Here is a 123134-nt window from a genome sequence, read left to right on the forward strand (position 1 = left end):
AATGCAGAGATGCCAAAAGCTCTCAAGTGTTATTTACTTGAGAAGCAATATGTGTAAAGAAGAAAATTAAAGAATCTTAAAAAACTCCCATGCTAATTGTGCAGGGCTTTACTTTCCCCTGGAAATAAGCAGGAGTAAGCCTTATGAAACACTCTTTTCCAGGTCTTCTGGTATGCATTCGGATTGTCGAGCGGAGCCTTTGCCTCTGTTAATACAGGCCAGAGTACTCACAGAGTTCAAGAGACGAAAAGCAAGAGATACCTGTTCCATTACCCACAACAGCATTTCTTCACTAGCAGCCCTCAAACAGCTAATCAAAAAAGCAAGCACAGACTAGTATAAGGTTTGAAACATTCTCTTGCCTTTATATGTCATTGCCATCTATCCTCACGTGCTCTAGAAAAAAAACAGCAATTTGGTTTTTAGATGAGGTGCTGGAAAAGCTATTGTATGGTAAAAAGTTGAACAGATCATTATGTAATGATGTAGCCCTGTAAGACGGTATTGCCATTTTCAGTAACAGGCCACAAACTTTGTACTGAATTTGCAAGGCCTCAGCACTGAGGCTTGTCAGGCCTGCTCTGTCTGAGCTTCTCTTGACTTTATTTTTGCATATCTTTGTATGATTCAACCATAATTTTATATAGGTAGCAGTAACAAGCAGTTACTCTGTGCAGAATGAGATATTTATGACTCTAACACAACGATATAGCGTAGGGAAACATGGGCCTGGTACCATAGCAGAGGCCTTGAGAAGCGGAGACACAGCGTAGGGGATTATGGGCATGGGATGATAAGAGATGGGGCACAGGATGGCACTAGGGACCCGACAGCTATAAACACCTCACCAATGCTCAGTTAAAGAAATGCAGACCTGGAGCTGGACAAAAAAATATTTTAGGAGTAAAAAAGAGAATACAGAAATATGTAAAAGTCACCGTATATAGTAAATTCAGAAGTAACACGTAGCTGCAGATGAATGAAGAAAGAGAAAGGTGTAAAAACATGTAACGGAACATATAAAAATGACCCTAAGTGGATCTTAGAGCAAGGAAGAAGAAACCATTAACATGAAAATCACATTCCTCACAGCCAGGCCTGCAAATGCTGATGATTCGCTGTAACACCCCCCAGCACCACCAAAATGAAACCACAGACCTTAGGACAGAGGAGCAAGGGAGGGTAAGCATAACATCAGGAAAAGGGGTAGAAGCTAAGAAGCATGTATATAACAATTTAAACTGCATTGTTATTCTTTATATTTCAGTAACAATTAGATCTAGACAAATAATGATTCTTGAATTAGACTGTTAAAATTTCAGTTATACTAACTATAAATTCTTGGCTTTACTTATATACATAAGGTGTGCTTCCACTTTGCCTATGAAGAAGATTTTTAGCTACAATTGCCTGACTTAATGAAACTTTATGACATTAAAATGAGTAAGAGAGGCCATGGATAGGAAAGAGTACACCGTTCCTCTACGGATTTGCTATGGGCTGTCCCAATTGCCATGACTGGGCTGTGGTAGGAGTTAACTTCTGCAGGTCAGATGAGCGTCTGCCAAGGGCAGCACAGCACAGGGTGTTCCTGGGTGAAGGACATCTATTTCAGAGTGTGGCCGGGAAATCTTTCACCCACTGCTAGGAAGTCGCAGCCTTTCCCAGGAAAGAGAACACAAATGGATCACAATGAGCAGATGAGAATCATGCAACAGATGAACTGCGACACACATAATTTATGTTAAAATACTGAAGATGAGGCCAGAAAATTTTATAGCCAAATTGATTTGGAAGGTCCAAGCTGGATTCATGAGAACGACTAACAGAGGACGGTATGTGTATAATTTGTAACTTAACCCAGGCTGCAGTGATATGGAGACACCAGCTGTCGTACCCTCAGTGGATGCATAGAAAATATTTAACATGATCAAATGGGACTATTTGAATCAAGTGATGTTGAAGTTTGTTTTTCACAAGACCTTTGTTGATAGTGTTTTCCTTATGGACCTCCCCCTGTCAAGTTACTGCCAAAACTCAGCAGGATGCAATTTCTTCTCTGTTTTCCCTGGGAAAAGAAAAGCACTGTAATTCAGTGTGGCTAATTGTACTTAGCAGGTATCAAGTCTTTAATATTTTGCCCAGTCAAGGGAGCCACATTGGTGAATTGCCAGGGATATTAGGTAATGTCCTTTTTTGTTTCACAAATGGGGAAAGGGGTATTTGCAGCTGCTTTAACGCAACACTGACCACAAAAAATAGAGTCTTTGGAGACCAGGGGCACCAGCGGCCAATGCATTATCGTGCAAACTGGATCACATAGAGCACTGACTACTAGACCTCTAATCACAACTTTTACGAACTCCAGTAGCTGCAATGTGCTTTGAAGACCTAGTCTGTGGGTGGACATATCTGTATGTTTGATCCAAATTAGCCTGTACAGCGCAGTGGAATGAAACTTACGGATCTCATCAAGCTTTAGATCAATAGAAAAACTCGTCCCTGGCAACTCTTCAGATGGGCCAACATCTTCAAAGCTCATTGCCAATTTTGCAACAACAGATCTGTAGTCTAATGCTCAGACCTATGCCACCTGCTTTACAGATACACAGTAAAATTGGTCTTTGCTCCAAAGACCTTATATTCAAAACAGATGGATCCCATATAAGCAAGGCTGCTGCTAGTACTCATAGTCTACTAATCATATTAGCTTTTACTATTCAGTATATGCTGATGCCATATTTCTGCAGCCAAGTTATCTATAAGATGATGGATAGTTTTGCCTGTTTCTCATTTTCAAGTAATAGCGGGTAAAAATAAAGATTTAATCAGAAGAATCGGACATTATTCTATGGATTTGTTCTTGATACTGTTTTCATGTTTTAAAAACATTCCCAGTACTCCCCTTTCAAACTTTAAACAAAAATGGGGTGGGTATACCCCAGATTTCCCGTCTTGGACATTTTTGAGTGAGATTCAGTCAAGAGGTGGGTCTGTTTCCCGTTACTTGCTGCAGTGCCTGGACCTCCCACATCACCAGCCCCAAGCCAGGGCTGTGCGCACATTCGGGGCTCAGTGTCCAACCCCACAGCCACCCTGTGCCTTGCACAAGAGCCGTGGGGCAGGAAAGAGGCTCTGCTGTAGAATATCCATCCTTGAACCTTTCTGGAAAGCACTGTCCTTCGCTGTAGTCTGATAGCAGGACCCCCCGCACTGTTGTATCACCCCCTCCAAAGCAGCCAGCAGTGGAAAGAGCAAGGGCATCGGCTCTCCTGTGCTGGTGGATGAAGGAGTGCAGCAGGCCAAGTACCCTGCAGAGCTGCAATGGTCCTTGCCTGAGCTGGGCCATGTGCTGTCAAAGGAAAACACTGGGGGATATTGTGCTGTGTCGGTTCCCTTTCCCATCCTGGATAGGAAGTCAGAGAGCAGGGCGAGTTCGTTATATTCCATGTTTGTTGATCTAAGCAAGACAGAATGAACTAAGACTAATTTTATTTGGCTGGAAAGAGCTGAACAGCAGCTAATATTAAGCACCTCTCATGTGATACAGGGACATTTGTACTGAAAGAATTATAACGACTTAATGTGAACATTAATAAAGTGCACATTAATAATACATTTTAAATTATTACCTAGATATTGGCTGGCTGGAGTTTCAACCTTAGCCCATATTTCTTTGGCACTATTTTGCCTTGTCACTAATTTAGAGAATTAGAGGCACTAAAAATCCTAGATGTAGGGGAATATGTATAGGCTTAATAATATAATCCTTGTCCCACACATGCATTCCTTCTCCCTTCCTCTAGAAAAGAGTGTAAGTGATAAAATGAAACCCACACCAAGTCTATGGCCTCTTCACACAACCAGATGGGGCTTCCAAGAACCCAGACCATGTCTGTAGGACCTTGTCATAAACAGGGGAGCCTTTCCCCCAGTAGGCTGCAAGTCCCTCCAGCAGGTTCCTTGCAGGTCCCCATGTTGCTGAAGTGATCACAGTGTGAGTAACTGCCTTGCGTCTTGTGGAACAGACAGCAAATTCAGTTGATCCCCTTTGGACTGCGAGAGAGAAGATTATGATTCATTTGAAGAACATGCCAGTGGCCATTTCCAGTGGAAATTTCCAGACAATGGACGGAGGAGAAAGATAACATTGTAATACGCAGACTTGTTAAGTGACACTTATATTGGACTTTTCTCACCTTTCCCCAGTTGGCTGCTCGAAGAGCTGTATCCATTTCCAATCTCCGCATGTTTGGACTGTATCTCCTGTTGTATTGTACGGCTGCTTTTTGCGTCCAGGAAACCTACACTTCCAGCAAGTGTGTTAGTAACACAGCGTATGGCTACACAAACAGATTACTCTGAATGAAGTGGAAGTGTGGATTTACACAGCCAGTTTAGCTGCTAGTGGCAGCTTCTCATGTGCAGCCTCTTGCCTTGCAGCAAATATCCCTTTATGGTTAGGCAACTTTGCACTTACCATAGGCTGTGCATGGGACCTTGTTGTGGAAAATGCAATGGGATGTAAATGCACATCCCCACGGTCACTGGTTTGTGCAGCTATACCTTTAGAAATCAGAGTTGCAACCAGAGTTTGAAAAGAGCCCTGCTGCTGGCTCTGCTGCTGGCCAAACAATGCTCTCAAAGAAGTTTCAAAAAGTTTCATGTGGGATTTGTAAATCGCTTAGCTCTGTGAATCACTGCTGCACCCAAGCCCATTTCAGCCCATGAAAGCATGGTTTATAATTAAAAAGCACCATGCAGCAGTAACACAATAATAAAGCAATTCCTCTGACTAAAACTGGCTGCAATCCTAGGGGCTTTTCTCTTGCTTTTTCAGTCACACCCTTCCTTAAATCCTTTCCTGGGTCATGTAACTGACCCCAAGTCCAAGAGCTTTAGTGGTAGTCTAAACCAGCAAAATGATTTTCAAGACCAGAACATTTAGAGTTTGATACACAGATACAGAGTGAGCTTAAGTCCTGTCTCACTCTGGATGCAGAAGCAATGCCTGTCAATACTGATGTGCGCCCAGCTGGTTTGCAGAAACTGAGCAAATAGGGGGAAATATTCATGTTCAAATTCCCAAGCGCCTAAGGTGTCATGTAACCAAGATGTCATCAGAAGGCCATGCAGCAATACACACCCATACACCTCTCCTCTGCATTACCCAGAAGCATTGCAGCCATTCAGGAGCTTAAACATCTACAACCTTTTTACCGTTCTTGGGTGCATACACAGGCAACAGCTGTTGATTTCATTTCAGTTACCACTGCTCTACAGCATGAGTGCCCCAGGAAGGAGGCTGTGTGTGCAGCAAGGTGTGGGCTACCCCTTCCCAGCTGGGAGACCGGTGGAGCCAAGCAACACTGCGCTGGGCTGCACTCTGATTTGGGATTGGGGTGGGGTTACTTAGAACGGACATCTTTTGCAGAATGTACCTGTTTCATTAGGATTGTTTTGAAAACTGAATTAGAGTAAGGGAATACTTAGAAATGCATCTTTGGAGTAACTTAATTTTAAATGCTTGAGTGTTATCCTTAAAAAAAGAATAATTCTCTGAGTTTTTCTGAAGAAAACCTCAAAACCTGTGGACAAATATTCCCCAAATTTCCGTGAACTTTCCCCAAATTAAAACTCCTGTCCCAGGCAAGAACTTCTACAGAGAAAGAATTAACAAAGCTGTGTCAATAAAATTGTGTAGAAGCCCAATTTCAGCTAATTCTGATGGAAGTTTTGGTACTTTCGTGTATCTTTTCTTCTTGACCAGTTCTAATAAACCACATAACTTAGAGGAAGGAGATGTACCTACTTAAAAGCATACATACCATATAGACACATTTGCAACGCATAAAAACTTTAGTAGTTTTCCTCACTGCTCAGCACTCTCTCCTTAATAACATAGGTAAGTGACTGTTTTTGTCATCAGTCCAGACATCGCTCCACTGCTCTACAGTGTACGTTCCCCTGGAGTCCACCTCAGAGCACACAAGAGAGACTACGTGTGGCACCATCTCTGCTTATATCGGTGCACATTTCCAGCTAGAACACAACGAAGTACTTCACAGGACTAGATGTCTCCAGGCCAAGCCATCCAATAAGTGAAATTTATTGCTTTAATATTTTTTCTTCTCTTTCTCCACCAAGGGATCTCCCATCACTCGGTCAACATGATTCAGCTTGCTGCAGAAACAGGCAGAAAACAGGAGAAGCATAGACACTCTAAAAATAAAAAGGAGACAAAGACAGGTCCTCCACAGTACTGAATATTCACAACAGCACTGAGATGAATCGAGAGAGCTACTCCTTTAGGCCAACAAGTAAAGCAGGTAGAAAGAAAGGTGACTTGTTTGGCAAAGCTTGCCATTTGTGCCAACATGATGAGACTGGGTGAAAATCATCCTGGTCTCCATATTAAAGACAGACACCTGAGGCCCTGCAAAAGGAGGTGACCAGCCCCAAAGTCCACCTCAGAGCTGCCGACTGGGTCCCTCCTGCCCGCTTTCTTTATCTTTGCCCTGCTCACTGAGGAAGGCAGGGAGGTTTGAGGATAAGCATCTGCTTTGCACTTTGCCTCTTTCTCCGTATCCAAGGATGAGAGCATTTCCTGCCTCAGTGTCCACTGGCAATTTCTCACTCTCAGAGACAGGGAAAATTGGGCTCCTACAACATCCTTTCTTATGGATGGCCCAGACATACTACCCCAATGGGGGGAGTCAGAAATAACTTCTCCAGCCTCCCCCCATCGCTGTACATGTAGGAGTCGCTAGCTCTGCCCCTTGCCGTAAGAGGCCTGTCCGGGTCCTTTGGGATACTGTAGTAAAAAGTTCTATTTATCTCCAATAATGTTGAAGGAGAGTAGTCTGTGATGGTATGCAGTGCACAAAAACAGGGCAAAAATATGATCCAAGGGGTTTACAATCTAATTAAAGAGTTTAATTCTTTATACACACTGTAAAACTGAAAATCCAGGGTAGGCCCATTTGAAAACAAAGCAAAACGGATAAATGTGAGCTGTTTCACACTGGGCTATGGGTATATTTATGTGGAAGACTGAACAAATAAATTAGTGGTTTCTTTTCTGATAATGTAAATACTCCCAAGAACTGGAGATTCCAGCGAAGTCATCTGGACGGGGATATAATGCGGTGCAGATGTGAAAGTGCTTGAAGGGAAAGAGGGAGTGTCCAAGCCTTTCCTGAAACTCTCCTAACACCCTTATGACAGTGATCTGCCTCAGTGTTGTTGTTGGCAGGGCTCACTCAGCAGCCGTCACAGCTCAGCTTCATAATTGAAGCTACAGGCCGAATTCATTAAAAGAAGATTTACTGGTGTTAGGAGGATTTTGTTATAGATCTTGTTTTCATAAATGGGGTTCCATAGTGCATTATGCATGTGATTTACAGAGGAAAGAAAAAACTCTGAGTTATGGGAAGAAGTGCATGTGAGCAAGGCTGTCGGAGTGTGAATAGTTTCGTGTGGAAATGAGACACGGATCTGGGGAAAAAGGAATGCAACCTCCTGCTATCTGCTCGCATCCTGGGAGATGTGAAGCAAGATGGGACAGTGCTGGGGTGCTGCAGTGCACTGTGCACCCCTCGGCTTGCTGCTACTGTCCCATGATCTCTGGCAGCTCCTGGGGAGGTGGCAGGGAGCAGAACGACCCCAGCTCCCACAGCTCACTGCCTCCTAAATGTAACCTCTGCCTCCTAAATGTAGCCTCTCCTTCTGCCACGGAGAACTGGTTGGCTGAGTGCCAAGACCCTGTAGACATCATAGTTTCTTTCAATATGTGGCATGACTTTCCAGCCACCCTTACAGGTACAGCCCAGCTTGGGTGGCAGAGGCAGCTGCAGCTGTAGCGCAAGTGACCTTGCAGAGACACGCTACATGTCTGGGCTTGGTGTGAACAATGTTTAGCTAATAGAGACCTAGCTAATATGGTTAGTGGAGTCTTGGGCATGTCATGTCTCATCCTATAGTAGACACCTAACAAACCATGCCTCCAAAGTGCCCCTCTCTTTCCCTTGACTACAAATACAGCCAGGATGACTGGGCCTGGTGCATAGATGAAGTCCCTCCACGTGTCCTGATTAAGGCTAATGGCAACATTCAAATACAAGTTGCCCATGTGGCAGAATACAAACAGCATAGTTGGCTGCAGCGACATCTATAAGGCAGGAGCAACACAGTGGCTGTATCTAGACAGGAAAGTTTGAAGGACAGATCAAGACCATTTTAGGCCCTTCTCCTGTATTTAAAACAGTTCATGTCCATTAGCCTTTATGCTAGAGCGCAACAAAACTGAGTAAAATATCCTGTTTCTTTATTGAATCCGTTAGAGTCTTGTGATTAAGCTAGATTAGCTAGACTACTTTATCAAAAACCTATGGGGGTTTCTAATTTGTATGGATTTTGTCTCTCAAAATACGTAAGAGACAATCTTGTAATTGATAAACCTAATGAATAATCCACTCTCTAGCATTATCTCCTTGGGAGCTGCTCAAAATCTCCTCCACCTAGGAGTTAACAGACTTGTAGTAGCCGACAAGAGAAACTGCTGTATGTTTTGATTTATGAGATTAAGTTATAGTTATTTTGCTGTTGCAATATTTGATATGCTACAGTGACCTACAAGTGACACACAGCTCTTTCAGAGGGTGTTCGGTACACAGCCAAAGCAATTTCCCTGTCCAGGTCCTGTGCATACAAAGCATTTTCTGGAAACATTCACTCACATCTTTAAAACTGATTCACTTACTACAGGAATATCATAGAGATCAAAATGCTGGTAGGTATTTTAATAAGAAGAAAGTGTGAGGTGAAGCATTTACTGCCTTTAATTTAAGCTGCTCATGTTTCTCTAGCAATCAGGAGCTGGTTTTCAGAGGCCCTGCAGGTGTTTGAGTACACATTAGATTTGACAGGGTCTATTGTTTGTGCACAGCAATTTTTTAAGTAACACTGGGAATGTTCACAGAAAAGGGCAATTTTGGACTTGTTCAATGGGAGTGATCCTGCACAAAACCTGAAGCTAAGTTTGACTTGCCGAATGGGAGGACAAGGAGCAAAAACATGCTTTTGAGTCAAGCATTCAGTCAACACAGTGTCCAAATAATGAATACTAGCTATAGACTGCTCCAAAACTGATTTTTGACCAAGAATTTATCCACTCAGTAATTTCGATCAAGCAAAAATGTTCTAAATGGTCATAACCTGTTTGCGGCCAAATCACAAAGAAAAGGAATCATCAAATACAAACTTTAGTCCAAGAAGTTCATTCTGTTCTAATCACATGGCAATACTTAGATACACATATATCCAGTCACACGCAACTGGCAATCACCAGCAATAGGAGACCAAGAAAAAGCAGCCTTGATGTATCTTTCAAATCCATGGTTTTCAAGACTTTTTCACTTGCAAATCTCTAAAGAATGTGTAGCGGATGGGAAGACCCCAGGTTCTCAAATACAAGCTGGCTGACAACGGGCAGTTAACTTGAACAATCCCCATAGGAGTTGTTCCAGGAATATACAGACCATAGCTGAAAACCCTAGTTCTAGATCAATCGTGTTTGACAACCCAATTTCAGGGTTGGGCTTTTTCCTCATTTGAGCTGTACAGTTTGAAAGAGATTAAGAAGCCTGCCTAATAATTGGAATTCCAGCCTGTCAGAGTCATATTATTGCCCATAAAACCTCTATTAAAAGAACAATACAAATGTTGCCAAATAAAGTATTCAAAAGCTAGGCCATACCAGAAATAAGGTCATTATGCTCTATTCTAGCACTCTGAATGACACAGCCAGGTTATCCGTCTGTGGCAGTCATCACTGTGGTGTCTGTCCTCCACAGAAAATAATGAATTTATTTTCAAGCCAGACTATGAGATAAGCCTGTCTGTGAGTGAAGATCCCACACTTTACTCACCCACATAAATCATCACAGCCAAAGTCTGCTATAAAATGGAGTGCTCGGTTTGAAGTGCCTTGCACCTGATTTTTCAGCATTCATAAGCACAGCATCTCATCTTCTCAAAGCGCAGCTCCCACTGGCTTTCAGTGTCAATAACAGGCTCTGAAAAGACTGTCTGAATGACTGGCCTGGCGTCACACAGGAGCAGAAGGAGAGGGAGAATCCAACTTCCCGGGGTGGTATGGTCCTTCCTATCCCTGGGCTTCCTTGCTGCAATGTGCGCACCCCTTCTGTTTGTGCCCAGGGAGGATGGACTCTGGGAGATTTTAAAGTTGCAGTCTGTAAGTGTACAGTAAAGACCGCTGTGGTGTTTTGAAGGTTGTTCTCTTGGTCTGTACTCCGCACTACAGACACCACTTCTGCCACACTGCAGCCCTGTTCTGAGGACTGAGAGAACTGTCACATTCCTCTCTCCCCCCCAAAAAAAGGCCTCAAGGATTTTAGCACATGAGCAAAGCACTGTTTTTCATCCTTACCTTGGATCTGGGAAGTAGCTCAACTTATTGACATTTTCCCCAAAATAAAGCCTGAGATGGAAGTCTGGCATAGAAAATCTCAGCCCAAATAGGTTTAAAAGTTTAGCAAAACTACAAACAAGTAAGACTGGGGTCTTATAACAGGGGAACCTATTCAACTCAAATTACAGGAAGAGCTGCTGGATTTCTTCAAAATAGCATGTGACAACATTGCAGTGTTATAAGATATTTAGAAGAGTTTTTCCACATAGGTTTCAAAGCTATTAAGCTGAGGACTAGGATTTCATAAAGACCTAGGAGGATCTCAGAGATTCCCCTAAGTTTTCCTGAAGACATTAAATGAGATTAGACTGACACCAAGAGTTGCACTGAACTAAATCTACAGCCAAGAAGTGACAGTGTCTCTTGATTCACCTGAGTTTCTGCTTAGATTGAATCACTAGATTTCTATTCCATACTAACAATATAATTGCTGGACTAAAAATATTCACTTATTAAACCAAGGTGACAACAAATATTCCCACAGATCAGCTTCTCTCTTTCTACAAATAGCTACTTTAAAAACCTTAGATCTAGTTTTCAGAAAATCCTATGTAGAAAGAAAGGTAAAGCATCAGTTTGACACTGACTCTTTCTTCATGAGCATTGCCTATCTTTCTCTGCTTTTCTCTTTCTAAGGGCTAAAATGTGGGACCCAAGGCAGTGACTCAAAACAGGTTCTGAGTTAGATACCTGAAGTTAGATGGATATGCTTGAATATTTAGCATCCCAAATCATGTTTCTGGCTCTCAGCTTTATGCTTATCTCTGTTCTTTTGGATTTAGTTTTCACTGATGTCTGTTTTTGCTAAAGCTTCTTGCACTGCAGGAGAGAAGAGCTCCCTGAAGCCGGTTGATGTAGATCCTTAAAATAATACTGGCTTATACATTAAAAGACTGAGACAGCTGGAGTGAAGGGCACTAGGCTTTTGATCTTAAAAAAGAAAGACCTGAGTTTAAAGAATTTTCATTTTATGCAAGTAAATTCACACAGAAAAACTCTGTGTAACAGAAAGTCTGTGCCCTTCAGAGATGGGGGAACGCAGCTGCCTGGCTCTCAGAGGAAGCAGCCTGCAGGTGCTGGGCACTGCAGTGCCAGAGGGCGAGATTCGCAGCTGTCAGGCTTCAACCAGCCTCTGCCACAAGGGTACAGGAAGACTTGTTTGCACAAGGGGGGCCCTTGTGGTCACTGTCCCTGGAGAGAGGGTCTCCCCCCTTCCGAGTCCAAGTGCTTGAAGGGAGCTACGTGGTTCTTTGTATCTATCAGATGCACATGTCTCTCAGGGTGCATGTTCTCTTTCTTTTGTCTTTTTTTGTGACGTAAAACCTATTTGAGAAATGCTTGTTCACAGGTGGAGGCTGGCAGGCATTTTCCTGTTGGGCAGCCTGTGCTCCCACTTTCATCAGCCCAAAAGAGTCAGATAAATGCTACTGGAGAGTTGCAAAGGAAAGTGTGATCTAAGACTTACTTGGAACAAGAGAAATTCCTATTTGCAGGACTTGAACCCTTTCATCTCTCAATTTTTGGTCGTGTAGTCATGACTATGGATTTTCTCCCTCTTCTCTGTGCTTTTTCACTGAATTCCCTGCCTTATCATAGGCAGTAATAGTGAGGGGAGATGGGGAGACAAAGGGAGGACACTGGGCAAACTGGCATGTGGTTTCTTTGCACCCAGGCAGATCTAAGTGCTTGGCTTTCATCTTCCTCCTCTAGTCTGTGACACCAAAAGTGATCAGTACAGTTAAAAACAGGTATGCCATGTCCTCTGTTTCTTGGTGATCTGTGATTTGCAAGGGGCTGGCAATGTCAAGGGATTGTCTAAAAAGCCGTAGCTGACACAGCATAGGTAACGTGAAGGCACTGCTTGACTTTTGTGACACCAGAGAAGGAGATGGGCTAAGGCAGCTACCCATCTCCTAGGATAGGAAGGAGAAGATGTATAGAGAGCTGGAAAAATACTTTTTTAACAAAATAAAGATGAGAAAGAATGGAATACACAAGCATAAGGGTGTTGGGCTAGTATAGTCTTTTCCTACCTTTGGATCTGAAAATGCCTCTCAAGAGGGTGGCTGAACTACACCCATTTTACAGACATAGAAAGCACACAAAGCTTATTGCCAAATTCACCAAGCAAGTTACCTCAGAATCACGAGTGAAAACTTATCGTCATGTCATTGAACTTCTGAAAGTTCCCTTTTTGTTCTTCCTAGCTCATGTAGTGGCGTTTCAATATAAATGTCACCTTCCCCAAAACAGAGAGGTTTACTGAGGTTGGAAGAAACCTTTCTTAAGCTTGGGATTTAGATGGAATTCAGGCAAAAAGGGGTTATTCTGACAAAATGTCTTTCTTTTAAAGTTTGAGAAAAAACATACCAGTGATGGGTGAGATTACAGAGGAGCTGGACAATTAATTGCTCAGTTCAGTGAGTGTTCCCAGCTGTCTTGGGACCCAGCTCCCTGCAAAAGAGAATGCCAAGACACAGTTTCCCTCTTCCAGCATCAAGTTAACACTCCTCATCCCTTCTCAGCTATTCTTTAGCCATCTTGACACAATCAGTAATGAAAAACAAGGCCATCCTCCATAGACTTTCTTTTTACTCACTGCCTTCTAGCTATTTTCCATACAAAAGTGAAATGTCAAATTTGCCTATGCTGGGTCTGGAAACCATAGGACTGAGATTGGATTATTCAGTTGTAATATCAAATGCAAATTGGATCATGGGTTATGTTTTTTGCATTGGGGTATAGGATGGCTGGCAAGAAAAGAGCTATGGAGCTCTGTCTGCAAGGGTCTGGGAAGTGGGAATAGTCTGTGGTTAATTCCACTCTGAAAACAGCCTCCTACTGCTTTGCTGCTTTCATGAGAATCACCACTGGAATAAACCCAGATCTTTTGAAATATTCACTGAAAATAAGAGACCCGCCCATGCCAAAAGAGTCTAGCAGCCTGGATTATGGAAACCCAATCTCATAGTCTGGGTCTGAACAAGGCAGAGCAGAGACTCTGGCTGCCATGTACTAGGTTTTATTTTCTGAGGTTCTGGGTTGCATCTCAGTCTCCTCTGCTATTTTGTAATTTGTGTCCTATTTTGTAAAAATAATTCAGCAAGAGTAGAAGAAATTGTGTCTGTGTAGCCCATCAGCTGGAATAATCATCTGGGTAACTGGTTCAAGTCTTAGCATCCCCAGCATCTTAGGTGTGTAGATTTTATGCATGAGGTTAATTGTCTCAGTTAACTAGAATCCCAGTTTAGAAAGAAGAGGAATTAAAAATTGAAAACCTTTTTGGATGGAGTTCAAGGTACTTAGGGGTAAATGAGAACAAGCTAGGCATGACACCAAGGGCAGAAAGGAAGGATGGCTACAGGATCAAAGTGGGATGCTCTGAAGGGGTTTATTGAAGATTCAGATGTTGATGATGCTGCTTTGACCAAACTGGGCCTAGTGGTGGTGTGTCCAGAGCCATGAGCAGAAATTGGTGAACTAGAGACATACGTTGCAAAAGGTCAGTGGTGGCTCGTGAATGTGGTGACACTGCTGAATAATTTCACGCACATTTTGTTGACCACTTCCTACTCCTGGGAAATTCTCTCATAGTGTGGTTTTGGGTCTCCACATCTTTGGGGAAGTTGCTAAAGCAGAAATCACATGTCTCAGGCATGCTAGAAGAGCGAACTGGTAGATGCTAGTAGATAGACTGGCCATCTAATAGGAGAAATGTTGATTCAGGTGCTGTAAGTGGTACCTATATAGACCTGAAGGGAATTGATAAGATCAGGTACATGTTCCTGTAGGAAAGTCCTAAGGAAAGTCACCGATAAATTGGTTTCAGGACTGAGGTATACTGATTCATGCCTCACAGGTAAATTCAAGGAAGCTGGAGCTCCAGCAGAAGTGTTTCTAAAATCAAAACCTTTTTGCCTCTTTTTCCACCTGCCAGAAAATGCTTCTAATAAACAGTGTGTCACAGCCCCAGCCAGAGCAGCAAGCCACCTTGTTTAATCTACCTGGCCTCCTCCCAGTATTTTGCCCGTCCTCATCCTGATCCCCACTGACCCATCCTGCTCCTGGTCCAGGCTGCACTTGGAGCCCACCCTGCTCCCACCCATCCAACCTGTCTCTCACCCAAACACAAGCTGTCCCTTTATGTTCCTTCTAAATCCTGCCGCCACATCGCAGCCTGTTTGAGTTTCAGCTGTCTCAGAAGCTCCTTTAATTTTATTTATAAGGTCCCTGGCAAACAAACTGCCCCTCTTCCTCTTCACCCACTAACCCCAAAGCGAGGCTCAATGTGAACTGGGTCCAGGCATTCACAGCGCAGGAGGACCCTCAGCGTGGGCTCAGGCATCGGGGCTGAGCCGCTGGGGCAGGCTAGCCGTGAGGGGCCTGACAAGAGCGAAGGCGTTCGCGAGGCTCTGCGGGATTCAGAGGGCTGACACGGAGGGGGGCTGAAGCACCCCGGTGTAGGGCCGCGCAGGCGAGCGCGGGAGGGAGCAGGGGCACGTGAAAGAAGCAGCGAAAACGAGGAGCTTTGGCGAGCTAAGTCTGGGCAACGAATGAATGACCCCAAAGACGCCGTGGCGTCGCTTCAGCATGGCTTCCCCCGACCCAGCACAGCCTTTCAGAGGCTCCCGCCCCGCCGCCGGGCCCAGCGTCTCTCCTCCTCCCCGCAGCGCCGCCCCCGCGGCCGGGGAGTTCCCCGGGGCCCGCAGCCGTACGGACCCACCGCCCGCCGTCCCCGCGGCCATTGCCGGGCACCTCGGCGACGGCGAGGCCAGGCGGCGCCCGCAGGTGGCGCTGCTGCAGAGGCTTCCCGCCGGCGGCCGGCGCGGGGCCCGGCTCCGCGGGGCGCCCGGCACTGCCCACCCCCCGCCCCGGGCTGGCCCTGGGGAGCGCTGAGCGCCGGAGGAGGCCGGGTGAGTTCCAGCCCGGCGGCTTTACGAAATGCTCCTGGCAGCAGGGGTAATGCTGAGGGGCTCTGCTCTTTTTATTTTTCTTATTTTTCTTATTTTTCTTTCTTCTTTTTTTTCTTTTTCTTTTTTCTTTTTTCTTTTTTTTTCTTAAAGGAAGGCCTTAATTGGCTATTTACCGCTGTCTGAAAAACCTGTCTTTGTCCTAAGGGAGAGCGGCTGTGTCCCCGTACGCAGGCAGTGTAGGTGCACTTCAGAGTGGGGCTGCCATGTCATGGGAAGTAGCTTCAAAAAAAGAAAGGCTGGTGCATCTTTACTCTTGTCATGTTTTCCCATATGTAAAGAACACTGAGGAAAAAAAACTGGAGTAATTTTTCACTAGGGGGATTTTTCTTCCTTCAGAAAGGAAAACGAACCGCGGGAGCCAGTCCAGCGGCCTTTCGCCACAAGAAACCTGCAGCCCCACGGCACAAAATGGCACCCGGCCGGCGGTGGCGCAGCCTCCCGCGGTGCCCGGCAGGCAGGGCGCAGGAAACGCCGCTGCTTCCTCTCCTGACGCCCTGCGCATGTATCAGGAAGGATCTGGGAGGTCTAGAAACCCTGCACGGGGCCATGTTTGCCGACAGTCGTGCTGGTTCAAAACGTGGAGCGGCTGCCGTGGCCTCTGAGGGGGGCGCGAAGATGGGGCTGCAGCGACTCGTTGTCTCCCTTTGGCTCCCCTGTGAGAAGGGGAGCAGAAGAAACAGAGAACCGAGACCTTAATACCGCTGAAGGGATGCCGGGCAGGCCTGGGCTGACCAGGCCGGGGACGAAGGGGCCAGCCCTCCCGAGAGGCTGCAGCGAGGCCTGTTAGGGGTTGTCATGCCATCCTGGGTGCAGACAGTGAAAGGGTGAACAAGTGCTTGAGAAAGGTGATCAGAAGTTAAGACGGGGCGCTTCCCAGCCATGATTTCTCCTCCTGATGTCCTCCTCCTCAGCAGCAAGGAAGAATCCTTCAGGAGTTTTTTTGACTTGGTGGTTTCTTGTTGAGAAAGATTTGCTGCCTTCTCCCCACAAATTTCTGCTGAATAGTACAGTCAAACCCAAGTGTCAGAGCAGGGGTGGTTGTTACCAACATCCTGTAAAGGGGGATAAGCGAGCAGGCAAAGCAGCTCAAGGTGGGTCCATGGGCTGATAGGAAACCAGAGATCAGCTGTAGCCATTTTAAACAAGTGACTGTGCTGAAAGAGGCTTAGGTTTTCTACAGCACTGTCTCTATGTAATTGAGATTTTTGTTTCTCATCATTGATCAACCTCTGTGCTTCACAGCCCCATTGCTATGATGGACTCATTCAACTATTTATATGGTTCAAATGTACAGACATGGCCTAGAAAAACAAAATCTTAAGGCAAAGTCTTAGGAAATTGTTCAGAAGTCTTAGAAACTGAGTCACTGGGGATGGGTTGAACTTTGCTTCTTTCTTCCAGCTGCCTGCTGTGTGTTTGGCAGATAGGGGTTGCACTAAGAAGGGGTCCTGGAGTTCAAAAGCCTCCCCTGCCTGCAGCGAGGTGGAGCATGGCACAGGATGCAGGTCGTCACAGATAACAGCTCGGTGTATCAGGGTCTCAGCTTCCCTCTCCCACACTGCTTACTCTGCTCTCTCCCTCTCCTTCACACACTGCTTGGAGGGAGGTTCTGGGATAGGATATGATTTTCAGAGCCATTTACAGCTCTTCAGATGGCTAAAGTCCAGCATATCCTGCTGATTCAGCAGTGGAGGGCAATTCCTGTCTTAAGGGGAAGGAGTGAAAAAGAGATAAATGCATCTCCTTGCCTTAGAAGGCATGAGTTACACCTTGCAACCCTGTCTGGCTGAAATGTGGACCGCTATTACAGAACAGTACTGTTTCACTGGTATAGTTAAAGTAATATAATTTCTCAGTGGTGGACACAATTGTATGGATATAAATGTAGTCACCAGCATTTACCAACCACTAAATTATGACTTCAGCTGGAATAACTATGCTGCTGCACAGAGCTGTGTGCACGCCAGGCTTTGGTGGTTTTGGGGGGGAGAGGCTGGGTATCTAAGCAGATCAAAAATGTCTTGTGGGGAAAAAAAAAAGGTTTTCTTGGCATTTCGGACAGTTTTAAATATATCCATGATTCTTTTATTATTCCCCTTCCCCCAAATTCTCTCTTTAAACCTGTTATCAAAATCATCTGGCTGGTTGTTAGAACACCACCAACATAGCCAACAATCATTTGATATTAAAAATGTAAAAGTATACAGGAATAAAAGGCACAGGGTTTTCCATGAACATCCTCTTATTTTATTAAAAGAGTTGACAACGTTCATGAATTTTGTCTTTCAGTTCTCTAGGGGGGAAAAAAAAGATGTTTTTTACATAAGGAGTGTTTCTTTTAAAAATCTAGCGCAGTCCTCTGACTGTCCTGACCTTCCTGAAGTGCCAGTGATTTTTGGGGGCAGGGGAAAGGCGCCTCTGTTTTCAACATGGTACTGATATGTCTCAGGAGGACTTTTGGCTGGAGTAACTGGTTTGTACAAGAACTGCTTAGGGGAGGAAGGGTGTTGCAGGTACACACAGGTGTGTCTGTACTTAGAGAAGGAGCTGAAAGGTAATGCAGAAGGAAAAGTTTTGTGGATACTTTTCAGCCTTGTGTGTTCAAGAGGAGGCTGGGAAAGGAAGGAAATAAGAAAAGCATATCACAAAGCGAAGAGAGCTATGACATTTTACAGCAGCTGAAGATCTCCTCCACAATGTTTTTACTTCTTTCATGTGGTGTTATCAGAGTCCTTTGCAAGGGTTTATTATCGTGTTCTCCCAGACAGAAAGCAGACAGCCATCCTGTGACCCGCATCCTGAGTTTTACAGACCTTCTTGTCCTGTGCCATCTGGGATATTTATAGTGTGACCCACCACTGGGAGAACAGAGGACTTCCTTTATACTCTAAACATTATGTTATAATAATAATGAGAAACTGGGACAAATGACAAGCCTTCCTGCCCACAAGATATCATAACCCTGCCACTTCAAATGACACGAGTTGGCTATGTTGCCGTGCTATTTGTTCAGTTGGTTTCAGATTCTTGCTTGTTCTTGCTACTGTAGTGAAACTGAGGCTAAAGGCTGTACCCGGGGCAGTATGCAAAAAGTACCCTGAATACTCCACAAGCTAAATGGAGCAGGGAAGGAGTGAAAGGAGAAGGTGTAACTCCCCACTTAGGGCAACATCTCTCCACCCAGTCCTTCACAGGGACTGGCTGTTAAATTAATGACAAAGCAAGATACAGCTAGTCCATTATAAAGTACAGTGCCGCAAAGCTCAGGTGAAGTGTATTTTGCTGACCTGCACCCGCAAAGGGATTTAAGGGCTTTATTCCTGTTAGGTTTGGTGAACACCTGCTTTGATCTTGATTATAGTTACGAGAAATATTCTTTTTTCAAGGGGTAAAACAAAGGAGCTGGCTCCCTGATCAGCCACCCTTCCTTTCTGCACCACAACCCCGGAGGTATGACATTCCTGCAGGCTGGCTTTAGCACTTGTCACTGGATAAACTGTGCTAAGGGATTTCCAGGGGCCTGTTTTTCTTTCTCCCAAGAAAGGGAAGATTCAGAGCAGACAGAGAAAGAGAGAGAGATAATCCACCTTTAATTGAAACTGGGTCCGGATACCATTGTTAGCCAGAAAAGGTCAAACGTGCTTTAGGGCTAGAAGAGGTCAGTGAGAGAGATAAAGAAGATGAGGTGTGGGTAGAGTAAGATAAGAGCAAAAGGTCTTATCTGATGAGCAAAGGGTCAGGGCTGTGTAGGCCCAGTGCGAGTTAGCTGGTGACTCTCAAACTAGTGTTGGAGAGGGTGCAGGGAAGCCCTGCAGCTTGAAGGATTTCTGGCTGATTGAGCAAGAACCTGTCCAAGTGAGGGCTTGTCAGCTGCAGCAGCCAGAAATGCACAGTCCTCTCTTCCTTAATCTTTCCTGTGTTTCCATCTGACTTGCTTTGCAGACTGGGGTAGCCATAAGCGCCTATACATTTGCCTGGTGGGAGCATGGACAATGTTACCCTGTAGGATGTGGACCAGCCCCTGCGCTTGAGCATTTGGTTGGTACTGTGTGCTGAACCCTTTGCTGTGACTGGAGATAATCATAATTTAGTGCAGTGGTAAGCAGTAAGAGGAGAAAAGGTATGTACTGAGTTGGGTGATCTTCTTTGTCTGCTCAAGATAATGACCAGTCAGGATTTTCCAAAGCCCTGACTGCTTACTGCTCCCATTGCCTGAACTGGCACAGATATCAGCCTTGATACTGCCACTCTTCTGTTTCCAGAGAAGGTGGGTGGTGGTGGGTGGGAGCAAGCGCAGAAAGGCCTGTGCAGTCATGTCTTCACCTTTCCCACTGAGCTATTTAAGTTCCCCAACACACTTCCAGCCTCTGCTCCTTGCTTTGAAGGATCAGATCTCCGTGTAACAGGACAATTTGGTCCCTAGGCACTCTGGATACTTCTTCCCAGTGTAGATGATAGTAAATGGTTCAGTTATGTTGTATATGGCTACTACTGAAAAAGTAATAAACAATATTTGTGCATTAACGCAGGGAGTAATACTAAGGTGAAGAGCAGAAACAGAAACAAAAACCTGTCAGCAATTGGAAAGAATTGAATGCCTTCCTCCTTCTACCTGGGGAAAATTTAGGAAAACTGGTCTGTAGATTAAAATTGGGTGGAAGATGAGAGTATGTTGGACTAGAGGCCTTTATACCTCAAGAAGGTGGGGAAGGAGGGGGTACAGTGGGATCATATTGGCTGGATGTTGGAAGGAAAAGGAGAGCAAAACTGCCACAGTGATTTCTATGTGCAGCATCCTCTAATCCTTCTGGTCTCATGTTCCACAGGTTTACTGGTGACACGTGAGGAGTTTCAGGATGCATCCATTGCTTCTCCACAGCATACATGTGAGTGTGACAGTGAGGCCTCACCTGCTTATAAGCCAAAGACAAAAGACAGACCTTCATGCTCCAACCATTAGTGTGGCCAACACGTTTGCCTAAAATGGGTAGGGTTTCTTTTTATACCTTAATGCTTAGCTTTCTGAAGGTTCTATCAGCACAGACACAGAGCGTGCTATTCCTTACTCCAGTGTAGCCAAGCTATACTATCCCAGTGCCATTTCAACTTGTGCAAGGGGAGTGGAAAATGCTCTGAAATGGCAGCTTTAGCTAGTGCAAATGTCTGGTTGCCAGGCAGTAAAGGAGGACCAGACTCTTGCACAGAGGCAGAACATACCCTAAAGGTAGCAAACAGAGAGTATACAACTTGGAAACATGACCTAGAGTCTGTGAAGAACTGGGAAAGTCTGGACATGGAAAGAATTTTTTTTAAATAAACACATGAAAGATAATTTCTGTACCTGACGGTATAACAGGACTACCAGTGAGAGTTTTCCGTGTAGTGATACAGCAGTCCCCTGGAGAATACTGCAGGCTTTTAACGCTTCACTGATAAACTTACCTTTCTCCAAGGTAATGCAAACACCAGGGCACATGTTCCATTTTGCCCCATACTGATAACAGATCCACAGAGGAGCATATCCATGCAAAATCTTTATTTGGAGAATGTCTCTTTGTTGGACACTAGCACCCCTCCAGTTTACATGTAAGCACAGAAATACATTATTTGTATTGTGCAGAAAAAATACAAATAAATTCTTAAAACACATTCATCCTGCGATATCATATAAATACTACTGCAGCTGCTTACCCCCATTTCCTCCCTCTGTCCCTCTCTCTCTGCCCTTGAGCTACGTAAAGTAGAAATCCAAGTCAATGAGCTAGTATTGGCTTTGAGGATATGCCACAGTATCTTGGAAGTCAGTGTGGAGAATTACCTGCATTCTATAAGGACAAAGAAATAAGAATGCTGATATATACTCTCTAGCACATAGATCTCCTTGTTTTCCTTCCAGCTTAGGAATAGCTTTTGGAATGGTTCTAATTATTTTCTCTGCCAGTCCGGAGCTAAAAAGAAGGCTGTGATTGCTGCTGTTGAAGGTGGAAAGTTCCTCCTTCATTTTATAATCTGTATGTTATTGCGGTTTCTGTTGGCTGGGAAATTCCATTTTTATTTCTAATCTCAGCCATGTGTTGGTCAATGCTGACTTCAGTTCCCTTCACCCTCTCCCTGCTGTGCAGCTCTGCAAGCCATATTGCAAACATATTTTTCAGCATGGGTGGGAGATAGCATTGTGGTTTTGAGCTTTGCTATTGATATCAGGATTTCCCTTTTTCTTTGAAACATTTTTTTCTTTAAAAATAGAGCTGATGGTAAACAGCTTTCATTTAGTTCCCAGAGGGAGTTTCACTGAACATTTTCATGCTAGTTGGGATATGAGAATTAAATCAAAATTGCCCAACTTTTCTAATAGTTTCAATGATATAGTCATCATCTCATGAAATCGCCAGCTTGATCCTTTAAACTGTTACTCTTCTGTATAGTCCCAATATACTTAGTGGAGTATTCATGTAAGTAAATCTCACTCCAGTAAATTAGGACTGCAACATCATGGCATTATTGCCAGGGGTATGAAAATAGGGGACTGTTTGGTCCTTAACCTAGAAAATACCAATGCCCAGCAAGAGGAGTGCTTTACAGAAAACATTCAAAAGACCAACAAGCTACCAATCTTTTCCATTGAATTTAACATAGGTTACTCTGTAGTTTTGTTTCACTTATTTAAGTGAATGGCTTCTGCTAGAGAAAGACTTGGTTTTCAGATATACTTGCCTCAGTTAGATCTTGAACCTGAGCAACAGTGCAAGAACTTCTGCCATTTGAAATGCAAGAACATTTCACTTTTACTTTTATCCCACTAATTTTTCCTGTGAAAAGAGGCAGAGATAAAAATGTCAATGTTTTAACCCAAAAGGGAGTTCCAGTACTATAAAAATAACATTCAGTTGGCTGTCCATGTGCCAAAGGCAACAAAACATTGACTATAGATACTAATATTGATTAATGGTATTAAACAAACAGGAACATTTTACTAAATTCAAATATTTATATATAAATAAGCCTGGTGGGACTGGTTATTTTCAAGGGGTGCACCCTTGGCAGATTACTTTTATTCCTTGAACACTTCAAACATATACTGTAAACAATCTCTCATGTTTTTTTCCAACAGTTATTAGGTGTTTAAGTATATAGAATATTTACTCCCAATGTTCTTGCATTATTCCATGTCCTGTCAAGAGCTGAGTCAAGGAATCTTGACGGTTTCAGTACAGGACACGGTTGTCTGCAGTAAAGACTAACCTGCTGGTAAAATCTGTTGTATGAAATACTTCAATACTTCTTATGTCTAGGAAAGATTATTTTTTTGTTATTAACTAACTATTAGTGCTTATTCAAGTGTATTGCTGGGCATTTCAATTAACAATGATCTTTAGTCATTAAAAAGAATATCCCTCCTTTGCTTTTCCCAACCGATCCAGTGGGATTTGAAAGACATACCCAAAAAGCTCTGCTCAAACTGCGCTTTCTCCTACCCAATTCAAAATCACTTCAGCAAGAGTTGTAGTGGGACCAGTAGAGAGCGACTCTTCATGCAAACAACTTCCAATTTATACTCAGGGGAACCACATGAGGGAGCGCTTTTACCTTCCAAAAATGACATTCTCCCCAGGGGAATCCCTGCGAGTCTTCTTGCTTCACACCTCTCCACTGGGACTCCAAAGTGACTTGCCTTTCTTTGTTAACATGGGTGAGTAAAGCTCAGTAGCCCCTCAAGCTCACTGGTCACTCTTCTTTCTCCAGCAGAAGACAAGGGTTGACACTTTGGATTCATTGTTTATTGTCCTGGCACCAGAGTTGATACCTTAGCACTGACATGACGTGCTGTTACTTTCACTAACCGTTTGGGTTGACTATCCATTCTGGATTTCAGCAGGGTACATGAAAGGAGATGGCACATCTTATTTAGCTACCCAGCTTCACAGGAGTCTCCCTATTTAAACACTTTTTAAATGTATAAACCAGGCACGGGTTCTTTGCATGAATTTCTGGGAATGCTTGTGAAAGTAACATCTACCCAAACAACCACTCTGACATCTTGTTATCCAACCCAAACTGCCCTAGTTACAGCAGTATGGCAAACTGGCTATACAACATCTGGTAATAACGTGATTTTTGAGGAACCAGCTCTGCTCTTCCTCCTGAGAATAAAGATAAACCTGCAGTTTATCCACTGCTGTTCTGTAGTTACACTCCTGCATTGGAGGAGGCACAGGAAACAGACTGCCACGTCCTCTTCCTCCATGCCCACTCACCCCTGAGCCCTCTGAGATTGCCATTACCAGTGACAGCTATTGCCATGATAGTTTTACGTACCCATTGAGACAGGCACTAAAGTCATCATTTAGGTTTTTTTTTTAATTACATTTAGTGTAAGAGGAGCTTTCCATTGACTGGTATTTGCAACTAGCAAAAGGTTTATGGAAAGGTGTCCACCTACAGTACTCGCCAGCCCAGTGAGGTACCTGACACCTTTATTATGACACAGGTACTGTAGAAACACTGAGCCATAATTATTCATACAACTGTATTTTATGTATTTCTTAGATATATGTATCATAGTAGGAAAAGAAATAACTAGTGTTGCTAGACAAATACACCGTTTTTATAGCAGTACTACCTCTAGTCTTTCATCTATTGGTCAGTCACAAAATACTGCACAGTAAGGCTTCCTAACTGACTTTCTAGATTTTAGTTTCTTACTCTTAGGCAATAAAACCTCCCCTTCAATAATTCTGCTTATTTCTTTTTTTAAGATATTGTCTCTCTGCATGCGTTGGAAAAGTAATCACTTGACATGACCGATGAAGCAGGCATGTTCCAAAATTGATTAAGCCCCTCCTCATCAGAAGAAAAAAAGATGCAGAAAAACCTGTTGTTTCACAGAGAAATGAACTGAAGTAGCAGTACTGGTGATCTATGACAATTTAAAGTTCTCCAGAAATTAAGGGTAAATTAAGATCTACAAGTTATTGCCAGGCATCTCAGTTTTACTAGTAAGTGGGATGATGAGAATGGAAGCAACTCATTTTAATAAGTGGGTCTTTGTGGAGAGATATATGGGGGGGAAATATGTTTTGTAGCCATTTGCTACCCCTAGATGTCCTATGCAGATGCTGGTGAAGAAGCTAGATTTTAAAAGAAAGGTGGATACAGTAAGATTGATGGGAACAGTTTGTCAACAAGTATTGCTAGGGAGCATGCACAAGAGTTAATAAAACAAATTATGCACCACATTTTCTTTTTAAACAAGCTTTAAATAGTCCATATTTAACAGAATCATGTGTTACAGACAAGAAATTCTTGCTGCCAAAGCACAAGATGAGTGTTTTTCCCCTTGTTTTTCCAAATTACAGACTTACTGAAAAAAAACAGTATTTCAGGAATTTAAAAGAATTTTAAAAATAAAATTATGCTACAAAAACAAAAAAGGCCAGTGGAAGAGACCAGTGAAGTACATGAATAAGTCATCAGAAGAATGTTAGCAAACAGAAGCACTTACAAAAAACCCACACAGGAGTGGACATAAAGGCTTTAAAGACACAGATACTATGGAGGCTAATTCAGTGTCAAACAGCAGAATGCATGGGCTTTATAATAAAATCTGTAATTCATGCAGTTGTGTGTGCAGATAATATATATTTAAAGCCATGTATTTAAATACCTCAGAGAAGACACCTAAACTCCTCCCCAGTAATATCAACTGGCTTCAGGGAAGAATTTAACCCAGGTTTATTTGTTTTTATATACTGGCCTAATCCAAAACCACAATATGTAAAAAGAAACAAAGTGAAAGAAAGAAACCAGGTATTTTATCTGAGCTGTTCAGAGACACTGAGACAAAGATCCATACGCACTTTTTGGTAATTACAGTCACTGGAATGTTATGGCAGGAACACCAGCCCAGACAGTTCTCAGCTGTGTTTCAGAAAGTTACTCCAGGAAGAATGATCCAGGGGTTGAGTGGGGAAAAAACAGAAATTAACCCTGTAGTACAAACATACATACATAGATGGCTCTTTTCACAACAAAATAAGATAGCACTACTGAATATGTGGCAGTATGGAGTGTGTATTAAGAGACACAAGTGAAATCTGCTTGGGTCACCTTCACTCAGAGGGATAAGTCTTAAAATATAATAATAATAATAATAATAATAATAATACTTCTTTATACTTGCCACTTGTTAGCAATTGTTTACATCGTAGAAAAATAGATAGTATTCTGTAACAAGAAATATAGTTACTTTGTTAAAATGGGCTATTTTAAACCAGCTACTATTCTGTCATATAAAGAATTTCTAAACAGCAAAACAAAAATAGGTAATACTGAGTGCAAAACAGCCAGTGGTATACTTTGCATTGGTCTGAAACACTAGTTGCCAGCTACTGTAATTACATATTCTGTACACAGTATTACAAAAGTCTTCATCTTTTAGAAGCTTGGGGGGGGGGGGTTGTTTTTCTTCTCTCTAGGTGGCAAATAAGTATTTAATCCAAGTAATTTCAAACTCTGGAAGTCAGAAATAATTTCACAATCAATCTTCACTACCATTGTCTCGCATTCTTTCCCCCATTCAGTGCAGCAGCACTTTCTACTTACGGCCAAAAATCTCTTAAGTTAAACAAAGTTTAGACTTCAGAGACTAAGAAGTTTAGCTTATATATTCACATTCTTTTAAAAATCATTTCACTAATCTCCCACGTTTACATTTACACCAAAGAGAAAGCTCAAAAGCCTTGCTTCATGCATTTCACCATCCCCGCTGAAGACTGAAACACAGTTCAGATGAAAACCCTTTGCCAACTGTAGGCATTAAATCTTAATGCTACAAAGCCAGATGGTTCCAATGTAGAAGTCAGATTTTTCTGTAGTCTCTGCAACAGTCTTATATATGAATAGCTAATTCCTAGTGGCATTGGTAAAGGCATCATCAGTACACCATGAACACCACAAATGGAGGCAATATCCAAGCATCAAAAACAAAAACAAACAAAAAGCACCCAGCAAAAATTGGTGAAACATTCTTGGTAAAGCAGGAATCTCTCTGTTCTCATCTCCGTTCATCTCACACCTTTTCAACTTTGGTGGGGTCATACGTGTCTGAAAAAGACAATAAAACAGTATTAAAAACGTATTCTGAAATCTGTTCAATGTTAATATGTCCAGCAAGCCAGGGAAATGAGACATCTTTTTCCTATACTTCTTTTTTATAAGAAGCTAATACTGGACTGACAGCCCCTAAATATACATACTACATTCCTGACCCAAATTCTGTACTCACACCAGTGTAACTGGGAGCTACTCAGATCAAATGTATGGAGATATAATTAGGGAATCCCTGGGTAGGGAGGAAGGAACAGCTCACTGTCTACTAAACAATTACTTCTAATTTTCAGATGCTTTGAGAGGGAGGGAGGGAGAGAGACATAAGGTTTGCTCTCTTTGGACGGAACACTAAGGGCAGGCAAATTCTGCAAGCTTCCTAGCATGGTGTTTAAGGCTACATGAAGAAGTAATGATACAGCTCAGTCATCAGGACTTTTTAATTCAACTGCAGGTCCTCCTCAGTTTGAGAATAATTCAGCGGAATACTGGAATGCATAGGTGTGTTACATCAGTACAGTTAGGCTGTCTCTCTTCAGTCTGCAAAACTGCAATGCATAGTTTGAACCTTATTCATTAAAGTATAGGCCTGGCTTACTGTCTTTTTTCTAAATTTTAAGCCCACCCCTTGACAGTTCAGAGCACTGATCACACTTCACTTTTCTTTTCCTGAACCCCAAAAGACAGTTTTCTGTCAGATTTATTGGATTTATCTAGACATTTGCCATGATGGGAGCATATATGAGCTTTTTCTTCCATGCTTGGGACTTTGTGATATGATTGCAGTGGAAGAGTTTAGCCTTGTGAGATCTGCCTGCCCTCCATTGGCATGCACGTCTGCCTTCCTCTAGGCACCTGGGAATGCAATGCAGTCATGGAGTGGAAGAACCAGAGCTACCGACCAAGAAGCCTTTAGGCACACAAGAGCCTGGACAAACTTGCACTGCAGCCTGTGCTAGTGTGTGCTACTTGCAACTCTTATATAACTTTATAATGCTAACCTTAAAAGTCCCTCCCGCAGGCTGAATTTCCATAGCACTCTCATTTGAACAGCTGAGCATGAAAATATTTGCACACATAAATATCACACTTAGGAGTAAAATGTTCACCCTGAGGACTTTTATGTAGATGTGGGTGACCGTCTTTATTCAAACAAGCATAAAAACTCTCACAGTGAAAATTTTACTCCTTTGTGCAAGTGTCCATCTGCAGCATCCAGACTTATATCAAGGGGAGACTGACCAAGAAACAGCTTATGGATTTGTCCCTAGTGGCTGGATTACTGGTGCTGGAGCCTTTATTCTTTCTCTTCCCAGCTCTCCTCAAATTGTTAGGCCAGCCAAGAAGAGAGTCTGTGCCAGCAACACCTATGTTTTCAGAACTGCTTATCACCACACAGCCTCTTCTGGTATTTCCAAACATCAAGGACAGACACCACATAAATGCAAAAAAACCGAAGAGGAAAATAGTGTTGAGGACGTACTCCAGGACAGCACTGCTGCTTTCTAAGGTTAATGCACTGATTGCGTGGGAAGGTCCCTCTAAAGCAGTAATACTTTTACAATTTTAAATGTTTTCCCATCTAAACTACAAGAATGTACAAAAATTCTGACCTTTTCTGCATGAGGTTGACCTAAAAATAGAAATGGGTTCACATTTCAGAAACCTGATTTTCCTAAGGCCTCCATGGCCCAATTTTCTGACACATTCACACTAATAGTTCACCTCAGAATTGCAGGTGCTTACTGTTTCTGGGTGTGTGTGCTTGGCGGGGCGGGAAGGTGAGAGCAAGAACAGGTCACAACACATGAAGAATCTGCATGGTTCAGTTTATTCCTTCAAAGCTTACTCAACACCTTCAACGTTTAAACCGAGGACGCAGAAGGGCCAGACTGTCAGGAAGAATTCTGGCCGTGCCACATTTCTATGGGTGCAACAGGAGAGTTCTGGCACTGATACACAAGCACTTAGTCAAAATTCAGTTAAGCTCATTTGAAATGCTTTCTACAGAAACAAAAAGCTAGATCAGCAGCTTCACAGAAAGAGTCTTCGAATAGCAAAGGAGAAAAGATATTCACTGCATTTGTGAACATTTGGGCATGACAGTATTTGCATAGTAAGATCAGCTTCTTGTGTTGAGTTTCAGTGGAGCTCTTACACTGAGAGATGATTGTTCTTCTGCCAAGCAGAAACAGGTAAAAGCCTGTTTCTGCTAAGGCCTCTAGCCTCTATGATGGGCCCCGACTGCGATTATAAGACAGTATCTCACTCCAAACAGAATGGACTTTAGTGACATTTACTCTTTAAAAGCAATAAATACAGTGGTTTTCCAGGATTAGTTGTCATTTTGGTTTCCAGTGCTACCAGAGAGCTATTTTGGAAGTCAGGTGGAAGTTAACAGAGAGAGACACAGCATCAGGCTCTTCTACAAACATAGATCTTCAGTCTTGCCCTTTAAGCTAAAGGTGAGTATCTTGTGGCTATCAACAAATCAGGTCTTTTTCCTGATGTCCAACAGGAAGCCAGCAAAGTAGTTTCCTTCATGCCCTGTGTGAGTGCATGGTGTTCCTTGTGGTACAGCATGTGTGCAGCTGGAAGGACGAGCCATGCTATCCTGTCATGGGGAAGACTGTCATGGTTGCAAGGGAACTGTTCCAGTGGGAACACACTGCAGAATACAAGCTTGGCATCATCAGTAAGAGGGATAAATTTAGACCTAATTTACTGCAGAATAACTCCAAGTACAGGTCTCCAGTAAAATGCACACAATCTGTTTTGATACATCCCTGAAGTCACTGTCAACCACAACAGTCATTCTCCAGCAGAAAGCTCAAGAGAGGAAAACATATGAGATACATGTGGAGCATACTAGACCTGATGGGTACAAGGAAGCTGAATTTGCCTGTTTGGAAAATCTGGTCTAGAGAATACAGTTCAGAGCAGAAAGACACACACAGCTGTGGGGCACAGAAAAGGTCATGAAGTGAAAGGCTGCAAGAAAATGGGAGTCAATACTTAAAATTCATACAGTCATTTCTCTTTGGGAGGAAATAAGTAAATCCACTTTAAAGTATGCTTGATTTAATTTCAGTGCCTCTGTACTGGAAATCTGTAAACAGATTTATATTGATGGGGTGTAATGAATAACTAGTGTAAATTTCAAGGTACAGTGTCAGCTGTTACAGAGAAGATGGGAAAAGCAAGGAGGAGATTAATACTAATTTAACAACTTTCACACCATACGTTTGCTCACTCCAATTACTTTAATGTACTGGACAGGTGGCCTGAGAGATTTATCCTTTTACATAAATCTATAACAACAACTTGTATTTAGTGGTTCAACACAATACCATATGAAAACTGTTTCAGAGAGAACAGCTCAATTTACGTTGGCGATGCATATGGGCTACGTAAGTTTATATGCTTTTGAGATACGAGGAACAAAAAAGAAAAGAAAGAAAAAGGTGCTCAGTGAAAAAGTATGTATAGTATGTGTCCATTTAAGTATTAGAGAGGGAAAAATGGGTATTCAGGGAGAGGCTGTGATTACATCACCATGTGTTCCCAAACACTGGCACAACAGTGACTATCTCTGAACTCTGCTTTTTGAAGCAGGCAGTTCTCTGAAACAATGAGACACAGGTAAGAGCTTGGGGAATGCTCCAGTCTCTGCGAATGAGTTTCAGTATCAAAAGTTAAGTTTTACAGTAACTTTTCCTAACATGGGATTAGAGAACACTCATATTATCTCTTCCACATGGAGAACAGACGGGAGGACAACCACATGGGGGTAGTACCACCTATAGTCTGTTACTATTAGAGTGGAATTATGTGACCACAGAGAAGAACGATCATGCCCATTACATAATAAAACAGTACCCACTTGGATCTCAAATAATGGCGTCTTACCTAAACAAAGATCTTTGTCAGTCTTCTTGCCCATTCCGCCCAAATATCCGTTTTCGCTCAGAGAGATAACACGCTTGGAAACACCCCCTGAGCTTGCTGATTTGCTTCCCCTCTCTTCTTGTACCCTTGACAGCTTCTCTTCATCCACATCCTCTCCAGAGTCTGCACTCTTAATGCTCAGACGTCTCATCCGTGACACAGAGTCAACCTCCTTCATTCGCACTAAGCGATCCATGGCAGTCCGGCTAGGTGGAGAAGTGAGTTTGCCTTGGAGTGTCTCTATCACTTTTGAGGTGCTTCTCACTCTCTTCTCTGAATGCTGATACACAGCTGACTTGCAAGACAAGTTTTGGTCCTCACCTTGGCTGGGACCTGCAGATTGTTCAAAAGCTGGCTCGATTATCTCAGTTTTAGCGCTGACTTCTTGGTCAGTGGTTGGGCATTCATCAGGGTATAAAGATCGGCCTCCCTCTCCAACAAAGAGCACGCTCTCTGTCCAGCCACACTTTCGTCTTCCCTCGTAAGAATCATCTTTTTTTCCTTCTTTGCCACTTACTGCGCTGCTTCCTGATGAGTCAAAGTCCTGGGCACCATTAGCAGGGCTAGTGCCTGAGTGGAGCCCAACTCTATCATCAGGAAGGAGAGATTCCACTGCTATCTCTATGCCTAAAATCCTTGCAGCTCTTGCCTGCAATGACTCGTTTGGAGGGATTTCCACTGCATTTACATTTGAAGAATGATCAGAATTGTTAACACTAGGTCCTGAGGCTGTATCAAGGCCCACTGACCTCAAATCCGGCTCAGAGTGCCCTTGGTTCCTTTTTGTTAACGACAACCGTACTATTGTGCCTCTCTCTAATACTGTGTCATTTCTGGGCGTTGCGCCTTTGTTTGGTTTAACAAAGTCTAGGTAATTTTGATATTCATTCATCTCCTTTAAGTCAGTGTTATTGAAAGGATTACTGTGACATGAACTGCTTGGGCTACTGGACAAAACTCTCTTGAGAGGGCCTGCACTAACTAGCTGTTTGTTTGTTCTGCTCTTGGCTTCCTCTTTTCTCATTTCTGTTATCAGACTTCCATCTGCTGGCCTGACTACTTCACTGCTGTCTCTTGGCTGCAAAGAGCTTTGTGATCCAACACAGCTCTGCTGATCACCATACTCTGTCCCCATACTCCAACTTTCAGACTTACTTTTAACTCTTCCTGACTTAAACACAGGAACATCTGGCACAATGTTTTCCACCTGCCCACCATGTCTTGGTTCCTGGTTTCTGGATGCCCTTCTCTTTGTAAGGCCACATTCTTGTGGAGAAGCTGCAGCACCTTCTGAGTCTTCTTCACTACTTGTGCTCTCTTCCTGTCCTTGCAGTTCCTTGTTAAAACTTTCTAGCTCACTTATTGCATCCCAGGGGCGGCGACTTACAGGTTTCAAGAGGAACTGGCCAAACAGCTCTTTACTGTTGCAGAGAGCGCTTGCTTCTCCCTTAACTACATCACCCTTGGAAACCAGGCTAGTTTCCCTTTCCCGGGCAGGCACATTTCTGCTGCACCCAGAAGGCTGGCTCTGATGTGCCTTTGGCAAAGGGGCCTGAAGGACAGAGATGGCAGTCCTTGAAAATGCACTGTTGCTAGATTGACTAAGGTGTATCTGACCTTTCATGCTGTAAGCGCTCTGTGTGCTGTTTCTCTTGTCAGAAGGTAACCCTGTCTGTTTTGACCCTATCGTGGATGCTGTGCATCCTATGAGCTTTGGAGTTAGCAGTTTATTACTACTAGGTTGCCCAGGCTTTGTACCATGGAAGAATTGTGGGCTTTTAGGTTCTTCAGTGAAACTGGTCTGTGTCTGCTGGTCTTTGTACTGATCACCTGGCCAGGAGCCAGAGTATTTGAGCTCTCTGTGTTTTGTAGGCTGAGTAAATCTGAGGTCATTCATTTGTTTGAACTCTTCTGGTCTCCACAACTCTTGTTTTTGTAACTCATTTTTATTGGTCATGTTTCCTGTAAGCGCTTGTAACTCCAAGTCCGTTGAAGACATACTTAGGAGACTTTGTTCTTGCAAAGCCCCATTGTTATCAAACCCATTCTTATCAGGGCTCTGGGTTATGTTGTTGTTCCTATCTGTATCTGGCAGATTTGATTCTGATTTAACTGGGATGGAGACCAAACAAAATATAGTTTCATTCATTTTTTTCTTTGAACTCTTTTTGCTCTGCATCCCAGTTCCAGGTTCAAACTTTTTCACTTTTGTAACAGTCTCACAGGTGCTGTCCATATGTGAATTTCTTACAGAAAGTTTGCCTTTTGCGTACTCTGCACTGGCTTCGTTACGGGGATTGTGGTTAGTTGTGCTACAACTGTCTCTTTGGTCAGACAAGGCACAGTTTTCCTGATCTCGGATGGATGGTGCCAACCATCTATTACTGTGGGTGGAGCTGTCACAAGTTCTTTCTCCCTTTACAGAATTAGGTGAGTCTGATGCATCCAAAAAGGCACTGTTGTACTGTACTTCAAGATCTCTATCTTGCAAAGTACTGGAACTGGGACTACATGCATTTTCAGTGTATTTAGTGTGGTCCTGGAGACCTTCTGGTGGAGCAATTTTAATATGTCGTATTCGAGGATCATCAAAGGGAATATACTGAACAGAACACAGGTAGTCAGCAGGGCGCCTAGCATGGCTTTGCTTTCCGTGAGAAAGATGGTTGTCTTTGCAAGGTTCACCCACTGTTTCAAAAGCATTTGTGGCTGGTCGTTGGCAGGTGACAGCCCTTTCTGCAGTATTCTGCTGATCACTGTTAGCGTATGCATCACTGTTAGGCACTTCATTAAGGGGATGTGGAGTCACACTTTGGTGAGGTGGGGATTTGTAAGATGGAGGAGGTACATAGACCGGGGGCTCCAAACCAGAGTCTTGAATGCAAGCATCTTGCCTTGGCTCATTAACTTTGGCTAAATAGGAAATAGGTTCATCTTTTTGATAGTGGTTCTGAAAAGCACTGGTTTCTGCAGGTGTCCTGGTTTGCCGCTGCAGTTCATAGGATGGAGGTTTCAGAGGTCTTCCATACTTGGGTTTTGCCAGCGGTAGGAAATGACCTCCTGTTTCTTGGTGTTTGGTTGATTCCAAAGTTAGTCTGTTTGGGGGATAAGAAGGTGTTTTAGTTCCACTGAGAGAGCTGTTACTGTTCGTCAGGGAGGGCATTTCCACACACCTCAGGCTTTCCGGTGAAAGAACTCTTGGCAATGACTGTGATTTCCCTTTGTTATGGGCACTCAGTACATTGTCTCCCAGGGTCAATGAGTACAGATCTTGAAGCAGTTTCTCCCTGTCACCATCTGACATTTGCCTTCCTATTTTTTTTGGTTGGTTCCAGCTTTCTATTCTTAAACTTTGCCATTTGCAGTCACCAGGTGCTTTACAGCTCTCCTGCAAACCACTTCTTGCATACTCTGGGCCTGCTCCTACCTTGAGCTGACTTTCTTTAGCATGCCTGTGTGCCCCATGGGCTGGGGACGGTCCTTTCATTTCACAGCCTCCTTTGTGGGAGTAGCCCAGTAACACACTAAAGTCTTGTCCTCTTCTTCTCCAGTAGGCAAGATCTTTATCTGTCTTGGGCTGGGAAGACCATGTTAACTGAGGCCTGTCATCAGTCCTGAAAAAGAAATGCAGTGTCACAGGCAATTTATACAGATGTCCTTTCTTTCCTTTACGGTAATTCTATTAGGAGGTCAAATGTTGAGTTATGCCAATGGGGTTTCTGTAATCTGTTCGCAATCACAAGACTTTATGATTAAATGAGGTTTTTTTAATGAGAGGATTTAAAAGTCAGTCATTAACATGAGCAAAGGAATGGCAAAGGAACCTATACTCTGCTTGCATGTTGTTAGCTATGCAAAGCTGTTAGGAGGAGAAATAAAACACACGGTTATGTGCTGTGCAAACACGTACAGCCCTCTTCAATGGACACTAGTAAAATAGAAATGATTACGTTGAACTGATTTCTGTGCTCTGTTACATCAAAATCTATTGACTTCAAGGGGACTACTGTGGTAGAGAAGCTTAATAAGAATTTAAAGCTACGAAGCATAGGATAGAGAGAACAGGTAGAGGGCTAATTCATAAGGTATGTTCTGCAAGAAGTATGATTTGCATCCTAGTGCAAGGGCTGAAACTGAACATGTCATTTCCTGCTTTGATGCTTGTTTCTTTCTGAGGGAACAAACTTCCTTAAAGTGTTTGAATAAAAAGATACATACCACAACCACGGTTATGTACTAGTACAGTTCTGGATAAGATGGAGTCAATATTTAAAATCTAAAATACCTTAAAAGAAGTATAACATTTTTAATTAAAGAGAGATTAACTCCAACAATGCATCACTGAAATATGAAAGACAGTAAACATTTTATTGCAGATAAAAAATTCAGAACACAGATTTACATGAATAGAATAGGTTCTTCATGTGTTCTGAACAGACTGTAAATTATTTTATATATTACTGCTGAACGAAATTGGTACCTTTCTATGTAAATAATTAATCTTCTATTTGAACCATTTTCTGCTATTCTTATACCTAAGGTGTCCAACAATGTAACTGCCATTACACTACGTAGCTGCCACCAGCATGAGACTGGAAAGAAAAATCAAAATTGACATAAATAGGACAAGTATGTAGATAAAGCCCAAGAATTTCTTCCTCTTCCCTCAGTCCCAAGCCAAAGTATAAAAACAGTTTCATCTGGCTTTTTTACTAAAAAACAATCATTTATTTAAATACTACTTTATGAAAGCATAACACAGTTCAAATTTCAGAATCAAAATTAAGCAATCCAGATTCACAGCACTATTCAGTAATTTTTTTAACGTGTATTAACTTCGTCCTATGAATATGCAAATTTAAAAACCAAACTGGGATAAGGTGCATCTTGTTCCTATTAAATCCACTGGATTAAGCCTTAACATCTGAACAAAACATTCTGTCTCTGAAACACAAAGTACAGTTCAATTGGTGAACCCCAGGAAGTAATAAAAGTCTTCATTAATCAATGAGATATAACAGGATACCTCCTATATTGGAAAGTTGATTGCGGTAATGATGAACATTTTTATGCCTCTCAGCACGCAGAAGCATGCAACTGAACAAATGCTGCCTTCTTCTGAGATTATCAAATCTACCTTTTCATCTCCTTCCCATGGTGTTATGGCGCCATTTATATCCGTGTTTACAAAAAGAGGTGAGAAACAGGGTCTAGTAATAGCAAAGAGAGAATGGAGAGATTGCACTTTCTGTTCTGCCAGATATACTAGGAACACAAAATATCTAGTGTGATTTTATCAATCATTGTAAAAGGGGCTATAAAAATCCCAGAAACTACAGAGTCATAGATTACAAGATCAGAAAAGTCCATTATAATTACTTAGCTTGACATCCTGCTTAACACATGCCATCAGACCTCCCTGAAACCAAGCCTGTTTCAGTGGCAGCACGTCTTTTAGAGAAGCATATAAAAATCTCAATCTTAAAATTTCCATTGATGGAGAAACTATCACAATTGTTGCAGAGGCTAATCCACAATTTTTTTTTAGAAAAAAAACAAACTCCAAACTAAATATAGAGTGAAAACGAATTCTTATCCAGCCAGATATAAAAAGCATTGAGGAAAGGTGGTATGTCAAACAATAATATTGAGATTTGCAACAACTGCAACTCATAGTAGAGGAATGAAATGGGCTGGCTATTTAAAGGGTTTAATAGGAAATTGGTAATAGATAAGTCTTTCCTAGGAAGCCACTAAAAACAAAAGAGTTTTGGTTAGGTTGCTTTCTTTAAAAAACAAACAAAACCCAAGTTCAAATATTCATTGTACTAAACTAGCCATAAGTTAGGATGGTCTAGCTTCAGTTACAGAAAGCATGTTCCTCCATATTTTAAAGCTTTTTAAAGGATTACAGTTCCTTTAAAAGATTAAAAGATTAATAACTAGGCTACGGTAATAAACTTCTAAACATGATACAAACCACCCTGTGACCCGTACCATGTCATGAGTGCAAAGCGAGAGTAGATAGGACATTTAAAAGGAGGTGTTTAAAACCTTGTCTTTACTATGATATATTCACAAAGCAGAGAATCTCTCCAACCTCGGGCTCAGGCACTAGAGGCGGTTACACAGGCAGCCTGTTTCCTGGGCCTGCTAAGCTGCTGGAGAGGAAGCCAATACACTGTGCAGTGGGAAGGGAATGCTGCAGTCTCCTCAGGGACTCTCTCACTTGACTCCAGGCTGAAGACTCCTTGGATGCCTCTCCAGAGCGGTGAGCGGACTACCCACGCGCCTGCACCCAGCACGCGAACTGGCAGGCAGCCCTTCGGACAATGCTGAGCCTCAGAGTATAACCTCACTGACCGGCAGCACCTGGGGCATGCAGCAGCTCCTCCTGGGTATCTGTCACTTCTGGGTCTTCCAGTCCTATAAAATGGTGGACAGGTGGAAGGGGAAGCATCCAGGAGTCATCCTAAGTTCAAAATACTACTGTGAATTTCTGCCTCACCCCTTGATGTAATGGCACTGATGCAGGAAGAAATGCATATGCAGAGGCAGCAGCCTGCAAGTGCTTCACAGCTACCTCTCCGACAGGACTGGAGTAGTCTGTGAGACCAACCAGGAAGATTTTAACCCGATGAACTCTTTTCTAAAAGGTCTGCTTTTACAAGATGTCACATTTGCCATGTGATAAAGTGCTATGAATTGGTTCTATGTAAAATTAATCTAATGAAAAACTTGTTTTATAAATAAACTATTGCTATTTTTCTATGAATTTTAGGCCTTTGCAAGAAACTAGGCCATCAGCCCTGCCCTGCGTTGGCTGCATTTCCCTGAGCAGCAGCTATCAGAGCAATGGGTTGAAAATGCCTTGCTCCTCCGAAACGATGCTGGACCAGCAGGATCTTACACGACCCACGTAATAGGAACAGAAGTGCAGGAGCATGGCAGAGGCTGTGAAGCCAAAGCCCTGCAGAATGAGGCCACTTCTGGGTTACCCAGCAATACCATGGAGTTTCTATCTTGTTTCTGGCTCCCAGTGGGTAAGCCGTAAGAGCAAGGCACCTTCGTGCTCAGGATGCGTGAGCTGCTGGCACCAGAGGAGACTGTGCCCAGTGGGGAGGCACTGTTCAGAAGTTTCCAGGATTTGGCAGCAAGGGGACATGATTTTCAGAGAACAGTTCTGGCAATTTCTGTTCTTGTTTGGGATCCTATCTTTATATATACACACTCCCAACATTCTGAAACATCAGTTTAGTCTTCTAATTTTTCCAGCAGGTCATTTCATTAATGATAGTATCTACTTATGTCTAAATTTGCTAGCTACCAACCTAGTCCCTCCTTCATCTGCCCTTCCTCCCATGCAAAAACAAAGCAAAGAGCACCTCTGTTCTTCATCTTCCACTCAGAAGAGCAGCAGGAGGTCGTTCCCCTGTGGATCCTCTCGTCTCTATCCCTAGGGTCAGCTTCCCTGTTTTATTTGCCTCACCTAACTCTTTAAAGCCTTTACTGGGCAGTCTCCTAATAGTGAAACAAGGACTGCCCTCAGACCACCTGCATAGCCGGCCTGAAGAACAAGGGGATAGAGCAAGAAGTCAACAGAAGCAGGGCCTCTTGCAACCTGCAATGCCATGTGATGTGCCCATGTACAGCCGCTGCAAAGCTGCTCTGCAATCGCTCTGCTGGCCATTATGAAACAGGCTTAGCTCTGCATCATGTCTGTGAAGGCAGCAATAAAGTGGGCAATATTGCTTTTTTCTGTGGCTTTTTGGAGGGTGAGTAGGTCTTCGACATCCAGTACTTTGAGCACAGAGTGTGGCATAGCTAATTGCAACCGCTGAGTAGTCTGCGTCATTCTCTAAAATCCCATGGACCTGATCAAGGTCTATGAAGCTAGTCAAGTTACTGACTACCTCTTTTGGCTTTCTCCTGCCACAGTGCCAACATCTGCTAGGTTGGCCAGGCAGCATCTCTACCTCCTGTGTGTGCTGGCACGCTGTGCCACATGACCTGGTTTGGAGGCAGGTGGCAGAAGTTGGTGCTGAAGTTCAGCCTAATTACAGAGTATTATTAATTAGAGCACTTGCTAAACATAGAAAAACCAAGCAAACCTCTCTGCAAATTGTTACCAGTTGGAAGCTTTTAAGAGGCTGATCTAGAAAAAGGAGCTGTAATATGAAGTCTGTTAAGTCCAAAAAACACTGTGCTTGCTAGATGCCACCTCTTTTGGCCCAAATTTTCTCCAAAGCTCTGAAATGTGCAGTTCTGTCCCAATCTAAGACCAAGAACCTGTTTCCCAGTATGACCCAGAAACCAGATAAACTGAGATCAAAATCCCCAGTGGAGCTTATTACAGGCCAGCCCCTAACAGGACTAATCCCCCCCCGAAGTGGGCTCTCACAAAAAACTGTTCTCTTTCACTTTAAAACAATTCACCTTTGCAAGACCACCTCCTGCCTCAGATCCTGCCCAGGGCAGGGGAGGCCTGGGTCTACCCTTGGAGGGTATCAATGCAGAGCCTGGGATTATCACCCTGGAGCTTGGCAACTTAAACACGGGTGTTGCAGCACTGAGCTTGCAGACATCCTGACTCGATCTCACCCAAAGAATCTCACCCTTCCTTACAGTAAGAGCAGGATAGCTCCAGGATTGCTCTCTGACCGCACCAGAGGTAGGCTGCACATCTAGGGATGACAAAACAGAAGGGCTGATACAAAGGCTTTCCTTTTTTTCATAACTTCTAGTGCCTTGTAAGAGTTCCCAATAGGGGCACTATGACTTAGTACTGTGATAATAATAGTAAAAAAAAGTTTCAATTTTTGTTAAGGGGTGACAAAGTTATCTCCAGTGCAAGGTTTTGTTCCCTATTTTATGGGGAAAAGCAGGTTTTTAAAACCAAGATATAATATTTAACTATGCTGTAGGCTGACAGATTCCACCCCTGGCATTTTGAGAGGTTAGCAAGAGACATTTAAACTGTCACAGAGGATTATTTTATAATGTATTTCCCAGCCTACACTTAACAGTTATAGATACCTTTGCCACATCTCAAGCGTGGGGCAGCTGAACAAGCCCACGCAGCACTGACACACTGCAGATTTACCGGGAGAGGCAGCAGTGTTCCCACTGCGACACGCACTTCAAAGCATGCTCGGCCTCCCAGGATGTGGGAGCAGCAGTGCTACAGCTGCTTCCAGCCTCGCGCAGCCATACTTCATTCACGCTGTTTTTTTCCCTGCACTGTAAACTCTGCTCCAAGGCCAAGTGCCACCTTCTCCCTTCACACCCTTCACACCCTGTACACCCTGTTTTCCTCCTTCAAAGCTTTTTCCCCATTTTGTTACTTTTTCAGAATCTTTCCTCATTTCATTGTTTTCTGGTCTACCTCACTGAAAGAATACCATAAAGGATCTGCCTTATTATCTTTAAAATGTGTGTCCTCTCCTTCCTTCTCCAGCACCAACCCACCTGCATAGGCAGAGCCCCGCCAGGAATAGAGAGAACCATACCCACCGCGGTTGGGACTTGCGGCCCTAATGCTGTTTTACAGCGCGCACATTTGTTCTTCCTGTTACTCCAGCTGGCAACGAACAGTCACTTCTGCTCCAGGCCAACAGGCTTGCAAGGGGAAGAGATATGAAGGGAAAGAGCAGACGAGACCAGCAGTTGGGGGACACGTCTTTGCCACGTGTTACTGAAGGTCTTCATACGAGGACAAGATCCCAAGGCTACGATTTTTTGTCCTGCTTTCAGTTTCAAGCCCTTTCTGCAGGAGGAAGGGGCTTTTCCTTACAAAGCATCATCATATTTGGGCTTGCTTCCAGTATGGCCTTAGCCCCTTTCCTTTGTTCATATTTAGCACTCCAATAGCTGCAAAACAATGACCAAGGCTGAGCTGTATACACACAGCTCTTCCTGCCCAGCCTGCCCCAGTTCAAGTGCACGTCCTTCGTATTAAGCAAGCCACAGTTGTACAAGCATGTTTTATGAAGTGACGACAAGAGCTTCCATTGGGTTTGAGCTGTTTTAAAAAGAAACATACAGGCACCTTCTCATGTTTACTCCATGAGAACTGCCTCAAAAAAGAAAAAACTCGGTCTATGTAGGAACACCCACAGAGAGCGGCACACAGCTGAATTTACAACAAAAACCAGGGCATGTATGTGACAGAAGAAGCTGTTTTCATTTTTTTAACTATTCATATTTGAAAGGAAGAGCTTTTGCCCTGTTTTTACTGCACTTGCATTGAGCTTTTCCAAACCTGCAGAAGACTTTCTGATATAGACCTTATTAATAAATTAAATTTTCCCACACCTGGCAACTTCCCACCACCCCAATATTCTCAAAGGCCTTGCTCTACCAAAAGGTGAATGGATGTACCACTGCTTTGTGTGAACTTGGAGTGCATGGAGATGGTCACGCGTATGGGAGCAGAAAAAGATCACAAGAAGATGATATCAGGGGTTAGGGTCATGCTTAGTTATCTGCCAGAACCAAAAGGAAGAGAAAGCAAAGCCATGGCATGATGCTGAAACTTACCCCCCTTCTGAAGTATGAAAAGTGGACAAACCCTGAAGGTCATGGTGGTAACCAGGACCTGCTTGCCTCCCTTGGCTCCCATGGCTGCTTTCAGTGCTACTCGAGTTGCTTTTTGCCAGAGGTTTCTTGCTGTAAGCACTGGCTCTTGATTCTCCCTCAAATCCATTCAGCATTCGCTGACCAGATCTGTTCCCTGCAATTTCATGCCGGTATCCATCATATCTGTTCTCATATGAAACAGGAGGATTTTTTGACAACTTGTATCCGTGAGAAATCAGGAGGTCCTCGACACTGAACATATTGTGCTGGTGTCAGTCACAGCTGTGCCATCAGAAAGCTCTTTCCAGCAGGACCCATCACTGGAAAAATAAACAGAAAGCTGCTTTAAACATAGGAAGACATCCTTGCTCAGCTGATAGGCTGCTGAAACTAAGAGTTTCATCCCCTGGCCTCAGTCTTCCACCCCTATAATAAAACATATTAAGTAAAGTGCACGCAGATGCTGATGAATCACGTGCTGACCTTCCCTAGACAATACACCTACATTTATTCAGGCAAGGAGCAGATGCCGTGCTGCTGCTGAGTCAGTCCATTTAACTGAAGAATTCAGTGATGATTGCGGCTTTCAGTTTTCACTGAGTGATCTCAAAAAATCTTTGCACCAGAGGTAAGCACACAATTTGAGGCAGGCATTTGCTTAAAAAACTATTTTCCTCCAGTCATGGGGAGATATGCTTTGTACTGGGTTTTAGCTAGCTGAGGGAGGAAGCACCAGATTATAGGGCAATAGAGCCTCTCCCTATAGTTCTGCATATTCCAGCCAGGAAAAAAAAAAGATCACATGAACAAGGACAAAAATATGTATGAGAACAAAAATTAATTATGCTACCACATGAGAAGCCCAGGTAATGTCATGCAATGCCCCAGTTAAACACTCTTCTTCATAGATGATCTTTTTTGGCCTAGGTTGGCATGCTGGCAATCAGTAATGCTCAACTAGAATAATAAAAACCCTAAGATTTCAAGTATGCTCTATTTTTACAGCACACTTTCACTCTGTAAAATGACAAAAACAATCTGAGATGCCTGTGTTTGTTGTATCTCGAAGATTTCCAAGACACAGGACAGTCAAGATTTTTCATTCCAGTGACGGCCCTCAATTCTTTACTGACTACAGCAAAGATGCAGCAAACTGAATTAGTTGGCTGGAAACAATCTCTTTCAGCTATACTACTCTTCCAGGTTGTTATGGCAATTATGGAATACCCATTCTTCCATAGTTTTAAAATGACCAGAATGTAATGATCTATTCTGTAGATTATACACAGTAATGAACAGGTTCTAGTATATTCCTCCTTGGTTGACTGGTGTTACAAGGAAAAAAAGGTATGAACAAGAAGTGAAATACACCAAAGAACCATATTCATTATGTAAAACACTCAAGATGATTTTGCCTGCATAAAGACTTCATTTAACATGCCTGGTGGGTATAGTGTGTCCTTTGTAGTAGTAGGTCTTATCTGAGGGAGTATGGCCCAGCATTGGCAGCCACTGAAAAAGAGATCATCTCTGCAAAGATCATGACCAACAAGTGCATTTTACACACAGGGCTCTAATGCTCTTTTTAAGGAAGAAGAAAGGGAGAACTCTGTTCACTGCTATTTACAGCAATTTAAATTAGATGGAACAACTACCAAGGTGGCTGCTGTACATTTATCAGTACTAAAGCTCTCCGGCTACATATACCCAGAAGTTAATGGGTGGGCGTAGAATTTAAACCAGCTGTTAAGGAGGAGCACATCACGCGTTATGGCAACTTTGTGCCTCTCCAGTGTCCCATCCAGTATCGGCTCAGCCCGTCTCCTGGATGCTGTGTGTGTAGGCTCCTGGGGTGTTGCTGGGCACGCTCTGGCCACATCTCGTGTGTGCTACCCACAGAGATGGCAGATCTCGTCTTGAGGACAGCCTTCAAGATGTGGCATAGAAAAACACACTTTTTTTATGCAAAGTCGTGCTTTAATGAGTAACTGAAAACGTCACAAATAGTGGCTCTTCAGCCTGAGAGCCTGCTTAGAGTTTAAACCAGTTCATCTGGTTGAGCTTAACGAATCTCTTCCCTTTTTACACAAACATACCCTTTAAACAGAGAAATAAAGCTCTGTGCAGAAGGTATTTTAGGAGTATGGCCTTGCTAGAACAAGACTCCAAATTCCCACTAAGTGCCTTGAATAACAGAGTCAGCAGTAAGTACAGCTAGGCAAAAGTCAAGGAAAAGTGGAACCCTTCTCTCTCAAGGGAAAAGGAAGATTTGGTGGGTTGTTTTTGAATGCTGACCTAAAAGGCTGGTTCCCCCCCGCAAGGCTGTGGACAGCACCAGGTATGAGCGGAGCAAAGGGAACAGCTGGCTGCTAGAGCTGCTCAGTCTCTGAAAGGAGAAAGATCCAATGTGACTGCCATAAACAGCATAAAGCCCATCGGCGTGCTCACAGGTGCACGGAAGAAATGTGCTTTTCCTGCTATTATTGTCAGGCTGGCTTGGTGTGTTTGTTAACCCCCTCCCTGCCACCCGCTGCAGCCAAGGGCGGTTGGAGAGGGAAAGGCCACCCGCCAGCCCCGCCGCCCGCACAGAGAGCCCCGGCGAGCCGCGGCAGGGGCTGCGGGCGACCCGCTGGCCAGGCTGGGGTCAATGCACGGGCCACCAAGCGGGTCGGCAAAGTCACAAGGAGCCACTGTCCTCCAGTACCGGCCCGGAGCTGGGCAGGAGAGCAGAGGCCCTCGCCCGAAGCAAGCCCACGGGGGACCACCACGGCAGCATCCGACGCCTGCAAAGAGCCTGGCCAGCTGTCAAATTGGGGTGCAGTGTTGGGACGCTCTTCCCGTCCGCCCTTAAACAAATGAGTTTAAAAAATAAAATCAAAGGAATTGTATTGGCAGGAGTAACTAAACTGTTGCTGCTGTGCTGTCTTCTAAATAATTTATGAGACTGGGCCAAAGAGTAAAGTTTGTGCAGAGCTTCTAATTTGAGGTAAGATCAACAACGCTGGAAAACAGTTTGTTTTCCCAGCGCTCATTTGTTTTGTTTGCCAATGACATCAGTGTTTTCTGATAGGCTTTGCTTCCTGAGGATGCCTGCTATCTTGCCAGTGTTTCCGACTTGTCCCAGTCAGCCGGTACAACTCCATATTACGCTGGAAACAGGGGCCAAACGTTTTTCTGGAAACTTCTCAGTTGCAAAGAAACAAGCATGTGCTGAACTACGGAAATCTGCATTAGCACACATATGCACAAACACAATGGGGACCCGCAGCTGCGGGGAGCTGGATACAATGGGACCAGGGGACAGACACGTAATGAGAACACCTTCTTTCAGGGATAATCTCTCCAAGACCAGGGATCTCATCCCTATTGCTAAGAAAAACACCAAACAATCTTGAAGGATCTTGAAGAAATTTGGTCTAGGATTTCCTCTGAGCTGCTTCTGGAGCCCATTCTTGGGGGGAAAAACACACCGATTTCTGTTTGTGTACTGCCTATATCTGTGGCAGGGCTTCCTAAGCCCTGCTATTTTTTTTGTGGGTACCACCATCATCACGACTGGCTGTGACAACAAATATCAACACATGCAGCAGTGGCAGAAGCAGGTCCTATCTCCAGGCTTTCAAATGGCTTGCATCCCATTTGGGAATCTTCACTGGATGGCATTTAGAGAAGTCTGCCAGGCCTGCTCCTTTGGTTACTCCCGAGTCCTGAGATCATCCTTGCAGAGCAGCCATGTAGTTTGGTGGGAGACCAGAAGTGACAAAGAATTTGGCACTGAGCTGGCTGTTCTCCATCTCTCCCCATCCCTCTGCTACTTGAAATAAACAGGAACATGGCAACCCTTCAACTGTTTGAATAGCACCCCTGAAAGTGCTTGCCTTCCTCCTGTCCATCTCTGTATAACTATCTACAACATTTTGTAAACAATCCTATAGAATTTTATAGAAAAGGAAACATTATACGAACATTATTCATGTTGCAAAATGAACCATACAAACATGAATTGCCAAAATTAAGGTACCCTGTGTGGACGCTTAAGTTACCACGGTCTGTAATGACATGACTTCAGGCTACAAAAGTCCTGCAGGACTTCTGCCTCCTTTGATGCATAGGGTAGGTGATGCTGGTCTCCGTAGGCTTCACCTACAGCAGCTATCCAGACTCAACTCTGAAGACAGAATTACTAGCAGGCATCTGAACCACAAAGTGTATTATTTAGCCAGGTCACACATTAAACTAGCTTATCTTCACTCAGTTCTGTAGAGCAGGGTGATATTATTCCCATTTCATATCAGAAGTGTGTCAGACAGAAGTATTTATGTATAGAGACTAAAGTAAAAAACACCCCTTTCCACTCTAGGTGCCCAATCTGAGGTGTCTACAACCTGATGTTTTAAGCATTTAGCCTTAATATTGAACTAGGTACGATCAAAACAATGCTCTCACAGACTCATTTCTGCAAGTACCCAGCCCTTCTGCAAGTCAAACCAACTGTTTTGAGTCAGATGCCAACACAATGAGGACAAGGGAATATTAAAAAAAGCTGGTTGCAGTAATTTGTCTAACTCTCTCTCCTCTTTCCCTCTGCCTGACCAATCCAGTACCAGTGCTGTTCTTGTCCAGCCAGGCCCATCTTACCTCCTCCCAGCACGTTAGCTTCTCGCCTCTACGTACCTCAGTGCCTTCATTTCCCAATGTCCAGGCTTCTTCGCCAGCCTGGCCCACCCTCCCCTCCTGCCTTACCCTCCAGCATCCCTCCCCGAGGTCCCACTCCTGCTCCTGCTATGCCTGCACAGACTCCCATCCCTTCCACCCTTTTAGCCAGCCTGTTTTCTGAGCTCTCGGCATCCTCACCCTTCTATTCCCAGTTACAGGTTCTTCCCTCCACTCCCTGATTCATGTCACTCATCGCAGTTTTATTCCTTTCCCTCCTGATGACCAGCTTCTGGCCCTTCTACATTTCAAGCAGAAAAACCTCCTCCCTGAGGCTGCCTCTATACCTGCCCTCTGCTCCCAGGTCCAAAGCTCCATCTCACCCTTACCTGGAGACACTGGGAGCAGTCATTACTGGGGAAAATCCAGCTTTACCTCCACAACCCTGGGCAGGAGCACCTCTCTGGGGGCCATGCACACACAGCCCGGTCACACACACAAAGAAGCAGGGATGGCATGGAGCGCTGTCGCTACATGGGGTGGGTCAAATGCAGGCTGGTCAGCACCCGAAGCTGGGATGCTGATGGATGTGAGGAGAAGATCTTCAGAAAATGGAGCAGCTAGAATCAGAGAAGCATCTGCTGGGAACATGCATGGACTTTTCCAAGTCCTACAGCCATAGGTTCTGTTCTCGAGCATGATGGCACTACAGCTCTCAGTCAAACACTTGCAAAATTTTTTTTTCTTTTTTAATGTGGGCAAAGCAACATTCCTTCTCCCTTTCCTCCTCCCCCTAGTTTTTCTTGGAAATGGTTGAATTGGTTTAGCTGACGATATTAAAATAAATTTAGCCTCAGAGAGACACACAATCTGAAAGTCTTAGATCAAGTGATAAAAGCCTGACAAACTACAGCAATGGAAAACAGGTACTCGTAGTAAAACTTTTAAAACTAGATGTTATTACTAGCACAGTCTAAATATAACCCTCTGCTACATCACAGGAAAATATGTTAGTCTTTGGCTATTGTAATCTCTTCTGTTTTCTCGTTCTGTTTTTGCATGTGTACATACCAGATGGCTTATCAAAAACAAACACATTAAATAAGACTTTTACCTCGATCATTTCATCTTTTTTAAGACAATAAAGTCAGATCAGACTGTTCTGCTGCTCTGTGTTTGTACAGCACCTGGCATGCTGTGCTTCTGCCCTTCATTTAGAGCTACAAGGCAGTAGAGAAACCATGACCACAGTGCATTCAGTTGCTTAAGAGATGACATTCAAACGTTAAAGATAAAATTCAACTGTTTCAAGAGTCTTCAACAATAATGTTTGCTACGATCAAATATTAGATATTTAATACAAATGGTGTACGAAAATGATAGACCAGAACAAGGAACAAAGAGATTTCAGAATATTAACAAAGTTGGATGTATTCAACTCAGCAGGGCTTAATTAATCGTACGACAGAAGTAAGGAACTAGCCAGAGCAGCCTTCGAGCCATTAGCAAATACCTCCTAGAAATTCGCAAAGGATGGGCAAAGGGCAAACATATTATCTAACTTCAAACAAAAGAGGGAAGGAGACAGAGCTGAGGTATTATAGACCAAACAGCCTGACTTTGATACCTGCTCAGACAAATTATTCAGCCCACTTGCAAATACTTATAACGCGTAGATTTATCACAAGCAAGCAGGGGAAGGGATGGAGTTGTGTGACACAGGAGGAACAGCAGGACCCTTCCCAGTTCCCGCTTCCCACCCCGCACGGCAGCTGCATCCACTCCCAGAGGGTAAAAGTAACGAGAAAAGAGAAAACACAGACTTGTCAAGAACAAATTAAGACTAATCAATTTAATTTTCTTCTTTGATGGAATAAGTAGCCTAGGGACTAGGGGAAAAAGAACAGTAGAAGTCACACATTTGGAACCAGGAAAGCATTTGACAGATGCATGTGACAGTCTTACACGCAAACCAGGTGAACCACAATTTAGGTATTATTTAGTCAAGGTGGGTATACAAATGTTTCAAATCTGTACTCAAGGAATAGGTAGTAAATTCAATGCCAATCTGAAAAGACTCGTCAAGAGTCTGCCTGGGGTCTTGCTCTATTCAATACTTCCATTAATGACTTTTAAGTTAGAATAAAGATTACAATTACAAATCTGCAGGGAGTGCTGCAAGCATTTTCAGGGATTACAATTAGAATAAAATTTCAATAAATTGGAGAGTCAGTCTGAAATCAATGACTGAAATCCAACACAGACAGCAGCAAAGCACCATGCTTCAGAAGGATGCAATGCAGAAGTGCAAAATGGAGCAGAATGGCAGAAGAGCTTCAGGGACTAGCGCCACAGACAGAAAAGGCATCAACAGTCCCGCAGGACTTGGGATGGAGAGGCGAGCACATTCGGAGCTGTGCTACCGGGAGCGCTGCACATAAGGCATGGGAGGGGGCTGCTGTCCCCTCGCAGCACTCCCGCACTGAATCAGTTTGGGGCCCTACACCAAGGGAGATGCTGCTCTCCTCCAGCTGCTTGCAAGGATGATAAAAGGTTTAGGAAGCATGACCTCTTGCGAAAAGGCTACATGAAGTGGGCTTGTTTAGCTGCAAGAAAAGGGAGGAAGAATGAGAGTCAGAGAATGAGACACAATAACAACTTTCCAATATACCAGGCTGCTAAAAGGGAGAGATAATCTTGCCCTGCTCCCTGCAGATGTGGGGAAAAAAGTGATTGGCTTAGTACGCAGCAAGGGAGATTTAGCTTAGATATTAGGAGACACTGTCTAAGCATGATAATAGTTAACTAGTGGCTACCCTGGGAGGCTGTGAATCTCCATCATTAGTGGTTTTCAGGAAGAGGCTAAATGAAAACCTAAGAGGAACAGTGCAGATAAAGCAGATCCTGCCTCAGAACCAGGGGATTTTGGATGGAAACTAAATATTTTGACATTCCATTCCCCAAACTAAAAAAAAGAAAAACAGTATTGTTTGGTCATAATGTCCCTCACGTGTAGTTTCTGGACTTTCAAGTACTGAGTATTTCCCACCTTGACTCATCAATTGTAGTTTGTTGGTCTCCATCCTCTCCCATGGGCTGGTTCCCTGGCTTTGAACTGTAATATGAACAACGCCGTGTACCTCTGCGACGAACCACATACCTCTGAGGCCAACCAGGACATTGCTTTCTGGGAGGAAAAGTCCTCTGGGGATCCCGCAGTGCAGCAAAGAACAGGGGTCAGGAGCATAACTCCCAAAGATAATATACCATCCGCAAGATATCATTTAACAATTTTCTCATTGAAAATAACACATTTCCAAGAAAATCAAAACCCCTTCTGTACACAATTCTCAGTCTTATAAATAGACACTTCATCTGAATTACAATATGGCTTTTTTCCCCTATACTATTGTCAAAAATAAAATGAACACTATTATAAAATGCCACCATGAGCTACCGTGCAGTCCCTCTCTTGACGTACTCTGCACTCCAGGGGAGCGTGGGGAGGATATAAAGAGCAGGCAGGCCTGGCAAGGTAGAAAACAGCGCACAAGCAGGAACAGAAACTTTGCTTCTCCTCCAGGGATGGGAGGAATCGACTCTGCCTGAGGACACAAGAAATACGTCACACACTGAAGGATCCCCCTCAGAGAAGAGCCAGTAGGTGAGCTGAGTGGAGACACCACAGCGCGGTCCCCACCAGAGGACTCATGTCTGATCATGAACACACACCAGCCAAAGGTCCAAGAAAGCTTCCAGTACAGCCAACACCATACTGAGGTCTTCAAAGACACCAGTGCTAAATGAATAATCATCTCTGCTGACTATAAGTGGAGAAGACATGCCAAAGTCATTTTTGGAAGACAATTCAATGTTATGTTGGCTCCACAAGTGTTCCCAGGCCTGCACGTCTCTTTCATTCATCTCACAGAGATGAAAAAAATCTGTAATTTTTGTGTTTAACTTTCATTACCTTTGGGCAGGAGAGTTCACATTTTTTTCTAATACAGAGATTCACAGACAGTGAAAATTATAGCTCACATCCTCTTCGCATTCTTTGAGGAAAAGTCCTCACTGAAATCACTGAGGAATGTGCCAGAAAATAAATTCATGATACGATGCGTCTCCAATAAAATTAGGAAGTGGGAAGGAGAAGAGAAGTGAGTGCTAAAGAAAGAGTTTATTTAACTATTAGAAGATAGTTACTCCCGTCTTCTGTCTTACTGGGGCAGCTGGATCAGCAGATACATCAGCAGACCCACTGTGGCAGGAGATAGTAAAAGGAGTCTCCTCCCCTGGGGACTCAGACCTTAATGAGTAACTACCTCTCTCCAGGGGTGTAACAGCCCTGGTTTGTTAGGTTTTGGGTCATATTTCAAAGTTTGCCTTCTCAAACTTGCCAAGAAAAAGCTTTGGAAAGCTGCACTTTTTTTTTTTTTTTTTTTGAAATAACATGGTCATTTGCGTACAGAGTACAAGTTTGTTTTTTTAAGGTTCACACAGTGATAAAATACATGTCTGATGGTGCTTGGGTGTCAGTTTATATCTGAAAGAGGGTTGATTTTTAAATTTGCCATAGACCAATCCGGCACCAACTAAGCACTCGTTCACTGTGGCTTGTAAGCAACTAGATAGAAGCAAATGCATATAAGGAGAGAGGAAACATCCAAGCATGCCCAGATACCGCTGCTCGTTTTAGCTGGTTTTCAAAATGTCAACAGCTTGTGTCTGCTGATGACAGAGCAGCACATTACTACTCTGAAAACGGTCCAGACTTTTTTCCAAAGAAGGAGCAATTGTTAAAGTGCACTCACTGCTACTCTGTACTAAAGATATAACGAGTTCGTAGACCAACTGGCAGCATATGGTGTATTTCCTCAAATGACAGCTTTTGTTTGTCACAACAGAAGAACAAACTAGTACATTTATTAAACACAGCATAATTAGCCAACTCTCTCCCTCCCCAAAAGGAGCTCTAGAAGAATACACTTCTTAGAATCCAAACGAACATTTTCATGCTGTTGATGACACTTTTTTGTACGGAGCAATCCATCAGTGCTGTGGTGGAACAAAGTAAATGGAATCACATTTTTTGTTCATATCTTAAAATCAAGACTTTAAAGGCCAATCATCCCACTTAAAATACCTACAGGCAAAGTGCTAATAACCTACTCCTGCGCTGGGACTACATGGATTATTATTATCATTTTAAGCAGAAAAGCTCTCCATTTGTACAAACCAAAGAAGGGATCACAATAAGAACTCTATTCAATCTTTTGAAGTAAAAATTTTTAATAAGGGATCCATCACGTAGCTGAGCTTCTCTGAGGTGACAGTGACATGGCTGATAGAGCTTGGGCCCTGTGATCAAAAGGATTACACACATTAGCATCCTACTAATCACAGCAGGATCGGCGGGCTGATCGGGCCAGCATTTGAGGAGGAAAGATCTGTAAACAAACACTTTCTCCTGCTCACAGATGTGGTGGGGAACAGAGGCTGTCCAAGGTTGGTATGGCCTTCTCTTCTTTCAAAGAGATAAGGACTGCATCTGCTGCAGTAAATAAATTCTCAGCACAGTCTTACACATCTGTTTGTTTACTCATTTGCAGACATTACCATCCTCTCCTGTGCTGTTATCCCCTTTATATTACCCCTGTCTGTATCATCTAAGACCCTCTCTTCTGGATTGACCCTCTGCTTCTTCCTGTATTACAGACGTCTTTGATCTTTCTTTCTTGTGTCTGTGTGTCCTGCCTTGTAGTCTCAGCAGGATTTCCCCCTGACCTGTTGCACTACAAGAAAATAAATGCCAAAGTAGCGTTTGAAAGCATTAATGTAGAAAAAAATAAGACAGACACTCAAGAAGCCTATACAGCAAGTCCCACCATGCCGCTGATGCATTGCACGTGCCCGGCAAACGTGTGTCACTTTATGCAAAGCATGGACTGGAGACAAGCAGCACAGCTCTTGAGTGCAGACAAGCCCTCCTGGACCAACAAGGCAAGCAACCGATAATCATCATAATGGCGGAAGAGGAACCATCCTAAAATTTCAAAAATGATTTTTTTTTGTTACCTACTTGGTGACTTTTAGGGTACCCTTAGCACTTTCAAAAATGCACTCAGTCTTTCTTCCTCTCCTAAGGTTAGCCCAAATTTCAGAAAACCTTCCCTTGTCCCACATTTTGGGATGATCCAAGTTATGGCTGGTAAGTTCTAGTAATAGTCTAACTGTAACAAGCTCAGACAACAAAGATGCCACTGCCAACTTCTGTTCTTTGCAGGCACTGGCAACACCAAAAGAACTGTGGGTTATCTGTACTCAAGATGTGAAAAGATGCCGTCAGTTCACACAGAGACCTTAATAATCGCATCAAGACTGCCGAAGTGCTGACCAGCCCCTTCCTTTGTAGCTGGAAGCAGTGAGTAAGCTTCCCCAGCAAGCCACCAGTCCACTGACTCTTCAAACAAAGCACAATAACAAGGTTGTAGAAAGTGAGATAACCCTTTCCACTCAAGAAGTGGAAAACAACATCTGTTAAAAAAACAAACAAACTGGTGTAATGGCTTCAGCAAGAGACCCAGAGGATTTTAGAGATGCAGCTCTTGGTTTGGGTCAACACATTGTGAAAAGCAAATTACAAGAGAACAATTGTTTCATACCAAGCTCTCCCACCCCTGAACTCCCTCAAGGTTAATTAGGATGGACTCTGGCCAAATTAATTAGAATAGAAGATTTGGGCAGGACTTTGCTATGTGCTTGTAACTAGTTCCAAGGTGACCGAGAAGTTCAGAAATAAGTCTGTCTTGGCAAAAACCAAGTTCACATGTGCCATGTCATTTCTCTAGCAATCAGCAGAAACACTTAAAAGTAATCTTCCCCTAACCAGACAGCTAAGGCAGAAAAATTTTCTGCATCCTTCCCACTGAACAATATGCCCTTGTTTATTTTCTGTGTGCTTTTTAGGTCATAAGAGGCCAGTGAAATTATGCATCTAAAGAACAATATACTACTGTAATACAGCGCTCGATACAGGCAGACTGAAAGATCAGTATTTTCCACGTGTTGGCGAACGCACGCCGTAGCAACAGGCAACTCCGAACGCCACCGGAGGCAGCGAGGATGCCGAGGCAAGGCTCAGCCTTCGCAGCGACCGACCAGGCTGGCACCGGCGCGCTGTGCTGGGCGGCGCACAGCGTCCGAGGGCATCCCGCCCCGGGAGGTGCCGTCCGCCCCGCGCCTCCGCCCCGGACAGCCACCTGCGCTGGCTCCCCCGCGGCTCTGCCGCCGCCACGTCCCAGCTGAGCCAGCTGCCTAGGTGATACTCTTCAGTCTGAAGACGGGAGGCTGCTATTTTCTGTGCATCTGTTACCCACAAACCCAACACCCGTTCTGGACAGAATCAGAGCTTTTAAAGTAACATGGAGAAAATTCTTCAGCCTGTGCTAAGAAGTGTAGCTGAACGCTTTTCGGCAAGACACAATTCTCATTGTCGCTAGCCAAGATTTAATGTCTTGACTGTGTGGATCAGATTTACTACTCAGAACAGTTACATCATATTTTCACTTAAAACATGAGCTAGAGTAACTTAACATGTAGGGTCTGTGCCACAAAAAAGCCATTATTCTCAACTCTTGACAAAATGAAAAACTTAATAGATGCAAGAGTCCTTTGGCCCAGATCCAGCGGCAGAATAAGGCCATAATTTGTAGTTCTCGGACAATTATGAAATGACATAACAGCACAGCTCTCCTTCTGACATAACAGCTGTTCTCATCTCCTTTGTGACAGTAATTGGATTTTTTTAAAAAGGGAAATAAACCAAAAGGTCTATTTGACTGCTGTGCAAATATCATAAGAAGAATAAACACCGCGACTGGTGGCTGATGCTGCTTCAGACCGTGACCCCACGTCCTGCTGCCCAACGCCCGCCCAGGGAGGCTGCCGGGGGTGCGGGAGCTGTGTCCCTAGCCCGCGGGCTCCGGGCCCACGAGCGGATAAAGCATCGCAGAGCCCACGCGCTACTGGGGGCAGCTCCAGGAAGTGACTCCCAGGCTTCCCGGGACTTCACCGAGCAAAACTGGGGAACCACGGTGTCTCCACCAGGCCGTGGCGCCCCGCAAGAGCCCCTCTCCCTGCAGGGACGCGGCGACACGGGGAGGAGAAGGAGGAGGAGGAGGAAGGGCGAGTGGAACCAGCAGGTGCAAAGAGACCCGAGCGGGGATGGAAATCTGCCGAAACTGCCCCCGGCGGCAAGCCGCAAGCCCTCCTCTTGCAACGAGACACTTTTGTGCCATTGAAGGAAAGAGGAAAAAAGAAAAAGCCATTCAATAGCGCAGCAGGCAAGAGTTCAAAAAGCCATATATATATATATATATATATATATAAAAATATGAATAAGTGTATATATATGTATACATAAAGAGAGATTAGGCTCCTTCAGCGGCACTGCCCCATGTGCTCAGGCACAAACAAGAAAAGCCAAGATTCAGGGATTTCGCTACATTTCCTCGCCCGCCCCCTCCCCTACCTGCCCGCGACTCACCCTCCGGCGGCCGCGACGGGCCGCGCCGGGCCGGGCCGCGCCGGGCGGCAGGAGCGAGCGGCAGCGGCGGCGACGCTGCGCGGCCCCGGCAGGCGGGCGGCGCCGAGCCTGCGGCGGCCGCGACCCTCGGCGCAGCGCCCGGCCGGGCCCCGCGGCGGCGGGGCGGGGCGGGGCGGGGCGGGGCCCCGCGGCGGGCGGGGCGGCCCCGCGGCCGCGAGCTGGGCGCGCCCCGCCGCGGTGCCGGGGCTGGAGCGGGAGCCGGGCGCGCGCCGACGCTGCCGCGGCCCCGAGCGCAGGCGGGCGGCGCCTCCGGCTTGTCCGGGCAGCCGGGCGCGGCGGGGCGCGGAGCACGCCCGGCCCGGCCCGGCCTGGCCCCCGCTCCGCGCCGCCCGCTCTCGGAGGCTCCGGTTATTCCACCGATGAAACTGTGCAGCTCCCCCCGCCTCCCCTCCTTTTTTTTTCTTTCTTGTTTTTTTTGTTTAAGCGCCCCGCGGAGGCCCTCAGCCTGCCTCCAAGCCGGGGGAGCCTCGCAGTTCAGCGGGTCCGGAGATCGTGGTCGCCCACTGCGCTCGGCCCTTCCTGGGGGATGGTGACACCTGGGACCCCCCTTGGGCAGCGGGGTCCAGCCGGCTGGGCTCTGCTGGCCCTACGGAGCCGTGCTGTGACCCCAGCCCCGTGAGCCTCTGGCTGGGAGAAGCGTTTGTTTGCACAGAGCAAGCCGAGGGCACCAGCCCCCACAGAAGTTACACGCACTCCTCCCGGCCAGCGCCAGGACCCACAGATCCTCGTCTAATCCTTCCCTATAAACATGCTTGCTTGTGCGGCAGAGAGCGCACGTCCTGCACCAGTGGGGAAGCGTGCGCGGTGGTGCACTTGCAAGCTAAATAAACAAAGCATCAGAAGATCTGGTTAGCTTCAAGCGCTGAGCCCGTCCATCGCGGCCACGCAGGCCTGCTCCGCGGGCACCTAGTTGCGGAGCTGGGTCAGACAGACCTCCAACCGCAGCATGGCATCCTCCCAGAAAAACAGCACAGCGAGGCCTGACTCGGGGCACTGGCCGCCCCTCCGACAGCAGCAGCCTGCTGGGAACACCCGTGTGCGTGGGGCAGGTTGTTTCCTCCGAAAAGACCGACAGTCACCTCGCCCCCTCCCTTCAGGGCCGCAGTAAGCGCACTGCGCAGTTAATAGGAAAAATATCAGCTTTCTCCATACAGGGAAATTCTGCAGAGGGGAAGATGGGGGTCCGTCAAGGAGGAAGAGCGAACAGAGGCTATACTTCCAAAGCAGTGCCTGACAGACTGGGGTCGTGCCCAGGCCGCACCACAACGGGCTCCTCCCGGCGCCAGGGAGGGCTGTGGGCCCCAGGGCCTGACCGTTGGCACCAGAGGGGGAATCGCAGCACGTGGTCGATGGCAGGAGAGACAACCTTGTTCTTCTGAACCCATCCACCAGCAGCTTCGAGGACGAGATGATTTAGTTTGTATTCGTTCCCAAGCAGGCCTGTTTGAGTTCACATTCCTAGTTGCCTCTTTTATCAGTACTAGTACCAAGGCTAGTGCAGTTAGGATCGATTTTCATTGATGACATTCATGAGTTTGTTTGAAGCATTACTGGATGCCTGCTTCCCCACCTCTCTACTCCCCATCGTTGATTCAGCCTCTGAGAAAAAGGGAAATAATTTGCAAATCTAATTTAGTTTAATGGCACTCTTGAAAAAATATGCTTGTGAATCATTTACTTCAGCAATTGCTTGGGCCCATCAACTGTTCTCCATGTCTTAATTGCCTTTTACCCTAGGCTATCAAAGCTCTTTAAAAACATGTTAATAAATTGAGTCCTATTTGATACATGCTGTAGTTAATAGCTGGGAAAACAAGGGCAGAGAAGTTATATGACTAGTCCAAGGTCACTGGAGTAGTCTGCAGGAGAACCCAGACCGGATTACAGGTTTCCCAGTGTCCTGGTTTGGTATAATCACTGACCTGCTTTTCTATAGGCACCTTCTCCTTTCGTCTTTTAGTGGTGAGGCTCTGAGCCTGCAATCCCTCGCTCTTGCCTGGCAGAGCATACAGGGGCCCTGCCACTAGGACCGGGGGGACGCTGCGGCCTTCAGCAGGACCCCTTGCAGTTGCGTTACACCTGATATCTGCAGCTATCTGAGGAGTTCTCCTTAGATTTGCTGGTTAGAGAAGCCCATGTTCTATCCACGGCACATCCTTGTAGCAGACAGGTAGTCTGCAAGCCAGTTTGTAGAAAGAGTGGGTTTTCGTCACAGCACAGCTTCTTGTGGATATGACAATAGCATACGTTTCCAACAAAGAAGCCATGCTGGCACTGGTTAAGGTCGATTATTTAAATAACTTGACTCTGATGGGCAAACTGGAAGGGTTTTTTTTAATATCTCTCTCTAGTGTCTTGTATGAAAATATTTCCAGGATGATTTTCTCCTCTGAATGGCTGTGGTTTTATTTGGGTTAGAGCTGTCTGCTGTCTTTGGTTGCAGGAAAGAGTCCTGTTTCCATCCCTCCTTCCTGGGCCAGAAAGCCTCGACTCCCTGTTGGGCATTTGCTATATGATGCTCTGAGAAAGTCCTCAGTCCAGAGCCAGGAGCTTTGGTGGTTCCACCAGGGACAGCTGCCGTGGCACTGGCTTTAGGGGTTGGCAAGAGGAGGACACCCAAGCTGGAGCTGCCCCTCCAAAGAAGGAGATTTTTGATCATTCACTGAGCAATGTTAAGGTGAACGCCTCACAACCGTATGCCAATTGCATCTCAGCTTTTGGGGATATTTTTGTCACACCTCTTCTAAGAATTCTTCGTAGGCTGGGAAGGGAAGCACCGCCCTTGGAAGAAAGACATTTCCATAGATTTGTTAGGAGTTGTGCCGTTGCTAAAGAATTCCTTAAAGCCACAGGGTGTAGCATGGGCCTTTGCTCCCGTTTCCTCTTATCCTTTGTTTTTCTCATAGCGTGAGCTCTTTGGGCAGGCATTGCTTCTAACTTTGCTTAAGCTCGGTGCCCAGATCAGTGGGGTTGTGGTCTCTGGGTGGCTACTGCAATATAAACTGTGACCCTCAGGAGAAGGGCAAAGACAAGCAGAGGAGGCATGGAAAGCAATTCCCCTTTTTTTAGGGGGGAGCACTTCAGAGCAGAAGTGCAAGAATGATCAAGCATTGCTTCCCTGCAAATTGCACTGTCCTGCAGCCAGCATGGGGAGATCTCCCCCTCCTGGCTCTTTCCAGACAAGAGGACCACGTTTGGCTTGTGGGGGCAAGAAAAAGAGCAAAGAAACTATAAATCAAAGCCCTGCAGTGGCTGTGAGTGAGGAGGGTATCTGGTCAGGAACACAGAGGGGCTGCACAAACCAGGTGAGAGGTGAAGTTGTCCTCTCTTTAGAGTCCAGGTTCTGATAAATACCTTGCAGGATGTGGTAGAGCAGGCGCCATGTGTCTGGGTAACCACAGTACAGGACCACCAGGGCTCAGTTCCTAAGGAAATGAAGAGCAGCGCCTGAAAGTCTGAGTTAGTGGCCATTATAGAAAGAAATCATGGAAAATAGAAACATGCAAACATAAGAGAAGCAGTCCAGATGGGGGAAATATAGATGAAATAATACACAGGGAGGAGAGAAGGAAAAACACACACGCATACGGCACATCAGCCAGCTCCTCGGCAGCAGCACTGCTGCTTGCCATTACTGTGCGATGAGTGAATGGGAAGTCTTGCTCTGCTCGGTGCAAGTTATTGCTGCTTTATGCCTTTATAATTCTCTTTGGGCTAAAAACCTCCCCAATCGGGAGTCCTCTGTTTATGTTTTATGTTCCATCATCAGCCTTGTTGCTTAGGGCCAGTGCTTTTGTGCCATTCCCGTCTAGTTTGTTGCAAATGTTATTGTGCTTCATTTCTGGAGTTGATCTTGTGTCAGGGTTTTTTTTGGTGAAATCAACCAGATTTCTTCAAATTTTGGTGTGCTTTGAAGGGAGTAGGTGCCTGAATTATTCTGAGAAATAGTGTGACAGTGTTTGTCTTAGCTCCACTGTCTGGGAGTGCGTTGAAGAACATATGCTGAAATCACCACATACCTGAAGTTTACCATAACTAACTAGCCACAGATGTGTCTTTAAAACCATGCCTATTTTTTCCTCTTGTCTATCCTATATGGCACACGTTACAACCATGATATATTAAACTTACTTAGCACAGATGCTATTCATAAACAAAACAGCTATTATGCTTTTTCAAGAAAACACGTCACATTACCCGTCCTGTCAGTAATCACCTGTTTATAGAATTGGCACTTCTTTTTAATTTGGAGCGTAGGAGATTGAGATATTTTATAGCTACATCAAGGGAAATGCTAAGCATTGCCATGGAGAGGAGATGTTTTTGTTTATGAGTTCATTTGTGCTCCTTTAGCTGTACTTTGAGATTATGTTTGAGGATTCAGTTTCTTAACTGTTTTACCACTTTCTAAGCATCCCAGAGAAGCGGATTGGATGGGTGCGTGCTGAATAGACGGGAAATAGTTCTCGATACCATGTGCTGACCATTCCATGAGGCCAATTTAATTCTCAGCAGTTAGGGTCTGCAAAAGGTGTTGGGCCACAGGCTGTGGTAATTTGTCAAACTTGGACTCTTGCTCCTTTGGACATGGATGTGACACAGTGACTGATGCAGAGACAGCGATGCTGCAGGAGAGTGGAGGTTCAGGGCATGAGTTGAGTGTTTTTCCTCTAAATGCAAGGACTCAGCTATCCTCTCTGTTGGAGTTACCTCAGAATCCTAAAGCATGGTATGTGGATGTGTGCTGGCAGGAGAAAAAAAATGGACAAAGAGCTAAAAAGAAAAGAGTAGTTAATGTGAAGTAAATGTGCACACACACTGTGTGTATGAAGACATCTGAACATTGAAGACTGCTAAAAAAATCAAGAGATGTGGCCCACAAATTATCCTTTAGAATTTAGCTGTTTTACATTTGAGAAAATTAGGTGGTGTTTCCAAAACTTTTGAAGTGCTCAGTATTGTTAAAGTAATCCTTACAGCTCCTTCATTCAAGGTCTGGGCCCAAAGTACTCAGCAAATATTAATGAGTTTCTCATCATAACACCCGGGAGAGATGGGAAGTCATAGCAATAATTAACCCCATTGCCCGGATGAGGAACAGAACAGCTAAGGCCCAATTTTTCAGAAGAGTCTCTTGATCAAAACATTTGTACAGTCATTCAGCTCTCAAGATGGATTAGGAGTTTCAACTGGCCTCCCAACAAGGTGTTGAGAATGGAGAGGGTCTTCCCTAAAAGGAGGAAAGGAGAAAGGGGAAACAGTTATGCAGTAGCAAACAATATTGGTCCTGGATCTGAACTATTTTTCATAGTATAGAATTTGGAAGCTTACTGCCATACAGAAGGCTAATTCCTGTGTGAGCCGAATGAAGAAAATGTAGATTCGATGCCTTAAGTGTAAGTGCAGTACAAACACTATTGCAGCATCGTAGATCTCCACAAGGCTATGTATGAAGCCTAAGGATTGTGAAGGCCATGTCAGCATTTCTGCTCGTGATCTGTGCTTAACCTGTTAAAGAATGAAGTTTTTCAGACACTGGCAAGTCTTGTCATCGCTGAGGATGGGTATTTCAGATCTGTGCAAGCAGAAGGTGGTCTTTTTCCAAGTACAGGCAAGATTTTAGCTTGCTTTTCTGGTCAAAAATAGATGGTTAGCAAGAAGTGTGGAACCTGTTAAGGTCAGATAAGAAATACACGCTATGTGGAAGAGTACTAATGAAAAACATGCCTGAAATAAGATAAAAGAAGAGTGGCCCTGGTCAGCTCTCACATATTACAGCAAGATATGGGTGAGCCCCAGGAAAATGCCCACTTTGTTGTTACTTGGGAGTGCTCAGCAGCTCTAAGCTAGCACACAGCAGCTCACGGGGTCATGTCTGGTATCGAGCACAGGCCTAGCAAGGCGATAGGATGCACCCTGTCCTCTTGCAGAGATTCTGGCTACACCTCAGTGCAGTCAAGTTATGACTCCAGATTTATTGTGGCAAGTTCAGGTGCTGACCTATTGGAGTTACAGTGAAGGATGAGAGCAAATTCAGGTTGCCCATAAGCATTAGCTAAAGAGTCTTAGCCTCTGTTATGAAGCTAATCACAAAGCCACTTTGAAAAAGGCAACTTCATCTTCAGAACAGCTGCAAATATATCCTTATCAGTATGAATAATTTAACTCAAGAACACATAGTGCGTATGCTGAACAGGTCTTTATCTGGGAGAATAAAAGAGCCTGAAATAGCGGGTCATCTGAGGGAGGAGAGGCATGAGAAGCAGGTGACAGAAGTATGAAAAGTAATGTGAGAACACGAAAGGCAGTTTAGGAATGTCTCCTCCCTTTCCTGAACATGTATGCACAATCAATTAACTAGAAGATGGCAGATACAATACTGATAGAGGGATTATTATTTATGTCTGCTGCACACAGGTTGTGGAAAGCACTGCTGCAGGATGTGCCTGAAGCCCTGAGGTTTATAGGGAACAAACAAAAATACATGCTGATGGCAAAAGAAACTAGAGTTACAACAACGAATATCAAAAAATAGAGCCCGTGGGGGTCACTTAAATGTCACTTCACCCGACGCAGTGACCAGCGCGGTGCCGAGTGTCACTCCCACTGGTGCCTCGATAGCAAGCCATTTAGCGAATATAACTGTTTCCTAAAGGGGAGGGAAGAATGTCGCTTAAATGATGCATTTCAATACACAGCCCTCGCACACGGTAAAAAAGCTCTTTTGATAAATGCTTTGTGCTATAGTTCCTACTAGTTCCACAAGGACTTAAATAATAGCTATTTAGTTTCAACTCACTGATTTCAGCCTTTAGCTACAGTAACATTACATTATAAATCATATATTCTAAAGGGCAGTACTGTCCTTTCTGAAATATTATTCCCATATTACAGATCTACATGAACTGATTCTAAGAGATAGCTAGAAAGAGAAGCTATCTATAGTGTGTTTTTTGTTTTTTTTCCGTAAAAGAAATTGAACCTATCTGTAATGGGTATATTCAAAAAGTTCAACAAAAGTTTGCAAAAGCCCTTCTTGCAGTGTGTTCCCACAAAAAGCCTCGCCCAAGTAGCTGAAATTACAGGCCTTCCTTGTTAAAGAGAAAAATGTGAGAATGTCTTGTAATTTTGAACTAGAAGAGCTGTGTTTATCTTCCAAAGAGCAGCCCCTTGAAGATGTGACTGTGATCCAGGGTTAAAGAGCAGTTAGAAAACCCACAGGCCCTTAGCTGATGAACTCTGAGCACTAGAAATGCAATTCCTCAGTGGGTGGAAGCTCTCATTATCTAGCTGATAGAGACCAAAATGTCACAGTTTTCCGTATCCAAACACATCTTGACACTGGAGATTACCCAGATCCCCGGGCTCTGGAGGGAGGCCAGGGAGGCGTCCAGCCCCGGAGCAGCTCACCGTGATGGCGACAGGCAGAGATAGCATTGGGGATTGTTATCAGAGAGGAGTGACATGTCACCGTGAGCTCTAATGTGCCAGCAGGTCAAAGGATTATGGCTTAAATCCAGTCTTAATAGAAAGTCTTTTCACAACGCCTGACATAGAGCTATGAAACCATCCGAGGAGTGTGCTGTTATCTGTGGGAGTAGTACAGGCCCATCTCAGCTTAAAGTGTGAATCCAAAAAGAAAAAAAAAAAGCTGCATAGAAAAGATTAGCTGTATAAAGCATCCTGATTGCAGAGAGATACACCAGACAAGCTGTTTTCCTTCCCCCTCACGCCCAGTAGTGTACAGGTATGGAGGAGTGAGTGGGGATATGTCTTTAGACCCACAGCCATAAACTTGTCTTGTGCATGTATATAGGTGCTGAATTTAACTCCATGCCCTCATTTGTTCTCATACTGTTTTTCACCAGGGTATGTACTTACACCAACGCTGCTGTCATCCTCATTTCTTAACTCTTCTCCACTGGAAGGACTTCTGGAAGGGCCGAAGAAGAGACAGTTTTTCTGAAAGGTATTTGTGTCAAGGAAACATGTTTTTGCTAGATAACCTTTAAAGTCACAGCAACTGTGCTAAGGATCACAGCACCAGCAGTAGAATCTCTCTGCACCATAAAGCTGTGTGTAATGCAGAGACCGTATTTTAACATGAAAGTCATTGAATTCTATTAATTCTTTAAACAATCTTGTGGAAGCTGATACTGATATTACAAATAAATCTTGCTTGGAGGGTGGAGCAATCAAAGCAGATCTTGTAACTCTCATGCCGAAATGCTTTTCTTGTTAAATTGAATTCTTCCATTTCCCTCCTCCTATCCAGGACTAACGGGAAAATGGATTCAAGCACCCAAATAATAAAAATCTTTTATTAGGCAAAGCCTCACTCAGATTAATCAGAAGGAGTCAGCAGGCATTTTACTAGGTTCTTTTTATGATCTGAGGTTGCCTCCTGTACCATTTATGCAGCCCACCTGATTCACTGAGGGCTTTCAGGCTCCTGGGTGGAAACTGCGCCTATACTGACTGCTGCATTTTCTGTACTTTGGATCAGAAACACACACCGTGAAAGCCTTAATTTGTCACATCCTTTCTTTCATGGGCTCAAGCTTCACCTCTTGTATTTGGGTATATTGTAGCGCTGTGATAAAGAGCTGTCAAGTAACCTCTCATGGGAAGGCAGGCTGTTTAAAGGTAGGAGCAGAGTGAGACATTCATGCTGTGCACACTTTTCAGATGAATAGCCACCCTGCCCGAACACAGTCATCCCCCAGAGGGCAAAAATACCCCAGAGAGCATCTCACAGCATCTCCTCCTTGGCCTTAGTGGAAATACCTCACGCTGCTGAATGGGTCCCAGAGCCCTGTGGACCCTGCTGGGCGAGGTGGGCTCCTGGCCCATAGCACCGGTGCCCCACAGCTCTGGGCACCCGGCGGTGCCAGGTCTTCTCAAGACATACTCACCCGACTGAGAGCATGGCTCTGCTCTGATCCCGCTGCCTATCTGTGGCCCCTGCAGCCCGCTGTGGGAGCTGGGTGAGGGGCAGGGGTCTCCAAATCACAGAATTGGTCTGCTGGTGAGGGAGGGGGGTCTAGTGCAGGGTTCCTCAGCTTTTTCCTTCAGACAGTGCTATGACACTTGGTGAACCTCTGTCTGTCACTAAAGTGACTGTTACTGAGAGTAGGTTGTCACACTTTACAAACATCCTCATTTCCATTTTTTTTATATTAATAATGGCATATTTAAATATTTCACTATTTGACACTCAAAGCCTAGACACTAATGCCAAAGTTTTCACCCACTGTATTTATAGAGTAGTGGTCTCCAGTGTAGAACAACTGTTCTGGCTTTTTGCCCCAAAGCTCATCTGCCCTTTGTGCTGTAATGCTGTTCTCGGGTAGTTTGGTCCGGTGAAAGAGTGCCCAACACTTGTGTGAATAATTTCTGGAGACTGCACTTCCTCAAGAGATGCCCCAGCCTGTCAACTGCCTTCTCTCAAGGGTGTCAGTGGTGTCCCCACCATGACCGGTACCAAGGTTTCTGCAGGGAAAAAAAAGGTGCAATTTCCTAGCTGTGCCTCAGGTTGGGGGTTGCTCTCAAGTGGAAGTGACTGAAGGTGGAAGGTCAAACCTTCAATTAATGCAAACCACCACGAGTTGGACAGTTTAACCTAGCAGAGGCTCTAGGACAGAAACCACATTCAGCTTTTTTCAACTCGTGAGTATTACAAAAGCCTGAGCCAAGGAGGTTCTTAGTTCAAGCTGTTTTGCAGTGCCTCATTTGTACTCAGGAAAGTTTGGGGAGAAAAGCAACCAGCCAGCCTCTGAATGAACTGCTATTGGAAATGAGATTAAACACTCCTGTGCCCATGCAACTTATAGTCAGGCAGACAACACTGGCGACACTGAATTATATCCACTTCAAGCAGAAAATTAAAATAGAACTGAGTCTTCTTACTTCACCTCTGTCTTTTTTTGTTCCCTACAGGCAGCGTGCACCTGTGACTATGTATCCTCTCACATCAAAGTACACTTGCCCAAAGTGAAAAATGACACACACTGCCTTACCCTTTAATTCCCATCTTTTTAAAAAGAGCCTCTGTTCTTCCTCTATTTAACAAGAACTCTGTGGTCATGAAAAACACCACAAATCATGCAATTACATAACACATCTTAGAAGGGAAGTTTAAGAGTGAGTTGCCAAGCTCAGAGAGTAGCTCAATTACTTACAAGTGGCCACTCCATATTTAAGGAAAGGGGCACACAATCTGTACAGAAACAACAATGCTGCTTTAAGATGCTATTCCCTTCTACCTGCAAGAAGCCATCATCTTCCCTAACAGGGTCAGAGGAACTGATTGTACGAGCTGCTCATCCATTTCAAGACAAAGCCAGTGATACTAGCTTAACTGGTTTACTGGAGTGCACTAGGCTGATGGTTTTGCAATGAAGCCAATGAAGATAACTCTGCTGGGGTGTGTTTCCTTGTAGGAGTGATGGAGAAAACAGCTTGGGGCAATGACACCATAACCCAGTACAGCTGTTTCTGCAGTGATCATTTGTTCACATCCTAGGATGCATTAAAAGAGCATCTTGGAGCATTTGTATTGCTGGTTATCCTCTGACTGGGCTGTTGTTAAAGCTAATGCAACACTTACTCAATGAAGTGTTTGGGATGAGGTCCAAAAAAGCACTTAGGTGCCTAAATCCAAGACACCAATTCACAGCTGCCTAAGGACTTAGGTTCCCCCTTTTGTATGCCCCTTCCCAGAACTTCTGTAAGAGCCAAGGCTGGAGAGAGGCTGGTGGCCCTGGGTGCTGCCAGCTCGGCTGGGCCTGGCAGCCAGCCTGCCCTGCCTCTCTGCAGTCAGGACTCACACAAGGTGGCTGTGTTCAGGTTTGCTCAGATGCTCAGCTCCGTGTCGGTGCCCTGAGCTCTGTATTCAGCAATTGCAGCAGCTCTTGCTCAGACCTCGGCTGGTGCTGGTGTGCCCCGTTCGTATAGCCACCACAGGGGATGGTGGTGCTAGCCGGTTCTCCAGGCCCTCCTCAGCCAGAGATTCAAGCTCAGCATCATGCAGGGGTGGCCTTATGCTGTCAAGGGAAGAGCAGCAGGGAGGAGGTGGCCACTGGCCAGGCCTGGGTACGTTTGCCCCACTGTAGCACTCCCATCTCTTCCTCTCTAAGAGGTATCCAGGGCAGAAGTCCCCCTAACATTCCCCTTGCTATTGATGGCCCTGTAGGGAAAGGTGGTGCCAGCTGGACTCTGCAGTCTGGTAGCTGCTGCATCATGGGACATGGAATGTCATACAGCAACCTGTTAATAAGGCTATACAGGAACAAATTAATATCATTCTTAGCATGGCATAAAATTCCTCCATTAACTGACTCTTCTTCTGCAGTGCAGAGTATGTCTGTCCACGTGTCTCTTTCCTCAAGGTAGAGCTCAAAATAGTGGCAGAAATCTGGTTATCAAACTGCAGTGATTGAGAGAAAGAGAGAGTGCAGTTGCTATTCTACTACGGTTTACTCATTTTGCACCTGAAAAAGTCAATTACCTTCCAACAAGTTCTTTGGAGAAACAAATTGCTGAGAAACGTGTGCTGAGAACTCATTTGTTCTGATGGCAGCACCTCTTCCTGGAGTCTGAGTATCTGTTTGGGTGATCTGACAAAAATCTTTCAACTGAGTTCATATGTTTTGCCATGAGCTCGTTAAGCTTTGCCAAGTTTCTCCTCTCATCTGATAAAGCAGTTAGGGGTCCATGTAACAGACACTTGCACTTTTCAAATATATGTGTCAGGTAGGGCTCTACATGAACAAGCTGTTTTTCTCATTAAGCCCTTCAGTCAATGCAATTTACCTAAATCCATGCTGGACTGTAAAAGGCTTAATCGATATAACACATTCACTCCTGGTGATGTCAGGGAGTGACTATAACAATCTAACAGATGAGCTGATCTGATACCTAGTAAATTTGGGACAATCAAGGTTTATCACATTAAACCAGATGCCATCAGCACCCTTCAATCCTGCAAAAATGCCCTAATTCTTCATAAAGCTATGATTGAGCCACACAAAGAAAACGTGAGACTTGGTCTCCTTCCTGCTCCAGCCCTTTGCTGCTTTGCTACAATCAGGAGCAGAGCCCCGTGTGACAGCATGTTTCTGAAATGATTTCAAAGATCAAATTTGTGTCTTCTCTGCCTACATTGGCAGAAAAACTGCAGAGCAGCAGAAGAGTGAAGATGAGGGCTACCGCGGGAAGGAAGGTGGATTGTCTGGAGATCTGTCTGTGCATATGTATCTAGCTGGGCATCAGCTCCAGTCCTATTGCAATCCATATTTCAAAGGCACCATCATTCCTTCTCAAATTACTAGTGCTAGCAGAGGAGCAGAGCTGGCAAGTGAGCTTTCAGGAATTTCATTATCCTTCGCAATCCATACAAAATAGGTCCAAGTAGCAATGTTTCTGGAGAGCCAGATACACAGATTTTGCAAAGGTTGGAAACAGCAAAGCACATATATTAATAAAACAGTTATGATGTTCTAGGTTTTGTTCTGATTGAAATAATTACATGCAGAAGTTTTCTTTTATCTAGTCTGAAATCTCAGTTGCTTCGAGTTTAGAGCTGCCAGAGGCAGCTGAATAAGAAACAGCTACATTCAGTGGACAGGAGTATCCAATTCAGAAAGTCTACTTTTGGAAATGTAGTGGGAGAACGAGGAGGAGAGCTTGCATGAGCTCTCCCATCCTCTGTTAAAACTGTTCCAGCTCATAATAATGTATCAAGGGCATCTTGGCTTAGAGAAAAGCACTGATTCTTCTTGGAGATGCACAAGCATTTCCATAACCATATATAAAGGTATAAGTCAGTATTACCTGGACTTTCATATTTGTTATTCTGTTAATATCATCCTATTTTAATGGGATTTCTTTAAGAGGGAGAAATAGTGGATATACGCTAAAAATATTGGGAACGAGATATAAAAATGGAGCTGCATCTAAGTGTCTTTTTCTTCCTCAGCCAAACGTTCGGAAACAAAGTTGGTGCCTTCTGACAGCACTATCCTGCCTAGGATAGGAGATTTTGTTGTGACAGTCGATAAATTTTCCCTGCACATTTTCAAAAGGTAAGTTTTGTTAGCTACCATTAAAAGTCAAAGTCTTTGTGCTCCAGAGGCCAAAGCACCCAACATTTCACCTTGTTTACAATTTAACAGATTTATCATTTACACTATGGTGTCTCTTTAGGAAAAAAATCCCAATAGAATTCAGTAATATTAGATTTCATGTGTAACAGGAAAACATGAAGTGAAGCGTATTTATGCCAAAGACAAACTTTCGTGTCTAGGTATGCGGCAGTGGGTACAGCTGAAAAGGGCAGCTTTTCTGCAAAATTCTGTTAGATCCCTCTCAGCAGGAAACAATTATCTGTAATACCAATTTCCTGCAGAATTTCACAAATCCTTCCCTACAGGGATTTCACCTTTCATTGTTTCCACTGTACAGTACAGAAAATCTAACTGGAATTGTACAAAATCAGATCTAAGACATATTTTTCAGCCTCTGGCAGCTGAAGTGGGTAGTCTCATCTTTCACTATAAATGACGAACAAACATGGTAACCGCTTGTGTCCATGTTGCTTTTGAAGGGAAGCGGATGGAGATTGGGGGATCCAGCACGGACGGTGGGTTCGTGGCTCTGGGGGCACCACTGCCTCAGCAGCGGTGCGGGTTGAATCACGACTGTGATAATTGGACACGCTCGGCTCTGAAACATCAGTCAGAAGGAGCACTTCGGTAATGACTGCCTGCTAGATAGAAACCCTCCTGGGAGCATGTTTCAGCACCACCACAGTCTTCAGCTGGGATAAAAAGTTGTCACTTCAGAGCTGTGCTACTGCAGTCATCAGCCTAGCACCAGGGACCGCAAGGGGGGTCATGCTGAGGAATTTGCAGAAGCAAAGATCAGGTATAGACTGAAAATGCAAATTAGTGATCACTAACGAGAAGCAGTATTGCAGCTGGGGCAAGCTGGCAGTGTGACTGGAGCCACGGCACGACAGCGAGTCCCTCCAAATAGAGCATCACCCCCTGTTCCCAGCTCCCTCCAGTTATATATCCCTTAACAAGGCAAGTCTTGTCTGATTGTTCATGGTCCTGGCAGTCTCTGCAGGGAGACCCAGGCCTGGAGGGATAGAGAAAACAGACCAGTCTTTAGCAGGAGGGACATACCCTTTTGGAGGGGAGTCAGAGCAATACAAGGTAAGATCTCACACTGCTGCTGTCTTGACAGCATCTCATCTGGATGCAACCAGCAAACTGCAGTCACCAAGGCCCATAGTCTGGCAAGGGAAATGCATCCACCCTTGGAGCATCTGCAGGCATAAACCAAGGGCAGACTGTGGGCACCTTGCTGCTTTGAACCATCTTCTCTTTTCTTTTAACTGCAGCAGTGCAGGGTTACAAGGCAGGATTACAGCCATAGCAACTGTGAGTCACATTTTCAGTGGGTTTTCTGTGTTCTTTATCTTTGTTCCTGTCCTGTTCCAAAACAGGTATCTAAACAGGCAGCTTCCTGACTATGGGGTGAAAACAGATGTGCCCGCATGGGTTTTTTGGAAAACATAACCCAAGGAGCATGTGTGGGTCTACCTTGTTCTTTAATGTTGGAAGGAAACTTTGAGATCTGTGTACATATTACAAACATTTGTGGTCTCCTGTGTGGGAAACCATAATCAGCAGCTTGGGAGACACATGCCCAGGGGCAGAACAGCTGGACTCTCCCCATGGAGGGTGGGAGTATGGCCAGAGGGGGGACTTTTCTCTTAGAGTGGTCTGGCATATTTAGGGCTGCCATATATCTGGGTTTTCTTGCTAAATCCAAGTGCCTGAATGACAGGGAGGGCAGTGGGAGCCCTAGGGTGAAGGCTGAGGTAGCGAAGGGCATGAAGGGCATGGCCTCATAGGAAATGAAGCCTCACAAGCCCCACAGTGCGTGGAGCCACTTGTTTACTGTTTATCGCCATCAGTCCTGAGTTATTTATTAACTCCAGGTCAGACAGCCTGACATTCACAGCCCAGGTAAGCCTAATTTTATTTTCCACCTGAGGGAACCCTCAGATCTTTACCATTTCTGACCAGATTTCATCATGGAAAGCACATTACCATCCAAGGCCTGATTTTGAATGCCAACAACAGACACGCGTCTGCCAGAAGAGGGACATGCAGTCCTTTGCTAGGCCTCGGCTGCAGAAAGGAGAGAAGAAAGCATGCAGGAGCAGCTGGCCAGATGCAGGCACCTCGTGGCGCCAGGATGCCCCGTGGGCATGCAAGAAAGGACATGGCCACCAGCACAGCTCCTTCCCTGCACGGCTGGAAGCCAGGGGCTGCTCTTCCCCCATCCCATGTCTTTGAAAATGAGAGCCATGCCAGGGGGACATGGGGCAGTGAGGCCCCTCTCAGCTCAGGCAAGCCTATTTGGGAAGGTGGTCTGGAAAGGACAGTGCCAAAAGTGCCTGGTGAGTCGGGCAGGTGTCCTGCCCCCTCACAGGGCATAAAGACAGCCCCACAGGAGGTGCCCCCTCCGACACGGACCTTATTCTGCCGGGTGGGAGCCCAGCCCGCAAAGACAGCCAGGCAGAGCAGCTGGGTGGAGGGGACACGCTCTGCATGTGGCTCATCTGTGGCCATCCCCGAGGCCGTGCTTGGTGGAGCCAAGGACAGGCCGGTTTGCTTATTGGGGAGACCGGCTGAAGTTCAGAGGATGCAGCTTTGGTCCTATGATTCTTTTGGGGGGACATGGCCTCCTCTCTGCCATCCCCAGAAAAGGGCCACCATCTCCTCAGGACCCGAAGACCTTGTCCTGTCCCCTGCAGCAGGGCTCCGCAAAGCCCCAGGGAACAGAGTTTCTTTTTCCGGAAAAGATCCCAAGCGGAGTTAAATATTGTTTCATTGGAAAATTTTCATTTTACTTCAACTCATACCAAACTAAATGTTTGAAATAGCCATCTTTGGAGCTCCATATTTGCAGTTCCTATTTTTCCTATTCTTTACCTTTCCACTACTGAGTCCAACAGAAGAGCAGGCAGCCTCACCCAAACTCAGTCCCACCGGCTCCTTTCCTGCTATCTCTCCAAAAGTTTCAGAGAAGTGAAAATATGGCCTTTCCCTATTCCGTCTGCCACCTTAAGTTTACCAAAGCTGGAGACTTCTTTTCTGATGTTGCAATGCTTTAAAGATCAAAAAGAGAGGGGCAAAAAGAGGGAAAAAAATAGGAAAGAGCCCTCCTTGATATTTTTCAATCCTGATAACAGAAGGTAACAGATATTTTTCAATACCTGGTGACAGAAATGGAAAAATGAAATTCAAAATTTTCAGTGTTTTTTGTTTTTCCAAAAATTGGAAATTTAAAGTCACAGATGTCATTTTGTAATCAATTCAAAAATTTGTTCAAAAGCAACATTTTCCTGCAACAAGCGGCTTAAAAAAGCAATGATTAAATCCTTTATTTTGGCAGGAATGTTTTTAAGTCACAAAAGTCTGAGTAACTCTGCTCCCTGCTGTGGATACGTGATGTGCCCAAAGCATGCCCATATCTATATGTAGCTGTAATCTGCTTTGCTTTAGGGTCTTTGTTACTGGTCTTGAAGCTGCATGAGAACTTCCTTGTTTCCAGTTCAATACAAAAGGATACAAAGTGGGATGTTACTGTCCGAAAAGTGCAAGGACAACTGTAAGTGCACACAGACCTGTGAAACTGAATTCAAAGCTCTGGGGCAGTTGTACAGTACTGTTAACCTGTTACTCCTTTGATATTCATCCCAGATCATCCATTTGTATTCATGATCTTCTTACTTGCTGGAATTCTCTAGCAATCTCTAATCCAAAAATGTTCATTTCCCACTTGAGATTTCAGAGGAACAGGGCAAAAACATAATTTACAAGATAATCAAGGTCTCCTTGAAGGAAAGCGTATGAACTAGATAAATTGGCCACAACCCGGAAAGAGTATGGATAGCTATCAAAAGTTGTTCATTTAGTTCCAAAGCCTAGGTGATCAAAAAGTATTTCTTTTGTAAAAACTAGGAGAACAACAGCCAAAGGAAAAAGATGTTTTACGGTGAGATCTGTACAGCAGAACGCCCTTCTGAAGTGACTGCAGAGGCTGACTGGGAACTTGTGTTATCGTGGGTGGGGGACCCTTGCCCTCAGTCAGTGGGAGGAACACAGAAACCCCACACTGGAGGAGCTCACAGAGAGGCCAAGGAGTACTCGGGCGGTGAAGCCGGGCCCGAGGAAGAGCCAAGGGAAGTGACAAAGCTGGGTGTGGGCGCGCGGAGAGGATGAGCCACTGCCCCTGCCACGCAGCCAGCGCTGCGGCTATCCAGTGTAAGGAAAAGGCACAGGTAACGCAGGATAAATCTTCTCATTAAAAAAAAAAAAAAAAAAAGCAGCTGCAAAATGAGAAATAATCGTAATCTGTCCTCTATGCCTGTGGAGGACAGGAGGTGAAGCACCAGGCTGATGCTGCAATAGGGAAGGCAGAGGCAAGAGGAGGCAGCCCTGGGGTAGACTGCCGGGGGTGAGGATGGGTCTGACAAACACCCACGGGACCCACGTGTGGCTGGTCCTGTCTGCGAAAGGGGATGAACAGCAACTGCTTGAGGCCCCTTCCAGCCCTGCAGGCCTGCGTTCGGGGGCTAATGATGATCAATGAGTTTCATGCCCATCCCGCCTCCTTCCTCCCCAGGCTGCAGCAATCATCTATGCTCCTTCCACGAAGCTCGCCCACTTTTTCCTGAGAGTTACTGGCTTGCCCTGAGAAGTGCTGCAACAGCGCCGGCTCCTTCCTTTCTGCTTTAGGAAACCATGAGACCTTAATGGTGGCACAGCTGGTGCTAACACTAAAAGTGCTGGGTGCCGTTTGGAAGTGTGTCCGCTATCTCCCCTACACCCCAGAGCTTCTGCTTGTGGCATCTCATCCAAGGCGCCATGCTCAAGCACACTGACTTTGACCAAGCAAACGACACTGCTGCCATGGTTATACAAGAGTTTCATTTTTTAGCCTTTTTGTGTAGCTCTTATTTTAAGTTGGGCATTTTTGATTCGGTTGTGGTCTAGCTGTAATATCCCATGCTATGCCACAACTTTTACAAAAATCAGCATCAGTCCAAGGGAAAACAGTGACTTCATTGACTAGAAGCACTCCTGATTATTTCCGAGTGTAATGGGAGAAGAAGCAGGCCCAGAGATTCTGGCGTTCCCGAGCAATAAATATTTGAGGAGTTTGTAATTACTGAATTGTATTTTGTAGTCTTTCGGCTGCATACTTCCTGACTGACAGCACAGGCCAACCAGTTCTTTTCTTGTTCATAATAATGGCAGCTTATCTGCCTGTAGTGCCAATGAAAATAAATCATCTGGTTGCCTTATGTTCTATGCGGGTGAAAACACAGTCATCAGTGGTCTGTGTACTTCTATGCTAACATTACGCCTACAACATTTTTTTTTAAATCAAATTGCAGGATTTTGAAGAGACTACTATGTACTGGAAAGGAACAGAGATCTGAGGTGCAAATATATGCAAATGATAAGGTTACAATAGTTTCATTGTTACATTTAAAGAATGGTTTTTCAAATTAGATTTGCATGTATGAATTTAGCATTCTCATTGGCTAGAGGGATGTACAATAGACCACCCACAACTTGGAATAGCACTATGGATTTGTCCCTCTGTGGACAGGCATCATTTAGTTTTCCATCTCCACTCTGTCAATCTTCAGCCTGGCCTTAATCATTGCTGCTAGATGAGCTACCAGTGTATCTGGATCACATAATTTTCCGTTGCGGGTTCATATGATTTTAAGTTGAGAGTGTGCAAATCTTTGAGAGTTAAGACCTGTACCAATGAACCAGAATCAAACTTCAGCATTTTCCACTCATTCAGTGTGGGAGTAAATCAGGATTTATTCTTCCAAAGTCAGAGATTTACATCACTTTAAAACAGGAATAAGTGAACACACTTCTTCTGTTAAGGGGGAACCAAAATAGCAGGTTAATTGTTTTCACTACATACTGGGAGCATCTGCTGCTTTGCAGTAGTTTTCTTGTTGTTCATATTATGGACCCCCCAGTTTCATTAAAAAGTAAGTGTGTAAGCAATCAAATATGGGGCAGTTTGTGGAGGAACTGCTCCCACTCAGATCCTATCCAAGATAAAATTATATAAGTTGAAAGCCAATGAGGGAAGGATTTCCATCTGGAACATATGTCCCATCCCCATTCCCCCAGCACTTGATAGGGAGATGCTTGGGCAGGTTATTATTTATGTCAGCGCGAACTGGTGGTACCAGGCATGGCTCCGCAGTAGCGAAGGGAAGTATTAGCGCTGGTATCTTTGCATAGCATATGTATGTGATGAGATAATAGACATCTGGCCCTGAGCAGCTACTGGAACTCTGTAAATCCCTTGTTTTGTAGTTATGCAGAGAAAAGCTACCTCCAGCGTGTGTAGACTGTAGTAATAATTTAAAGATCATGTTGGTCCTTATAAAGCACTGAGTTGCGCAATGCTGTGTTCAGATGCCCAGCTTAACCCTTGTGCCCAGACACCCTCAAGGACATGGGTGCTGAAGAGGGACTCAGGTAGTTGTCAGGTGTCTGTTGTAGTTTTGCTTGTAAGTCGCTAAGCTTTGCTTTACTTCCCTGCACCCCTAAGCTGCCCTTGTTTTGGCCAACCTTGCAGTTTGGCAGTAGCCCTCGGGCCGCGTGTCTCTGCCTGAGGCAGACCCTGGACCTTGCGCACGTTGCCAGGCAGAGCCTTCCCATAGGAGCACACATGCCCACAGCCCCTTGCACCCCAGATCACCTCCCTGTCCCGCACCTTGGTGGCGAGAACTAGTTGTCCAGGATGTGAGAAGCCTTGTGGTCACCTTTTTCTCGGCCTGAATGAACATGAATGCCAAATTTCCCACTTCCAGGAAAGTTTTTTCTTTGCACTTTTTCCTGTGAAAGGAAAGATGGGTGTTCAGATCCCTGCTCCAGTCACAGGTTATGCATTTTATCCAATTACCATTTAGGATAAATGCCCTAAGTCAAGGTTAATATATACTTAGTCTTATCCCAAATGAAGAAGATTATAAATGCCATTAACATCCACTGCTGTTGAGGAAGATGAGAGTCAACAATTCATCAGAGCACTACGATTATGGAAAGTGGTTACTGCAGAACAGACCGCACGGTAAATTCTGTGATGAGGCATTTCCAGTTCAAAATCCCTCGGGATGGGTATGGGACAAAATTCTACTCTCTGTGGGTCCACAGTTTGCATCTCTGTGGCTTTGTGTGGTAAACTGGTGGGCTATTTGATCTGCAGTACCGAGAATAGGAATGAAGTGTCTGCTTCCACTGCATGATATTCTGCAAATATCTATTTGAGTAGCCAGGTTTGAGTAAAAAAAGAAATCAAATAGAGGGATGTGGAAAAATCTCTTTATGCCTATAAAAGGATCACTTCAAAACCGCAGGATTTTGTATAGGAACCTTTTTCCTTAAATAGTAGAAACAGTCACCGGTTACATTCCATCAGTGTAAAAAATGGGGGCTTAGAGGAGAGCCGCAGTATCCGATCACAGTTTCCTCTCCTTCATTCTCTCTTTCTTCCTCTCTCTCCTCCCTCCCATGTATGTACCTTCTCTTAACCCCAGAAACTGTGGAAGTAGGAAGCATGAAAGCAAAATCTGTTCTATAGATATATGCATGTATATTGCAATGATTTTGCTTTCATGTTTCATGTACACATATATATATAATCAAACTCATATATATATATGCTGCACAGCTGAAGAGGAACTACATGGTGTGATTTTCCTGCATTCCTCAGGGAACACCCTTTTGTCCCATTTTCCCACTGAGATAAGGAAAACTTGGTAGTGAATTTTGCTGGATGGTTCAAATACCACTGCTGTCTCCTTCTTCAGGATAACACCTGCAGCCTTCTCCCTGCCCATGATGGACTAGAAGGCAGGAGGAATAAAAATCAAAGCTCTTCGGCAGTGCCCTTAAGAGGGCAGTGGGCCAAATCCTGCCCTGCAAAACCCTCCTGACATCACTGGGATTAGATGGGCTGCTAATCAGGACAGTGGGATTTGTGTCAATCTCTTATTTAGGATCAGATTTTGAGTCCCCCAGGGTTAAAAGTTAGCAGAACATGGGATGGCTATGGCAGCAAATGGGCAGGCAGCTCCGTGAGCAATGGCACTGGCCTGGGGTCCCCCGCATGCGTGCTGGTGTACACAGTGGGAAGGGAGGAGCAAAGGTGGGGACCAGCTCTCCCAAGGCTCAAGACCCTGGTACCTCTAATGGAAAGGGTCCTGCTGCTACTGTTAGAAGCTCTGGTCTCCCAAATCACCAGCTGAGAGGAAGGGCAAAGAGATTTTTGTGAGTTCAGTGTTCACTGTCCTCATTGCATTGGGTCTGCCTTGGGGGTGGGATGAGGAAAGGAGAAGACAGACTTCCTTCATGGAACCAGGGAAGGGCTTGGCTGGGCCTCAACCCTTATTCTGGGGACTGCTTAGAGACTGGAGAGTATGTGTGTGTTAGTACATTATAAGAGGAGTCTTGTATGGTCCAATAAATTTGCTGAAATGACATGCAGAATGGTTCCGGGGAATCAAGCTTGCCCCAGCCCATCCTCCTGCCCAGACCTAAGTCAGTCCTTACGGATGCCTGCATAACTATTCTTGAAAACCTTGAATGACAGAAACTCGACAGTCTCATGAAATAATTTATTTCAATGTTTCATTATCCTTACTATTCGAAATGCTTTCTTAAATCACTCTTCTTGAATTTTTCAGGCATTGCTCCTACCTACGGCAAGGATAGAGAACAGGTTATTTACTTTCTTTTTGCACAGCCTTTCATGTGTCTGAAGGCCTTACTTCTCCCTTCAACCATCTACTCTCTAATCAAATCCAGTTTCTTCAGCCTGCCTTCCTGCATCGTTCTGTCTATTTCTCTATTGGTATGTACCTTTCTTCAGGAGTAGCACCACATCCATAAAAGTGTCTCCAGATGTAGTTTTACACTAGCAGAGGGAACTAAACAGAGAGGAAGGAGATGTCTTGAATGCTGTATTCCTATTTACATATTCTACAATGGATTTTTTTTCAACAACATGACATTACAGATACACATCCAGCCTGTGATCTGTCACAACCTGTGGGTCCTTGTAGCTGAACTGCTGCCAGACAGTCGTTCCCCACCCACTGTCACTGACACTCTCAGCTCTTGGAAAAGCTGTGCATTAATCCCTCTTGAACTGCATCTTATTTCTTTTCAATCCATAGCTCCAATTTGTCATTCCTCTAATGTGCACCTGACTCAACAACCACCTTAGGTTCAACAAGAACATGCTCTATTTTTCCATCATCCAAGGTACCAATGAAAATATTGTTTAGTCTTGGGATGAAGGGAGACCCCTCCCCCAGGGAGCTTCATTCAAACCACTCCTCTAGCCAACAAGGAAGTACTGACAGCTTCCAGATGCAACTTTCTATTGGTTTCACCCTCCCCATTACAGTTTCACTACGACCATATTTCTGTTGCTTGCTCATGAAAATGTCACGTAAGTGATGCACTTGTCACAGTTTGCAGAAACCAGGCTTAAAGGGCTGCTGGGATGGAAGCACATCACACTTACTTTACAAGCAAAGCATGGGGTAACACAAAAGCCCACCAACAGCAGATAGCACTGTGTAGAGCTCACCAGGCAGGAGGGAGGTCATGGGGCTGTGTTGCACCCACTCTGCGCAGAGAGAAGAGGGGAGAAGGAGAGGAGGACCCAGTATGCCTCTGCCACCTACCTTTACTTGCTGCTGCCACTACCCAAGTCCTGGCGGACAGGCAGAAGAGGGCTTCAGAAATGTGAGGAGCAGTGAGGAGGAGGCTGCTGCTATGGGGCTGTTGGCAGCAATCATGATGGATGTGTCCCATGTGCTGAAGTCACTCGTGTCACTTGTGTCCAGTGTGGGCCCTGCTGCAGGAAAGCTTTGTAGCCAACCATCATGGTATCCCACAAGGCAACACACTGGCCATGGCCGGCTGGCACAGGCAGGGGCTTGGAAAAGGACAAGGGCTCTGAAGCTGCAGGGCAAAGCAGGTGAGGGATGGGAAGCATGAGGTAGGGGCCACATGTCTCCCATTCAGTGCATGCAACTGATTTCTGCTCCCATAACAAAACTAAGCAACCGTGCAGTGATTAGAGCTGTATGTGAGGCTGGCCACCTCCAGAAGTATGGATGATAATGTTTCTACTTCATGCACCCTTGCACCTTTTACCAAGTCCTACCCCCTGCAAAGGCCGCAGTCCTTATACTGCACATGCACAGATTTCTAGGAAAACTGCTGGTGCAATTACCAGAGGATAAAAAGTACTTTCAATGCAATTGCTCAGCCTCCTTTCCAGAGAGCAACACATTATACAGCTGGAGACACACTGCTGGAGAAAGCGCACTCAATGTGCTGGCCTAGCAAACACCTCCTGAACATTTTTTAATGTGACCTGGCAGCAGACCAGGGTAAATGGCATGTTCTTTTTCCAGCGCTTTGGCCCAAAGTGTGTATTTCAGAGGCTTAAAAGAACAGTCAGTCAATTAAATGTGATAAACGAGGCCATTTGTCACCAGCATTTTAGCTTTTCTTCTAAAGTATAAAATGAGATAATGAGCAAGGCTTGAAGAAATCCTTTGTGGTGTTAGGAGCCAGGGGCACATGATATACAGAACGGATTTTCTGCCTCTCCCATCATGCGAATGCAATCTGACAATACTCCCCCTCATGACACAGAAATCAGAGACAACGTTAAGGGAAAAAAAACTGCTAATGGATGAAAAACCAGTGACGTTGCAATAAAGATAAGAAAAGAAATGCACTCAGTTAAGGGCAAGTCTACCTCCATTAGCCTTCTTTAAGTTCCTATTTTAGATGCTGGTCAATAGGAATACTAATACAGGGATAGCTTAATAGTAAGTTTGGCTTGCAAACAAGCCTCAGGTAGCAGTCACAGGCACACCAACTACTCAGTGAGAAACTGCAAGGTATGCAGCCAGGGCTGTGCAGCAGTTGAGGGGAAAGGCAGATGGTCCCTTTCCTCCCCCAGCGCTGCAGACGGGACATGACTGCGAAGGCGCTGGCCTACCTGAGCCGACAGGTCGCAGGAGTGTGGGAGTGCCAGGGCTTTGGGGCTCGGGGCACGGGGCACGATGAACGGAGCAGGCTGTAGACGGGGATTCCTCCTATCAGTTGGAATTACGTGCCACAGAGCGGCCTTTTGAGGCAACCCAATTACCAGGTGATCGCAGTTATTTTTAGCACAGTGAGACCTGCCATTCACAGATAGTCACATACGCAACGCAACGTGGGTACATGCAAATTAATGTGGATCAGGATCCACAGCTGGCTACTAGAGCCGGGTCTGGCTCCACAGCTGGAGTATTTCCAGCTCTTTTAAAAACAGATCCCCTAAAAATGTTTCAGCTTATGCTCTGCTCTTTTCTATCACGTATGCCTAAGAAATAGAAAACATTGACTGCAATGGGTGAAACCTCTGTGCATGTACAGCATGTGACCAACATTGACTGTACTCTGTGGCTCTTCAATAGGCACCTAACACCGGCCTGTTCACCCACAAGCAAATGCTCCTTTTGGACTCTTTTCCCGTTTCCCCGCTGCATCTTCCTACTTGTGCTATCACAGTAAGGAATTACTCTTCGTTTCTTGTTTTTCTCCGTCAATCACCATTTTATGCTGAATATACTGAGACAGGAGTGCAGGTAAGTATGGTTGTGCACAAGCATGAGCAGATAGCTAAGGCGACCAGAACCACTGACAGTTTGTCTCTACAACCTATGTTTTATTTATGTGTGCACTGTGCTGTCTCGGCAGAGTTTGATTTAGCCCTGGGATGAAAATCCTGCCTTCTTGTGTAAACATGGACAGTCTCACACATGCTGCTGACACTAAATAAATAATACATGCAGTACATGAAATCGTATTTTTAAGGAAACTTCCCAGATGCACCAGTGTAATCAGGAGATATCAAAGTAACTCAAAAGATAAAGAACTAAAATCTTATTAAAAGAGCTGCCTGAAACCAGGTCTCAGTCAGGTACCAAATGAACAAATGCCAAACACACAACTCAGCCAACGACTCAACATGCGGTTACCTGTAAGTCAGTGTGTTTTAAGCTCATAATGAACTTTGTGATGGCCTTCAATGAGGTTGCGTGCTGAGGATGGCCCTTTCCAGGGGTTGTTACCAAGCAACATGATGGTGGCAGCGACCGAACAGCTGCACCCGTGCAAGCGTTTCCACCAAGGCTCACGGCTGCCTCTCACGTCAGTGAGCTTTGTGCCAGAGGGGATTTTTCTAATGAGGTTTTAAACAACTAACTTAGGACCAAACCCTGTACTGTATAAAAACTAATAGTAACAATGGGATATCTGTCCCTGCCTTCCATGGAGGCAGGCTCAGCCCCAGCCTGTGGATTATCCGCACCAGGTCTTGCTGAAAGAGAGGAATAATCCTGCACACACTCTTGCACTGCCCGTTTCCTCTCCTTCTGACTCACTCGGTTCCAAAACAAATTCCTCTTGCAAAGGCCCAGGACATTTTAACTATGCATTCCTGCTTGTAACACGATCCCTTTGTATAAGGAGATGAACTGGTACAATTTGGTGAACTCTAAAGGAAAAAGATTCCAAATAATTGTTGGAAATGACTGGAAAGAAATGTCTCATAAAATGACATCCTCAGCCAAACAGAAGGTCAAATGGTTCAGATGCATTTAGTTGTGAAATGGTGTGTTTTCAAAAGCATGGTGACTTACCCCCTCGGGAAGGCGATGGAGGTTTGAGAGTCATTGCTGACGTCTTTCCTTCCCTCACGCTAGGAGCCCACGGGACTGCTACCTGCAGCTACCAGCTGGCTGGGTATCACAGAACGGTTAAGGTTGGAAGGCATCTCTGGAGATCACCTAGTCCAATCCCCTGCTCAAACAGGTGATCTAGAGCACATTGCCCAGGATCGTGCCCAGATGGCTTTTGAATATCTCCAAGAAATGGAGACTCTACAAACTCTCTGGGCAATTTATTCCAGGAAATAAGTTTTTCCTTATGTAAAGGATAAAGGATAAAGGCTCTACCACTGTGCTTCTGCACCAAACAAATGTGAAGTGTGCACTGTGGTCTCTAAGTACATTAGAAATGCACTGTCCATCCCTTCTGCAGCAGAGGTTTGCTGGCACCCACTTCATTTATCTAGAAGTGAGGAGGACATGGAGAAGGAAGCCCTGACTCCTAGAAATACAGATTTACAGCTTTAGGAAGATGGCTCTGTTTGCAAACACTTTCCATGGTTTTGTTCCTCGTCAGCTCTACAGAAAGTTGAGACTTTTTAAAGCTGCATTAGCCTCCCTCAGGAGCCCTGTTTAAGATCCCTTCTCAACCGAATTTGGAGCAAGGACATCAAAGCCAGGGCAAATCTGGTCCCATGTTCACTTTGATCCATTTGGAGCTGGTCTGGGCAGTTGGAGCTTGCCGTGGTGTTCAGAGTCTTTCGAAATATTTACTTATCTGACTGACGAGAGAGTTATTAAATAAGTTATGGTGTCTGCAATTTTGTGTAAACAATTTACAATTTACAGCACAGCCATGATTGATGCTGGGTGCTGTTTGGAGAGCAGCAAGACTGATTGTATATACTGGGTTTCAGCTTGGAAAGTTCAGCTCCAAGGCTGTGCAGCATTATACCCAACAAATAACGACAGTTAATCATTAGGACTCGCGCTGCTTTCAGTGGTTGTAAAGCCATACAAACAAGACTGAATTAAACCAATGCTTCTTTGAGGCAAATAACTGTTTCTGGGTTCTACAGAGAGCAGATATAGTGCTGAGGCCATTCTAAGGGTGATTTCTAATCTCTACAAAGGATGTTAGATGCCTGGGGTTGAGTGGTGCCACAGAGGCCCCTTGCCTGCCGGCAGCCCCCGTGCCCTCCGCTCGATCCCGCCGGGGCGCCTCGCTCTGCAGCGCAGACCTGCTGGGGCACCACCACTGCTGAGGCTCTCCAAGCCAAAGCGGCCATGTGGCCAACGACCAGCCAGGCCCTGCCTCTTGCATGTGCAGGCGCCGAGCTGGGAAGCGTCACCTGCCATGCAATCCATCCCTGGGGTGGTTAAGCATCCAGCACTTAAGCATCCGAATGAGAAAAGCCTATTCCCTGGAGGAAGAGGTGTCCTCAGCTCCTGCTGGTCTCCATCCTACCCTCCGCCTGAGTGCCATGGGCATGCAAGGACTGCGGTTCATGGGAGCACATAGCTCAGCTGGGCAACCAGACCTATTGCAGAGAACTACAGCCCCTGGGCTAAGGTATAAATTTCAGAAGTTGCCATGAAATGGAAATCCTGTTCCCAGTGCAGCAATGCAGGAGGCATGCTAGAGCTACCCTGGAAGGACAAAAGCTTGGAAGGAGAGGAAGAAAGAGCCCTTTCATGCTACAGATGTTCAGATTGTCCGGAAAAGAAAGAAGTTAAAAGCAAGATTTAAAAACTTTATTCTAGAAATACATTTTCAGACACACTCACAATCACAGGTCTATGCCAGATGCTGTGAATAAAGAATGGGAGGAAATTAAAAAGAAGAAGTCGACCCTGATACAAGGTGGCTGACTGGGCGTGAAGAGTGACTGGATAAAGGCTTCCCATACCCACTCAGAGAAAAATGTGAATCCTCTTAGTGGAGCAAAGTAATGAAGTATAGATTTGACATCTGAAATTATTAAAGTATGATACTACATCCACGCTGCTGAAGATGGCATTGTGTGATGGAGAGAAAAGGACAAGGAGGTCTTTGCAGCTCAGGCTGAAAAAAGGAAAAGGATGTTTGAGACATGGACTTTCCACACATTGCATTCACCTTGGGAGCAAAGTAATAATTCCATTCTGAAGTCTATCCTGTTTCCGCAGTCATCCTTAGCCACCAGAAAAGATTAATTGATAACTCCAGCTTCACCAGTACTGTTCACTCTCAAAAAGATGTATCTTTGCATTTCGTCTGTTGAAATTTTCACTCAGAGCAAGAGGGATCTTGAGCAATACAAGGCCTGGCTTTTTCTCACAAGGGACCCTCCAGAAAAGCACTGCACTTACCAAGGCAAGCAAAGGTTTCGGGGGACCTGAGGGACTGCCAGCTGATGGCACCACTGTCTCCGTCTCTGTGGAAATGGGGATTGATGTAATTATCGACAAAGAACCAGGACCACACAAGGACAAGAACAAAAATGATTCAGGGAAGCTCTGGTACTTCTCCTTGTTTAGCTACAGTGATGAAACTCAAATAGAGCCTGGAACAGGAAGAGGAGGTTCAATTATAGCTGATGGAACATCATAATGAATTCTTTCTTTTCACTTGCCTTCACTAGTGAGTAATCCAGCTCCTACCCAAAACTCATGTTGACAAAGGAGATTTTGCCAAAATCTGTTTCATCAAGATGCTGGAAGAATACAGAATTAGAATCACAGAAGATAGACTATATTTTTAACTTTTCAAAGGTTAAAATCCAGCCAGCAAATTCTTCACCACTAGTTGTTAAACATTCTGATTATTTCAGGCAAACTGTAACAATTACATGAACATAACCAAATACTTTGGTGAGCCTACTTTTAGCTAAAATTACATACAGACAAATGGCCTACTTAGTGAAGATTTTGGATCCTCTATTTTACTTACGATATCAAAATCTTATTGTAAATGGTGAGTCATTCTTAGATTTGAGGAATCAAAAGGAAATGTATAGAACATGTTTTGTGTTTATTCTTATGTAAATATATCTCGAGGGTCATTTGCTCACAAAATGCCAAGATTTGCATATACAGAAATTATAATTTAAACAATACTGAAAGGTTCCTTTTCTGTGGCTAGGGAGTCATACATAAAAAAAAAAAAAAATACACAATACTCTTTTGCAGAACGCCACCCAAAACTAGAAGTGAAAAATTTGGGCAAATTGTGGAAGCCCTAGGTAGGCACCCAAAATTATGAGGACAGCCAATGATCACAAATGAAGAAGCTGGCATGTTTCCAGTTCCTACTCCTCAGCTGGGTCATAGCAGAATCTCAGTTATCAACTGCATATATGTTCCTAGCTTGTTGAAATTGAACCTGCCTCCAGGAGCCCCCCATGCAGGAGTGGACACGCTTCTTTGGCAGCCTCTACCCACAGCGCTCCAGCAAGGGACAATTGGCCTCTCAATGATAGCTATTACGGGCTATCTGCGTTTTTGTATTTTAAATTACAAGGAACAATTGGATCTAGTTTTCAGTGTGTTCACCCTCAGCTGTTAGAAGTGCCATGCATTTAATTGTAGGAAGAAAAGGCTATCAGTACAACATCACTGCATCCAAAAAGACCCCTATTCCTGGAAGTTATTATGCTATTTGGTTCTTGGGACAGAAACAACATGAATACTAAAACCTGTGCTGTGTTTCTTGAAACCATTTGGTATGATTTGAGGATTAGGTCTGCAAGCCCCGTGGAGCAGGCACTGGCTTTCTGAGTTAAGCGAGCTACAACCCCAGCACAAAGAGATGCTGTCCCACAGCAGGGCTGTTAGGTGGAAATGCAATTCAAATATATTAAAAAAAAAGAAAAAAGTTGGGGTCTTTTATAAATGGCAATCCTGTACAGCAATTTATAAAGAACTCAATGTTATTGTTTAAATAAATATTTAAAGGAGCCTCCTCTCAATTTAAACACAGAGAGCTATAGCATGTGGAAAGCAGTGATGTTTGATTACATATGTGCAGGAGGCCAAAAGCAAGTGGCTATGAACAAAGGAGGAGGAGGAGGAGGAAAAAGCAAATTCATTTCACTCTGTTTCTTCAAGCTACATTATTGACAGTAGCATTTCTACCTGGTGTCAAAGTGCAGCAGGGATAAAAACCCTTGCAGTCTCCACAGTGAATACTCTGTGTGAGAAAGCCATTTTGCAATCCCTTTCGGCATTTTGTCTGATGAAATTGCTCATGGTACAGGTAAACGGAGAGTTTAGTCCCATCGTGCGCTACCAGAGCAGCCATCGCCCTGCCTGGCAAGGTAACAGCCTTTCATACGGTGGTTTGGCTGTGGGCGTGAGGAGCAGGTGACACGGGGAGGACCAGCTGGGCTGTAGGATCCACCATGGGAGCTGTCACGTCTTTGACACAGGAACAGTCATAACCTTGATACTAGAGGGCTGCAAACCATAACACGTGCACTTTAAAATGCTGCTTGGTTTGGTTGGGGATCAGGGACGGAAACACAGATGAGAGTTTATTAGGCTCTGCCAGCCGCAGAGCTGGAGTCACCTTGCGCAGTGTAGCTCAGCACAGCCACTGCTCAGCACTGCCCTGCTAGAGGCTTAATAAAAGGAGGTGCGTTCTGCCCTGCAGATAGAAAAAGCCAAGGGCATAAACATCCAAACTACAGAAGCAGAAAAGAAGAAAAAACAGAGAGATTCATTGCTGAGGGACCGGACTGCTAAATAAAAGTGAATGCATGCTAAAACATTGTAAGCAGCTAAAAAACCTCAGTGAGTTTTAGGTTATCAGGAAACTGTTTATGTTATAGTCTCGTACCTCGATTTGGACTATGGGATTCACAAGGATATTATAAATGGATTGACAGAAATGGACTTACAGGAACCCATGACATTTGCCTCAGGGTAGGAAACCTGAATTTACATCAGGGAACCTGTTTCCCAGATAGTCTTTACCTGTGAAAAATGCTGAAATGCTCATCTTCGTCACCCCATGCTAATCTTCTTTTGAAAAAGGTAAAGCTTTTTTCCTGTCAGAAAAGAATTTTTCTCTTCTGATATAGCTTTGAATCCACTTTTCTGAATTTAAGTCAAAGACCAACAGGACACAAAATAAATCACTTTTCTGCAGCGCCCCTGAAACTAGAGAATTCTTTAAAGGTCACAAAACCCAGATTACATGTATTTCATGATTACGTCTGAAGATATGGCAGAGCCTTTATACAAAGTAGGACATGATTTATACCGGAGAATACTATCTGGATTATCAAGATGGTTGCTACAAGAGTACCCAGCTAGGACTGTATCTTGGTAAGAGACAAAATCTGTTCATCAGTTCATGAACAATCTTTGATGCTTCACTCTATCCCACACCACTGGGTAGCAGAATAAAATACAGAAAGATCCTAGATCCTGCTGGTTGCCTTGCACCATGCTGCTAGCCCAAACCTCCTGTAGCGTTCCCAAATACAGCTGCTGAATAGCCCTCCAAGGGAGATACCGCATATAGTGTGAGATTGTACAAGCTCCATATGCCATTCTCTGGGCACTACTATGGTCCAGGGCATCATTGAAGGACCAGGCATACAGAAGGTGTCTTCAGCAGCCTTGACTGGCTTGGAGACGTCCCCAAGAGACATCGGAAACTGGAACAAATTACAGCAGTCGCAGGAATGCACTACGTCACCTTTGTCTGGTCTGCGTCTCAGGAGTCAAACCTAGCTCACAGCTAATTCTGCCCACATCACAGATCACTGGGATGTTTCCTAGTGTGCTGTTCTTGGCCAATGATTGGCTTCATAAGCCATGGCTGTGCACAGGTGGCTCTGGAGATGATCCAAGTGTGCAAATTGTTATGTGGGGCACAACTAGAGGAAAGGTAGCAAGCCTCTGTTAGGGCTGGGAGCAACCTGATTCTCTGCAGTCACAGAATCTGGGCACCTCAAAGGTGCTATAAAACCACCTTTAAGTCTCCGTCTGTTCGTCTGGCATGGCTCAGGACAGAAGATTTGGCCCATACAATTTGCAAAGACAGGCGTCTGCAGAGAAGGTCAAAGCGTATTGTTTGGAAAAAAGCACTAATTTGCAAGACAAAGTATTTCATATTTCATGACTATATGGAAATAAATGGGAAGGAAAAATTACACAGAAGCCCAATTTTTTCATTAAGGAGCTGCAGAATGAATTTCATGTACTTTAATCTCCAGCAAAGGCCAAATCCCAAGGCACAGCATCGTAGTAATCAATGAACTAGTCGTGTTACACATACTGGTCAAATTCAACCAAAACCATAGGAAGAACATGATGGGATAAAGCAAGTAGCTAGCTGGGAACAGAGCTGGGGAGAAGCTGGGTCCAAGTCTCAAATAGGTCACAAGCAATGCAGGTTTTGCTTTAGGACCCTTGAGGTGACCTAACCCTTTCACTAGTCCTTGTGCAATGAAAGGAGCAGGCTGGACCAGAAAGTGTTGCAGATTAGGAGGCTGCAACGCATTCAGAGCTACACAAGAGACCTTATGCAATTCAGGCTTCCCCCTACAACCACTTGTTTGCTTCGTTAGTGATGTTAGTGCCCACCTCTAATCATCACATGAAAACTTTAACAACACAGTTTTCTGGAGCTATTTCTTTTGTGACAGCTTTCCCAAGGGCAACCTCTATAAGCATCTCTGGTCTTTTGACTGCAAGTCTCCACTCCACCCATCAGCTCTCATCCAGGTCAAAGTCTAGGGCATGGTTTGCCACCTGTCCAGACAAGCACTTCCATGTTTTCCTCCATGCCTCACTGACACTTGGGGGAGCTGCCCATATGCATCCACCACCCGTGGCTGCCTGTAAGCACCCACTACAACATCTAGCACAGCCTGTGAGTAGGATGCCTATGGGTTGATGATGATGGTGATGAAACCTCACAGCATGGCTTTGTGAAAGGATCGGCTGTACAGGATGTTTGACAGCATATAGCCAGCAGAAGGGGAAGTGGGAGAAACCACCCCAACTATGACTGCAGCAGGAACAGAAACACGCACACTGTAACTACCTACCTTTGAATGTGGAAATCACGTCAAGTGGTAAAATGAAAACCCTGACATTTCACCATCTGTCTTCAAATGCTGCATATATATTATATACAAAAATAGGTTATAAGAATACTGTTAGGACTGCAAAATGCATGACGTAGGAGATGCCAAAATTAGGACTCCCTTGTGCTATGCATTATGATACACTTGTTAATAAGATGATCACACTGTATTTTGCCAGAGGTCTTTGCTTTATCCCATGGTACAGGATGGACTGTCTTAGCTGAATCAGATGTTACATAGAATTTTGCTTTCTCCTTATTGCTCAGTGTAGTCCTAGGCTTTATTTGCCATTCAAGTCCTCCTCTGAATACAGATGACTAATTTTCCTCACAGTGATTTCAGTGGCACACCTCCCTGTAGTATCTGTGCTTCGCAAGCATTTCTGAGCTCTGGTACCTCTGTGAAGTGTGAGGTGGTGCTTTATCCACTTGAATGAAATGGAAATGAAGGAAAGCCAGGCATTCAGGCAACCAGTTTGATCACATCAGGTCCCATGTTGTCAGGGGTCAGGCTTGATTACCCACTCCTGCTGCCCCCCACCACTGTGACCCAAGCCCACACCCATCTCTGCAGGTTTGACAGGTCCCACACCCAGGGCCGCCTCTGCTTCAAGGTCCCCAGATGAGGCACAAGGGGTGGCCAAATGGAGATACCCGGGGCTTTGGCTTTGCAACAGTGTTTAGCGTTAGGTGGCACTGGATAGGCTCAAGGCACAACTCCCATCAGCTCCAGCCCCAGGAGTGTGCGTTCAGTGCCGAGGTCTCATGGCGCCTGTGCAAAAAGGGGAACACACCACTACTGACTGCAAGGTGGTGAAAACCTCCATTTCACCTGGCCCAAAAGACTCTGCGGGGGAGAGAGGGACTGAAGCCAGTTCTCTGAGGCATCTTCCAGAAAAGGCACTGTGGATGGAGCAGCTCAGGTTTCACGCCAGGCTCTGGCTGTACAGACTCTCCCTACCGCTCACACCTTGACATGCGCCTCCCTGCCCCTTCCAGCTTGTCCCTACCCTGCTCTCAAGTGCTCCTCACTCCTGGCTCTCCACTTGCACCACTGACTCCTGATCCCAACCCCGTGTCCCGAAGAGGATAGTCACCCTTCAGCTGTGGGATCCCAGTCTAGCCCTGGGATCACTACCTTTCTCTTAGCTGAGCATGGCCCGAACCCCTCAGCTGCGTCCTGGCCTCCGGCACCCCTGGCTGCAGGGGGAAGACAGGGAGGAAGGAGAGGGGTTCCCTGCTTTCCTCGCTGTTGCCCAGCCCCTCTGCCCTGACTGCTCAGCTTCGTCCTTGTCCGCAGGGCTGGAGAAGGCCCTCGGCGTGCAGAGGTGGTGCACATGCAGCCTGGACCCTGCTGAGCTGTGGGGAGGTGGCAGGGAGCAGCAGAAACTTGGCTGTGCGGTCTGGATGCCCAAGAGCATTTGGGCCAGCACCGGGAGCTGCAGGCTGCTGGGCTGAGCTCGCTCACACGGGGAGAAACCGTAGGAGATTTTTGACTACTCAGCCCCAGCACATCTCTAACAAGCTGCACAGTTGCTATTTTTTCCCTTCAAAGGCTATCACTTGGCCAAATAGGAGGAGTTTTCCGAATTAAAAAAAAAAAAAAAACACAGTCCTGACACAAAGCTCAAGCTCCGCCAGATTTCAGATCTCTACTCCAAAGGACAGAGGGATAAGAACTATCCAAATAAAGGATCACCAGGTCCCCTCCTGCCCCCCCCCCCTCCCATTTCTTCCTTTCTTTTATTTCCAATTGGACAACAATGCCTTTTTCCCTATGCTCATTCTTGGAAATGGCTGGACAGATTTGGCTGAAATTTTCCAGAAGAGAACTCAGCCTGAGGCAGACAATCAAGTTGGAAAAACTCGATCTAAATGGTTCAAGTCTGGCACAGCCTGTGAATGCAGTATTACGGTGGGACAAGTACGGGTAGCCTTCCTAACAGGAGTTGCAAGCAATCCCATCTTTGACATATTTAAAGTTATAAAAGCTGCTGATGCTGTTTTCATTCAGGTGCATCTTATCACCGTTCAGGTATGGCACCAGGAAAATAACTTGAATTCAGAGATCCCACTGAGCCTTTTTGTGCTCTTAACAGCCCTCTCTACTTGAACAGCTCTTCCTAGCTAACAACTGGTTGTAGGAAAAACACAGTTCCCTCATCCCCAGTATTTGCATTTGAGCTTCTGCTTCTGGAATAGAGGCATCTGATGCTAAAATGGGATTGCTCTCTGAACTAATGTATTCAAAATTAATAAAAGAAATAAAGCAACACACTCCCCTGGCAGGTTCCCATGCATATTTTCCATAAAAGTTCATTTTTCCACATGAACAAACTGTGAGTATGTGGGGGATTTTCACTGAATCTTGATATGCAACTTAGAATTTTTGGCACTGCTTTGGGAAGTTAAAATGACATCAGCTTGACTTTCTATATTGAAATTTTATAGTTGCTGCCTAGCCACATTTCTTTGTTCCCCACATATTCTCTCTCCTCCAAGCCGCCTCTCTGCCATGGCTCATTGTACACAAGTGTCATTAAAAGCTGTGCGTTTGTGTTCCTCACAGCCCTGCTTTCCACTCCCTACACCAGGCACCCGATGATAAAGCAGCATTTCTTCCTCCAAGACAAAGCAGCATTGTTGGTGCTACCTTTGCCAGCCAAGCGGCCCCGCAGCAGCATGGCACACGGCGCTAGGGAGCCCTGGCTCGGCGCTCAGGTCCTGTCCCTTCCGCTGGTGGCCGGGAGGTGCTCAGGGCACTCTGTGGGCTGGCACCACTTTGGCTAGTTATTGCAGGAAGGCCATGCACGCCTAAGCGTTGTGGGAGACCATCCGGCCTCGCTTGAGGAAGGAGAGGCGGAGTGGGAAGGACGGGAACAGGGAAGGGGGCACCTCTGAGCGGGAGGGAGGGCTTTCCCCCTGCAGCAGCGCTGCTTCAGTGCCTGCTTGGTGGAGGGAGAGCCACGCGCCCACGCACGTGCCTCGGCACAGGGAAGGGCACTGAGAGGCAACATTTTTTTAAATTGAGCAATAATCTGAGTAATGGTGTTTCAGTGTTATCCTGCATGGTGACCTGCTGTTTTTGAACATCGTGGTTCAGGCAGGCTGATTTTGTGCTCAGGATCCCCTGTGAATCACAGTGCGGAGGAATGGGAACATCAGGGCAGGCAGAGTTAACAGAACCCAACACCGTGAATCCAGTCTGACAGGCATTAATACAGTCATTACCGTTGTTTCCCAGATTTCAAATTAAAGAAGGTTTCCAGAAAAAGATGATGCTTTCCTGCATGCACTGTGACTTGGAAAGCAATAACAGCACATGAAGGCACTTAACTACCTGGCACGCCGCATCAAAACATTTCTGGATGCACAGCTCCGTCCCTACTGTACCAGTCGCACTGTAACAGCATTAGCATATACTCTGTAAACAGACTCAGCATGACCCTACAGCCCAGCCTCAGCCCCTCGCATGGGGATTACAGCAGCTGCACAAACTCACAAGGGACTGGCTGTACCTGATATTCCACAAAATGCCAGTTTTGTGTTAGTCTGGCTCGATCACATCGATACCCAGCTTTGCTATTTCCTATGTTTCCTACATTCAGTCTCTCTCCCATGTGACAGAGAATTGCTGCTGCCAGCTTCTCTGAACAAGATTATCATTTCATCATTTTGCTGTCGTGTGGAAATAGCCACAAGACCAGATTAACAGTTAAAGATTGTGAAGCCATTTGGCAAATGCTTCTTGCTATATAAGCAATGACGCTTTCCCAATCACATTTATACACTCATCTTCACACACATGCAGACACACACAATGCAGAAAATCTTTACCTTTCATGCGCACAGGAGAGATCCTGGTTTCCTCTCATGGATCAGAAGTAGGATGAGAAACAAAAGCAGAAGAGACCCTTTAACAGACTCATCTGCTGAGAGTTGTCTAAATCCCAAGCCTGCTCCAGCTAGCAGCTCTAAGTTTGTGCTCTGAATAGAGGCTGTGTTATTTTAACCACAGGATTTCTAGTCATGGGGGAGGAGAGATGGATTAGGTACGTTTGCAATCTAATGCTTCACATTTACCTCAACTGAAATGAACTACTTTAAGCCTGATGTAAATAAGTGCAGCTAAGATATCAATTTCAAGAGCACATTAACAATTATGCTTAAACTAACATGCTAAATAACTGTGGAAAATTCCAGAGGAATAAGATAACATACTTTTGTGTTCTTTCCTAAATAAAAGGCATGTGTGGAATTTCATGCTAGATACTAAGACAAGTGAGAGACAGCAGATGAACTGCACAGACTAACCTATATAAGGTACTGTACCTCGTAAAACGGTATTCCTGACACCTGTTAGCATGGGATTCATCAAACATCAGAGCAATTTAATTTTTCATGGTTTGTAAAAAGCACAGATATGATTGCTTTGAATCTAGTATTTGAAAAGGGCACATAAAGTTTTGAAGGTAAAAAGCAACATTTTAAAAGGGCATTACACCTTCAGTTCAGTGGTTGCACAGATGTTAGCACACCAAAGCAGTGCCCAGCGGGGATGTAGGCTTGATCCCATCCCTGCAGCTCACTGATTGAGGCAGAGATTGCTAAACACAGGCAAAATATTGTGTCCAGGAAACTGGTTTTTGTTTTTTCGCTTTTAATCCAGCTCAAAATCTGCATTCATTTCCTATTTCATGACACTTTGCTGCTGCAGCTGCTGTCACAACACAGCACAGGCTCCCGTACCAGCCCTCTATGCTCACCTCCGAAGCGATGGCATAGAAAAACAGAGCTAATAACTTCCTTTCTGAGAGGTGTGTTTTGGAAATAAAACACACTTACGCTTTGGGCTGAACTGAGGAGAATGATTGGAGTGCATAAAACTAGAGGAAACAAGGATAAATTCCAATTTATCTTTGACAACAGAGGCTCCGGGAGCACAAGTTTAATTCCATGTTGAATAAAACCTGGGTCTATAAATAACATTATCTTACCCTTACATAACGTTTTTCATGCCAAAGCATTCCCGAGAGCTCTACAGACATAATCATCCCATCTGAAAGCCGCAGGCGGACCTCCCGCCCGGGCCCGGGAGCAGCGCCACCGCGTGCGAGGCAGCGTGGCTGGGCCGGCCGGGCTGGGAGGAGGAGCGCCGCGGCCAGCCTGGACCTCGCCGCTGCGGCCGGCGGGCAGCGCGTCCGGCATGGCCGGGGCTGGTGTGGGGCCAGCGCACCGCAGCTCACACCCCTGCGCCTCAGCTAGGGGCAAGGGGCCGCGGGGGTTCGGCGTGCGCGCGTCGCCTGGGTACCGCTGACTCACTGACAGATTATCCTGATCTATGAGTCTGGGGTCGTTAAGGACCAGCCGTGGCTGCGAGCTGCTTTATGTGTCACCCAGCTCAGCCACCAGCTTCCCGGGAAAGGGCTGGGGCATCTGTGTGACCCTCACGCGGTGGGAAGAGCGCTGTTTTCGGGAACATCCATCTGCTTCCTGGCCACAGGCCGAGCTCCCCTCTCAAGCCCGGCCCAGACAAGCTTCTGGTTTTGGCTAATCTGATTTTGCCTGGAGAGCAGGATCGGACTGCCAGGCATCAGCAACACTGGCCAGGCAGGGGCAGGTACCATGCTAGAGACAAAACACCCCATGGCCTCGCATGAACAAAGCCTCCCCAAAATGTCCCCAAGCCTCCGGCCCATCCAAGCCCCCTGCTTCCACCGGGGGGGGCACCGCATCCACCCCGGGACCCTCCTCAGCGCCGCTATGAGGGCAACACGCTCAACCCCGCTGACGACTGGCAGCTACAGGGAGCTTGGCTGCCCCAGGTCCTTGCTGAGGCCTCGGCAGGGAGAGGGTGTGCGTGGGGCCCTCCCGGGGTGGCAGGCAGGTGTTGCCAGAGCCCCTCTGGCCTGCGGGCTCAGGGAGCAGAACAACCATCCCCTTCTCTTGCACTTCGCCTTCCACCTGGACGGAGGAGTTTTGTGTGCACAGAGGATGTTTCTATGCTGCAGAGGTGCATATTTTTTTAATTTTGCTTAGCTGGCTAGATAGAAAACAGTGGGAGGAAGAGAGGCCAACAGCAGCTGCTCTGCAGGTTGACCTGAAAAGAGTCCATTTTTCCAGAGAAATTAAAAAGAAAAAAAGAATGGGAGGAGAAAAAGCAAGAGTAATTTGGTTGAAGTGAAAGTATTTGATCCTAACGCATGGTTTCATTTTCCTGTTAACTCTTAAGTCAGATTATACTCAATTTACAAAGAAACAGTGCTTTAAAAACAAACAAAAAGGAAATGAAGAATTTCGTTTCTAAAATATGAAGGCAAGACATTTTGCCTTTTCATGTTGCTGCTGTTTCTTTGGGATGCAGAGAGAAGTAGTAACGGGGGCGAGGGTGAGTGTTCATTTCCTTTTTCCTTCCAAATAAGTCAGCAAATTGGATCCAAATTCACAAAACATTTTGTTCAAGTCTATATTTTTTAGGGAAAAAAAAAAGTTCTGTCTGAAACACTTGCCAGATTTAGGCCCTGTCACGGCAGACTGTATCTGGAAGCCGAACACCTGCCTATTGATGAGGTTTGTTATTTTTGCTTTTGGCTTGAGGCAGCGAGGAACTGCTGCCCTGCCTGGCATTATCCTCCTGTTACGGTGCAGACCAGAAACTTGCCCACTGCTTCCAAAACAAAGTCAACTCTGCGTAGTTTCCTAGAGCTATTTTCCTCCTCATCCAACCCTAACATTACAGATCTTTGCTGGAATGGCTGTTTCCCAAGTGTAAACAGCAACAAATTATTCTCAAACTGTGTGAAAAGCCTTCCCTTTCTGCATCCTCTTTCCAATATTAGATATTCCTGAGTCATAATCAATCAGACCTGGCTGAGTTCTGCAAGATGCTGCGATCACCTGCCTGCCATTAAAGTCTGCATAATACGTGGCCCATGCTAGAATACTTAGGTATTCAGTTTTGCATTTCAGTCACTGCTTAGATGAATCAAGCAACAAATGAAAGGAAACGTGCAGCACAACGAACTGTAGAATAAAATACAATTTTGTAACAGTAAGAACTCCCACACTGACATCCCCTTCTGAGATAATAGGGTGAAGAATTCATAATAGTCTTTGTCGATATGAAACACGTGATAAAGGAGCCTGAATCTAGCCCATCTATTTTGCATGTTTTCTTCCTCTTCTTTTATAAAGTGAACTGAAAACTAGAGACAAAAAGTTTCTATTTCTTTTGAATTAGGAAAATACTTCTATAAGTGATATTGCCAGTCTGCAGTATTAAAAGATCTTCAGTTAAGACCCACACAAAACCATAAGACTGATCTAGAAAATACAAGCTTTTGTGGAAAAAACCCTTTGGGATAGTAGTGGACCACATTTTCACACTTCTGCTCTGCAGTTTTGACATCTGGTACTTACCTCTATTGTAAAAGAAAGCAAATGTTTTCCTCAATCAAAGAATTAGGACTCTAGGAGCTGAGGCCTTAAATTGAACCCCTCCCAATATCAAGTACCATAAGACACAAAATTGCTGTCAAATATATGAAAAATTACAAGAAAAAATGAATTTAAGCTGATACTTCTTGAAGGTTTTCTAGATTGTAGGCGTAATTCTTATGTTTGTTTATTTCTATTTTAATTATTTCTAAAATTATGTCAATCCCAACCATCAGTGAACATAAAAACCCAGACAAAGCGATGAATGAAAACCAAACAAACTCAGAGCGAATTGCAAATTGACTGAATGGTTTCCACTGGAGAATTTGCCATTAAACAGGGCATTTGCATCTCTTAACTACAGCCCTGCACAAAACAGACAGGCACTCGGTTTAGCTGTCTCCCTGGCGCGGGAAGACCCCCCCTCACCCACCTTCTGCAGCGCCTGCGGCGGCTGCTTCGCAGCAGGGCCGGCAGCGGCTCGCAGGGGCTTTTCCCAGCAGACTGCGTTGCGTTGGGCTGCATCCTCCCTCCCTTTCAGAAACTGCTTTTCCTCTCTCTCTAAGCTGGCGTGCTTGAAAGTGTGCTCCCAGATAGTGAGCAGAGCCTCCGCCACGGCGGGCCTGAAAGGCAGCCAGCCTTCTCGCTGGCTCGGCCAAGCGCCGGCAAAACACACATACTGTCTCGTCCGGGTTCGGCGCAAACAAGGCTGAGTGCTCGGCCGCCTGCGGCTGGCGACTCTCGCTGCAGATCCCCTGCAGAAACCAGGTACCCTGCACCCACTCCCCCAATGCACACTGCCCGCTCCGTGGCCTCGGCTGTGCAATCCCCGCACAGGAGGGACGTGGGATGCAACCTGGCCCTCCGGACAGCCAGGACCCTCTGGGTGGCCGGGACCCTCCAGATGGCCAGGACCCTCCGGATGGCCAGGACCCTCTGAACAGCCAAGACCCTCTGGATGGCCAGGACCCTCCAGACACCCGGCGGTCTTGGCTCCCAGGGCTGCTCCCAGCCCCCCGGGACATGAGGGCTCGGGTAAGGCAGTGCGGGGAGCACCCGATGAGGTCCGCTGCAGCTCAGTGAGAGCGGCAGCGCGCCTGGGTGGGCTGAGCACCGCAGCCAAGCCCTGCGGGTTTTATCCCGTCTCTGGTATGATGAAGGGATCCAAATTAATCTCTTTCTGGAATAAGTGCTCTTGAAGTAACGTTTAAGTTTCATGGCATACCACTTCTTTCAGGGTAAGTCTTACAGCGCAACTGGGTTTATTTCCTTTTTTCCTTTATTTCCTATATATACTGTGCAATCAAGTTCATTTCACATGATGGAAACCCCTGAAGCTGTGTTGGATGTTATTACGTGAGTATTGGGTGAAACCTAAACTGCAATATAAACTGTAATATAAACAAACTAATTCAGCCACAAACATGTTAGCCTACCTCTTACCAGAGCTTTACAACCACCCATGGTAATTTGAAACAGCACAACTGCAAAATTCAGCATTTGCCCCTGAAGATGGGCGCCTAGATCATGCTGAATGACCTGTCCAAAGAAAGCAGTAATGATGGAGGCTTTTCTTGTCCTTCAGTGGTGAATCTTAGGGCACTGCAGGACTCCACAAAGGAGCAAAGTATTGAGTCACTGAGTTACCCCAGGACCAGGTGTGAGGGCTTGAGCAATGCTCAGCACTTACTGTGACTCCAGCTGTGCTGACCAGCTGTGCTTAGCAAGCAATAAGAAAAGCTGGGGTCACCTTCAGGCATGCAGATACCTCACAGTTGTCTCAGGAAAGATCACAGGGCAATGCCCTGGGCTGCCTCAGGCTGGGGCTCACATGTAGTTGTTTGAGTTGCCACTAATGAAAGTGTAAGTCTGGCCTGTGCTTGGGACCGCTCAGAGTAGGGTGGCAATTTTTCTTGCTCAGCAAGTTCTTTTGGTAAAATTAATGAACTTAGAGAAAATAAGGACAATAAACTAACTTTTTTCCCTGTATGCTGAAGGATATATCATGACTGTAGCTAAACTGGCCTCTCACTTGGGTGTATCCCTAACCCTCCTCCCATTCATACCAAAACTAGAATGCCAGAGCTTGGTGATGCTTTAAATCTGGGCTAACTGACCCAAATGCAGGTATGGACTTGAGTTAAAGGTTTCGTTTTCCAAAGGAATACCTTGCTTACAAAGATGGTGAAGCCTGAATCATTCAACTGCTCACAGTCCTCCAATATTTTCCTGAAGTTTCCCCAGCATGCCTAGAAGGACAAATACTTTTTAAATGATTTTCTAGGTGGGTATCATACAACAGCTCACCTTCTGGCAGGGCGATGCATTTTGGGTATGCTCCAGAAATCCTAGAGACACATGTTGGCGAGGGCAGCGCTAGGGAGAGCACAGTGAGGTCAGCACAGTTGCTGGGGTGACTGTTGACACCCAGGCCCGGTTGGCCCAGCTACGCTGCCCTCAGTGCTAACAACTGGCATTAGTTGTGGTGAAGACACATCATTAATTGTGATGAGCAGCTTTTGCCATAGCTTTCTGGCTATAAGTTGTTATATGGCCCTTTTTATGATTTCCTTCAGAAATGACTTCCTTTTAGAGGGAAGATTTCAGTTAATAAATATGATTGGAAAATTCCTCTCTAGTTAGGAGTAATATATTATAATTCTAGAAAATGGTATTATGATCTGATTCTGACCTTTTTAAGCCTTCTTATCCCTTTTATCTACCTGTCTCTGTTCTGTGTCCCATCTCTGAGCCTCCTCTGGCTTCCTGGTGAAGTCCAGTGGTAGAAGTAAGGGGGCATATGTGATGTAGTGATCCACATGGACCTTGGAAGGAAGAGCAGGCTTTTCCTGAAGGCAGCTTTTGGATGAGATAGCAGGAGGACAGACTGTATGGACAGCTAAACTCCAGCGGGAAACACCCTGGAAATACTCCTAGTAAAGAGACAGTTTTGTTCAGTACTAGTGAAGTGCCACTAGTAGTGCCTGGCAAGTGGACCTTCCATTCAAGAAGAAGCTATCCTCTTCCCTTAGTCCTGTCAGAGACGCTGATGAGAGTTGCTACTAATGAATGCATCTTTGTCATGGGGTGTCTTTTGAGGTCTTTAAGCATATTAAATCTCTGTAGGGAGGCTCATCTGTCAGCAGGGAGCATTTGTACTAGATATGTGACTGCTGTAAGCTGGAAGTTCTGCCTTTGAGAACTGCCATTATTAGAGAGATCTGCTGTGGCAGGAGGAGTTTTTTACATCTCCTGCAATGTCTATATACTCGTCTTTATTATGGAAAGGGAGGTCATTTAATATGACATTCAGAACAGAAAATGAAGGCAGCTGAGTTCTGATTCATGAGAATAAGGGTTTTCTCTACATTAACAAAAGATTCATGTTCTTGCATTCAGGTATATGTATCTTTAACACTATGTTACATAATGATACCCAAACTGAAGCAGCTTTTGGCTGCAGCAGGTAGTTTTCTGCTTAACTATGTGAGCAATGCCTCTTTGAGCTCCCCAGTCTTATCTTGCACCCTCCGTAGCATGAGCTGCTGCTCCTATGGCAGTAGAAATCACCTTGCTGCTGCTTGTCCAGGAGGAGGAAAGACCAAGCCAAACTGCGTCAGACAGGGCCTCTCTTGCTGTTGTGTTCTTTTCTGAACTCTCTAGCAGTAAGGATGAGAGCTATGTGCTCCTACAGGAGAGATGCTCTGCATCTGGATGGACCGCATTGTTGTGCCCACAGTGACGACATATATATTTGGGAGGCTCAGTATTACGCCAGACTCCTGAAAACTAGTTGCCAAACCATCCTTTAAATAAGAAAAGTGAAAACAGAAGCAGCACAAGAGCATCATGTATCTTAGGAGGACAATATGCAGCGCTTCTAGTGACTCAGAAGAAAAGTATAGTCATGGCAACACTCCCTACAGCCTACAGGCTTCATTACCACAGACCTAGGCCAGCTACAGTGTGACAGAAAAAAGCCTCTGGCTTAGAGGGTACATTCAGCAGACAGTAGCAAATAAATGGAGGTCCTTGTTTAGCTAATGGTATCAGGGCACATTATGGAGAAAATGAGGGAACAGTGGGCTGAGAGTAAAGAAAACTGGGGTTTTGAGGGGTGAACCTCAAGAGTCTGAAAATAGAGGTGAATGAGTAAAACAGCAGAGCTCTTTGCTGAACCTAAGAAAATGATGATATTCAGGCAAAACGCATGATGGTTTTTGTTAAGCCCTAGCAGCAGTTTTGCTTTCCTTTCACACCTGTGGTCTCAGGAACTCAGAGGACCTTTGCAAGGTCCCTGTATCAAGGACTGCGAAATGAGCCACCCTGGTGGAAGGCACCATCGTGCTGCTCTTGTCTGGTGATGGCTACGAGCTGTCAGCTCTATGCAGTGCAAGCACAATGAGAGAGACCCAGGGACAGAGAGTCTCTCTGGGATGCAGAGGTGCTACGGCAGTGGCGAAGGAGCCTGCTGCAGTACAGCTGAGGGCTCCCTTTGCCTCAGCTGGGGAGCCAGCAAGGGAGAGAGTCTGGTGCTGGCACTGGTCCTTTTGCAAAGAAATAATTGCTGTTATGAAAATAAGAGTGGGTTTGATGTAAACTGGCATTAGAATCAGGCCTTCCAGCTCCTACAGTGTAATTTATGGAGTTCTATCTTCTTTCTAGCTTGAACCAACTTGGGTTCACCCCTCATGGCTCTGGACTTGTTTCCAACCAGCTGGAGGCAGCTGGAGGCCAGTGATGCCAAGTTTACAGACACACTCAGACAGTCCCGGCTGCAGGTTTTGTACTTGATCAAACAGACACAACATACTGTGGCTGGGAATACAAATAGGCACGGGCAAGGCTAGTGACAGCCTCGGTCAGGGGCAGAGGTCCAGCCCAGATGCCTGGAGCCCTTCAGCACTGCCTCCCCACTGCCAGTCCCCTCCTCGCTTGCAGGGAGAAGGTGCCTCGCTCAGGCAAGTGTGGCCCTTTACCATCCTGTGGCCTCAGGATTTCTTGATTATTTTCACGTGACAGTTCTTGAAGATTTTGGCAAGGCAGGAGACATTCAAGCAGGTGAGCGAGGAATTAGTCTCTTTTTAATACATCTACAACTGCAGCCTACATTGCTAAGAAAGCTTCTGTTCACATCAGTGCCATTAGCTTGTTTTGCCCTGAGCTACTTACCTGTAATTATTTCTATTACTGTTAGCCAAATGGCTGCCCCGGCCACAGTGTGGAAGTCGGTCTGAAGGAAATGCTGAGCTGAAGTATCAAGTGAATTTAAAGGTAGATCATGAATAAAACACAGAAAGCATAGCACCCTCACGCTGCTTGCTGAGCAGCACTCAAGTTGTGTGGAGACAGCAGTTGCCCTGCGTGTGCTATTATAAGACCCTGTGTGAAAGAAGCTTTGCCCATCACGAATTTGTTCAGAAATTATGAATTGTGCTTGAAAGCTCTAAAATCCTACTGAGCTCCTGGGCTAAGCCATGCACTGAAACCTCTCACCTTTGTACCGCTCGGTCAGGACTAGGGGAGGCTGCCTCAGCCTCGTCAAAGCCAGGGCAGCCCTGAGGTGTTCCCCAGCATGGGGTCAAGCCCCTCTTCAGAGCTCTTCCTGGGGAAATACACAAAATGCTCTTAAAGAGTTGCAAGATCTGCTTTGAACTATTCTTCTCTAAAGCAAGATGGCTAAGCCAAGGCCAAACCTTGTGCTTTCCAGAAAAGTAAGAGGCCTGACTCACACACTTTGATTCGGAGATCAGGATTTGATCCCCAGACGTATTGCAGACTCCCTGTATCACTTTGGCAAGTCACTTTGTGATGGATTTTCATATACTTGGCACCAAAGCCAAATTGTTACAATGACTATATAAGGCAAGATCCCCAGAAGAGTTCATTTCCCCTTTTCCTGAGTCCTTTGGAAGAATTAGCCCATTATTTTAGTTACTAAATGGGAACTCAGCTCTTCTGAAAACCTGTCCTCACTTGGCAGTGCTGAGCTCTTAAGAAACTCTATTCCCAACCTCTCTCTGCCTCAATTCCCATCTGTATGTTGAAAGAAACCATTTTTCCTTGGAGTCTTTATTCTGTCTTTTGTACTCCAGCCATAAGTTCCTTGTGGCAAGAACTCATATTAGGTCTCCAAACACCTCTAGCACAGCAGAGCACAAAGTGATACTCTGATATGTATCTGACTGCTTCTGTTATATAAATATATGTCACACTTAATAGGGATTAAATTTTAAAAAAAACAAAGTACATGGAGGAATATGCTAAAAAGGAGGGAAAAAATCATGTTAGACTCCTGCTCAACCCCCTTTAAGCTGTCTCCTCTTGTAAGATCCCATGGTGTCTGGGACCTATTTCTCCTCTGCTTGGAGGATTAGAGGGCACATTCCCTGGGACAGGCACTGTAAATCCTCTCCAGGCTTTTAATGCTGACAAATAAGGACGAGCATGCTCTATGTAGAGCGAAAAACATGAGTGAGAGCAAAAAGCTGGGATTTTCCAGGAACTGTTAGGAAACAGAGCTCAAGGTTATAGTAAACTGAACTTTCCTCAATTTTATGGCCACACTAATTCTGACTGATTTTTTTTTTTCTGAAACTCATATTTAACATATGATTTCTCAGACACCTGGACTGTTCCTCTGAGCTATGAAAACTCTCTCAGAAAACAAGGTCACAAAAGGAGCTGGACTCAAATTATGCATTGCTCCTAGGAGATCAAAACTAATTCCTACCTGTGCCTATTCCAAAAACAAAACAAGCCTTGCAGCATCGATGTAGGTCACTCACTGATTGGCAGTGCACAAGTGTTTAGAGGTGATGGAGAAAAAGAAGGCTATTTTTGGCAAAGTTCTGATATTCAGACTTGGATTTATGCTATAGCTGAAGAGTTCACTGCAACCTTTCGCACCAAAAATTACAATAAGACATGATAACATTAAGAAAAATAACTCAGAGGCTGGCAGATGAGCTTGCAGCTCCATCCTTCACTGCTATGACCTGCAGGGCAGATAGGGCTATATTGCTGAAATATTGAACACCTTGTACAAGGTGAAAAGCATCAGCAGCTTCTCCTAAAGCCAGGGCATGTGGCACCTTACGAGGCCAAATCTCTCTCACGCATTGCTGCCGTTTCCGCATGTCCATTGTGAGTCAGAAAATTCACAGGAAGCCACAAGTCTTGGTCTGAGCACAGGTCAGTACAGCACAGAGAAAGCAACACATGCAGACAAACAACTGCATCTGGATTATCTGTCAGCACAGAGCCCCACTCCTATGTTTGGGCTCTCATCGCTATTCCAGTAGAAGTTTTCAGTGCTTAATTAATATTAAATATGCAGTCAGAGAGGACCCCTGGAACAGTAACAGTGATGCAGTGAAGATTCCCACTGAATGAAAGGGTTTATGAATACAGGAGTAGGAACATCTATCTGGGCGAAAACAGAGTACAAACATCTTAGTTTCATGTGTTATCCCCTTATACAGATGCTTCTGAGTTTGGAGCTGGTTTTGTTATAATATAAATATGTCTCTCACTTAAAGTAATAAAAAGACTGGGTCTCTTTCCTTACTACCACCTTTGCAATACATCTTCATTCTGGGAATCACAGAATAGTTGAGGTTGGAGGGCACTGCTGGAAATCATCTAGTCCAAACCTCCTGCTCAAGCAGGGTCACCTATAGCATGTTGCGCAGGACCCTATCCAGGAAAACTCCTGAGATTTGAAGAAAAGGAAAAGGAAAAGGGGAAAAGGAAAAGGAAAAGGAAAGAAATGAAAAGGAAAAGGAAAAGGAAAAGGAAAAGGAAAAGGAAAAGGAAAAGGAAAAGGAAAAGGAAAAGGAAAAGGAAAAGTACACTGCATTGTGAGAAAGCAGAGGTGCATGCCTGGTTTGCCAGGAAGAGCCCAGCCTTGCACAGGAAGGCTGCCTAGGTAGCTGGTCTGAGGAAAATTGAGACTCTTGGTCCACTGATGAGATAGGGAGAGAGGACCTTAGGTAAAATCACCTCTCGTTCTCAGCCATGCAGCTGAGTTACTGTGGAGACCTGGGGTGCTGAGGAGCTTTGCAGCGAGCACCCCGGTGGCAGAACTAGTGGGTTTTAACTCCCCTGGTTGCCACAAACTGTCAAAATCAACATGTTTGTGCAGAACATTCCCATTTTGACCAACTGGCATTTTCAAATGGAAAAAACACATTCAGCTGGAAAATATCCAATCAGATCTAGTCGTCGTGATGTGCTGCACTAACACTCTATTTATGCAATAAAGGTTGGCATAGCTTTCGCAAGGAAATGAATCCAAAAGGAGCCTTAACAATGAACTGCAGCCAACATCAGTATATTAAGATGGCAAAAATCTGCATTAGCAAATCCAAGCAGTGCCATAAATACGACTGTAGCAAGTCCACATCAGCTGTCGAGTAATCGTATTAACCGATTGATAACTGAAAGACCCATGGAAACCAAGCTCCCTGAAAACAAAGCCACTCTTGTTCTCCTCCCTGTTCAAATCAATTGCTAAGCAAAAAAGCTTAGAAAAAATTGCATAAAATAAACACTGAAAGCCCCAATCTGCTTCTTGCTTCATGACTCCTAAAGAAAGGTGAGATGGCATAGTGTTGTCTCCATTAGTCTAAAGGTAAAAATGGACTTTAAGTTTAGGAAAGCAACTATCAGAGAACATTTTGTTTACCTCCATCGCCTGTGCAGCTCCAGATACTAGATTAATCATAACACTTCTTTTTCAATACATCACATAAACGTGATTTTCAGGCTCTTTGAAATGCATCATTTTCTCCATTTTACTGGCTGAGAAACAGAAACATGGGAAGTTAAATTGCTTGCTTTCAGGCATGCTGTGGGTCACTGTCAGATCAATGACTCAGAGAATGGTTCCTGACCTGTGCTTGATCCATTAAACTCTGATATCCACAAAGAAAGGGCCTGAGTCTATTCTTGTTCATACCAGAATAATTCAGGCAACTTGTCTGGTGTTGGTGGACTTACCAACATCAATGCTAAACCACTGTCAAATATTAAGTTCACAGAATTTATCATCAGACTAATGAAGTCCCTGCATCAGACAGGAGTGAAGTGCTGTCCTTCCAGTGACCCCGCTCCTTCTCAGCTTTCCTTTTCCATCTGCTGCAATCTCGTGCTGTCACGATGTGTTGCCCTTCTCCCTGGCACGCTCTCCCAAGACCAGTCCCTTGAGGCACTGATAAAAATTGTGTGGGGCTGCAAAATTTTCAGGAAGCAAACTGGATTAAAACACAAATTCTGAAAATGAAGGATAAAACCCCTCTGTACAAATGTGTCTCCTGCCTATCCAAGTGACAGCACTGTGGTACTGGGGGAATTCTATGTTCACACTTCTTGTAACGAGTCTTGTTACTTCTCTAAGGCTCCGATTCCCAGCATAATGTGATTGCATGAAAACGCCTATTTTTTTTAAGGAAAATGTTAGTAGCTCTCTCATTTGCGGAAAAGCTTAAAGTTATGATATTGAATGGATCAAAATCCAGGACACAAAATTAAAGAGTTGTTCAGTGATTTCTTTTAGCTCACACTCTCCGCTTGCTCACAGATATGCTCTCTCAGTTGTGCAACATTTCTGTTTGTGCTGGAAAATTCTTGGAGCCAAAGGCCATGTGTGCTTGTTTCATGAAGTACAGTTCGAACAATATATTAATCATAAGTAGGCACCAGGCTAGCCTGACACCCAGCTAATGGATCCAGTGTACAGAAGGGGAATGCATGAGCTGAGCAGGGCAGTGATGTTTACGCTGAAGGATGTCTGAGGTGTAGGGCACAGCGTATGGTTGAGCAGAGCATTGACCTCCACAGGTGAAGATCTTCACCAAGCTGGTGAAGGTAACGGGCACAGCACAAGAGGGTGGTGCAGCACAAGCTGCCCAGGTGACACAGCAACACTGCATGTGTCTCAGTGTCCCATGGAGATGGTTCCTGAATACTGGACCTGGCTTAGATGCAGGGCTAGGTTGCTGTCACCTCGCCTGCGGTGGGCACGTGAAGGGTATCTGTTCTGCCTGAGGAACAGTCTCACCGACACAGAAGCATATAGTGTGCAGCTGTCCTTTTTCTCCTGTTTCTACCAGGAAAAAACAACTTGCCCTTTGATTTTCCTTTGGAGTGTTTGCTCCTGCATCCTCAGCTGGGGAAGTGGTCACTGTAGACAAGAGCCAGAAGCAAAGGCGCTGTAGGCAGATGTTGCAGTTAATGTGGTTTTTAACTTCAGAGCAGCATGTTGCTTTTGTCCTGCTGGTGGGGTATTTTGTTTCTTATCACACTCGCTGTTGGATATCTCCATTTAACCGTGCCTGCTGGGCTCGCAATTGCGTGGTGTGAAGGCAAGTCTCCCTTGTGAGCTAATGACAAGGAGGGCACACTGGGGGCTGGGCGAGAGGGCTTGGCCAGGATGCATGGAGCATTTCCCACTACCAGCCCTGGCTCTGGCTGGACTGGCGAGGGGGCTTTGCTGCATTCCTCACGGCATCCGCAGCTTCAGCATCCTCACGAAGGCTGCTCTCGTCAGCCAGCAGGGAAATGCCTCGCTCTGCAGAGAATGGGAAAACCCTTCAACACTTTCTTGCAAAAATGCTTTTTTGCATGAGGTGTCCTTGCCTGAAGCTCAGCCCTCTGCTTCAGTCCCTCAGCAGCAGGATTTACGGATGCTGCAAGGCCTGTTTGCTTCCCAGGGCTTTTCCTGAGGAGGAGATAGCAGAGGCCTGCTGAAGGAGGCTATCTGCTGCTTACCCATTTAGGGGCACTCAGCACTGATGAACAGCACTAACTAGTTGCTGGGGGAGCCCTCCGACCAATAGACGAAAGCAGCTTCTTGGTTCGTCAGGCTCCGGTGCCCTGACGCCGCCATGCACAGCCAGGCAGCAAAGCCCACCAGCATCCACGGCCCCGGCACGTCTCCTCCAGGTGCTTCCTAAAGCTCTCCTAAAGTGAGAGGAGAGGCAGAAGTGAGCCCCATCACCTAAAGGAGGGGACCTAAAAATCCCCAAGCTGGCGACAGAGGGGAGCAGGAAGGTGTCCCATGTGTCATGTTGGTAGCTAATGACTCAAGAAGCGTAGGGCTTCCCCAGGGAGTGTCCCAGTGGGTCCCTGGCATGAGGCCCTGCCCTGCAGCCATGCCCTGGCTGGTTTCAGATCACAAATATGTTTGCTTTGTTACTGTATTTATTGATCTTCAACAAGGAGTAACAGTTTGAAAAATATGATTCCTCTTATCAATACTATATGATCAGAAAATATCAGTATAATTAAAATATTGTGTTTGAAAGCTTATAACCTTCACCAAAATTTTGCTAAAGAAAGAGCAAGTAGATATTTTTGCCCTGCCTGTTAGATTTACCTGACAGCCTGGCAGGTCTTTAACTAAGATTCACAATGTGACAATGCCTTTATAAGTGTGCCAGAGCGGTGAAAGGAATTATCACCACAGAACATAGTATTTTACTTGCTCACCTCAGAGGGCTGACAGCAAAGCAAGAAATATTTTCTTTTCTCTTTCTTTCTCCTCCTAATTTGAACAGGAGGAAGCTGTCTTAAAATGACTTCACCTCAATGTGAGCTTGGAAATTGTTTAAATGACTGCAGTGAGGAAAAAGAACAAAACAACAGAGAATGGATAGTGGGAAAAAATGGTGTAGAGAGAGAGCTGGAGGAAAAGCAAAATTCTTTTTGCTCTTGGTTAAATGGTTGCCAAATAAGACATGTATACTTTTTACATGCCTTTGGAAATGTGAAAAGTGCTGTTCAGCCAGGCTGTTAATTTGGGTCCTTTTAGAGGCCGTTTTGGAAGTGGAACGGTGTCACAGGGGTGGGATGTATCCGAGGGAGCTCATTTGCTTTCTCCTCCATGGTAAGTGGAACCAACTGCAGCAATTGCAGAAGAGCAGGAGACACCAGAGAGGGTTTTCTCATGTGCTTTAAAGATTCATAGCCCACGCTGAGAGCCTGCATCTGAGTGCCTGCAGGCACTCTTCTGAGGGTAATGTGATGTAAAAAGTCATTGCTCCATAACTGAATCACAGCAACTGGTAGCAGGCACCCATAGCACACCTCCTCCAGGAGATAACACTACTCTGCTGATGTCTTAGCCAACAATGAAAGTGACTGGCAATTGCAGCTGATAGGAGGAAACTCGTTAAGTAGCCTTTAGCTCCTTCATGCCTCTCCGCCTCGGGCAAGGAGTTCGGTGCAATTGGTTGCGATGGTGGCTGACCTCTGCCGAGAGAGAAGGAAGGTTCTTGCTGTCTCAGCCATCTTGCCCAGTGGCAGAAAGCCAGTCCTACAGAAAGGAGGGACTCATTTGCTGCTGCTGTAGCTTCTCATGCTGCTTGCTCAGGCTGGACACCACTCTCATATTTCTACCTCCACCTTTTCCCCACCACAGCTAAAAGAAGTTTGAAAAAAGCCACCCGGTCTGGTCTCACTGACATTGCAGCCTGCTTGTCCAGAAGTGGAGGGAGAAAATGAAATGAAAGGAGTGATTGCTCAGGGCCCAGCTTGTTATTTTCTTCTCCAGGTGTCCACTACAGACAGCGGCGGCCAGGTACTGAGCTAGGCAAACCTTGGGTCCCGCCAAGGTGGCTGCTCTTGGGTCCTAGCCCTAAGGCTTGGGGGCTGGCCCCAAGGTGTGTGGGGAGAGAGGTGAGGAGGAGAGGAAAGAGGCAACAAGGGGATGGCCCAAACTGCCTGTGTCTATCCACGGGCAAGGGGAAAGCAGATGGGCTCTTTTAGCATGTGTTGGGGACCCTTCAGACCTCGTGAGAGACCCAGCATGCGAGGGTCCGCATGAGTTTCAGAAACAGTCTGAAGGGGTCATTTGTGAAGCATTCAGCTGTAAGGTAGCAAAATCAACTTTATTCATCACTGATACCTTTGATTTGTGTTTCTGAGCATATCAGTTAAGAGCTGTTTTTGCCTAAGGTTTGGTTCTTGTGCAGCGTGTAGAGTCTCACTATCTGAGGTGCTGAATGCTGTAATGGAACTGAAAGTTCAGTTACTTTAGCAGTTTTCTTCAGGTACATGAAGAGTCTGAAATTACTTGTTTTTTATTTTGAATAGACTTGTTCTGGACCGCAAAAGCAAGACAAGGTGAGCCCTGAGGTGGGCTAGGCAGGTTGGCAAAGCTGCCTTATCTGACATGGCTCATCAGGGGCTGCCTGTGTGCCAGCTCCCACGCTCAGACTCGTGCCAAGAGAGACTGCAGAAATCAGTGTGACGTCTCACCCTGCACCATGGAATTGGATCCTGCAGCTCACATGGACAGAAACGCCAGTGACTTCAACTGGGAATTGTGAATTTTGCTGGAATAAGGACTGAAGGGACAGGGGCTTGTTTTCGAAGGACAGTAGATGAACTGCTGTCAAGTGTACTGACAACAGAGGAGAAAAAGCTACTTATATAAAACCATTACAAAAATTGAAAACATTTTAACCTTGATGTCTAGATTTTTCTTTATTCTCTTCAGGCAAACTAGAGAAGAATAATCTGTGTGCTCTCAATTTTCTGTTTAAATGGGCAGGTTTCCTTAAGAGAAACCTTTGACCTGCTAATAGCTAATATAGAAATGCTTCCTTTTCTCCCAGCTTTTTAAAGATATTTTTCATCTCTCATTTCTAATTAGATATGCAAGGGGAATTGAGGAATATCCTGCTACAAAATGATTGCTTAAACCTATTATATCTCAGGACACTACAGTCTTGCCTGAAGGAGATTTTTCAAAAATTTAGGTTCTGGTAAACAGATAAGCAGGAACTCCTTCATTGATACAGGGAATGTGAATATTATTTCACTGGAGAGTGAGTTTTAAGTCTTTTTTTCTCTATAAAATGAGAATTTATCTTATCAAATCCCAGAAATGTGGGAAATCTCAGCTGGGAAAAAAAAAGTGTACCCTTACAGTTAATAATCCTTGATTCCCCCTAGGGTAACAGTCTTCCTAGAGGTCTTACCATCATCATTCGAACTCAACAAAAACCATAATACTCACATCAGGGAAAATGATACTGAGTGCTACAGAAATGTTGTACAAGGTGTCAGACAACCAGTCACAAAGTATTTCTTCTTACACTGCACAATTGTACATAGTAGAATAGTTCTTATAAAGTGATATTTAGTTTATGGCTCGAGGTGAATATAAACGCTAAATGGAAAGGTGTTGCAAGATATGTACCTGAAGACTCGCAACGAATTCATATAAAAAAAGCTAGGTACCAAATGAAGTGGCCACCAGATAGTAAACTAATCTTGAAATAAAATAAAGGGGAAAAAATCAGTACTACCATAACACAAGGGGCCAGGGAAGAATGAATGCATGCGGTAGTTTGTGTCTGGGGTAGTGGTACAAGGCACTCACAGGAAAAGGAGAAGAGAGAGAAAGAAGTGAAAATAAAAATTAAAAAAAAGATGTCTCTTGTAAGGCCTTTGAGCAGTACTGAGATTAAGGTTTGTGCTGTGTGCCTGCCACATGAGAAAGTTCATCAGCTTCCCTGGAGAAAATAGCTTTCTAGTAGGTAATTTTCAATGTTACCTTGAATGGAAGTATTTCCATGCTAGCACAAAAGAAAGTTTGTTCCAGTTCCCAGAAGTGCTGCAATGGGAAAGGCAAAGTGAAGCAGTCAGGGGACACTCAGAAAACCCCGTCAGGGCATCTGGCAGCTCCAGCAATGGACCAAGGCTTGGCAAACTCACATTTTATTCCCAGATCTACCAAATGGGTGACCTTGAGCAAGGCAATCCGTCTATCTCTGCTTCACCTTTACCATTTGTAAAACTGGGATAATCACCTTTGCTGTATTGCGCTTTGAGCTCTACTAACGAAAAGAATAGTTAAGAGCCCAGTATTAATTATTACTATCATCATTAAATAGAAAATTAATTAGAGAACAGCCCAGATCTTAAGAACCTTAAATCAAAGATATTGGCTTTCTATCCCTAACCTTCTGGCATTAATCTGAGCATATGACATGCTGTAGGAATCCTGCTCTTCTGGTCAGCATGGCCACAAGCTCTGCTGAAGAAGCTCTGGAGGACCTGTGGGTTGGGAACCACCACCCCAATCTGGTCAGGCTGGACACTGAATCTCTTGGTGAACGTGCTGCTGTGTTGCTCAGGACAGGGGGGTTAGAGGCTGGTGGGCAGAGAAGAGTCGAGAGCCCTGCGGAGAGGGCAGAGCCCGGTGACTTCTGCTGGCTCCACTGACTGTAAGGACGAAGTAATGATGTGTTCTCACACTGTCTCCTCTGATGGGACTACTAGATAATCAGTTTAGCAGGTAATGAGAACCACTCCTCACAAATTGGCATGTATTGTCACATATAGGCTACCTTAGATAAAGTCTTCCTATTTTATGAAGGACTATGAGGACAATCAGAAACAGAAGTAATAAAACTGACCTGACTCTGCTCTCAGTCTGGATTGTAAGTAAGCCGCTGGATTATAATAGCTTGGATTATTTGAAGGGAAAATACCATTGACCATTGGGATTGATTTGAATGGTCCTTCGATATATGCAGTTTACTGGAAAAATGAAAGAGTATTTCCTTCAGGTCTGTGGACTTTGTCTTAGAGATGGGAAGAGACACTGGCTACAAAGGAACATTATCCGCACCGGTATTTGAGGGTTGCTCTTAATTCACCTGAACCACTCTTTTCTGTCTGTATCATTCTTACAGTCCTCACCTAACTCTCTCCCTTGTGCTGCATCTTGGTGCAATTATCAACTGAAATGAGTCTGTTCATGCTCCACTTCACGTATCAGAGCATATACGGATTTTCTAAATGAGTTGTCTTGAGGTAATAGCTTCACTATCAATACTCTCTCTAGTTATTCTAGGTGGTAAGAAGCCTTTATACCAACACACATCAAGGTTTAAGATTTAACTTTGAGAAAGATATGCATAATACACTTGTATGTAACAATGCAATTTACTTAGCAGAAATGATCTTTCTTAAGGATTAGTTTATATTTCAGGATCAATTGTAATTATACACACAAGAAAATGATTTGAGGATGAAAGACTCAAGCCTATGAGAACTTTATTATGAGAAGATGACAGGATGAATGCATTTACCCAGACTTGTGCTCAATAGCTTTGTTGCACTAATGGAACTTTTGTTAGATAAAGTAAGGTAAAGAGCATCATGGATTTGGAACTTTTTATTATCTTCATGAATTTTATCCATTAGGTTGTTTGATTTCCTTTTAGCTTTAGTTCAGTTGACATGCTTTTAAAACAAAACAACCCCCACTCCCCAAGGAACATGGCTGAAGAATATATAGGAAAAAAATGGAAAAGAATAATTGCAAACAATTAAGGCTGTGTTTTCCTTTTAAAGGAAATCTCTACTATTGACAATTTGTGTAGAGACAAAAGCAAACACACAGCTGAGGGAAAATCAGCATGGAATGAAATAGGTAGTAAAACTAATGGGGAAAAAGTTGAACAAAAGCATAGAAAACCCTGCCAAAACCAAGCCAGGAACAGAAAAATTAATAATCAGCTATTTTGTAACAATAACATTCTGTTACTTTTTAAAATATTTTTTATATATATGTACATATATATATACACACACACACATAAAATCCATTATTACTTTTGAAGCAATATGGATTGGCAAACAGATCCAAGTTTTCCCCCTTTTTCTTTGTAATACTTTTATTTTTCTACATACCTAGAATTTAAGGGCTATGTGAACCCATTTAGTGATACAACCCCCTCTGTTGTCTTTTCCAGAGAGCAGGAGTTTTGTGGCCTGGCTGGTTACAACCTGATGATGCGGTTAGTGCCTGTCAGCCTTGACTGAGCAGAGGATTGTATCTGAGACTGGGGATGCCTGTATGGACTCCGCTGAAGATGTGCTCAACTGCACATGTGGGAGTAAGTGGAAGGGCAACAGTGCTGGGTGCATGCATGTGTCTCCATGATACTGCTATAGGGCTGGAGGGTGGATGGGCCAGTCTACATGGGCTACAGACCCGTTCAGCCTAAGTCACGAGTGTAACAGTGCCCTCAGTCAGTCTTCTGCTGGCCTGCATGGCATGAGCCGCTGGTGAGAGTCTGGATTTTAATTGACATAGTCAAAGTCTCCATGACTATCATTTTTGGGCAGGCTCAGTAGAAATGGCCAAGATGAATAGGGATCAGGTTCAGCCAAGCTCTCTTTTCCCAGGGATGGATGCTAATCACCGTCCATTAATAGGGAAGAAGCTGGCAGTGCCAACACCTATTGCGTAGGTGAATGGGAGGCTTTGGTCTCCCAGCTGTTCATCCCTCACATCTCACCACCGCTCACTCCACTGACAACTCAGATAGTTAAAATAAGCTCAGCTGACAGTCCATGGCTATACTTAAAATTTTACATATTTAAATGGGAAAACATAATAAACATCAGAGACTATTTTTCTGAATGTCGAGGCAAATGGCTGTGGTTGAGGCTAGGCCTGGAGGAGACGAAACCGGCTTCCCAGGATCCGAAGACAGTTATCTCTCATTCAGATCTGCACTGTTCACTCTGTAACGCCTGATGCCGCCTGAAGTGTTTGGATGTCAGCAACGTGCAGATAATCCCCTTACCAAGCATTTCTTTTCCCTTCTGTCCTCCCTCATGGTATACCTATTGCTCTCCTTCTCTGCAGCGGTGGCAATTCCAGGCTCTAACTTAACAGCTGCAGTGCTTTTTTCACACAGAGCTGGGATAAAATACGGGCAGGTATTTCAGCTCAGAAAAGAAGCGGAAAACTTGGCTTCCTGCCCTTGGCTGCCGGGAGAATGCCAGGCTCCCCAGGGACTGAGCAGAGACTCAGCCAGGGCCCAACAAGAGAGAACTGGTCTGAATTTGTAGGAGCAGAGAAATGTCCTGATAATCGACGAAGTGCTGGGGAAGGAAAATGCAGCCCTCTTATTTTGGCCTCAGTAGGTCTGTTTGATTGTTCCTTATCTGCAGTGTCCTAGAGCTCCTGGAGAGAAAGGCCTGGGAAGGAAAAAGCATTTTCTGGTGAACTGAAAAAGCATAAGCAAATGGTGCGGGCAAAGGGTGTCCAGGAAAAAGCCTCTCCAAAAGGAAAACCTGGAATAGAAAGGAGAGGGGAAATGGAAGTCCGGGGGGGGGGGGGGGGGGGGGCAGAGGAAGGAGGGAAGGATAAACCATTAGAGCCCAGCAGTTCAGATGTCTGTCCCGCAGTGGCGTGGGGCAGCGGGACTGAACACAGCACTGATGTCACTGCCGCTGCAGGAGCGCCTGCAATGCATAACGGAAGCCAGATGTGCACGGGCCGGGATGCAGGAAGACAGAGTTTTCCTGTAGAAACCTCTGACAGTGGTTAATCTCTGCTCAGGGTTCATCACGCCAAATCAAGAAGATTTTCCTTTAATGATTGTTCTCTCTGAGAGTTGAGGAAACCCACTTCTCGCCTTGAATTGACAATGTCTCCCTTTCTATTTGTTTCTTCAGCATGTCATGATGCTTCAGATGAGATGGTTGGGATAGCCAAGCTCAGCATTGATGCTGATTTGCAAGGGAAGATGAATTATGCCATGCTGTGAAAGCAGGTAGTGTTTATTTAGGTGGCAGCCTCACTGCAAACTGGGAGCTCCTAAGTGGACCCTGGAGCTTGCAACATAAACAGGCAACACAGTAAAAATAACCCCCAAAAGAATGAACCATGTCCTAATTATTGTTTTAAAGTTTAGATGATCCTAATCTGCAGCTGGAAAGGGCAAGGTATTGTCAGGGCTTTCTGTAAGTTCATAGGAAAAAAAATGTCAGTAGAGTTATTTAAGAAGAGTTTAACCAGCCCCCGCTGTCCCCATGGGTACGTTGTCTGTGCCAGAAGCTGCGCCCACACGAGACCCGCTGGGCTGGCCACCGCGTGATGGCCTGCTTGCTGCACCCTTGCACCGGCGTGAAGTTCACAGGCTTATGCAAGGGAAGGCTCAGAGCTGCCAAGAACTGGTAGCTGCACTGCTCAGATTTGGTGGGATTTTGTGAATCGTCACGGGAACCAGAGAAGGCTGGGGAAACTGTAAAGATTTGAGAAAGGATGATATAATTAGGTGAACGGAGGGATAGTTTTGCCTTGTAACACAGTTTTTGAGGATCTCGGTGTGTTTTTCTGGTTTGTCTGAAATGGGTCAAAGGGGCTGGGACTGTACATTGTTTGGGTGGTTCTCATCTGACTAAACATCACTGTATTTAAGCTTATTCTTTAGACTCCCTGCAGAGTCAAGAAAGAGAAAGAAACACTTTGAGGGTACAACTCTCCTTCTCCAGAAGTAGTTGTCTAAACAAGGTCACAAAGATTGTGCCCTGAAAGTACCTATTTCTCTCAGCTGAGTATAAATCGAAAGTGACCTGCTCTGCTGGGACACCGGCACTGTGGCTGTCCAAGGCAAGGTGAGATGAACCCCACCTTAAATGATCCCAAAGGGAACAAAAATGTGATCGAGGAGCTCTTCAGTCTGGAACACAAAATGCAACAAAATCTGCAGTTGGATGTTGAAGTATACGGATTTTAAATCAAAAAGTAGATGTTTTAGGGATGATGTTCACTAGACACAAGAAAAGTGTGGTGTAGGCTGGGATGGATTTTTCAAAACCCAGAAATTCTCCTATAATGCATTTTTAAACAGAACGCATCTAGTTCAAAGACAAACTAACCAGGGAAGCTCTGGCCTGAGTTGCATGTGAAGTCAGACTAATAGTTTATAACAGTCTCTTCTCATTCTCTATTCTGCAAATCTAAATGGCAAACCGAGGACAGATTTCACCAGCTTTATTACATTTTTTAAGGTCTGCAAGTTGCCACACTACAGTGATGAGAACTAGATCTGATAGGATTTAGTAACGCTGAACTCACCAAGTCTCAGCTTTCAGTCTCTGCCACTCCTTCTTCAGGGAGAGTAGAAAGAAATATTTCTTTGCTTAGACTGTTCAAGGCTGCATCAGGAAAACAATTATTGTGAAAGGGAAATGACTGAAATCATTCAGGGTTTTGCTCCACAGAACAAAATGGGATACAATTGAAACAGGGGATGTTGTGGAAATTCTGGGGAATGCTTATTTTCATGACTGAGCCCCCACTTTCTTTTTCCCATGTACGTAGTTATCACTCATTTTTTCACAGAGTGGCACCGAGCTGGACTGGGAAAGAGGCTGAAATCAACTTCACAGAAGGTCAGTCAAGCATTTTTTTCCAGGCCGAACACTATAGGTGCATTGTTTAGAAAAGATTCAAGTGAAAAAGGTGCATGAGCCAGGGCAGCAAAAAAATATACACTTCCCACAGCTCTGACCTTGTTTATCTGGCTGTTCTCTAAAAATGCAGGGGTTCTGCATTGTACCTTGTGAAGCTGCCACATCACATTAGTTAAGCCCTCCTAGAGAGGTTTAAAGAAACAAACTGCTGGCTCTCACATGAGCTGTCTTCATGTCACGATTTTCTTGCTTAAAAGCAGAAAAAAGAAGTGATAATGGCAGCAGGGACATCCCTCTGTTTTAACCCTTAATTTTAACAAAGTGTGCTGAAAGTTTTTGGTTGTGATTTTTCCCTTTCTTCTGCCCCTTGGAATCTTTTTTGATTTACTTGTGAAAAACATTTCACAAATTCCTCTTTTTTAACATGTTTGTGTGTATGTAGGTGTATAAATCTATATATTTATGGTATGCAGTCTTCTAATTAAATAAATTATTCGAAGCAGGAGTGGTGTCCTTGCTCTGTATTTGCTATGTGTCTAGCAGAAGGGAATCCCCCGAGTCTTTTGGGAAGACCCTTGGACTTCTTTGTGTATAAACAGATATAACAGAAACAGATTATAATGGGAGATTGACTCAGTGGCCAAATGGCAAATATCAGGTCACTACGTTTGACTTCTACACACCCCTTACTCATGTGTACAGTCGCTTTTCCCCGTCCCACTCCCTTTGGTTGTCAGTGTTTCTCACGCCATTTGTCACCTCCTCCCAGGTATCTCCCTGTCTCCTCCTTTGACATCCTCTACATGATGCAGCTTCTGCGATGCCCAAGCCTGTGCTCCATCCCTGGAGCCTGATCATGGTGCCAAGCTCTCTGCATGCAGTTTCTGCAGTCAGGGCTGTTTGCGTTGTTATCTTGAGTCACCAAAGCTGGGTATTAAAAAGATCTATTTAATCTTGGAGTCTCTTCCCTTTTTCTTATGTAAAGATCAAATCCCTTTCGAGAGGCCACGCTAAATATTTAATGTTATACCACACTTGATCTTCACCAAAAGTCTCAGAGAAGGTGTTTGTGAAATCCTAAGCTTAGCTAACAGTTGCCTTCTCCCCCCCCCCCCCCCCTTAAGAAACTGCAAGTCAGTGTTTAAGAGGAAATGAGTAAAGGGAAGAATGATGGTGTATGAAGAAAGGGAAATATCCTTCACGGTGTCTCTAGAGTATGTATGTGAGATGTTGCTGCTGGTCATCCCCATCAGGGTCTCCACGATGCGCTGCCCAGCGGGAGTCCCCGTGCAGCTCCCCGTGGTCCAGGGCCACCTCGGATCGGGCACGCGTGGCCGGGCACGTAGCACGCAGCGGGGCGAGCGCCGCAGCGGGCACCCACCACTGGGGGATGGGGATGCCAAAGGGAGCTGCAGCCGCGCTCCAAAATCAATAAACAGGGAAGAGTGGAGCTTGGCCACGGCTGGGAAAGAAGAGGGCGGATTCAGCTATGATTCAGCGCAGAATAGCGCTGCGGGATACAACGTCCACTCTGTGCTATCTGCTGAGAAAGTGAGTTTAATCTTAACCGCAGCCCAGTTTCTTATCTTGTTGATGTGAGGGTGTCCACCCACTTGTGGACAGACAGCAGGATCCAAATACTGCTGCTCCTCCAAATGCTGCTGCTCCTCCCCCCCCGTGCAAGGCTGGAAGGGCTTTAACGGCTTCCTTGGGCTTGCGAGGGAGAGGGCTCGGCCAGAGCAGTGGGGCACCCAGGGGGACGCTGCCCCGCTCCCTCCGCAGCTGCAACGCGTCACCCGAGCCAGTGCGAAGGCGTTTGGGAAGCATCGCCACAGTGGCTGGCTAGGGTTGCGTGGCAGAAAAACACCCCGGAGCCCCCGCGGTGTCACGCAGATCAGAAAAACTTTGCTGCCAATCTGTGGGGGGCAGGTCCGCAGTCCAAAATCCAATGGCAGAGACATTAGTTCAGGCATATGTGCTTAGAGAATTGGCCTGACTAAAGAAATCCCGAGTGTGAGCAGCTCACATAAAAACCAAGATGTCAGCACAGGAATAATTTTCTGTGTGAACACCGTAGGTCTGACTCCTGTCTCAGTCAGTAAATCAGGAGAAATCCCATGGAAACCAACAAAAATGAGACAGAAAGGGAACTTGAGCCCCTCTGGTTTTGAACTGATGTGCTGTCTCTCAGGGAGACTTTTCAGCAGCTCGGTGCAGGTGAGGTCCAAGGGACCCAGTTAGGACATGTGCCTGGCCACCACCAGCGGACGGAGCGCTGGAAGCCCAGGTGTGACAGAGAAGGTGCACGTTTTTTCTTGGCCTCACCTTTCCCATGGAAAAGGGATAAACTTGTGGTGGGGGTCTGCTTCTCTGCAGGCTGCAGCCCTGAAATGCACACCAGGATTACTTCCAAGGCTTTGCTGTATGTCCTGTGGTGAGTGAACAAGAGCATAAAAATACTTTATAATAGCTAATGAGAAACCCAGCAATCCCTATAGTCAGGGAACTACAGAGCTTAGAGATGAGAAAGATCTGTAAAATAGGTCAGTTGAAGCGTCCCAGCAACAGTGCCAGAAAAGCTTAAAGTTTAAAGGGCTGTCTTTAAATAAGAGCAGGCATACACATTTCAAAATGCACAGGGGCTCTAAGGGACCTAAGTCACCCCTGCCCCCCCCCCGCCCCAGCACCCAGTTCTGGTGTGTGCAGTCCTGCCGAGGAGTTGCAGTGAGTTTGGTAACATCAGCCTATCCCAATAACAACCATGCTGGCCGCCTTTAGGAAATTGAATTCAAAAGTAGGATCATCCCCAGGTACACACTCGTGGGGGACAGCCCTAAACAGCTGTGAGGGGGCAGTCTTGGCCCTCACATCCGCATCTCCTGATTTTGATGAGCTCCAGCCAGAACTGAAGCCTTATTTTCAGATTTTGTTCTGTTTTTTGGGAAGTAAGATCCCAGATGCTCTGAGAAGTGACCAGGGAAGGAAAGCCCTGTGTGTATTACCCTTGCACTGCCGTGCTGTATTGCCAGCCTGGGAGCCAGCAGCTTCCTTGCAACTGCCAAGTAGAGGCACAATTAGTGGCTCCAAAGAATAACAAAGCAGTTCAGATGTGCCGCCTGCCCTTTTCCTACTTACAGGGTCGCACCGTGTTCTTTATGGAGGAAGGTCGTAGTATTCAGGAGAGGAAAGCTGGCACCTTGGGTGCATACTGAAGAGAGCCCTGTAAGATTAGGCAGTGCACCCTTCCCTTAGACCAAAACAGTTGTTATCAATGGCCATGTGCCACGAGATGCTGAAGGCCTTTGACTCCCCTGTCTCCAGTAAACTCTCGTGCAAATGCTGTTAGGTGGCTTAGGACAAGCACATTCTATGGCCATTAAAAATGGCCCATGAGGTCTGCTGGGGCAGGGCCAGGAAGCGACGTGTCTGCCTGCTGCAGCATCCCTCTTGCTTTCTGAGCGCAGAAAAGTTCTATCAAGGCCTTTACTTACACGAGCGAAAATATATTTCTGGTATATCTGTCCATTGCCCACCCTTCATGTCAAAGGAGAGCCTCTTTTCACATCAGAAGAGCAGAAGCCAACTTTTGGCGAGGTCTCCTGTGCCTATGTCAGAACCTGTAGCCTTTGATGGACACGATCATGTCACCATCTCACTACTGGTTAGAAACCCTCTTGCCAGCTCACACTACTGGTGACCCTAGACAGCTTCATGGTCCTGCTGCTAGGATCTTTCCTTCCAAACTTCCTTCCTCTCCTTTTCCTCCCACCCTCTGCCATGTCTCCACATACTGGAAGATCCTCAGCCTAGCGGCACCCAGGATGCCATTAGGCAGATGCAGAGCTGGCAGATGCTGCTGTGGATGGCATTCAAGTAGTTTTTCTCTCCTAATACTCTCAGGGGACCCTTTCACCATCTGCTTCCTCTGAAGTGCAGGTTTCCACACGTATCACTGGTACTAATAAAACATCAGGGCCACTCCAGCAGAAATGATAATTATCCTCTGCAGTTGGGTGATGATTTTAGTACTTTCCCGGTGGAAAAATGTGTCACTGGTCGCTGAAGAGCAAACCTAACAAGCAGCAAAAATAATGTCAGCTGAGTCAACTTCCTCAGCAGATAACAGAGGAGAAACATTTGATATCCTCCATCGCAAAGGAGCCATATGGAGCCTGTGCACGTGCCCTGGCCATTGAGCACGGGCTTGCTCCAAAGGCGTCTGTGTTGCTGCACCTTACTCCACACGTACAGGCAAAATAGGTGATCTGGTGTGGGAAGTGGCCCTGGGCACCCAGGTTAGAGAGTGGATGACATAGCAGCCACATGTAACATATCTACAGGCATGTTGCTAGACTTCTTTGAATGGGGACAACTTTGCTGTACGATCCCTGAGAATTAGTTTGTCTTGCCCAGCGTGAATATGAAAAATATGACTCCATAAAATCAAAGGGTGGAATTGCCTGACTGAAGCTTGCTGATGTTTTCTGCAGTTAAGGGCACAGAAATGTTAGTCCCACATCAGCCTGGTGCTTTGGAACAAAACCAGCATTTTTATTTTAAGATGACAACAACAAAAAGCCCGAAGCAAAGCAAAACAAACAGAAGAAAAGAAAGGTGATGGAAAGGGATAAAAGCTGAACTGTTTCTTTAAGGTTTGTCACACTTGCACATCACATATATTTAGATACCTGCCTTGTGTATATTTTAGATACTTTTATTGCTCATAGTGCGCTGGAGGCAAGCTAACGTGTCTGGCCAGGTGTGCTCATTCATTTCCCGGAGCCATATGGTGCCCAGATGCAACGTGTGGCCTTCCGCTCCTCCCTATGCACATGCACTGTGCTGTGGGTAACTCTTGCTGTCTCCTGCTCTTCATCAGTGGAGCCGTGGGAGCCGACATCAAGCACCAGCATTACAGAAAGGTCTCTGCTGTGTGCCCCTCTGTTAGTTTTCATACAGACTTGCAGGTTTGGGCTTCATGGTTTGTTCTTCCTAGTGGAGAGAAGAAGGTCTGTCTCGTCTTAGTTATGTGCAAGTGAGTCATTTGTTATACATGCCTTAACTCTGGATCTAGGCCTTTTTTTGCTCAGTGGTAAACATCTGAAGACAATTGTCCTTGCAAAGGGAAGGACCTGAGCTGGCAGAGCCGCAATGCCTGAGATGACACTGAGTAGAGAAACTTCAGGATGGCTCTCCGCAAGGTTTTACCAGTCCGGCTCTGAGATCTACGACGTGCAGCTCCCTCAGAGGCGGTAGGCCCAGACCTCAGTCCTCACTGACCAGGGCCTTGAAGCATGAACGTCACATGCAGCTCATGAGTACAGCAACAATGCCCAGGGCATGCTGAGGAGCTGAGGGTGCACGGCACTAAGTAAATTCCCTCTGACCAGATAACCGTTCTTCTCGTAAAGTAAAGTGGACAATCATGGCTGTTTTAGGAGTCCTGCAGATATGGCTTTCCCTTGTGTGACCCATTGCTGCTCCCAAGGGGAAGGAGGGAGCTGACACTGTGACATATGCCCACACGGTGCAGCTGGGAGCGGCTTGCAAAACTGGGTGGCATGCGAGGCCAACAGAGTGAGAAGGTATCGTCCAGGCAGGAGAGGCCAAGAGAAAGGACTTGGCGGAAGAATATCTGTTTCTCAGCAGTCTTGGTGCCTGCATGCAAAGATCTGGAACAAGGCTGTGGATCTAGGTCCTTCTCTGGTTTAAAGGTGGCTCTTTAATGCAGGCCGAAAGCCCAAGGCACCAAGAGGTTGTACTGAACTGCAAATAGAAAGTGAGCATGCAGTTCAGCCCACCTGGTTTCACTGCTGTCCGTGCCTCTCCACCGAGCTGCTCTGTCATCTGCTGTGCCCTGATCAAAGACTCAGGCACCTGCAAAGCATGGGACTGCAGTCGCTAAGCTTGGCCTTTGTGGTGTTAAAGGTTGAATTACTTCAGGATGCTTCGGTTAACAAAGGAAAATTAGCAGGAGGAGATTTTTCCCAGCTGCAAGCCAGCGTGGGAGGAAACGTGGCTCTGTGAATCATACAATGCCAGCCAAACAATTGGAGGAACTTGCTAGAGGAAATGACTAAAATAGCCACACAGGGCAGCCCTGGAGAGCTAGTTTAAAATAAATAATCAAGACATAAAAGCTAAAGCATACAAGGTAAGGGAGAACAAGCAGGGAGGGGGGAAAGAGGAGGTCCCAGAAGAGGGTAGTAGAGAGAACAACCATCATCCCCCACCTCTCCCATGTCAAAGGACCTGCTGGTGGCAAGCCCATAGCCTGAGACTCGATCCCAGTGCCGTTCCAGCCTGGACATCTCCTGGGGCTGTCCGGGCTTTGCCCACAGTGCTGGCGGCAGGACAAGACCGGCAGAGCTATCTGCTGGGCAGACTGGCAAGGGTGGGCTTGGTGGCCGGGGCTGTAGGGTGCCACGCAGCACCCGGAGCAGAAGATGTGTGGGAGATGTGTCAGTCCCTCCCGTCGCTGCTCCCACAGCCAGCAGCCAGCCATGGTGCTGGATCATCCCCCAGGCCGGTGCGAGGGCTTCTGCCCTCCCCTCTGGTCCCTGGGCACCGGAGGAAGCTCTGCCCTGGGGCAGCTGCACAAGCAGCGCCGCGCGCAGCAGCGCTGGTACTTGCACAGGGTGCAGGTAGAAGATGTGTGACCAGCTGCCAATGCTGCACTCAGTCAGGCAGGCAAGCAGGACTTTGCAGGCTGGTTTGGCCTCCCTTGGAAGAGCTGGGAGGTTGGCAGCAGCTCTGTGGAGGGCCATGGCCTCCTCCAGGCTCCCCAGGACAGGCGTCACGGGCTACCTGTTAATTCCTACTCTGTTGGGAATAGCCAGCCAGTGGTTAGCTGTGACCAAAAGCAGCCAAGCAAAGGTTTTCTTCTCCCTCTTCCCCTTTTGGAATAACATGGCCAAAGTCAGGGTTACTCAGCCCGACTACACTGAGAGGAGAGCATTTTCCAAATTGTTGCCTGAGAAGCAAAGCTACCTGGCTACTAACCAAACTCCAGCCCCTGTCCCTTCCTTCCACTGGGGCTTGGGACCTGCTCTCAGGAGAGAGATCGGGGTCTTCTGGGCACAGCCAAGGAAACAGCAAGTCTGTGGAAAGCAGACTCTTGTCTGCTATCTCACTCGCAACCCTCAGCTCTGAGAGCCCAAATGTGTTCAGAAAAAGTACACAAGAGTTTGCAGAATTTATATTAAAATAGTGGATCTAATAAACAATCTCCCCTAGAAACAAACAAACAAAAGAACATAACCCTTTCAGCCTTTCTTTTAGGACCAGGTTTTCCCCTTTGGCTATTGCTTAAATGAATTTGTTTCTTCATCACAGATATTCCCTATATAAAATATATAGTTTATTAGCTTTGATCTCCCCACATGCAGTACTTGAAGCTGATTCCAAGTTTTATACAGTTAAATACTACCACATGCTTCAAGAGCTCGATACAGCCTTTTCTATAAACTAGCGTAAATCAGAATAAGAATTTGAACTGCTTCTTGCCAAAATAGAGGGTGTGCCTCTTGCCCAAACTAAACTCTGTTCTTCATCTCTGCTCACAGCTAACCTGCAGTTTAGCAGCTGGGTTTATACAATATCTATTATGTTCCATACAGGAACACTGTGGCCTTTCAGTGGCTCTGGGAAATGCAGAATAATCATATCTAAAATCATCAACAGTCATTAAAATCTTTCTGATCCTGTTAATCATTCAGCAGCCTGGTTATATTTGTTTATCAAAACTATGAAACCTTGGGGAAAAATAGGAAGAGAGAAAAAAAAATCACCTGTATAATGTATGAAAAGTCTCTGCATACTGCAGAGGGGTGCAATGGCTTTGGCAGGTTCACGGAAGGGGCTTTACACAGGGCAGGCTTTTTTTTCCTTCTTCAGGCCCCTAGTGAAACCTGAGGTCCTTGGGAAGCTCAGCCAGCCCATTCCAGTTTCACCATCGTTAAGGCCATTCCAAGCACAGGAGTATCATTCATTATAATGAGGATCCACACATGCTAATAAGGATGTGTGGAAGCTGAAGGCAGTGCACGGGGCAGCTTGGTTTGGCCAGCTCAGTGGCACTGTCATGTCTAGCTTCAAAGGAAAGTTTAATGGCTTGGTTTTGACTCCCAACACCCTAACACCTCCAGGACCACTGCTGTCTGGTGTACTAGGACAGCCCAGTTCAGTCCAGGAGCAGAAAATGTCCTCATCTT

The 123134-nt window shown here is 45.2% G+C and overlaps 1 protein-coding gene and 1 long non-coding RNA gene across 6 annotated transcripts; one reads left to right on the forward strand and one right to left on the reverse strand.

Moving 5' to 3' along the window:
• Positions 1 to 15285: 15285 nt before the first annotated feature.
• LOC112984025 (uncharacterized) lies at positions 15286 to 26012 on the forward strand. Its single transcript, XR_003259380.2, has 4 exons — positions 15286 to 15405; positions 19408 to 19585; positions 20292 to 20452; positions 22887 to 26012. It is a non-coding gene; the product is annotated as an uncharacterized LOC112984025 (long non-coding RNA).
• JCAD (junctional cadherin 5 associated) lies at positions 25245 to 91342 on the reverse strand. Of its 5 annotated transcripts, XM_064505857.1 has the most exons (5): positions 91087 to 91342; positions 62240 to 62291; positions 41059 to 41417; positions 30481 to 34133; positions 25245 to 26568 (listed from the first exon to the last, which is right to left on the reverse strand). In XM_064505857.1, exons 3-5 carry the CDS (start codon positions 41355 to 41357, stop codon positions 26534 to 26536), a joined length of 3987 nt encoding a protein of 1328 aa, XP_064361927.1. In that variant the 5' UTR covers positions 41358 to 41417; positions 62240 to 62291; positions 91087 to 91342; the 3' UTR covers positions 25245 to 26533. The 5 variants fall into 5 exon arrangements, with proteins under 5 accessions (XP_064361927.1, XP_025957323.1, XP_064361926.1 ...); XM_026101538.2 differs by lacking the exon at positions 62240 to 62291; XM_064505856.1 differs by lacking the exons at positions 62240 to 62291; positions 91087 to 91342 and adding an exon at positions 54299 to 54462.
• Between the last annotated feature and the right edge of the window lie 31792 nt (positions 91343 to 123134).

Source organism: Dromaius novaehollandiae, chromosome 2, assembly GCF_036370855.1.
Source record: "Dromaius novaehollandiae isolate bDroNov1 chromosome 2, bDroNov1.hap1, whole genome shotgun sequence".
In the NCBI taxonomy this organism is placed as follows: Eukaryota; Metazoa; Chordata; class Aves; order Casuariiformes; family Dromaiidae; genus Dromaius; species Dromaius novaehollandiae.

What these genes read in the sequence shown, in the direction of transcription:
- JCAD (XM_026101538.2), bottom strand. Translation starts at nt 41,357, where the DNA reads ATGTTCAGTGTCGAGGACCTCCTGATTTCTCACGGATACAAGTTGTCA. An exon ending in TTTCATACTTCAGAAGGGGG is followed by an intron (nt 34,134 to 41,058) that starts GTAAGTTTCAGC and finishes TTTCTTTTTCAG; the next exon opens with GACTGATGACAGGCCTCAGT. An exon ending in TGACAAAGATCTTTGTTTAG is followed by an intron (nt 26,569 to 30,480) that starts GTAAGACGCCAT and finishes TGTCTTTTTCAG; the next exon opens with ACACGTATGACCCCACCAAA.